Below are 144,179 nucleotides of genomic sequence, written 5' to 3' on the forward strand. Positions count from 1 at the left end.
AGGAAATGGCAACCCACTTCAGTATTCTTGCCTGGAAACTTCCATGGACAGAGGAGCCTGGCGGGCTACAGTCCATGGGCTCACAAAGATTGAGACACGACTGAATGACTTAGTACTCACACATTGACTCTAGCACTCCAGAAATCCAACTCTTCTTGGGTTGGCTTATGAGATCTTCCTGATATGATCCTTGCCAGTCTGCCTTGGAAATACAGAAACAATAAGACAAGGCTGCCCGACCCATGCCCTCAGTTGCCAGTTTGCAGGACACAGAGATGGATCCTTTCCCCAGGTGTGAGCTTGTTTGAATTATATCCATTAGCTCAGTAACATCTCACTGGCTGAAAATGAAATTGAGCAGAACCTCGCAGGGTCTTCTCAGGGACAAACATTCCCACACCCCAACCTTGTTTCTAAAAGAGTTTTAGTCCCCTAGACCTCTGTCAGGTTCCAAAGAGAAAATTTAATCAGAGAAATGAGAAAAAAACCCAAATTTTTAAATATAAGTACATTACTCTTTCTTATTGTAAATTATTTGCAGTAGTTTACACTGACTGAACAATTAAAAAGAAGGAAAGTGTTTTGTACTATGCTATGAAAGTCAGCCAGCAGGTATTTTCTGTTAGGTGACTGGGTTACAATAATCATCCTCAAATGGTTCAGATATTATGCTGCAGTGTAGGTCAGGAAGAAGCTCTGAACAGAGCAATATTTTCTCACCATCTCAAAAAAATCTTTTGGTCCACTAAAAAAAAAGAGTGAAAGCAGTGAAATAGATTGGGTCACAACTGTTAAACATGTGTTAATCCCTTGACCATTTTGACATTCTATCAGATTCTGTGAAACAAGTTCAAAACACACTTCTGGGAAGGAGGAACATAATACCATCCAGATTTCCAAACCTGTGATGTGTTACTGGGGAGAGAAATCATTGAATGCTCTGAAAAATGTGTTTCTGATACTTAGTTTTGCATTCACACTGGAAATAGCAAATGTGATATAACTCAATGTACAGAATTTGATGCTGTTTAAGTTATAATTACCATCAATAATCCAATTAATGTTGCAAACTAGAAAAATTACTAATGATTAAAATTCGTGTAGTACAATATTCTTTAACTGAAAATTATAGCTCTTGGGAGGATGCTTTTATATTTATTATCAAATTTTAGTGAAGTAAAATTGGTAGATAGAGGTTGCCATACCTCTAAGAGTCTGTTGTGGAAAAGTTCCATTCCATTAATTTCATCACTTATTGTATGAATTTCATCATTTATTGTCTTTTGTATGCAAGATGTAAAGTCAGAATTTTTGTGGAGGGATACATATTGCTTATGAGGAATCTATTAACTATCAGTGCATGTGTGCTAAGTTGCTTCAGTCATTTCCGACACTTTGCAACCCCATGGAGCCTGCCAGGCTCCTCTGTCCATGGGATTCTCCAGGCAAGAGCACTGGAGAGGGTTGCCATGCCCTCCTCCAGGGGATCTTCTGGACCCAGGGATCAAACCAGGTCTCTTAACATCTCCTGCATTGGCAGGTGGGCACTTTACCACCGGCGCCACCTGAGCTAGTTCTTTAATTTTACCACTAGCACCATTAAGTATCAGAGAGATATGCAAACTTATAAATAGCCATGGTGGAGTCAACAGCAGGACACAGGAGGCACACAGCTGATGCTGTGGAGCTTCAGAAGCTGTAGATTCCGTTCCTTGGGCATCAGAGATCAGGGGAGGCTGTGCACAGGCAGGGCCACTGAGCTGAGACCGGAAAGGCAGAGACTAGGAGGTAGCGTATGTGAGAGCAAGGGGAGGGCGTGGGCAAAACCAGCACTGTGGAATCATCCCCAGGCATCTCTCGATGTCATGACTCTGCCCATCTTGACTGCTTGCAGGGAATCACTCTGACCTTTTAAAACTGAACTTCTTGGAACAAAGCTCACAAATTAAGACAAAACTAACCCCACCCAATTCACAGCATGGCTGGCAAGTCAAATGTTTAGATACAATGGCGTTGTAGAAGGATTGTAAAATATGGAGTAGTATGAGTTGTGAATGGCTGTTTGGAGATAAAAGATGCCAGATTCTTCCAAGATAATTCTAAGGACATGAGTAATACTACGTCACACATACAGCAAGTGTGAGTGAGTGCCTACCGTGGCAATTCTAAAAGCCTGGGAAATGAAAATGATGAGATATAGTCTTTATTATTAAAAAGCCTCTTGATGAAAGTGAAAGAGGAGAGTGGAAAAGTTGGCTTAAAGCTTAAAATTCAGAAAACTAAGATCATGGTATCTGGTCCCATCACCTCATGGGAAATAGATGGGGATACAATGGAAACAGTGTCAGACTTTATTTTTGGGGGCTCAAAAATCACTGCAGATGGTGACTGCAGCCATGAAATTAAAAGACGCTTACTCCTTGGAAGGAAAGTTATGGCCAACCTAGATAGCATATTAAAAAGCAGAGACATTACTTTGCAACAAAGGTCCGTCTGGTCAAGGCTATGGTTTTTCCAGTGGTCATGTATGGATGTGAGAGTTGGACTGTGAAGAAAGCTGAGTGCCGAAAAATTGATGCTTTTGAACTGCGGCTTTTGAACCGTGATGTTGGAGAAGACTCTTGAGAGTCCCTTGGGCTGCAAGGAGATCCAACCAGTCCATCCTAAAGGAGATCAGTCCTGGGTGTTCACTGGAAGGACTGATGCTGAAGCTGAAACTCCAGTACTTTGGCCACCTCATGCAAAGAGTTGACTCATTGGAAAAGACCCTGATGCTGGGAGGGGTTGGGGGCAGGAAGAGAAGGGGGCGACAGAGGATGAGATGGCTGGATGGCATCACTGACTCGATGGACTTGGGTTTGAGTAAACTCTGGGAGTTGGTGGTGGACAGGGAGACCTGGTGTGCTGCGATTCATGGGGTCACAAAGAGTCAGACATGACTGAGCAACTGAACTGATTGAGAAGGAAAGAGCCTTTGCCTTTCCTGAGCTTCACTTGTCTGTTTGCATACTAGATATTTCCTATGAGTGGGTTGCCAATTCCACCCCCAGGGGATCTTCCTGACCCAGGGATCGAACTCACATCTCCTGCATCGCTGGCAGATTCTTTAATGCTAGAGCCACCTTTGATCTGTATCTCAGCTTAAGTGGTGATTCTCTCAAGTCACCAGGAGTGGAGGCAGCATTCTGATTAGAGGGTCACCGCTAAGGTGATATGATTCTGAAGCCAGCTGCAGGCCCAGAGGTTTTCAATTTCTCTTGCTTCCTGGAATGGCTAAGGCAGCAGCTGCTTTTGAGGGTCAGTTCTGCATAATTACTCTTAGAGGATCAGGCAGACCAACTCGGACCTGGTCTCCTGGTTTTGAATATTTTTGCTTAAAATCATGACATTGGTTTCCATTATCTACAATTGTACTCTGGTGAAGACAGTAATAAATATAATCCACCTTATGAATGTGTCATAAAAGAATAGATCATAGTATTGCCTACATAAATGCTAAAAAAGCATTTTTTTTCAGACAGTGTCTGTGTGAGCAATAATCAAGTAAAATCAAGCAAAGATAAAATAAATACAAATTATGCACTTAGCAGTCATGTATATAAACAACAGGATTTCCCAGATGGCACAGTGGTAAAGAATCTGCCTGCCAATGCAGGAAAGATGCAGGTTCAATCCCTGGTCCAGGAAGATCCCCTGCAGGAAGAAATGACAACCCACTCCAGTATTCTTGCCTGGAAAATTCCATGGACAGCGGTGCCTGTCAGGCTGCAGTCCATGGGGTCGCAAAGAGTCAGACGAGCTACTGAGCACTCATGCACACATATAAACAATGCTTTTTTATATACTTAACAAAAATAATTTATATGAAGAAAAAATTTTTATTCTGCTAAACTCACACTTAATAAATAAATAGAAAAACAGTGTACTTGTTGAAGGCTTGTCATTATTCATAAATTTTATTACTTAAAAGTGCTCCTGAGTTTTCTAATTGTTTGTGGTAGTATATTTTCAAGTTGAATTTCTAACTTTCTACCAAAATTATTTTCAGTTTGACACATTTTAGCCGAAAGAATAGACCACAAAAATGCTAAAATTAAGGATGACTGAACTGATATATTACCTTGAAGCAGACAAAGTATTCTATGTAAGACCCAGAATTCACAGGTTTAAATTAAAATAATAACAAAAGTAACCACATAAAATCTTTGAACTCTGCATGTTAAGAGCATCACAAAATCAAAATATAAATGAGAAGCTAGAGAATAAATTTTGCAACATTTATTTTACTAAGACTCTATAAAAGTACTATATAAATCTAGTATAACTAATAAATGGGAAAGTGTCTTAAATGCTTTTCAACTAAATAAATTTTAAAAAATTAAAATATGCTAAAAATACTCCTAATTAAAGACATGGATACAAAAGTAAATATGAGATAAACTCTTTCATTTATTCAACTGGAAAAACGTTTTTATTTTATAATATTGATACAGAAAAGATGAAGAATTATTTCTCTTCAGAGACAGTTAAAAAGCTTAGTGCTTAGATTCAACAGTTCAAGTCTCTTTATTTGTTCCTGGAAGAGTTGGCCAAGTTACTGGAACTAGAGTGTTCACCACAGCTTTGTTTATGATATAACAAATAACAGAAAAGAAGAAATGGTCAAATAACATGTATTTTAAAATCTAAATAAATGTTATAATAAATTGTTTTATAGCCCTGAAAATATAGGAAGAGTGTACATGTGTGTATATATATATATATATATATATATATATATATATATGTACGTGTGTATATATATATATGGAAGCTAAGTTGCTTCAGTTGTGTGCAGCTCTGCGTAACCCCATGGACTGTATCCCACCAGGCTCCTCTGTCCATGAGATTCTCTAGGCGAGAATACTGGAGTGGGTTGCTGTGTCCTCCTTCAGGGTACCTTCCTGACCCAGAGATCGAACCCATGCCTCTTATTTCTCCTGCATTGGCAGGCAGGTTCTTTACTGCCAGCACCACCCGGGAAGTATATATGTATATATGCTTTATGGAAAAAATCTTGAACATGTATTGTTAAGTACAATAAACAAGATGTACACTATTATCTGTTGCATAAATATGAACAATTATCTGTATATTCATAAACAAGTGTACATTGGTGCATGCACAAAAAATTGTCTTGGAAGAACCACATGAGCCTGTTATCATGGTGACTTTAAACACTGGGATGTGGAATGTGGAGAAGGACACATTGTTTTACTAATTGCATTTTTCTACATTATTTGAATTTTCCAAACTTGAACATGACATGTTTTAATTAGAAAATATATCTACATGGATTACATAAATTGTGTGATCACAGGCATTTTAACCTTTTCTGTTTTATACATAGTTTAAAGAGTCTAGTTAGTGGGTATAGTAGATCAGTTTATCCCCCCTTTCTTGAAAATCTACTAGGTGACTATGAAAGAGCTTTTCATGAATTTTCTCCTTAATCTGTTCCACAGTGATGTGAATCACAGGAGACTGATGCTGCTTCTCCTTATGTGACGCTTCAGAGACTCAGAAACATCACCAGGACTTGGCTAATGCCACCCAAAGGTAGGAAATGGGGAATGGATTTCAACACATATGTTCTCTCCTCATGCTGTGCGCCTTCCACATAGATTTCACTTCCTGTTGACCATGACGAAGATATATTTCCTTCACACAATACATTTCTTACGTTAAAAAGTATTTTAATTTCAAGTATAAATGCATGTTTAACTTTTGCCCTTGAATAAAACTGGAAGATAACATGCTGAGGTGACACTGCGTCAGTGAAAAATGATAATCTATTATTATGGTATGAGTAGGTGTGATATCTGCTCGCTAATGACTTGCTATGCATAAGCACCAGGAGATGAACTTGACATTTGATACTGATACAGCCGCGAAGGGAAGACCTTGGATTGTTCTTAAGGAACACTTTTATACCTTTCTTAAAGTTTGAAGAGCTTTATTTTCCTAAAATGGAAGTATAGAATCGGTCCTTGTCAGAAGGGAGCAACACAGGGCCCTAGTGATTCACACCTCCTGTATGTGCAATTAAAGTGATGCTTTAATTTGAACCTATATCTGAATTTTGTCCTAGGAGTCACTGGTATTTTAAAACATTCTTTTATCTCCCACTAAAGAACTTTGGGGAAAAGGGTGACAGATTCTTGCTTGGATCTGGAACCATGGCATTTGAGTGGGCTGAGGGCTGGAGACCCCAGAGGCTGCTTTGGTCTCATAAGCAGTTATTTCCATTTTATTGTGTTTATAGCTACAACTTGGATGTTGAGGATTAACGCGGGCTTGACTGAAAGTTTACTGAAGAGAATGCAGGCTAGGTATTTCTTGCCTTACTTGTTTCTGTTCTCCTTGATCTCAGGTTTACCCTCTCTGCTCACCACAGTATCAGATCAAATGTCACCTCATCCAAGAAAGAGGTCTTTTCCTCACCTGGCAGAAATAGGCAGAGGAATCAGAAACTGGCCTCTATAAATGTGATTCAGGGGCCTTCCCAACACAGGCTTTTCCTATTCTCTGCTGACCAGAAGCCCCCAGTACCTCCTGCAGCACCTCCTATATCTGGGCCTGAATCCTCAGCCTGGCAGGTCAGACTCTGTCCATGGAGGCCTGCCTTATTCTTTATATGCCCTGTTCCTCTGATACCTACTCCCATCCTTGGCCTTCAAACACCGCGCTAGATCCCCTCAAACCTAAGTGCATGGAAAAGCCTCCTTCACTCCTGTAACTCACATATCCCTCAGGGCACCTTCCTTTTTCATTCCTTAAATTAATTACATTAAAATGATTTTTATAGGTTTATATTATGCATCATCAGTCACCACTTAACAGTAACATATAATCTCTCCCCTTGGGAAGTGCTAGTCCAATTTCTCTGTGGCGGTTCACAACACATTTATCACTAGACCATGTCCTATGGTTACCTGCATCAGTATCACTTCTGTCATTTACTACACATTCCTTTTATGTTTGAATCTTCCCCCCCGCCGCCGAGAACTTCAGTTCAGTCACTCAGTCATGTCCGACTCTTTGCAACCCCATGAACCGCAGCTTGCCAGGCCTCCCTGTCCATCACCAATTCCCGGACTCTACTCAAACTCATGTCCATCGAGTCAGTGATGCCATCCAGCCATCTCATCCTCTGTCGTCCCCTTCTCCTCCTGCCCCCAATCCCTCCCAGCATCAGGGTCTTTTCCAATGAGTCAACTCTTTGCATGAGGTGGCCAAAGTACTGGAGTTTCAGCTTCAGCATCAGTCCTCCGAACACCCAGGACTAATTTCCTTTAGGATGGACTGGTTGGATCTCCTTGCAGTCCAAGGGACTCTCAAGAGTCTTTTCCAACACCACAGTTCAAAAGCATCAATATTTCGGTGCTCAGCTTTCTTCACAGTCCAACTCTCACATCTATACATGACTACTGGAAAAACCATAGTCTTGACTAGACAGACCTTTGTTGACAAAGTAATGTCTCTGCTTTTTAATATGCTATCTAGATTGGTCATAACTTTCCTTCAAAGAGTAAGCGTCTTTTAATTTCATGGCTGCAATCACCATCTGCAGTGGTTTTGGAACCCCAAAAAATAAAGTCTGTCACTGTTTCCACTGTTTCCCCATCTATTTCCCATGAAGTGATGGGACCAGATGCCATGATCTTAGTTTTCTGAATGTTGAGCTTTGAGCCAACATTTTCACTCTCCTCTTTCACTTTCATCAAGAGGCTTTTTAGCTCCTCTTCACTTTCTGCCATAAGGGTGGTGTCATCTGCATATCTGAGGCTATTGATATTTCTCCCGTCAATCTTGATTGCAGCTTGTGCTTCTTCCAGCCCAGCGTTTCTCATGATGTACTCTGCATGTGAGTTAAATAAGCAGGATAACAATATACAGCCTTGATGTACTCCTTTTCCTATTTGGAACCAGTCTGTTGTTCCATGTCCAGTTCTAACTGTTGCTTCCTGACCTGCATATAGGTTTCTCAAGAGGCAGGTCAGGTGGTCTTGTATTCCCATCTCTTTCAGAATTTTCCACAGTTTATTGTGATCCACACAGTCAAAGGCTTTGGCATAGTCAATAAAGCAGAAATAGATGTTTTTCTGGAACCCTCTTGCTTTTTTGATGATCCAGCAAATGTTGGCAATTTGGTCTCTGGTTCCTCTGTCTTTTCTAAAACCAACTTGAACATCTGGAAGTTCACAGTTCACATATTGCTGAAGCCTGGCTTGGAGAATTTTGAGCATTACTTTACTAGTGTGTGAGATGAGTGCAGTTGTGTGGTAGTTTGAGCATTCTTTGGGATTGGAATGAAAACTGAGAACTTACACATGGCTAAAAAAAAAAAAAGAAACCTTCACTCATTGGAAGTGACTGATAGGAAACTTAGGAGCTCTTTGTGTTTGTTGAGGATTTCTGCATACAGAAGGCACTCATATATGGCCCAGGTTTTCTGAGATTTTTTTTCTCAATTTAAAAAATTATGTCTCATTGCCACATCATGTCTTGACTTCAAGATGCAAACTAGAGTGACATGAGTGTATTACATTTGTCTTCATGTAAAACATACTGTTCAGCATGGAAGTATTTCTGCTCTGAACTCATAACAACTGTTGATTTAGTTTTTTCCTAAATTGTTTTTGATTTGTAGTTGCTCCAGCCCACATGCAGGTAAACACACAAATATACAATTTGGATGTCAGTGCTGTAACATCTGTGAAAAATGCCAAAAGAAGTCCAACTTTTCTTTGTGACTATCTCAAAGGTCTTTGCTGCCATCCCTTCTTATCTGCAGATATGTAGCTCTTTCTGTGATGCATGCCTCATGTACCTGGGAACACATCTTTCCAATGCTGGCACACAGTTCTCAGAACCAGGAAGAGAAAAAAAGGCCTAGATGACTAGAATTAAAATAACAGCTTCATTTGAAGCTTTTCTAAAGTCAAACATCTGAGCATCCTCCAGAACCCAAGAAGTGATGGAGATCAATCTCTTGTCCCATTCTGAGGGTTGTCTTTTCATTTTGTTTTTGCTTTCCTTTGCTGTGTAAAAGCTTTTAAGTTTAATTAGGTCCCATTTATTTTTGTTTTTCTTTTCACTACTCTAGGAGGGGGAGGTAAAAAAAGGTCTTGCTGCAATTTATGTCAAAAAGTGTTCTGCCTGTTTTCCTCTAAAAGATTTATAGAATCTGGCCTTACATGTAGGTCTTTAATCTATTTTGAGCTTATTTTTGTGTATGATGTTAGGAGTGTTCTAATTTCATTTTTCACTTGTAGCTATCCAGTTTTCCCAGAAGCACTTATTGAGGAGACTGTCTTTTCTTCATTGTATATTCCTGACTCCTTTGTCATGGATTAGGTGAACACAGTACTTGGTTTTATCTCTGGGCTCCCTATCCTGCTCTGCTGATGTATGTTTCTGTCTTTTGGGCTCGTATCATGCTGCCTTGTTTACTGTAGCTTTGCAGTCTAGTCGGAAGTCCTAGCAACACTATGTACTGCAATAGCCAAGGATGGAAGCAACCTAAATGCCCATCAGCAGAAGAATGGATGAAGAAGATGTGTCATATATATACAATGGAACATTACTCAGCCACAGAAAGGAACAAAATAGTCCCATTTGCAGAGATGTGGATGGACCTAGACATTGTCATACAGAGTGAAGTAAGTCAGAAAGAGAAACACAAATATCATATAATATTGCTTCCATGTGGAATCCAGAATAATGGTACAGATGAACTTTTTCAAAGCAGAAATAGAGACATAGATGTAGACAACAAACATGGTTACCTGGGCAATAGGGGCGGGGCAGATGAATTGGAAGATTGGAATTGACATATATACACTATTGATACTACATAAAGTAGGTAAATAAAAAAATAACAATAAAATAGATAACCAGTGAGAACCTACTTTATAGCACAGGGAACTCTGCTGAATGCTCTGTGGTGACTTAAATGGGTGGGAAATCTAAAAAAGAGGGACTATATGTATGTGTATAACTGATTTACTTCACTGTACAGCAGAAGCTAGCACAACATTGTAAAGCACCTGGACTCTAATAATATTTTTAAAAAACCATTATGCCATGAGGCAAAAAAAATGTGATAGAATTATTTTTCTCCTAAATCTCAGAATTATGAACTTGGTAAGGTTGAACACTTCCCACAAATTAGTGTCTCAAAACAAAACATCTTCTGCTAAATGTGGAAGTGGGTACATTTCAATATTCTTTTTTCCCTCTCCCAAGGTCTTTCCCTTGGTGCTTCCTGTCGCCGCTGTTCCTCCAGTCCCCCACTGCAAGCTCTCTCTGTACAACCCTGCAGCACTGAAGCGGCGCAATTCTAAAGTAGAATTTGGGACCTGACACAGGGGAAGGGATCTGGCTAACTCTGCGAAGAGAATCTAATTAGGGAGACGGGATTTGAAGAGCTGGAGTTTTTCTAGGACACCTGGCTCACCCTTCTGTGTAATGGAAGTTGTCACTGGCCCTTTGCTGGCAGCTGAGGCATCAGGATGTGGGTGTCACTTCTCATCTGAATTAAATGCTGCCTCCAGCATGACATTTCAGGCAAACAGGAACTGCTGGGTGCTGAGGCACTGGAATCTTTACCTGAAGTCCCTTTCAACTTGCAGACACTGTAATTTTGCAGAGGGAGAGAGCTGTCAGCGCAGGGTAAGGGAGAACTTTCTAAAACTCAGAACTAGCGGTCACCAGACAGACTGTTCAGTTCCACTACTGGCCAGTTTCAGCAGAGATGTGATTTGCTGATCAGATGAATGGAGGGTCCACCTCAGAGCCACAGGACTTACTAAGTTAAAGCTTTCAGCCTCAGTCTCACACCCGTAAAATGGTGGATATTATATTGATTCATTTACATATTCATTCATTGTTACTTTATTGGGAATCCATTGTGTGCCAGGCATCCTTCTAGGGATGGAGATACAATAATTAACAAAAGAGGTGAAGTTCTTGTCCTTATGGAGCATGTATTTTAATGAGGAAAGGAAGAAAACAAGTCAATTAAGGACTGGCTATCATGTGATACTACTGTTATAAAGGGATGCAGAATGATGCTGGAAATGTTGTCAAACCTGTGGAATCAAATAAAATTGAATGATTTAAAAAAAAAATTATCTTGAATTGAACCATAGTTGATTTACAATGTTGTATTAGTTTCAGGTGTATAGCAGAGTGATTCAGTTATACATATACAGGTATTTATTCTTTTTCAAATTATTTTCCCATTTGGGTTATTATATAAGTTCATTCTCTAAGTCTGTGAGTCTATTTCTGTCTTGTAAATAAGTTCATTTTTATCGTTTCTTTCTAGATTCCATATATAAGTGATATCATACAATATTTCTTTTTCTCTGACTTACTTTACTCAGTCTGACAATCTGTGGGTCCATACATGTTTTTGAAAATGGCATTATTTCATTCTTTTTAATGGCTGAGTACTATTCCATTGTATATATGTACCACTTCTTCTTCACCATTTAGGTTATTATAGAATATTGAGCATCATTCTCTATGATATACAGTAGGTCCTTGTTGATTGATAATTGAATGATATTAGTGAAAAGTAAAAGAGATAATAAGGACTGCTATTTACTAAGTGTTTTCTGGGTTCCTGGCACTAGGCAAAGCACCATGCCTTAAATAAACTACCTCTCAATAAGGACCAGTAGTCCCATTTTATAGGCACTGTGGCTGAGACTTGGAGGAGCTGTGTAACTTGAGTAACATGCCAGGTAAACCTAGCTATTTGGAGGTGAAGCTGGCGATGGAATTCAGTTATGAGCATTGGGCTCACAAGAGGTTCCTAATTAAGTATATTGCTGTTGATGAAATTCGTTAATATTAATATGCTGTTGAGCTATTATGAAGGTTATGTGAAGTTAAAGTTTTATGTGTTTAACAAATATTGCCTATGGTGTAAAGCTAGAGGCTATGATGCTTGCGAGGAAATGGGATACTGCCTTTGCCTTGCTCGAGTTTTCTGTCTAGTTTGGGGAGTTCTGCCTCAGGAAACAATAACTTAACACAGAACACGACTCCAGTATGTAACTGTTCTCGACAGCAGAAGTCACCACTATTACTGGCAGTAAGGGGTAAAAGGAGGAAGGTAGCCATGGGGTTTCTTTTGGTCAGGAAAGATGTCCGGGTTTGGGTGAGGTCTTGAGAATCATAGATATGCAAGAGGCTGGAGGAAAGGAAAGAATAAAACAGATGGGATGGCTTGTTTGCAAAAATTAATGAAGCTTTAAAAGAAAAAAGGCAAAACTGGAAACAACCCAAGTGTCCATCAGCAGGACAATGGCTAAACAAATGATAGTATATTTGCCCAGTGGGATATTATTCAGTGATTTATAAAAAGCAAAACATATAAGCTACTGACACAAGCAACAACATTGATGAATCTTGAATACATTTTGATGAGTAAAAGAAGCTATCCACAAAGGGTATGAACTGTATGATTCCATCTGCATGAAATTCAGAATGAGGTAAACTAATCTATGGGGACAAAAGTTAGCAAAGTGATTCACTCTTGGGTTGTGGAGGGGATTAATTGGAAGTGGGAATTAAAGAACATACTGGGATAATGGAAATGCTCTACATCTTGAACTGGGTGAGAGCTACATAGGTGTATGCACGTGTAAAATGTCTTTGAGTTTCACATCTCAGATGGTACATTTTACTGTACATAAATTAAACCTTAATAAATCAAACACAATAGGGGGAAAAAAGATGAGAGTGGGGATACTCCAGAGAACAGAGATTGCTCATTTAACTAAGAAATTGACAAAAAAGCATTTTGGAAGAAAAAGAGTTTGGAGTTAGTTTCCAGGTGGCTATGAGTAAAAAAAAAATACAGCAATTATGATCTGTTCTATGAAAAATATTAATAAATTAGCCTCTGGAGGTTTTGAGTAAAAAACTAATAAATGATGTGTGTTAAAACATAAATTTCTAGGTCCCACCGCAAAGGTCTTGGTTAGGGCCTGGCAGTTTTCATCTCTTACCAGTTCCTAGGTTGATGCCTATACTCCTTGTCTCGAAACCACATTGTAAGGACTCTAGTCTGCTTCTCAGGCACCTCAGGGGTGGAGGTTGAAAGAAAGACAAAGTGATGGGGTTAGAGGCTTCAGAGACAATGAGCTTGGAGCCAACTTGTGTTTTGAAGGAAGCCATATGGAAGCTACATGAGAGGAGGGCTGGGCTAGAGGGAAGCCATCCAAGGAGGGGGCTTTTGTTGTAAGTTAGGAGAGATGCACAAAGTCTAAACCAGAGTGGTATTCAGGGAGGAGGAGATGAAGGGATTAATTCAGAGTGATTCAGGAGTTAAAATTTGATAATTTGGGACTGCATGTTGGGAATAAAGGTAAGAGAGGAGTCTTAAATGTCTCAGAATTTGTAGTTTGGTAGTAAGGTGAATGATAGTAATATTTGTATCATGGAACAGGGTAGGAGAATGATAAGAAGGTTGGTCAGGATGTGTATGAGCACTGCAAAGGGGCTGTGTCATGGTCAGCCCCAAGTTCCTGCACACAGACCAGAGATCCACCAGGGCTGAGAGGACTGATACCTGCAAGATTCACGTGGGCTCAATGGAGAGTGATTTCTGCCAGAACTGAGATCAAATAGGAAGGTCAGGGTGGAGTGTTCTTAAAGTGGGATTGATTTTATTTTCAGAGTGTGTAGTCTTCTGTAAGGAGTTTTAGGAAGATTTTTGAACTTAAGTAAATAAATAATAGCAAGGTTTGGGGCAGCTATAAAAGGGTGATAGGCAGCTATATCAGCAGCAGCTGAAAATTCACGAGGATAAAATAGCAAAGTCATGAATAAGTCAGAAGCACACACATGTACATAGAAGACAGAAATGGAGACAAAAGAAAGACGGTTCTTTAAATAGTCTTAAGTTATATCTCAGAGAAATAGTAGCAGTTTAAAATGTAAATATATATCCACATATATGGATATATATATATTTTATATAGATAGATAGATACAGAAAGGCTGAAAAGAAATATGTTACTAATACATAAACAGTGAATCCATGAGTTAGGTTTATCGGCTATATTTATTTTCTTATGTAAACCTTGATTTTCTCAATTTTCTACAATCAACATGTTATACTTTAAAGTCATGAAAACAATTATTTAATTGCTGTTTGAAAATTTGTTTCTGCCTGAATAATGGAAGAGGAAAAGCATGATAGGATTCTCTAGAGAAAGGATTAGAGTTTGGCTTCCTGGTTGTCTTCTCTTTGCATCCCAAGACAGATCTTGGCAGTCCCACAAAGAAACGTCCAGATCTCTCAGTGCTCAGTGATTGGCAGGCAGCTGCCCCCTGAGTGCTGCAGCCTCACAGGCGATTTGATCCATTCTCATTGAGCAGCCTGGGGCGAGGAGGCGATATTTAGAAAAGCATAACGTTGAAACCAATTCGAAATACGAAGAAAAACGGTTAGTGATGCATAACAGCCTCAGCCACTGCTCACCCCACCTACAGCTGCTGGGGAACCAAGATGCTCTGGCAGATTCCCTTGGGAGCTATGGGCCTGCTTCACCCCGCCCAGGTTTCTGAGGATCCAGCAAAAAACGGCCCAGGGCAACAGTCATGGAAGCCAATAATAAGCAGAAAATTTAAACAAGAAGCAAGACATGTACCATGGCTTCTTTCTAAGATGTAAAAGAGGTCTGAATTTAAGATCCATTCTTTGTATGAGCCAGAGCTTTCATGGGAAAAGGAAAGCAAATGCAGATTTTGCTCCCATGTCCCACCAATCCGTGTGTTTTTCTTTTCATCATTCCCTTTGCTGGTCCATTAGTTCTGATTCTATGACTCTGAGAAAAGCAAACATTGGAGCTCAAAGTTATAGGCAAGGCTTCACTTAATGATCCATATTCTCTGCCTCCCTGCTCTTTGGAAAGACTCAAGTCCTGACCCTGTCTCTTGGGAACCACTGTTCAATTGCTACCTACAAATATGCACATTCTAATCTTCTCTTTTCCTCTCTATCTTCCACTATCTCCCAAAAAATGACCCCACAGACTTTCTAAGCCTTTATTCATCTGCATTGGATGATTCTCAGTTAAGTCAACACAGAAATCACCTTCAGCCTCTGTTTAAACTCTTGTTTCTTTATATTGTACATTCTATAGAAAATATGCAGTGGCCCACTTGTGTCTCTCCTTCAACACCATCATCATACCTGTGAACACACAACAATGGGGAACTGATGTGGGAAGTTTCTATCTGTTGCTCCAAGAATGTAACATCTTTCTAAATTCCTGTGGGGCTCAAGATCAGCTTTTTTATTCTAACAGGTTCTGTGTCATTGGGTAGGCTTGAAGGGGAGGTGTTGTTATTGAAAAAAAAAGAGAGCTGTATCTACAGCCTCTGATGGGAGGAACCCTGCTAATATCAATTCACAGAGCAGCAGGAAGGGAGCCATGGGAATAAACATTACTTCATCTCTTCTTCATCCTCTGGCTGAAGTCTAACTGGTCCTGCCCCCTGGCCTAAACCAGGACCTGCAGGAATTGCACTGCGTATTTGTACTCACACACACAAAAGTGTGTGTGTAAATCTATATAATTTTATTCTATGTGTATATGCTGATTATTGGGCCTCCATTATTATTGGGTGGCTCAGACAGTAGAGCGCCTGTCTGCAATGTGGGAGATCCAAGTTCAATCCCTGAGTTGGGAAGATCCCCTGGGGAAGGAAATGCTAGCCCACCCCAGTATTCTTGCCTGGAAAATCCCATGGATGGAGGAGCTTGGTAGGCTACAGTCTATGGGGTCGCAAAGAGTCGGAGTGACTTCACTTTCACTTTCTTTCATGATCATTATATTTTTTTTTCAACTTGCTTTCTCCTCTTAATATTGTATAAGCCAAATCTCCATGATCTCCACTGAAATGAAAAGGGGCCAGAGCAGTCAGTACTGATAATCAGTCTGTGAGCAAAGGTTTATTCCTATAATATAAGAGTTAACCATCAGGGCAAAGATAGATCATTCCCTTTGTTATGTCTGTTTTTGTCTGATGTTATCAAATCAGGTAAATAAAAGGAGGTTTTAAAGTATCTTAAATCATAAGCATGTTGCAAAATATTAAAGTTATTCTGCAACAGACACCATTTTCCCAGGTGAAATAAGGAAAGGAGACCTTTCCTGGCTAAAAAGGTCATTAGTTAGTCTCATATAAGCACTTTACTGAAAACAAGGAAAAATAAGTATTTCTGAGCTGAATTACATGGCTCCATCATTACTGAAGAGATTGCTGGAGGAGCTCACAGATGGGACAAGACCACTGGTTGAACCGAGAGGGGACTTGTGTCATCAGAGGGTCCTCACCCCACCCTCCATCCTTGGAATGTGCGTTCTGCCCACCCAGGTTCTCGCGGTTTATCCAGGATGAGCCTTGAGAGTCATTTGTTGTGGAGATCCTTTGGACTGAATAGCGACTGAACCCCATTCTCCTTTTGCTGCCTCGCAAGCCCAACCTCCTAAGTAAGTGCCTCTGCTTGTTAAGAACACCAGCTACTCACATGGAATGGCCTCTTCCTTAAATCTCTCCCTGCCCTCCCAGTACGGGACCTGCAGGCTTCAGCTTCCACCCTGGGAGTTCCTGAGTTTGAGTACCAGTAAGGTGGCGCTCGTGGTCAAGAACCTGCTTGCCAGTGCAGGAGATGTGAGAGATATGGGCTCGATCCCTGGGTTGGGAAGATCCCCTGGAGGAGGGCATGGCAACCCACTCCACTATTCTTGCCCAGAGAATCCCTTGGACAGAGGAGACTGGTGGGCTACAGTCCATGGGGTCACAAAGAGTTGGACAGGACTAAAGGGACTTAGCACGAGTGCACAAGGCTACTTAAGGTGGGAAAAGAAGTTACCTTTATTTACCCAAGAGTAATTTGAAAATGGGTCAGGATTTTAAATGTTTTTGGGGGGAGAGTGAGGAATCACATTCTAAATACCTCTTATCATATGTTCCACCTCAATGGCATATCACAGTATTTTAAATGACTGGATATTATTCCATATAAGCTCTGCACCAAAAATTGATTCACCACTAATATATTGAAGGGAATTTACATTTGTTCCAATTCCTTTTTTTTTAATTGGAGTGTAGTTGATTTACAATGGTGTGTTAGTTTCTGAAAAGTGAATCAGTTTTACATATACATACGCACGCTAAGTCGCTTCAGTCATGTCCAACTCTTTGCGACACTATGGACTGTAGCCCGCCAGACTCCTTTTGTGCATGGGATTTCCCAGGCAAGAATGCTGGAGTGGATTGCCATGCCCTTCTCCAGGGGATCTTCCTGGCCCAAGGATCAAACCCATGTTTCTTAAGTCTCCTGCATTGGCAGGCAGTTTCTTTATCACTAGCACCACCTGGGAAGCCCCTATATATATATATATATATATATATATATATACACACACACTCTCTCTCTCTTTTTTAGATTCTTTTCCCATGTAGTCTTTTACAAAACATTGAGTAGAGTTCCCTGTTCTATATAGTAGGTCATTATCAAATTACTTGTTTTATATATAGTCAATCCCAATCTCCCAATTTATCCCTTCCCCATTGCCCCACTGTAACCATAAGTTTGTTTTCTACGTCTGTAACTCAGTTTCTTAAGCTGTGCCAAATATCATTTTAAAAGTTGCATTTTTCTCTGTATAGAAATGTACAGAGGGAAATGCATAAAATATATATGGAGTTCATCCATGGCTGATTCATGTCAATGTATGACAAAACCCACTGAAATGTTGTGAAGTAATTTAGCCTCCAACTAATAAAAAAATAAATGATTGAATTTAATGAAATAAAGGCAGGGGGATGTAGCTTAGTGGTGAGAGCGTGAGAAGAATTGATGTTTTTGAGCTGTGGTGCTGGAGAAGATTCTTGAGAGTCTCTTGGACTGCAAGGAGATCAAACCAGTCCATCCTAAAGGAAATCAACTGTGAATAGACATTGGAAGGGCTGATGGCTGAAGCTCTAATACTTTACCCACCTGATGGGAAAAACTGACTGATTGGAAAAGACCCTGATGCTGGGAAAGATTGAAGGCAAAAGAAGGGGGCAGCAGAGGATGAGATGGTTGGATGGCATCACTGACTGAATGGACATGAATTTGTGCAAATGCTGGGAGATTGTGAAGAACAGGGGAGCCTGGTGTGCTGCAGTCCATGGGGTCACAGAGTCAAATACGACTTAGTGACTGAACAACAATGAAATAAAAAAAAAAAATTTTCAAATAATACTGATAACTTGTGTACAATTGTGAACTTTTAGAAGGAAAGAAAACTGTCTTGCTTTTCAGTTTATCTCCTCTATCTGGTGCACACTATGCAGTACATATGGAATTTTGTCACCAAATAGACAATAAACATGAAAATATTCATCTTTCAAAAAAAAAATATATATGGAGTTCAGTATACTGGGCTTCCCTGGTAACTCAGCTGGTAAAGAATCTGCCTGCAATGCGAGAGACCCTGGTTTAATTCCTGGGTTGGGAAGATCCCCTGGAGAAGGGGTAGGATACCCACTCTAGTATTCGTGGGCTTCCCTGGTGGCTCAGATGGTGAAGAATCTGCCTGCAATATGGAAGACCTGCATTTGATCCAGTCTAAGGAATAGATTACGGAGACTTGAAAGCTTTCTCACATTCCCTCCCAAACATTCATCTCTCTCTTCTCCAGAGTTTTTAAGTACCATGGTTTCTAACACTGTATATTAGTTTTTCTGTTTTTAAATTCACATAAGTGGCGGGATCTTGTAAGTAATCTCTTAAATTTGTGTTATGTGGCCCATAATGTTGGATATATTTATCTTTTCACATGTACTTGTGATTTTAACATTTTTATTGCTGTGTACTGTTCCATTGCTTTATCATTTGGAATGAGTGGGTATTTGTGTGGTTACTGGTTTGTGGCTATTATAATCAATAATGCCATAGGTATTCTTATTCACATATATTCTTATATGTACTACAGTATTTCTACTAAACATTGCCAGTTTATATGTCATGTTCAAATTTAGTTGGTAATGACATTATATTCTCTAAAAATGTTTGAAGCAAATTCTCAGTATTGAAAAGGATGCCATTGGTCTACATTCTCATCAAACTTAAATTATCAAAATTTTTACTTTTAGGTATTTTGGTGAAGGTGAAGTGGTATCTCTTTATTATTTTATTTTTAAATTTACTGATACTAATATAGTTTTATATAATTACTGCCCATTTGGTGAAGTACCTTTCTAAATTCCTTATAATTTTTTGTTAGATTGTATCACTGATTTGTAATTGATCTTAAGTTAAATTTTTTAATTGATTTAGAAGTATTCCTTATATATCTTGATAGGAACACTTTTTGTGTATGTATATTAAAATGTATTTTTCCACTTTGTGATTTACTTTTGAATTGCTTTACTGGAATATCATGATGAACAAAACTTGACAGTAAATAAAGGTAGTCCAGTTTTTCCCTGTGGTTGGGATTTTTTTAGGTTCCTTTAAAACTCTGTTCACATACAAGGTTGTGATTATATTGTTTTGTATTATACTCCCCCAGATTTACTTTTTACATCTGTATCTAAAATCCACTGGAAATATATTATTTGTGAGTTATAAAATAGGGAGCAAGACTCTCTCTAGCCACATGGATCATCAGTTTTCCAAGAACCATTGTTGAAAACTGTCCTTTCCTCTGTTGTTCTTGAATGCTGCCTAAATCAGTCAAATCCAGGGGTCACATGTAAGTCTGTTTGGGTATTGTCCTTCTATTCACAGCATCTGTTTTCCTACCTGCTGCTAATAACATGTCTTCATTACTGTAACTGTATAATACATCTTGGATATTACTTTCACCTTCTGTTTTTGTCCACTTCTTCTTCAAGAATATCTTGATTATTTTTGGTCCAATAGAATGTTGAATAAAAGTGGTGTTGGTAGGGACTTCCATGGTGATCCAGTAGTTGGGGCACCGTGCTTCCACTGCAAGAGGGCAGGGTTAGATTCCTGATCCAGTTAACTATGACCAAGCTGGGAGGCATGGCAAAAAAAAAAAAAAAAAAAAGAATGAATGGTGAGGATGAGTAGGCATAAAAGACTTCTTTTTCTGTTATATTAAAAGAAATGTTTTAGACAATGCCCATTATATCTGAAGTTTCTTTTCACAGTTATCATTTTATAAATATGCTTTATCAGTTCTCTTCTATTTCTAAGTTGCTAAGAGCTCTCTATGATGAATGGATGTTGACTTTTGTAACACCTTTTCTGCATCTCTTGAGCAGTTCTGTAATATTTTTCATCTATTCTGTTAACATGGAAAATTAAACCAACGTATTTTTGGGTGTTAAACCAAACTTTCACTCCTGAAATAGTTTAAAATTGGTCATGATGTACCCCTAGATATAGATATGAATAAAGATAAGGACGCTTTCCAGGTGGCACGGTGGTAGAGAACCCACCTGCCAATGCAGGAGAGACAGGAGATGTGGGTTTGATCCCTGGGTCGGGAAGATCTCCTAGAGAAGAAAATGGCAACCCACTCCAGTATTCTTTTTTTTTTTTTTTTTTTTTACCATCTGATTATACCTATATTTGAAATTTAAAAAACAAAACAAATTAACAAATATAACAAAAAAGAAACAGTCACAGAGAACATAGATACAGAGTCACAGATACAGAAAACAAATAGGTGGATGCCAGAGGAGAGGGAATAGGGAAATGCCACTCCAGTATTCTTGCCTGGAGAATCCCATGGACAGAGGAGCCTGGTGGGCTACAGTCTAGGGGTTCACAAGGAGTCAGACATGACTGAGTTACACACACAGGCACACACACATGAATAAGGATATAGATGTAGGTTGATATACACTCTTGGCCATCATTACCTGATGTTTTTAATATTCTTTGCATTTTTGTTTATAAAGGAAAATTTTTCTTTGGTAAATGCCTTTGAGAACTTTGATATCAAGTTCAAGCAGGCCTCATACAACTGTCTGGAAAGTATTCCTTCTTTGTCTCTCTACTGGAAGAGTATGTATTAGACTGATTTTGGTTTCTCCCATATATATTTAGTAAAATTTACTAGTGAAATCACCAGTACCAGAAATATTTTATGAGAAACTTTTTTTTAAAAAGCACAGATTAATTTTCTTCAGTAGTCAGAAGATTATTGCATTTTTCATCAGTCTGTTCATTTTAATAAATTGAACATTTCTATGAATTAGTTCATCTAATCTTTTCTCATTATTTTATGCTTTTCTTATCTTCTTGAACATATCATGATGATTTGTAATATTTGTTTTATTACTACTTTTATTCCACTTCTATAATCTCAGAGACCTTTCTATTTGTACTGACTGTTTTTTTCCTACTGTAGGTATGGGGCTATATTGCTGCTTTTTTGTGCCCAGTAATTTGTTACTGAGTTCTGGACATTCTAGATTTTATATTTGGGGAGTGCTGGAATTTGTTATGTTCCTTTAAATACTTTCAAACTTTGTTCTGGGACAGTATATTCATTTCTAGACTTGCTTTCAAGCTTTGTTATGTGGTATCCAGCCTTTATCCTGGGGCTAATTTAAGCCCACTATTAAGTGATTGTCTTCTGAAGACACTACTCAATGTTATGTATTATGGTATTTTTTTCCCCTCAGTGTATTTATCACAACTAGGGAATCAAAGTTGGTATATTACTATTGAGTAAATGCAACACTTCCTTTGAATTTCACAAGTTTTCCACTCAGTGTCCATCCAGGAGACCACATTGTACTTAGTCGTTGTGTTCCCTTGGGCTCCTCTAGACTAGTGACAGTTTTTGCTCATTATGCCACTTTTGAAGAGTGTTACCTAGGTGTTTTAGAATAGTCCTTAGTTGGGGTTTCTCTGTCGGTTTTCCCGAGTGGAACATGGGTTCTGGGTTTGGGGGAGGGGAATTGGGCTTCCCAGGTGGCTCAGTAGTGAAGAATCCAGCTGCAAGGCAGGAGATGCAGAAGGTGCAGGTTCAGTCCCTGGGGTGGGAGCATCCCCGGAGGAGGAAATGGCAGCCCACTCCAGTATTCTTGCCTGGGAAATCCCGTGGACAGAGGAGCCTAGTGGGCTGCAGCCCATGGGGTCACAAACGACTGAGCACACACACACACACATAACAGATAGAGAGCCATTCTCATCATGTCACGTCAAGGGTGCACCCTATTGATGTGACTTATCAGTGACGATGTTAACTTTGATCAGATGACTCTAGGGGATTCTTGCCATGTTTCTCCACTGTAAAGTCATGTTTCCACTCCTTTTCACCCTATGGTTTTTTGAAGCAAATCATTAAGCCCAGCCTACATTTAAGGACAGAAGGAGTGCATTATGAGGGAGAGGTAGTACATACATAAATTATTTGGAAGTTTGATTTTAGGATTGTTTCTCTTCCATTCACCATATATAGTGATTTTAAAAAAAAATTATTGGAATACAGTTGATTTATAATGTTGTGTTAACTTTTGCTATACAGTAAAGTAATTCAGTTATATATACACCTACATTCATTTGCATATTCTTTTCCATTATGGTTTGTTGCAAGATACTGGATATAGTTCCCTGTGCTATAAAGTAGGGCCTTATTGTTCATGCATCCTATGTATACTAGTTTGCATCTGCTAATCCCAAACTCACAATCTATCCCTCCCCTCCCCCTGGCCCCCCATGGCAACCACAAGTCTGTTCTCTATGTCTGTGAGTCTCTTTGTTTTATAGATATGTCCATTTGTGTCGTAGTTTAGATTCCACATATAAATGATATCATGCGGTATTTGTCTTTGTCTGACTTACTTCACTTACAATATTCTCTAGGTCCATCCATGTTGTTGCAAATGTCATTATTTCATTCGTTTTTATGGCTGAGCAGTATTTCATTGTGTATACATGTATATAGTGATTTTAAACATGCACCTGGATATTTGTCATACAAATTTTCTTGAGTTTTATCATGGCTTATTTGCTTTGCTCATGATGTTTTGCTTCTCTCTGTGTTCTGTAATTTTGTATTGCAAATGCATTGTCAAAGGGATCTCATCTGTGGTGATCATGCATATGTTAATAAGATGCTACTTACACCTCGCTTCAGAGCCTCTCGGCCTAAGCCGCCTCTGACTCCCACTGTCACTGTGGTCTCTGCCTCTCCCTGGACTTAGACAGTCACGGCACTTAGCTTCATGCTCACACCACTTGCCTTTTGTGTCAGCGTTTGGAACCTCAAAGACCAGGCTCAGCAATCATTGGGACATTGGGATTGTTAACATGGAGTACTTGTTTGACAACTGAAATATGAAAGCCAAGAAATAGAGCTGTCCTGGCTTCTTCTGGGAAGACTGGTGAGATGTAGTTGTGTGGTTACTCAAGGAACAGTCCCTGAAGCACCAAGAAAGCAGCTGCACTTCTCAGGGCATACCTCACGGCACGTCCTCCGGTTGGCGGCTCTGCTTTCTTCCCAGATTCACTCCCTGTTTCTCACTGACCCTAAAAAAATAGTAGCCTGAAAAGTCCTTTGCCACAGGCTCTGCTTTCTAAGGAATCCAGGCTGAGATTAAAAAAAAAGAAATGCCTTTGTCTGACCCTCCTGAGGTATTGCCAGCTAGGCCCACCTTTTGTCTGAATGTATTTTTTTCTTGGGGTTTCTTGCACTATGCAGACATATGCAAGTTTCAAACTTACACCCTTATGAACAGAGAATTATATTTATAGATTCTTAGAGGACATTTTTTTTCTTTTCCCTTATTCAGAATTCATAGCAAAGTAGATTCCGCCCCCCTCCTTTATGTCTGAGGTGCCTGCCATTAAAAAAATCCTAGTCTGTCTTATCCCAGGAAGATGAAGCATTTTAAGCATCCCAGGCTTCTATGGGAATATTAGTATTTGCCCATCCTTTTCTCCTAACCATATGTGGGTGTTAAAACCCTAATTCTCAGTTATTGGAATTTCAGTTACCTCCAAAGTAGCTGAAATGTCAGTGTCTACTCATGTCTGATTTTAAATTCTCCTTCACTTTTGGTCCTTCGGTATTTCTCTTATATTCTTTAGAGACCTGTTATGCATTAAAAACTTGCTTATTATTTTTATCAAATTTTTTTCTAGGTGTTGTTATTGGTAGGACTTATATGATATATTGTCTTCCCAATTCCCAGGAACAGAAATCCTGAATATTTGCAATCCTGCCAAGCTTGGCGATCTATTTTATACATGCTTATCAACTTGGAAGCAGAAATGCAATAAGAGAGTTTTCTGTGAGCAAACACATGTCTGAGACATAACATAGAAATAGAGAAGACCGGAGACATAGATGCGGACAAAAATAGGACACATCACAGCCCGACAGCAGTTTGTTGCTGTTGATCAGTCACTAAGTTGTGTCCAATTCTTTGTGACCCCTTAGACATGTAGCCCACCAGGTTCCTCTGTCTATGGGATTTGCCAGACAAGAATACTGGTGTGGGTTTCCTTTCCTTCTTCAGGGGATCTTCCTGACCCAGCAAATGAGCCTATGTCTTCTATATTGGCAAGCATATTCTTTACCACTGAGCCAGCAGGGAAGCCCCACAGCAGTTAGTGCCGGACAATCATCTCTACATATTTCAGTAAGCCTGAGGGTCATCTAGGTCCCACAGCTAAACTGTAGCTTGTGCTAATGATGTTGACATCAAGGAAATTAGACATATACTTTTTTTTTTCACTGAAAAAAAAAATCTGTTACAATAGTAACATATGTAAAGTATTTTTAAAACCATTTTTTAATTTTTCAATATTATGTTACTTAAAAGGGTAGATCATAATAAGATAAAAGTGAACATCATTTCCAATTATTGAGCTTCTACTAGGTGTCTGGTACTGGGCTCTTTTTTTTAACCTAATTTTTAACACATTATTTTAATTCCCACAATAAACCTGCAAGATAGCTATTATAAAGCCTTGCTTTGTAATAAGTGCGTTAAAGTTACACAGTAAGTGGCCAAGACAGAACTACAGTTCCTCTGCTCTTTCTGTTTTCTATTCCTAGTCTTTCTTATCCAGGAAAACCTCTTACCCTATAGACACATTCTAAGAATGTCCCAGATGGCCGAGACATTATCTGTCACGCTTCCTTGCCCCGAGGATCCCCTGACATTTCAGGAAGAGGAAACCTGTACTCAGTGCATCCCTGACCTGTGTTTATGCCTGCTCTCTAGCAGGTCCCCCGGATGATCAGAGCCTCTACCAGGGAGCCTTTGATGGAAGTATTTTGCACACATGCCAAATGTGTGGCATTGAAACCAGTGGGGAGGTGAAGAAGGGGACCTGAGTCGTGAGTCAAAACTGACAAAGCCAACAACAAACAGGAGGGACAAGTTTTCCAAGATGATAATTGTGTCTGGACAGTTGACAGAGAACAAATGCTCCCTTGCTCCCGGTGGGAATGATCATTTGAAAAAGAAGGCTGGGGAACATTAGATAATTATTTAGTCCTTTTACATATTTATGAGTTCCAGTGTGCTACATACATTTTAAAAGACAGTTGACAACTGCAGCATATATCATCTTGTTCCCTCTGCAAGCTAAAAATAGTTTGCTTTTTTCATGTGAAAACAATACTTTCAGTTTTCGGGTTCATGAAATAAGAGACTATAAAAATGCTAGTTTACAGGCATGACGGCAAAGAATGTTTGAAGAAATTCTGCTTGTAAAGTTTCAGATGAGTTACCTGGTATGTCCGTTCTGCCTGGAAGAGAGACTGCCGAGGGCACCTATGAATAGTAGACAGGACAGGGGATTAAGTTCCGAGGGCCTGAGGTTGAGGCTGCCATTCTCTATCCATGGGGCCCTGGAAGTTTAAGGAACCAGCCTGGCCATGCCCTGGAGGAGTAAACTTAGATGCTCTTCAGAAATGAGAACCAGGCTTGGGATCAAAAAGGCACAGTATTGGCAAGAACAGGAGAAAATGAACAGACAGAACACAGAGGCCAAGAAGCACCATTTTGACCATTGTTTCCAGTCAGGCTCATGTTTTCAATGCAGGTGTGTAGGAGAGCCTGGCTGCTTTAATGGGACAGTTGGGCACCTCCAACTATTCTCTGTGTCTTCCTGGGGTAGAAGGCTTTCATGGAAGCCATCAGAGCCCCATGCAGATCTGCTTCGCCAGCAGCTACCTCCATGCCATAATTACTGAGAGCACCGGCTGTTAGAATCCCGTAGCCACTCCTTTCTCTAAAGAATTACCTTTGCTCTAAGAGGAGCTACCTTATTTTATGGGACACTTCCTCCTTGAGTCAGAACTTGATCAACGATTGATCAACTGACATAGGGTGCAAACTGCCAGCCCCTTTGCTTCCACGGGAGAACTGACTGCAATGCAGGTCATGCTCCAGAGGTCGCCACGGGCTCAGGCTGAAGTGCCTCTTCTGTGAAGACTGCATTCTTCCCCTGCTGCCTTTCCTTCCTCACATATTTCACCTAAGTCCACCCCCTCCATAAATTTTTTGATGAGATTCTTTGAGTCAGGCCCTTCTAGGGAAACCCCCTAAGCCAGAAAGATAAGGGGAGCTAGTTGTTCTGTTAGTCAAATGGGGAAACTGAATCTCTAACACAGAAGTGGCACCTCGCACACCATGCTGTACAAAGTGCAATCAATTCCTTTGATTTTTTTTTTGTACAGGAATGCTTGGGTGACCCAGAATACAGCAGGAGCTTAGTAAACTGAGCCGCTCTCCATGTGTAAAATGCCCTTCTCCTCCTGAACACTCTCCTCAAACTTCAGGATTCAGTTCTCGTGTCACTCTCTTGGCAGATGCTTCCTGCTGGTCCTGACTCCCTCCTGAGCTGGCACGGACCCTGATTCTTCTTGACTTAGGCTTCCATGGTGACTCGTGTTGCTCTCTGTTATTGACATACCACATGTGCCATGAGTTGAGCTCTAACATTTGTTGAGTGCCCCTTAAATGCCCTAACTTGCTTCAGTCAGCGGCAGTGTTCTATTCCTGAGGTCCTGCTTCTGAGGGTGGTCATTATTTGCACTTCCTCCCCACTGGTGAGGGAACCAAACTCCCTATCCATTCCTATTTCACAGTCTCAGGCTAACAGGAAGGTGGCGTCTCCAAAGGTCTGACTCACGGGCGGGGCTGGAGACAGAAGGACCCTGGCATCATCCTGGGAGCCAGTGTCTCCTCTATCTAGACAGAACAGGAAGGTGGCCTATCTTCATGAACATTAGGTGTCTTTGCTGAGTACTATACTGAGTCACACCAGCAAGCCATACGTACAAGCAAGGATGTTATCCCATCATGGAGCTGACTATAAAAGTGCCAGGGTGCCAGGTTGTCTTGGTAACACATCATGGAGAAGCTTCCAAGCCCGAAAAGGCCTGAGCTGGGGGGATGTATGCTGCAGCTGGGCTAGATGAGTGGACTACTGAAAGAAAGCCAGCTCCTGTAGATTCCAGGGCAGGGAGCTCTGGAACCAAATGTACAATACCTGGCACCTTTGTGCCCAGAGAGAGTCTACACAGATTGAAAGACACTTGCTTGAAAAACATGTGCAGGGATGTGTACACATGCAAGAGTGGGGAACCATGCCTACAAGTCCAAGCTAAGACCTTGGGGCTATTCAGTACAGCCCCTAGGAGAGGGGGCACTATGAAGCTGGCTTGAGGGAGCTTCCTTGGCCCACAGTCTGGAGGCCCTGACCCTGTAGCTGCTCCTTCTTCTTACACCTAGACCTGGACTCTCAAGCTAGGCAGCCCTCATCCCAAGGTAGCTCAAGAGTTTTAGGTGCACACGTGGTATTCTTGCCTAGAGAATCCCATGGACAAAGGAGCCTGGCAGGCCACAGTCCATTGGGTCACAGAAAGTCAGACATGACTAAGCAACTAATACTTTTTCACCAGAGTCTAGTGGATGGACCAAAAGTGATGGAGAGGCCCAAGGTCACCCCAGGAACACCTCCTCAGACTAAGTATAAGGCTTGTTAGTGGAAAAGTGCAAACAAACCTGTGAGAAGCCCAGACACACACAGAGAGGTCAACCCAAGAGTGAGGAAATGGTCATACTCAGCCTCAGTCAGCTGGCGGTGGTCACAGTCCTCCTGCAACTGGCCAAAAACTCAGGGACACTTAGGAGAAGAGCTTGATGAGTGTATGAAAAGGGTTGCAGAGAAAATATCCCTCCTGTGTTCAGGAAACAGTCTGTCCTGGTCAACATGGTATGTATGAGTACTGAGGTCTTCTGTCGTCATTCAGGCTGGAAATGGAGATTGCATTGTGAGCCTAGAGTGGTCTCTTTCAGACCCACTTGGTGCTTGGTCTGAGCCCCAGGCACATCAGTTCTGCCAGCAGACTAGCAACAAAGGGATTAAAACTCTCAGCCTCCTACTAATAAGACCATTTATTGGTTGTCAGATTTTTAAGAAAGTAACATTAACCTCTTTCCTCATCTGCAGAAAGGGTACAGCGATACCCCTGTCACAGGGTTATGGCGAACACTAAATGAGCTCACTTCTGAAAAGTCACTGAGCATTCTGCCGACTACACAGTTAAAACATTGTAACTGTCTAATAAGCATCTATTATCTGTTAAATTCTTCATTAAACTAAATAGTGGTGATACAGAGATGAATAAGACAAAACCTCTTCCTTCCAGTGGCCACACCACAGCTGCAGGTGACCAGATCACAGGCAGATTAGGATGTGTTACGTGATATTTAAGCCCCTGCATGAGAAATCTCAAATATGCCTGGAGCACCAAGGCCCGACTCTTTCTCAGCTTTATAAAGTTGGAATTAAACTCAGTCCAAAGCTAGCCCTCCCCTCCTGCAGAGACATGTGGTTTCTTTAGAGCTAAAGCTGGAACGGAATTCAGACTTTCTGACTCCCAGCACAGAGGTATTTTCACTACATCACACTTTTAAAAATTTTTCCATCAACACTAAAGGCAGTAATTTTGGTTTCAGAGTCTAAATGAAAGCACTGGCGTTGACCTTTTGGGAAGCTACTGTAGACCAAATACTTTTTTCCCAAAGCATCATTTTTTACAACCCTAATTAGAGCTATTTTATAGCAGCCTAATGCCAAAGCACAGATTCCTAATACATTTTTTCCTTTATGATCTAGTAATAAAGTCATCTGATGCTTAGTTAGGTTGACAATCTAGTTGCTTTTCTCAAGAGAGAAAACAATGACATTGCATCTGAAAAGCTGGCTGTCTGGTTTGAGAAAAGTTGATTTTTCATATCAGGCTGTTGAAAAGCTGAATAGCGAAATAAATATCACAGTTCCTTTTTCTGTTTTCTTTTTTTTGGGAGCTTGGGGGCTGCCCAGTGGAACTGTGCCATGGTATTATCGTGCACCACAAATCACTCTTGGAGACAGAAAGGTTATAGACGCAAAGCAAACCATAATTGTGGTTGATTCCACTTGGAAAGTTGCCCAGGTCACTGTTGTTTACCCAAAACAGGAAATCATCTGCTGTATCCTTGATGCCCCCACCTATCCCTAAGAGAGAGAGAGAGTGAGAGCTCAGGACTAGGAAAGGGGTGGCATTATTATTAAAGCAAGAATAGGGATAATATTTTAAACTGATAAGAACAATTCGGCCGAATGGAAGTTGCCTAACACTTTGACACTCAGGATCATTATTCAAAGGTTACCTGTTACTTATGTTAATTAAGAAAAATAAACACTGCTCCACATTGCCCTATAACGTCAAAACAAATACACAGTAGGAAGCATAATCCATTTACCTCCCTGCGTGTTCTCACTGCTGAACCAAGCCATTCCGAGAAATTGTTTAGCTCAGCTCAGGGCAACTTTATCAATTGCTGATTCTAACCCTTGTGCCAACATTTATTAAGCTTCTATGCTGGGCCAAGAACTGTGAATGTGAGCAAAGAGATAGCTTTTCGCTTCTCAGCGTTTTGCATCGTAACTAGAAATTTTTACGATAATTTATATTTATAGAGAGTATTTTTATGTTTATCCATCCATTCAACAAATATTTATTAGGCACCCGAGTTCTAAAAGCTGAAGGATCAATACTGAACCTAAAAGAGACAGTTACTGCTCAATTCCTTTAAAAAAAAAAAACAACAAAAAAAAACTATGTATTTGTATTTATTTACTTGACTGAGCGAGGTCTTAGTTGTGGCATGCAGGATCTTGAGTTGTGGTATGTGAACTGTCAGTTGTGGCATATGGGTTCTAGTTCCCTGACCAGGGGTTGAACCCAGGCCCCTTGCTTTGGAAGCATGGAGTCTTTGCCACTGGACCGCTAGGGAAGTCCCATGGCTCAATTTCTAATGCAGGAAGTCTGATGAACAAAAAAAGTTAAATATGTGGTGTGATAGAAGCCAATCAGTGATCTGAAGAAGAATAAAGTAATTAAAAAAGGATCCAGAGTACTGAGGATGGGGTTGGGAGCATTATTCTGTATGGAGTAATCTTAGGAAGACCTCTTTGTTAAAAGACATCTGAGAAATAGGAAGAAAAAGAGAAAGTCATATGACTATGAGGGAAAAGGTATTGCAGGCAGAGAAAACAAGTGAATAGGAAATGAGCAGGGAGTATGCTTGACCCGGAGCCTTGGACCAACAAGGAAGTGGGTGCGACTGGAGGAGGGTGCTAGGAGAAAGGCTGGCTGAGGGGGGAGGGTGCAGGGGGGAGAGTTGACAAGCAGCCACATCAACCTGGGCCTTGCAGAATCATTAAAATCTTAGCCTTTACTCTGAAAACAATGGCGTTCTTGTCTTCAATGAAGGAGCGGTTCAGCAGAAGCATGACATGAAGCTAAACTTGAGAAGGAATGTTCTGGGTCCTTTTAAAGAATAAATGGTACAGTAGCAGATAAGCAGAGAGACCAGATTAAAAACAGACAAAACGGCAGTGATCCAGGCAAGAGATGCTGGTGGCTAGGGTAAGAAAAGAGGCTAGATTTTGGATGTATTTTAAAGATGCAGACAAGAGGATTTGTTGATGGATTTTCCATTTGGTTTTGCTTCTGGGTATGGGTATAGGTATCATAGCTCCCTCACCTCTTGGCCATAAAAACTAGACAACTTTCCAATGTGATTAAGTTTCCCTTGCTCACTGATCTTCCCTGGTAGCTCAGCTGGTTTAAGAATCCCCCTGCAATGTGGGAGACCTGGGTTTGATCCCTGAGTTGGGAAGATCTCCTGGAGAAAGGAACAGCAACCCACTCCAGTATTCTTGCCTGGAGAATCTCCCTGGACAGAGGAGCCTGGCGGGCTGCAGACCATGGGGTCGAAAAGAGTCGGACACAACTAAGTGACTAAGCGTAGTACAGCTCACTGTAGTTTCGGTTTTAATAATGCACCCGTTATGGGTTTCCTTTCCCTTCACTTCCCCTTCTCCCAACCAGTGTTACCTTCACATCCTAAGTACATTTTTGTACAAAAGTGGTCTCAGTAATTGTTTCTGGAGGAATCTAAAGCTAAGACAGCAGATACAATTTAAATGGAGATCAGACCATCTCTGTTGCCCTTTTATATTAATAAAAGTTATTTTTTTTTTTTTGCTGATGATTACAGTGTTGACCTGTTTGCTGGTGGAGAATGAGCGGCTCTAATTTTTAATTTGCTTTTCCTGTCACCCAGGAGATGAATGCGGGTCTTGCCTTTCCTGCACACCTTCAGGAAAAGTCACCGATTCATTGTCCCTTTGTCATCTCGTGTCAGCAGCAAGGGCTCAGGTCACTGGGCCTGATGGGGGCACAGGGATTGCTAGCAAGGGGCAGTTATACAATTCCACTTTCCTCTTCATGCAGTGGGGAGCACAGTGGAATAAGCAAGACAACTCTTTCCAGTTTTAATTTGAATTGAAGAGCATTTATGTTTCTGGGCAAGCTCTTGCAGCCATTCTCTGTGAGTCAATAATAGTGTGCTGGACAAGAGGGGCCCTGATTTTCTGTGGTCCCCTCTTCTCTGTTCAAGGACCCTCTGTGGTCAGTACTGATAATCTGATTTCTCATAGACTGATCCAATATCCATATGAAACACCGCTGTATGAGAAACACCCTCATTTAGAAAATGCAGTGAGCAGGTCTCCAAGACATTAATTACTGAAAGAGGTTTTAAGTAGTTCCATCTCTGATGGTTAGAGTTAATCAGGCACATGCCTGGGAAATAAATTTCTGAGGGAGGGAATTCATGTTTCTAAAACACCAACCCTAAATCATGTGAAGCTTCAGGTTCTTTCATATCTATTACATTACTGAAACCAAGTTGCTTCAGTAGTGTCCGACCCTTTGCGACACTGTGGACTGTAGCCTGCCAGGCTCCTCTGTCTATGGGATTCTGCAGGCAAGAATACTGGAGTGGATTGACATTTCCTCCTCCAGGGGTTCTTCCCAACGAAGGGATCAAACCCGAGTCTCCCGCATTGTAAGCAGATTCTTTACTATCTGAGCCACCAGGGAAACTCTGTTATTTTACACAATTGCCCTTAAATTTTACAGATGAACAAAGTGGATCTAAAAGGGGTTAAGTGGCTTGCCCAAAACACTATGTTATTTCGTGGTGGGGCCAGTATCTGAATAGGACCTGCTCTGATTTCAAAGCCTTGATTTTATAACAAGATCATCATCCTCAAAAGTGGAGGGTGAAGAGGAGCAATGTCTCAACATTTTTTTTTTCTACTTTCCCTAAAGTGAAGAGATACTGAGACAAGGTAACAGGGGATGTTGAGCCAGATGAAAAGGGATGGAGGGTTTTTGTGTTTCTCAGACTCAGAATGCATTCAGGGAAAGGAATGAGCATCCCAAACTTAACTCCAGTTTAAGGAGACACCAGAGATTGTCCCTCTGGCAAGAAGCTAAGAGTGACACAGGTTGGAAGACATGTGTGACCTGCAACCAAGGAGCATGATCCTGTCAGACCTGGTATCTCTAGATAGCAAGAGGCTTCACAGATTTCTGGACACAGAAGCCATTCCCTGTAGTCTTGGGCATTCAGCCCAGAGGGAGGCTGGGTGGTAAAGACTGTGGCAAACCGGGGAATGTGTTGCTTAGGCTCTATATTGGCCTATATTATGTTGCATAAGAAACTATTGCAAAATATTGGAGTTTAAAACAAGCAGCATTTATTTAGCTCATAATTCTTTGGGTCAGTTGAGTGGCGTTCCAGGGCTAGGTTGGTTTGACTGATCTTCCCTGGGATCCCTCAAGCATTTGTCATCACCTGGCAGGTGAGCTAGTATAATGATGGATAGCTGTGCTCCCATGTCTGGCAGATGGCCAGCTGTTGTCCAGGTTGACAGAGGTGACTATACCTTATGTCATTCTTTATGCAGCAGGTTAGTCCAGGCTAACCAGGTTTCTCCTGATGAATGAGCTAGGGTACTAGGAGCAGCAATAAAGTACATGTTTCAATGCACAAGTTTCCCCCCAAAGACACCATCTCACAAAACTAGAGTACAATATCACAACCAGGACATCAATCAAGACAGGACTTTTCATCAACACGACGGTGACTTACTGCTCTTTTCATAGCCATGCCTCCTGCTGTCCGGCACCTGATTCTTCCTTAACTCTTCACAGTTATTGGTCTGTTTTCCGTTTTGATCATCTTGTCATTTCAAGAATGTTATATAAATAAAATCACAGAGTTTATAAGCTTTGCTTGAGATTCATCCAGGTTGTTGCATGTAGCAATAGATATTTCCTTTTATTGCTGAGTAGGATTTGTGATGCTGCTTCCCTGGTGGCTTAGTGATTAAGAATCTGTCTGCAATGCAGGAGATGTGGGTTCGATCCCTGGGTCGGGAAGATCCTCTGGAGGAGGAAATGGCTACCCACTCCAGTTTTCTTGCCTGGGAAATCCCATGGATAGAGGATCCTGGCCTGCTACAGTCCATGGGGTCTCAAAAGAGTCTGACACAACTTAGCAACTGAGCATGGACACAAGCACACACGCAGGATTTATGATACTGCAGTTTAAATCTTTACCTATTGAAAGACCTCTAGGTTGATTCCAGATTTGCGATACTCTGAATAAGGCTGCCGTAAACTTTTGTGCATGGGTTTTCATTTCTCTGGATTATATGCTAAAGAGTGTAATTGTCGAATCATATGATATTTTCATGTTTTGTTTTTAAAGAATATTTCAAAATGTTTTCCAGACTGGATGTACCATTTTACATTCCACCATCAGTGCATAAGTAATCCCATTTCCCCACATCCTCATCAGCATTTCATGTTGTCTGAGAGGTCAGTAGTGATGTGTTATTTTGGTATTAATTTGCATTTTTCTAATAGTCAACAATATTGAATATCTTTTCATGTGCTTATTTTCCATTTGCATGTTGTCTTGGATGAAATGTCTCTTCATGTCTTTTGTCAATATTCTAATTGGATTTTTTAAAACCTGCTGAATTTTGAGAGTTCTTTAGATAGTCTATGTACTAGGCATTGTCTGTTACATGCTTCGCAAATGTATTCTCCTAGTCTGAAGCTTGTTTTTTCACCTTCTTCCCAAGATCTTGTATAGAGGAAATGTTTTTAACTTTGATGATGTCAAGTTTATCAATTTTAAAAAGTATCGGTCTTTTGGTATCATGCATAAGAACTCTTTACCAAGTGCTAGGTTCTGAAAATTCTTTTCTATGTTTCTTTCTAGATTGTTTCCTACTAAAAGTGTGGCTTTATATTTATATATATGATCCATTTTGAGTTAATTTTTGTATCAGTTGGGGGTTTGGGTCAGGTTTTATTTTTGGTCTATGGATATCCAATTGCATCATTTGTTGAAGAGATTATTCTCCCTCAATTAAATTAATTTTGCACCTCTTTACTTTTTTTTTTTTAGAAAAGCTGTTGGCTGTACTTGTGTTGCGCTATTTCTGAGTTTTCTTATTTTATTGCAATGACATATTTATGTCTATCTCTCTGCCAATACCACATTCTTTATTACTGTAGCTATATAATATAATAGGTCTAGAAGTCAGTTAGATTTCTTCCTCTATTTTTATTATCCTTTTCAGAATTATTTTAATTATTCCTATCTTTTTTGCCTTTCTACATACATTTAAAAATATTTATTATTCTATTAAAACTCTTGCTTGGATTTTTATTATAATTTTTAAGACTATAATAATTTGGGGGAAATTAACATCTTTATTTTGTTGAATCTGTCAATCTATACACACTGTGTGATTCTTCTGTTTAAAACTTCTTTGATCAACATTTTGTAGTGTTCAGTATACATGTTTTGTTAGATTTACACTGAAGAAATTCATTTTATGAGAAATTATAAATTGCATTGTGTTTTTAATTTCAGTGTCCAAATGTTCATTGCTAGTATATGAAAGTATAACTTATTTCTGATTATTTATCTTCTGCCCTGTGATTTTGCTGAACTCAACTCACTTATTAGTTCTAGAAGATATTTTTGTGGGGCGATTTTTGGGGGTTTTCTATGTAGATAAGCATGTCATATGCAAATAAGGACAGTTGTATCCCTTTTTTGCACATTTGTCTTTCATTTCCTTTTCTTATGTTATTACACTGGCTAAAATGTTTAAAACTAGGTTGAATAAATTCCCTTCTTCATTTTCTGAGAGTTTTTATTATGAATCAGTGTTAATCTTTCATCAGATAGGTGCTTTTTCTTTCCCAATTTACAGGGCCATGTGATTTTTCTTCTTTAGTCTGTTAGTGTGATGATTACAGTGAGTGCTTTTTAATTTTTCAGACAGATTTTTATTTATTTTTGGCTGTGCTGGGTCTTTGTTGTTGCAAGGGCCTTTCCCCAGTTGCAGCAAGCAGGGGTGCTCTCGTGGTCTTGGGCTTCTCACTCCAGTGGCCTCCCTGGTTGCAGAGCACGGGCTCTACCTGGTTTGAGCAGTTATGGTGCCTGGGCTGAGTAGCTGTGGAGCCTGGGCTGAGTAGTTGTGGTGCACACACTTAGTTGCTCATGGCATGTGGGATCTTCCCAGACCAGCCATCAAGCCCATGTCTCCTGCATGGGCAGGTTGATTTTCCACCACTGAGCCACCAGGGAAGCCTTGATTTTTAAATTTTGAAACAGTTTATCACCAAAATTCACCTCACATAGTAATAATGTGCAATCCTTTTAATATATTTCTGAATTCGGCTTGTAAATATTTGGTTAAAGATTTCTGTCTATATTTATCAGGGGAGTTGGTCTATAGATTCTATCTTATAAACTTTTGTTTGACTTTGGTAACAAAGTAATACTGATTTTCCTGTAAATAATAGTCCCACGAGTACTTTTTTTTTTTTTAAGTTTAAAGAACAGTTATTTATTTATTTATTAGGCTGTGTTAGGTCTTAGTTACAGCATGCTGGATCTTTAACTGTGGCTTTCAAACTCTTAGTTGTAGCATAAGCAATGTAGTTCCCTGACCAGGGATAGAAACCAGGGCCCCTGCACTGGGAGCATGGAGTCTTAGCCACTGGACCACCAGGGAAGGCCCCCACAAGACTTGTAAGATCTCTGTTTATGTCACTTTTCTACTGTCTCAGGGGTCACAGTTAGTCACAGGACCAATCCAAATGGTAGAGAAATTAACTCTACCATGTGATGGCATAAATATGTAGGAGCAAGAAGGGACAGGAGTCGGCTGTCACTTCTATAACTTATGCAGACCTCTCTGAGAGATACGAGATGACGAGATGAGGAGAGAGTTGTGGAGCGGAAGAGAAGGCAGTGAGAGAAGAGGGGGAGAGAGGAAGGAGGTACCAACACACTTGTTAGGACGGACAGAGGAGGAGCCATCACTGGTAACACAACTGTCAAGAAGAAGTGTTCCCATCAGTTAAAGCTGCATGTTGCACAAGTGAGTTATAAGAAAGCAGGTTCAGTTGAGTTCAGTTCAGTCGCTCAGTCGTGTCCGACTCTCTGCGACTCCATGAATCGCAGCACGCCAGGCCTCCCTGTCCATCACAAACTCCTGGAGTTTACTCAAACTCATGTCCATCAAGTCAGTGATGCCATCCGACCATCTCATCCTCTGTCATCCCCTTCCCCTCCTGCCCCCAATCCCTCCCAGCATCAGGGTCTTTTCCAATGAGTCAACTCTTTGCAGGAGGTGGCCAAAGTATTGGAGTTTCAGCTTCAGCATCAGTCCTTCCAGTGAACACCCAGGACTGATCTCCTTTAGGATGGACTGGTTGGATCTCCTTGCAGTTCAAGAGACTCTCAAGAGTCTTCTCCAACACCACAGTTCAAAATCATCAATTCTTCGGTGCTCAGCTTTCTTCACACTCCAACTCTCACATCCATATATGACTACTGGAAAAATAGCCTTGACTAGGTGGGCCTTTGTTGGCAAAGTAATGTCTCTGCTTTTTAATATGCTATCTAGGTTGGTTATGACTTTCCTTCCAAGGAGGAAGTGTCTTTTAATTTCATGGCTGCAGTCACCATCTGCAGTGATTTTGGAGCTCAAAAAAATAAAGTCTGACACTGTTTCCACTGTTTCCCCATCTATGTCCCATGAAGTGATGGGACCAGATGCCATCATGATCTTAGTTTTCTGAATGTTGAGCTTTAAGTCAACTTTTTCTCTCTCCTCTTTCACTTTCATCAAGAGGCTCTTTAGTTCCTCTTCACTTTCTGCCATAAGGGTGGTGTCATCTCCATATCTGAGGTTATTGATATTTCTCCCAGCAATCTTGATTCCAACTGGTGCTTCTTCCGGCCCAGCGTTTCTCATGATGTACTCTGCATGTAAGTTAAATAAGCAGGGTGACAAAATACAGCCTTGATGTACTCCTTTTCCTATTTGGAACCAGTCTGTTATTCCATGTCCAGTTCTAACTGTTGCTTCCTGACCTGTATACAGGTTTCTCAAGAGGCAGGTCAGGTGGTTTGGTATTCCCATCTCTTTCAGAATTTTCCACAATTTATTGTGATCCACACAGTCAAAGGCTTTGTCATAGTCAATAAAGCAGAAATAAATCGAAGAAAGTAGGGAAAACCACTAGATCATTCAGGTATGACCTAAATCAAATCCCTTATGACTATACAGTGGAAGTGAGAAATAGATTTAAGGGACTAGATCTGATAGACAGAGAGCCTGATGAACTATGGGCGGAGGTTCGTGACATTGTACAGGAGACAGGGATCAAGACCATCCCCATGGAAAAGAGTACCAAGCCATTAAATATGTGAAGTAAAGAATTTCATGTGAGGGATAAGAAGAACCTGGGCATAGAGATATGGTATGGCCAAATTACCCCTTATGGTCTTTCCCAGTTTCTTATCCTCTGGCATGATCAAAATGTTTCACTGCTTCTAGTGTTGCAGAATGAATGGAACAGTAGCTAATTTCATGTACTTTTAGAATAGATTATGTTGTTTTTTTAAGTTTCTGAGATCTTAAGTTTTTTCACTTACAGAACGTCCAAGTTCTCCCACATTATGTCTGTCAGTGACTGGGAGTAATTAGAGATGAAGTTTGAGATTCCTTGTAACTTTCCTCCTAAAAGCAAACCTCAAACTGTTCTGTTTCCTGTTGACTCATCTATTTTCCAAAACATTGTGTTCTTGGTTCAGTGGACAGTACAAACGTTTCCATAGAAGCTGGGGAGGTTTCCTTCAAGTGAGAATTGACCAACCTCACCACCATGATTGTAGCCCTGACTATCATGTCCAGGGGCATCTTTTTTTTTTTTCTAATTGCCTTCATGCACATTTTTAATTCAGTTTTTGCAACACCCCAGGAAGTGAGTCAGTGACAATCTTAACAGGACATATTCAAAGACATTCAGAAGCCAGGAGTAGAAGTGAGCTGGAATGCTCCTTACGTTGGTGACCCCAGTTCCGACACTAACCTCTGTTGGACACACAACCTCCGTTACAGTCCCCTCCAGCAAATGATTGTAAAGTGCTGAGTCCCCTTCATTCTGCTTCTGGGTTTCAAAATACCATGTGTTAAGTGCTGTCTTTGTGTTAAATACTATGCCATGTGCTCTAGATAAAAGCACTTTGCCTACTTTGATGTAAGTATTATAATCATCTCACAGAGAAGGAAACAGATTTAAAGGAGCTAATTGGCTATCCAAAGTGACATAATTAGGAATAAACCTCAGTTCTCTCTGGTTCAAAGATCAAGCCTTTCAGCAATATGACTTAAGCACAATGTCACATTGTCTCCTGCCATGAATCTCAACTGGTGACAGCAGAAAGGCCAGGACCCAGGGCTGAGGAACTTGAGTCCACAGTTTTGAGAACTTTAAACATTAAAGTAAAATTTGCGATAGTAAAATTGAACATGAAAAATATGAAGAGGTTGGGAATTCCCTGGTGGTCCAGTGGTCAGGACTCCATGCTTCCAGGTTCAGGGAGCCTAGGTTCAATCCCTGATTGGGGAACTAAGATCCCAAGAAAAAGTGAAAGTGAAAGTTGCTCAGTTGTGTTCAACTCTTTGTGACCTCAGCACAGCCAAAAAACAAACAGAAAACAAAATATGAAGAGATTAGAAAGGTTGCATACTTCCAAGGATGCTCAAACAGCATTTTAATGATAGAAGTTTGAGAGGGAAGCTTTATCAGAGTTTTCTGAAGATAGTCTTAGATACCTATAAGTGCTGCAATAATTCTTATCCTGAGCTTGAATTAATAAATGCTGACATACTTCTCTGAGATATAAGAATCAAAGTAAACTTACAAATAAAAATCCTTCATCTTATTCCTCTTGACCACTTACTTGCCATGTTCAGGCCAGTATTAGAGCAAATACATCTTTTTCTAGCATCCCAAGTAATGGCAAATCTTTCATCCAACCAATAAATACTAACATGTTTGATATTAATAACTATAGAATGTATGAAGCTTAGTCCTCTCTTTCTGAAGATAGATATTATTTACAACTCTTACAATTCTCCTACAGTTATGGGGATATCAAAATTGTGAGAAAGACAATCATTAAATTCACAAATCATAAATTTGCGCAGACTGATTGCTGTCATCTGGAATCATCTGTATGTGTGTGGGATGTGAGAACTGCCTCTTCTTTCAAAGACCCATTGGCAGTGGAATCCTATAACAGAGGTGCCTTAGAAAGACACAGAAAAGAAAATGAACTCTCAGGACTGGGAGATGAAAAGGGCCCTAGAGATTATGTTTATTCATTGATTGTTTTATGTATTGGCATGCTCAGTCATAGTCGGCATCACGGCACAGTGGACAGAATGGATGTTGGATTCATGTAGACAATTTTCACATCTGACTCTTTGACTTCTTGTTTATATTGCTTATCCTCTCTGAACCTGGGTTTCCTCATAGGTAAAATGGATTTTCTTAAAGAAGGAGTCTCTCATCATTATGAAATTACCTTCTTTTCCCTGGTTGTATTCTTTGTCTTGAATTCTACTTTGATATCAATATAGCCACATCTGCTTCCTTTTAGGCTTCAAGTTTGCATATCTATCTATTTCCATCATTCTATTCTCAATCTATCTATGCCTTAGTTGAAGTGTGTCTTCTAAATAGCATATAGTTGAGTCTTGCTTTTTATTCATTTCGAAAAATTATGCATTGAATTGAGCATTCAGACTGTTTATGTTTAATGTAACTACTGTATGGTTGAAATTAAATCTACCATCACCTACCATCATCTAGATAATCTACCATCATCTATTATTTTTTGCATTCTCTTAGCCACTCTTTTTTCCCCCTTTTATACTTCTTTGTTATACTTTTCTGTCTTTGATTGGGTTAACTATTTATTTATTTAGAATTTATTCTATCACCTTTACATTTTTAAAGACTGAATAGGGTTTTGGGGTTTGTTTTTTGTTTTTTTCTTTTTTGAGTTGCTTACCCCAGTGGTTAGGATGTAACTTATGATATTAATAGCTATTTCTTAATCATAAACATTTCACACAACATTATGAATAATCTATTGCTGACATCATTTATTACTGATGAATGGAATATTGATTTTTGATTCATTGTTGAAAATGAATGGAACACTATTTTTGCACTAAAAGGGACTAATAATTTAATGGGGAAGCATAATATATAGACTACCTACAATGACATGTGTCAAAATGGAAGTATCTACAAGTATATTCAAGAAAGCATTGAAACATAGGGTAGGTAGGATTTGGAGAGGAAAGATGAGACAGAAATTTTTCCAGGTGACATATTGGGAAGAAGGATGGCTTATTTGCAAGTGTTCATGTCCAGAAATGAAAAGGTCATGTTAGCAAACTCTGATTACTGTAACTGGACTTAAATATGACATATATGTGCATGTGTGGAGAAGATAGGGCATAAAAATGGCAGATTACAGATCACAGAGTGTTCTAAGGTCAGTCTAAGGAATCTGAACATCATTTTAGTGGTGATGAAGAGTTACTGGAGAATTTTAAATCAGGGTGCTATGACCTGATGAACATTTACAAAAGTTACCCTGGGTTGGGAAGATCCCCTGGAGGAGGACTTGGCAATCCACTCCAGTATTCTTGCCTGGAGAATCCCCATGGGCAGAGGCGTCTGGCAGGCTACAGTCCATGAGGTCGCAGAGAGTCAGATAGGACTGGGTGATTAAGCACAGCACCCACACAGCATACTGGTGGTTGTTTAATGGATGTTGACTGGAAGGAAAGAAGCATGGAGGCAGAAAAGCCACACTCTATTTTGCACGTAAAGAAAATGAGACTCAGAACTGATGTAATTTACTCAAGTCCCACATTATTAAAAGGTGAGCATGACATAGATAATCCTGCCTCAATACATTTTTTACACAGTTACCTGGTAATTTTACAAATTACATATTACATGCTCACATAATAAATGCTTTTGATAATGTTAAAGGTAATAATATAAGATGGTTACTTCACAATACAGTGCATTGATATTTGCAGTCAAAACTACACTGACCTGAGAGGGAGAACTGTCTTATATATGTATTTATTAATGCATAAGTCCTAAAGGGAAAAAAGAAAAATGATGGAGTCATTGAAGTTATCCAGTGGCTGGTTTAAGAGGACAAACTTTCTGTCCCAAACTTAACTGAGTGTAACAAATACATTTTTAACCTGTTCCCCAAATAGATCTCACACACATTGTGCCAACCAAGTCATCTTAACAGCTTTTTGCCCCTCTTCCATCTTAAGCTAGATATATGACTGACTGGAGACATTTGATTGACAGATATAAGAGTTTAAATATAAACACTTATTAAACCTGCGAGAGTATCTTAGGAAAGGAACATGATGGAGATAGACATACAATGTAGATGACTGATTTCTAAGCCCATAGCCTTGTAGCTCAACGTGGCAGAAGCAATGAATCGATTGGAAGGCTGTGAAAATGGTTCCAAAGATATCTTCTCCACACTCTAAATCGGCAGTTCCCTGTAAGTAAGCAGTGCTAAAGGATTATGCAAAGGCTTAATGCTTTCTTGCCCCTTATAGTACTTTAACTTAGATTCCAAATTCTCTTGTGTTTTTGTTTTTGTTTTTTTTTTAAACAGACCTTTGATGGCTCAAGAAAGCTGCGGTACTCTGTCCTATGACTCTGGCTGCACCTTGACCTTGTAGGATGACTCAAAAACCTGAGTCGTTAATATCTAGATGAGTCAATGGGCAAACAACAAGCAGTTCTGGCAGTGAGGCCAGATGTCCCTGGTGTCAGCGGAGATCATGCGTGAGACAGGAGCTCTCACACCAGCCCAGGACCACATTAGAGATTTTTCTGATACTGGGAGGGCTCCTCCTGGTCTCTTGCCCTGCTGCTCACTGGCTGACACATCACCAACGAATCCATACATCTCCTCCCAGTTTAGCACAAATTTTAGCACAAATTCCACTGTTTAAAAAACAAACAAAAACATTTTTAGGCTTGACCTTTCAAATGAAGTCAATATTTTTGGGCCGGGCGGTGGGGGGTCAGATTAAGAACTCTGGTCTATGGCCTGCTTCTTCCCTCAGGAAATTTCTCTGACCCAGAGCTCACAGGCTAGCAGTGGGTAAAATGAAATATTGTTCTCTAGGTAACAATCCTGCTTTAGGAGCTGAGACTCCATGGATGGGTGGTCTGCAGTCTGGGTCTCCTCAGCTTTCCTATTTTGGGGTGGCACCACCAGCCCAGGAGATGGAGAAAGGGCCTTTGGGTATTCTCAGCGATGCCAGACCCAGGGAGCCCTGTCTTATGAGGGAGGTTTGGGCAGATGAAGGGAGCCCCCACCTCTGGGCTGCACTCACCAGGACCTTAATCTCAGCAACAGATATCTGGGGCAGGCTGAGAACTGCTGACATTCTGCCCTTCCCAAGGAGGTGGCCTTCTGACTGGTAGCTGGAGGAAGGGCTCCCCCGACTTTTGGCTGTACCAATCTGGTTGTACCAGCCAACCTGCAATGGCTGTTTTGTCTTGCTGTCTATCGCTTGTTGGACCAGCCCCTAGTAACCTGACTGGTCTTCCCTTTTAGTCTTAAAGCCTACTTAGTAAATGAGTAAATGCCTAGGTTCTTGCCCCTGGCCCCAGCTAGTGATTGTTCTAATATTAAAACCAGCGCTATCTCCACTATGGTAGTTTATCAAAGGGACAGTGAGGGACATGCTCCTCTGCTTGGTTTCCATGGCAATGGATGAGCCAACTTGATGTCAGTTTCCCTTATAACTGGTAATCGCCCTCTTTCCCTGGGAGTCAAGACTGTTACCATGTCCTACCCACAGTCTGCTCTAGGACCTTGCTTCAGATATATTTAAGATCCCCCCTATCCATTAAACAATTGATGTCTCTGTTGCTCACTCCTGGCTCGCTCTTTAGTCTTGAGGCTGGGTGAGTACAGGATTTGCAGTCCAGTAAGGCTGTTTTGCTGAAAATTTACTTTTGTTTTAGATTTGAAGGATTCATTAACAAAAGAAACTGCTTGTCACACACAGAATAAACAGTTTCGATATTTAATAGATGATTATTTAACTTAGTTTCAACATGTAATCATTGAAAGGAAGGAGAAACAGAAGCAATAAAAAGAGTAATAGCACACACATCACCAAACTGGCTGACCAACATCCAGATTAACCAGCGCTAAGTCGCTTGTTAACCAGCAGTCTGGTGCCCCAGTTGGGAAAAGATCCTGGGCAGTGCTTCCACTCCATGGATGAGACTTCAAATTGCAGTTTCGTGGGTCCCCACTTATAATCCCAAGCTGCAAACTGATATCGTCATCAGTTTGTGTGCAGAATCCAACTCTGGTTTCACTTTAACCTTTTTACAATGCTGTCTGTTTATCTTGTGAGTCATAGCATTTTGTTAAACCCAAGCAGTTGGCCAGAATACGGGAGTGGATTGCCATGCCCTCCTCCAGGGAATCCTCCCAACCCAGAGATCGAACCCGCATCTCTTCTCTCTCCTGCATTGGCAGGCGGGTTCTTTACCACTAGCACTACCTGGTATAAAATATTATCAACTGAAATAAAAATGCACAATCTAAAAGTTGAGAATTGTGTTTTATTTGGCAGACAAAGCTGAGGACATGAGCCCAGAAGGCAGCCTCTCAGATACTCTGAGGGACTGCTCCAAAGAGACAAGGGAGGAGCCGGGATATATAGGGGCATTTGCAACAAAAACCAGGTAGTTGGAACATCAAAAGATTATAATAATTAAAGAAAATCAGACATCTCAAGTTAATGAATTTAGCGCTTTTCTGTGTATGGGAAGATGTAAGAGTCTGGGCTCTTTGAAATCCTTTGATATGCACCTTAGCTATCTGGGGCTTGTATCTCTTTTTCCCTGCCTAAGTCCCCTAAGGGTGCACTACTGGGGCAGTGGTGCTAATGGCTTGATGGCCACAGCTATCCTTCGTTTGCAGACATGGAAGACAGCACTTTTTCATCTACACTATATAAACATCTATGAAGCAATATAGCTGAACTGGCAGCTCTGAGGTGCTCCTTTCCCTTTGAGGAAACAAATGTATGGCATTATTCAATACCTCACATTTTGTTTTTTCACTCACTTGTTTTAACAAAGAGCTAATGAGGCAACCCACTCCAGTATTCTTGCCTGGAGAATCCCCATGGACAGAGGAGCCTGGCCGGCTGCAGTCCATAGAGTCACAAAGAGCTGGACCTGCCAGAAGTGACCTAGCACACATGTACTCAATGAGCACTTTGCTAAGCAGATGAGCCAAGCTCTGAGCTTAAGGCAGTAATTGCAGTCGGCTTCCCCAGGCTCAGCAGTAAAGAATGCACCTGCAGTGCAGGAGACATGGGTTCAATTCCTTGGCTGGGACGATCTCCTGGATGAGGGCATGGCAACCCACTCCAGTATTATTGCCTGGGAAGTCCCAAGGACAGAGGAGCCAGACGGGCTACAGTCCATGACCCAAAGCTACTAAGCTCACAGTGGGAACCCTGAGGAAGGATCAGTGAATGCAGAAAGGTGTGGGAAGTGCAATGATGAAGGTCAATCTCAAGAAGGCTAGATGGCTCAGGGGAGGGAGCTGTTGCTTCCTGGCGGAGAACTTGCCCAAATCCTTTGATTTCTAATTCAGTGCTCTTTTACTAAGCTACAGACAGAAACACTGGAGGGGAGAGGGTTCTTGAGGAATTCCCCAGAGTTTACATTGAATCATAATCTTGTTAAACACATCAGACATCACATTATGCACTGCTACAGTAAACTCACTATTAAAATTTACCGTGGTTATAAATAAAAAATGGTGTTGTTTTTGCTTCTATAAATTTAGCTCTGCCTTCTGAAAGAAATATAATTACATTTATTGGCACACTTAGAATGGGTAACCTTGTGAAAATTATTCCTAAGTGTTAAGAGAGACAGCAGGGGAAAGAAGCTGAGGGGAAGAGCACACAGGATATTATCATAACAATTGGAAAATGATTTTTATATTTACTAGTGAAGCAGTATGAAAGCATATTCTAAAAATCTTTCTTCATAGCATTTTGATCATTACCTATGTAGCTGAACCCCTCCTAAGTCCTATCAATTTAAATCAGGGAAATATTATAAAATGAAAACACATTCAGTACAAAACAAGGACAATCTTTATGCTATTTTATAAGTTTTTTTTCTATTTTATAAAATTTTGGTCTATAAGTTGTTTTATTTCTACTGTATATCCATTAATCTTACTTGACCTTTTTCTTTTGAAATTATGTATATATGTATGCATATATATATGTATATATATATGTATGTATATTAGTTCTGTGACATTTGAATTCATGCTTAGAGTCATTTTAATTTTACTGTAAATTAGGAGGAAAAATATGTCCTTGATGATTACTCTTTTGAAGAAGACAAGAGTGTATCTTTTGTCACATTTTTTTTCTTTACAAGAAATTGTCTTTGGAGAAAAAAGTATGAGTATTTTGACTTTCAACTGTATCTAAGGATAAGTTCTAAAATCTATTGAAATAGAACTGTAGTTTATATTCTTGCTCACTGGTATAAGTAGACTGAATGTGGGCATTTTCTAGGGCTGCCATTAAAAAGTATCGCAAACTATGTGCTTTGAAACAACAGAAGTGGATTGTCTCAAAGGTCTGGAAGCTAGATATAAAAAACTCAAAGGGTCAGTAGAGTTGCTTTTTTTCTGAGGGATTTCAGAAAGATTCTGCTCCGTGCCTGCCTCCTATCATCTGACAGTGTCTCCTAGTCCTTGGCGTTCCTTGATTGATACATGCATTTCTGCCTGCTTCATGTGGCGTTCAGAAAACAAGATTTCTGCTTTCAGGATAGAATGGTGGGCATGCATAGGATAGATAATCCCATTCTAAAAGGGAGAAATTCTAATGAAAAAGGCACCCCAGGTCTAAAGCAAGCTTGCAGTTCATCAGGGCAAGATTCCGTTAGATTCTAAGACCCAAGAATAATTCTGTGTGACTTGATGCTCTGTCCTCTGACTTGGCTGGAGTGGCCCCACTGCCACTGGCTCTGGGTTGCCCTGTCCTCTAGAGACTAGGAGTTCCCCTTGGGCCAGATCTCTGCATCAGTGCCTCTGTCCCAGGAGTCACTCCTTCTTCATTTCATCTCATCTTCTTTCTTCTCGGTCTAGACATGCAGTATTTCTGCTGGTAGAAAATTCTCAAAACCTTCTTGGTCTTCTTTGTATATTGAGGGAATCACAACATAAAATAAGTGGTCCCTACAGAGCCTTCTCAAAGAACCATACCTTTATTCCTAGTTACTGCTGAGATGGCTGACTGGAGGTTGACTGGATCAATGAGTCATATACCTAATCTCTCTAGTAAATGGTTGTCCAGCTGCAACCTTGACCCTCTCTCCAGAGTATGTATCTGGGTATTCCAAATCATTAAGCACCGGTTCCTTTCTACTTAGCAATTCTCCTTTGATTTATCTCCTTTCTTTCACATATTATTATCATCATCAAGGATAAACCAGCCCATTTCTTCCACTCTTTGCTTGGAAATTGATAGGGCCCAGATGGGGTCTCATTGATAAGATGGCTTGTTATGTTGACCTCGCAAATGAAGAATAAAATCACAGTGATCTGTGAGACTGACCAAATTGCCCAAATGGCATCCTGTCATCTCACAGCACTTATCTTCTCAAAGCTGCGAGACCACCAGATTCCAGACCTCCAGCTACATGACCATCCTTTCAGAGAATTTTTCATTGGTGGAGTATAAGAAGGACTCCATCAGAAAGGGAGAACACTGGTTCTCCTTAAGAGCCAGTCACCCTCTCTTTTCCCTCTAATAAATTTCCTTTTTCTTGCCTGACTACCCAGCTCAATTTCTTTTTCTCTCCACTCGCCTTACAGAAATATCTTCAGCTACATTTATAAGTTCATCACTTGCAAATTTTATTTTTCAAAAAACAGAAGAGCAAAACTCATTCATGTTCTCTGTCACCAGAAAGACAAGAAGGATTCTGTCTCCCCCAGGATCCAATAGCATGTTCCTCATTTCGATCTCAGATCTCACCAGGGCCATCTTTATGTCCATATTTCTATCAGCAATCTTTTCAAGCAATGTAGGCTTTTTGTATCAAGCCCCTCAAAATTCCTCCAGCCTCTAACTATTACTGTATTTCAAAGCTACTTCCACATCTTCAGGTATTTGTTATAATACCACCCTACTTCTTGACACCAAAATCTGTAAATTCAGTTCAGTTCAGTCTGAATTGAATTCAGTTCAGTCTCAGTTCAATCACTTAGTCATGTCCAACTCTCTGTGACCCCATGGACTGTAGCATGCCAGGCTTCCCTGTCCATCACCAACTCCCGGAACTTACTTTAAGTCATGTCCGTAGAGTCGGTGATACTATCCAACCATCTCATCCTCTGTCGTCCCCTTCTCCTCCTGCCTTCGATCTTTCCCAGTATCAGGGTCTTTTCCAATGAGTTGGTTCTTTCCATCAGGTGGCCAAAGTATTGGAGTTTCAGCTTCAGCATCAGTCCTTCCAATGCATATTCAGGACTGATTTCCTTCAGGATGGACTGCTTGGATCTCCTTGCAGTCCAAGGGACTCTCAAGAGTCTCCTCCAACACCACAGTTCAAAAGCATTGATTCTTCAGCACTCAGCTTTCTTTTTGGTCCAACTCTCACATCGATACATGACTACTGGAAAAACGATAGCTTTGACTAGGTAATCCTTTGTTGGCAAAGTAATGTCTCTGCTTTTTAAGGAGCAAGCATCTTTTAATTTCATGGCTGCAGTTACCATCTGTGGTGATTTTGGAGCCCAAAAAAATAAAAGTCTCTCACTGTTTCCATTGTTTCCCCATCTATTTGCCATGAAGTGATGGGACCAGATGCCATGATCTTAATTTTCTGAATGTTCAGTTTTAAGCCAACCTTTTCACTCTCCTCTTTCACTTTCATCATGAGGGTCTTTAGTTCCTCTTTGCTTTCTGCCATAAGGGTGGTGTCATCTGCATATCTGAGGTTATTGATATTTCTCCTAGCCATCTTGATTCCAGCTTGTATTTCATCCAGCCCGACATTTCGCATGATGTACTCTACATATAAGCTAAATAAGCAGAGTGACAATATACAGCCTTAAAGTACTCCTTTCCCAATTGGAACCAGTCTGTTGTTCCATGTCCAGTTCTAACTGTTGCTTCTTGACCTGCATACAGATTTCTCAGAAGGCAGGTCAGGTCAGCTGGTATTCCCATCTCTTTCAGAATTTTCCACAGTTTGTTGTGATCTGCACAATCAAAGGCTTTAGTATAGTCAATAAAGCAGCAGCAGATGTTTTCTGGAACTCTCTTGCTTTTTCAATGATCCAATGGATGTTGGCAATTTGATCTCTGGCTCCTCTGCCTTTTCTAAAACCAGCTTGAACATCTGGAAGTTCTTGGTTCACGTACTGTTGAGAATTTTGAGAATTCTGTCTTGGAGAATTTTGAGCATTAGTTTGCTAGTGTGTGAGATGAGTGCAATTGTGTGGTAGTATGAACATTCTTTGGCATTGCCTTTCTTTGAGATTGGAATGAAAACTGACCTTTTCCCAACATCTGCAAATTGGGTGTATTAAAATAACAGAAATGTATCATCTCACAGTTTTAGATGCTAGAAATCTGAGATTAAGGTGTCAGTGAAGGTTGGTTCCTTTGGAGGACTCTGAGGGGAAATTGATGACTCTCTCCCAACTTCTAATGATGCTTGGCAGTCCTTGGTACCCTTGGCTTATAGCTAGACCATTCCAGTTTATAACTGCATCTTCACAGCATTCTTCTGTATCTCTGTCTTCACATGGCCATCTTCTTAGAAGGTCAGTCCTATTAGATTAGGGACCTACCTTATTGCCACACAACTATTCATCTAGTTACATATGCAACAACCCTATTTCCAAATAACATCACGTCCTGAATTAGTAGGGATTAGGACTTCAACATACAATTGTTTGTGTTTTTTAGACACTGATATATTTATTTGGGTGTGTCAGGTCTTAGCTGCTGCATGCAGGCTTCTCTCTAGTTGTGGCTCATGGATTTCTCTCTCTAGTTGTGATGCACAGGCTTAGTTGCCCTGTGGCATGTGGGATCTTAGCTTCCGACCAGGGATCAAACCCATGTTCCCTACATTCGAAAGTGGATTCTTAACCACTGGACCACCGGGAAGTCCCCAATAGCGTACATTTTGGGGTACAAAATCAACAGTTTTGGATAAGAACATATATTTTTTATCACCATCTTTTCTTTTTTCACTAATAAAAAGTGTCCATGGAGAAAGAGTTTCAGGCTAAGTGACCTTGTACTATTTCAAGAATGTATTGTAAAATCTGTTAACAAAACAGAACAAAACAACAACTGCAATTCTTTCCTTGCTAAATGATAAAAGTGGATTCAAATGGGCATTTATTTCAATACCTTTCTGAAATCATACAGAAATGAATAGGAAAGGGATAAAATAAAATACAAATAATGTATGATAAAGAAATAGGGGAGGAAACAAGAGCCATAAAATTCAGAAGCCTGGAGAGGAGACAGAGGAGCAATTATGGACTTAACAGACCTAGGAAAGCCGAATCCTAACTTTACAGTGTAGAAGTCCAGAGGCGAGTCTGTTCATAGTTCAAAGCCTGCCCTACTGCATATACACACAGACCCTACTTATTGGAGGTTTCAAGAAGGCCTAAGAGTCCAGGAGCAGGTAGACTGACAACAAGAGGACTGACTGAAAATCTATATAAAAACAGGCACCCAGGTCCCTTCCCTGATCATCCTTACCTGGGCACCCAAATGCCCTATCTCAGCAGAGGGCTGGGGGCTTATTGTCTGGAAAGCTGAAAGAAGAGGGACTATGGTCTTGGGGAATGCAACATGTACTTGAGTGTCAAGGGATAGAATAAAATCATGGGGTTGTATTCATAGTCAGAAAAAAATACTGGAAAGCCAACTTATATCCCTTACCAAGAGAGAATTTCCCCCTGGAAAAACTAAAAAGTCCAAGAAAAGAGTTTTTTTTGGAAAGAGTTGTGGAGTCCTCCCAAAACGGAGGAGGCAAACTACCATCCAGTGAAGCTACCCATGACAAGTCATATCCTCATACACAAGTGGCCAAGAGAGTTCATAGGTTGTTAAGTACTAAATCAAGGACCACCACACAGTTGAGGAAGGCCCAGCATCTCAGTCAGAGACCAAAATAAACAATGAAAATAAGAAAGAGGAACTGGAGATAACGCAGAAGGAAACTTTAAAAATACTTTTGTGCTCTGTTGGTAGGAATGTAAATTGGTGTAGTCATTATTCAAAACAGCACGAAGGATTCTCAAAAAATTAAAAGAGGAACTACTATATGATCCAGCAATTCCATTTCTGGTCATATGTCTAAAAGGAAATGAAAACACTAACTCACTAAGATATCTGCACTCCCCCCATGTTCATGATTTATGATAGCCAAGACATGGAAACAACCTATATGTTCACTGGTGGATAAGAAGTTGTACATATATATGTACAATAGTGGAATATTATTTAGCTGTGAAAAGTGAGACTATCATGATATTTGAGACAACCCTGATAGAACTTTGGGGCTTCCCTGGTGGATCAGACATTAAAGAATCTGCCTTCAATGTGGGAAACCCGGGTTCAGTTCCTGGCCTGGGAAGATCCCCTGGAGAAGGGAATGGCAACCCACTCCAGTATTCTTGCCTGGAGAATTTCATGGACAGAGGAGCCTGGTGGTCTACAGTTCATAGGGACACAAAGAGTCAGATACAGCTGGTGGAACTTTAAGGCATTCAGTTCAGTCCAGTCTCTCAGTCATGTCTTTGCGACCCCATAGACTGCAGCATGCCAGGCTTCCCTGTCCATCACCAATTCCCAGAGCTTACTCTAACTCATGCCATCAAGTCGGTGATGCCATCCAACCATCTCACCCTCTGTCCCCTTCTCCTGCCTTCAGTCTTTCCCAGCATCATGTTTTTTTCCAACGAGTCAGTTCTTCACATCAGGTGGCCAAAGTTTTGGAGCTTCAGCTTCAGTTATCAGTCCTTCCAATGAATATTCAGGGTTTATTTCCTTTAGGATTGACTGGTTTGATCTCCCTGGAGTCCGAGGGACTCTCCAACACCATAGTACAAAAGCATCAGTACTTCAGCACTCATTCTAATTGAAATAAGCTAGACACAGAAAAACAAATATTGAATGATCTCATATGTGAAACTTTAAAAAAAGCAAACTCACTGAAAAAGAAATCAAACTTTTGGTTACCAGAGGTGGAGGGTAGGGGGATGAAGAATTGGAGGAAGGTGGTGAAAAGATGCGATCTTCCAGGTATAAGATAAATAGTACTAGAAATGCAGACACACATTGGAGATATTGTGTGTTCAGTTCTAGAGTACCACAATATAGCAAATATCTCAATAAATCAGATCACACAAATTTTTTTTTATTTCCCAGTGCATATAAAAATTATACTATGCTGTAGTCTGTCAATATACAGTAGCATTATGTCTTTAAAAAAAGCAATGAGCATACTTTAATCAAAAACACTTTATTGCTAAAAAATGCTAACCGTCATCTGAGACTTCAATACATCACAGTAGTAAAATAAAAGTCACTAATCTCAGATCACCATAACAAATATGCAATAATAATAAATGAAAAAATTGAAATATTGTAAGAATTACCAGAATGTGCCACAAAGACAGGAAGTGAGCAAATACTGTTGGAAAAATAGCATTGATAGACTTGCTCAATGCAGGGTTGCCTTAATCATACAGTTTGTAAAAAACACAAAACATGTGAAGTACAATAAAGGAAAGCACAACAAACTAAGTATGTCTGTTACGTAGATGATGGCTATAGTTAATGGCTATATTGATTGCTATAGTTAATGGCTATATTGATGGCTATATTGACGTATGATGTTTAGGAAAGTTAAATATATGTTAGGAAAATTGAGAGTAAATCCTAAGAGTTCTCATCACAAGGAGAACATTTTTTTTAAATTTTATTTTTGTTGTATCTATATGAGATTATGGATACTAACCAAACTTATTTTGGAAGTATTTTCACAATATTTGTAAATCAAAGCCTTGGGCTATATACCTTAAACTTATACAGGGATACATGTCGATTATCAATAAAACTAGAAAAAATTCTTAAGTATTTTGTGAAATATAGAGGTCACTATATCCTAAAGTAAAAACCAGAGAAAAAGAAACATTTAAAGAACAAAAAAACTTCCTAACAAATGGAAGTCACTCATTTTAAGTAACATCATCCCAATATATATTTGTTCTCCAGAACACCAGAAACAATACAAGATTTCAAAATCCCACAGAGAGAATGAAATAGTAATGCACATAGAAGTGGGACTCTAATTCCCTGAAACTTCTCAGCAATAGCACTGGAAACTGTGGCCTCTGACTTTAGAGTGATAAATAAAATATCCACCAGACTTCTATAACCATCCAAACTATGAATGGAAATGTTAGTCACTCAGTCGTGTCTGGCTTTTTGTGATCCCATGGACTGTAGCCCTCCCAGCTCCTCTGTCCATGGAATTCTTCAGGCAGGAATACTGGAGTGGGTTGCCATTTCCTACCCCAGGGGATCTCCCCACCCAGGGACTGAACCCAGGTCTCCTACATTGCAAGCAGATTCTTAACCGTCTTGAGTCACAGCACTTAGAAAATAGTGGATAGTTTCACACAAGCAAGTTCTCAAAATATGTATCACCATGTCATTTTCCAGAAGCTACTGGACTTTGTGGTCCATCAAGGGAATAAGTTAAGTTAGAGGAAGATATGGGGTCTGAGAAAAAGGGCCATAACATAGGACAAAAGTGAAAGATATTGTTGGGATAATGGAAAAGGGAGGTCCAAGGTCAATAGCTATGGAGGAGGTTGAGAGAGATCAAAAAATGTGAAGTTTCAGAGCATTCTCTTTTTTAATTTTTAAAAAAATTTATAAAGTTTTTCTTTGGATGTGGACCATTTTTAAATTATTTACTGAATTTGTTACAGCATTGCTTCTGTTGTTTATGTTCTGATTTCTTTGGCTGTGAGGCATGTGGGATCTTAGCTACCTGACCAGGGATTGCACTTGCAACCCCTGCTTTGGAAGGTGAAGTCTTAACCGCTGGACCACTAGGGAAGTCCCTAAGGATTCATGCTCTGCTGAAGGGAGTGGGGCTGTTGAGTGGTCCTTCTGGGGAATAACTTACCTGTACTGACCAATTTTCATGGAAGTGTGGAAGTACCACCTGACCCAGCTCTTTTTGCTTCTATAAAAGTGGATGTAGGTGTCCGTTTCTGTGATATTGGCTAAAGAAAATGGCAGAAATCCACAAGAGTTAGCAGTAACTAACTAGTTTGATTTTAAAAAAGGATGCTGAGAGGACGAAAGAATATGGGAAATATTTAGAAGCCACGCCACTGGTTGAACTGAGAAGATACACACATCAGAGGATACATGTTGAACCCATTAGAACACCCCACGGAGGAGTGGAGGAAAGAACTGTGGCCCTAAAGGGAATATAAAAATGAACAAAGCCAGAGAAGGGCCTTCCCTCGATTAATGCCCCTGATCTAACTGCACTTCCCTGAACTCCAGGTAACTCTGCAGCACTTGCCTACTGTCTGTGGTTGAACTCCCTCCTGGATCTTCCACCATCACTGAGACGGGAAGAAAGCACAGATGGCTTCCTCCCGCTCTCTGGACTCTCCACAACACTACTTCACAGGTAACTAGTGGAATTTCAATGAACTTCATCACTGGCAGAATTGAGAGTGTCCAGTTTTCATCTTGGCAATACAATTACATAATCTGAGAGCTTAAAAAATGTAAATGGAAAAATGACACCTCTGGGCACATATGTAAGAACTTTTGTTTCCTAACGTAAGAAAGGACAATCATAGTTTCTGCTTTTAGGGTTATTTGAAATTCAAATGAGATTATATATGTACCTGGCGCAGGGTAAAGCAGTGAATATGTAGTAGCTACATTAAGAATAATTGTTTTGAAGATGGTTAGTTGGAATTCTAAACATATCTTTGCCTAAGAAACAATATTAAAAGTGGAAATAGCTATAAATCCAGGGTAGATCCAAAAAATTAAGAATCTTAAATAATTTGAAACATTACAGTGCTAACCAAACCACTGCTAATTGACTAACATTTTTTGTGAGTCTGCAGTGTGCTATAGTAGGTGACTAGTCTCCAATATGAGACAAAGTGTTTGGAGCTGCAGAGTAACTGTCGCTGACTAGCCCCTGTGTAAGTTACTCTCAAAGTGTGGTATGAATACAGCGGTCTCTGCTGTCCATTTGTTGTTAGTGATCTGTGATTAGAAAGGAATAGTCATTGAGAATAGACATTCAGAAAATTCTACAGAAATTTGATGAAGTGATTTTATATGTATTGAATCTAATAATTTCAAAAATTGGGCTTAATTTTTGGTAAATTATTTGTATTGTATTTTACAAAAGTTTTGGCCCATAATGGATTAGGTGGTGCGTGTAAGAATAATACGTCCTCAACATAGACAGTTTGAGAAGCATGAGTGCAAATTATGTACCTACTTGGGTCACTTGACCAGATCACCTTCCTTTATTCTCTTTGTAGAGGTTACCAGTATCTGAAATTGACATGTTTGTTGAATTTTTATCTTGTCTCCCTCCTTCTACTAGAGGGTGATTTGGGGAAGGGGAGGTCATCTCTTTCTTAGTTCTAACAATCAAAACGTTGTCCAATGTATGCTAGACACTAAACAAAGTTTTGTTGACTGAGCAAGTGGATTCAATTGTAAATTTCCATTAATACAATAGCAATTGTTGTCATTCAAGAAGCAGAGAGCCTCAAAGCCCTATCCAGGTATGAATTCCAGCTGTCCCTAGGTGGTGAGAGAGGCCAGTGGTTCCCTTCTCCAAACCACAGGATTCAAATCTGTGACTCCAGAAAATCTCCAGAATTTTATGAATAATTAACTCCTTTGAACAATAAGGTGCTGCTTTCTGATCAATTAGCATGCTAATTATCAACCTTTTTTTTTTTTTAAAACTAAAGATTTTGATTAGACTCTATATGGTTAATGTACTTGAGGTAAACACTCCATGTGCTTTTGGTAATGAGCTCCATTTTTTCAAAGTATTTCCACTTATTTTCAGACCATTTTCTCATCCAGACTGACCTCCTTTGCCCTATTAGTGTGAATTACAGATTATTCACTGTCATGGTTAAAAGAGAGTAAGTTAATTTAGATCCCTGGATGACTAAAGCTGGGAGGATATTTTTAGTGATTCTAATGACTGAATCCTGTGGTTTGCTGCAACGACAGTGTCGGAAGCTTATATTGAAGTTAGAAAGGGGTGATGAAAAGGTGTGTGTCCCAGGGGTTTAGGGGGCTAGGGGGAGAGATGGGAAATAGGGAGGGAGAAAACCTGTTTCCCAATGACATAACAGCAAATGCCGTGGCTGTCCTTATAGAAGGTCAGAAACACAGCGACTGAAGCTGTCACGTAACAGACAATTTGATGATAGTAACTAACAAAGCCCAAAAGGCAGCTAATCTCCCCCCTACTGATAAAGCCGGCTGAGGTAGATCAATTTAGTCATGGTTGTTATGAGGAAATTGCACTTGTTTGATGTTTCACAAGCCGATCATGTAGTTTCCTAGGAAACATCCTTTTTCACTTAAATCTAATTCTCCCACGTCCTGGGATCTGATGAGTCACTCTGCCTGGCTTTCCTCTCACTTCCCTCTCACCATTAAAGGGGACTGACCAGCTGAAAATCTACTATTAGCTCTTTGCACCTTGTTCTTCACTTAATTCTTGGGCTTCTTTCTCATAAATCTACCTGTTTCCCTGGTGTGAAGGGCCAGGGGTAATGAAGAAGTGAGTGGGCACATGATAATGCGAGCCAGTGCTGGACAGCGACTTCCATCAATTTCTTGCTTATTAAACTGTATCTCAGCATCTACCTTTAAATGGAAAGCATTACATGCATAGAGACGTTTTTGACTTGTAACCTGTGGTGGAATTTGATGTCAGTTTAATTTTAAATTCCCAGTTACACTTTGCTGTATGATTATGAGAGAGACAGAAAGAAAGGAAGGCACATGCAACTAAGAGAACTTATGCAGATGTTTTTATTCTTATTCGAACCAATTAATAGATGCATTGTCACAAAAAATCTAGAACTTCAGGGTGATCAGAATACAATTTTAATTTGTGAAGTGCAGATATATGATATATAATATTATTTAATATGGGCTTCCATGGTGTCTTAGTAGTAAAGAATCCTCCTGCCAACACAGGAGACATGGGTTTGATCTGTGGGTTGGGAAGATCCCCTGGAGAAGGGAATGGTTACCCACTCCAGTATTCTTGCCTAGGGAATCCCATGGATATAGGAGCCTGATGGGCTACAGTGTATAGGGTCACAAAGAGTCAGATGTGACTTAGCAATTAAACCACCACTGTCATCATTATTTAATATAATATAATTTGATATGCATGCGTTCATGCTGAGTTGCTTCAGTCATGTCCAACTCTTTGTGACTCCATGGACTGCAGCCCACCAGGCTCCTTTGTTCATGGGATTCTCCAGGCAAGAATACTGGAGTGGGTTGCCATGCCCTCCTCCAAGGGGCTCATTTAATATAGATTAAATAAAAGTATGTAATAGATAAACATATATTTAATATATAAGTACATATAATACATAAATAAATGTATAGTTATATATAATATATTTAATTTACATATTTATATGTAAATTAAAGTAGCATGCTCACCCCTCTGAAATACACAGTTAATGTGGCTCACATATTATTTTTTTAATCACTCCCTATTTGATTTTCTTTTTCTGGCTACATCACATGGTATGAGGGAATCTTAGTTCCCCCAATCAGGGATCAAATCTTTGCCTCTGCAGTGGAAGCATGGAATCTTAACCACAGGACCACCAGGGAAGTCCTGGGATCACATATTGTAAGCAGAGTTGTTTCTTTGGTAATCGAGGGGGTGGCACAGACATGAGTGACAGAGAGGAGGTCTGTGGAGATTCAGCATGAATAAAGAATTCTCAGAGCAAAATCTCACCGTTTGACCCATTGGCAGCTCATGGAAGAGGCTAGGCTCTGGATTCTGAGTTTGCCCTCACTTGCCCACATTGAGTTAGCCTTATTGTCTTTTTCCCTTTTTGCTACACTCACTGAGCCTTTATTCTGTGCCAGGAACCATGTTCATTACTTCCCTTATTTTATCTCATGTGAGAGGAAGTATGGTATTTTTATATCCATTTTACAGACGAGGATAATCAAGGTCTAGAACTGGTAAATGCTTTGCCCAAAGCCTCACAGGTTGGGACAGTTTTAGGGTTCATTTTCAGCTCTGATGTCCATGCTCTTTATCATATTTCTACATTCTTTCTCTCATGGACACATATCTTTGGTTTAAAATGAGAGATTGTAGAGGCTCTGAAAATGCCTGTATCTGAGCCATCAAGCTACTAAATTCACAAAAGCAATTATAATTATATCCCAAGCATAGTTGGGTCTCATCAATGTGGCTCAAAAAAAGCAGAATCAATATGATTGGAAATTGAATTTTTGCAGTAAAGTCACGTAGGACAGAATGTCTATCAGAGATTTATTATCATAGCATCTGATAGTCGTGAGGATGAACCTTTCACTCCTAGGATGTGAGCAAAAAGTGATACATTCTCAACCACCTCCTGAGCTGATGGTTCCTCAAGCCATTCTTTGTATCCACATGGATAGAAAGAGCTAGGTTAGAACACATTTCATGGGTGGCTAGGAATAAAGCTACCTTTGGTTGAAACCATAATAATCTGCTTACTTATATCTGCTTCCCAATTCAGGCTTCTTAGTAAACACTGATCTGATGAATGGGCTTCATTGGTAAACTCTTGAAAACCAGTAGTTTAACTCCAAAACAATGCATTCATTAGCTCTTCATCCATTATGAACGGCTATGAATTTCGATGACATGCAATAATACATTTAAATGTAAGAGTAAACACTGTTCTAGTCTGGAATGACCATGGATAGACTCACATGTCTGCAGCTGTCTTGACATCTAGGCTGGACTTGGTTAGGGAGCCTCTGTCTGTTCACCTGTCTCCCACCCTTCTCCTTGTTACTGTGGGCAGCCCAGGCATGTTCTTTTCTTCATGGTGATAGAGACTCTGGAGCACAAGTGTAAAGACATAAAGTCTGGCTGAGGTCAGAGTCCAAACTCACAGACCATCACTTTCAGAGTCCTCTTTCTAGCCCACATGAGGCTAGATGGTAGAACCCAGAAGAGGAGTGCCCTGCTCTCCATGGAGCTCTGCAGTGCTCAATGGCAAAAGATGTGGGTACAGAGAGAATGCAGAATTTAGGTTGATCATGAAATCTACCAGAGACAATGGACCACATTTTAAATTCTACATCTGACACCAATGGTGTGAAATTGGGCAATTTACTTATAATCTGAGTCTTAATTTCTTTCTTTATTTTCATTCTTGTTCAACTACATTATTCCCAGTACATGGAGTCCTTGTGAGAACTGAATGATGAAAAGTACGTGTAATTCCCCACCATGACCTAGGACTCACCAAAGCTCCATCCTGCTTTCTACTCTGACCAATGCACTCACTCACTCACTCATTTTCTTTCAATGTTCAAATTTCAGGAATGTTCCCTTATGATGTTCAAGGAGACCTCCTCCTGAAGTCAGGAGACTGAATTCTAAGATTCTATATTCTTTGTTTCATCTCTAGGCCATTATATGCTGCCATATGACAACTAAGACTATACAAGCAATTATTTTCCAGAAGGCACAGATGTTGTTTGTTTCATCTGAGAACCCAAGTCCTTATTGGTCCCACTTTCAAGGTCCATTTCCTGGGAAACATTTCATCCATAGAACAATAAAGAGCAGCAAATGACATTATTAATATCTAAGGACTCATCAAATTCTACTCTGTATTAAAATGTCCCAAACTCTCAAGAGAGTTCTGAATATAAATGTTCCTTTAACCTTCCTTTAAACTGCAGTATTAGAATCAGAGAAGGGATCAGATTTTGGTCAGCAAATGTTACATAACAGCTGCTTTCAGAGGATTCTTGTGTGTTCCATTTCTCTTGGATGTTTGCATTTGTAACTGTAAGAAGTCGTTTCTAGGGTATAAATCTGCCTTTAGCTTCAGACTCAAAACAGCTTCCCTCACGGCTTTTTGGGGACAGTCATTGGAGAGACCTCCGTGTCTTAAATTCCAGTAAAAATATCACAAACCCTTCTGGAATCCATCAATGACAGCTTCTGTCCTGGAAGAGGTAAAGAAGATTAAATTGGGAAGAATAAGAAGCTTCGTGCATCTTTTGGGAGACCAGCAAGACATGTTGTGACCTGGTTGAATCTGGAGGAGTTGCTTTTCTAAACTTGCAGTGTGTGAGTAAGTGGTGTTGTTGTTGTTCAATCACCAAGTCCCGTCTGACTCTTTGCGACCCCATGGACTGCCACACATCAGGCTTCCCTGTTCCTTCCCTGTGTGAGTAGGTGCAAATGTGTTCATACTTGGCAGCGTGAGGTGACTCAGGATGCAATGGAAGAAGGCCAGTAGTGGACAGCTAGGCAACCAACTGGGACCCAAGAGAAGTGGTGATAGGAGGTACCCTTGGCTTCAGTTTTTGAGTGGCTTGAGGGTTGTAATGGGAAATACAAGCAGGGTATCTGCGGGTTCACAGAGATTTGCAGAGAAAGGATTAGGCTTATACTATGGAGCAACATTGGGACCTGGTTAAAAATCATGTCAAAAAAATTTACTAGACCTGGATACAAGGTTAAAACTAGATTCACCAGGTCATCACACTGATGCTTCTGTTTTGATGCTGAATTGAACTGCTCTCACCCCCAGCCCTGTGACGCTCATTGGATAAAAATAGCTCTGCATACAGGGAACTTTGCTTCCATCCATTTCTGCCTCTGGTAGAGACTGTTTGGCACCATTTAAACCTAGCAATGAGAAGAAACAGAAGTGGATGTGGACCTGTTTCTAAGCTGAGCACTTCAAAGATCCCACAGGGCCTCAGAATACAACAGAAAGTTGGAATTTCAAAGAGAACATAATTGACTATAGAGATGAAGTTGGATTGTACAAGTGACGCTGAATCTCCCAAGGATTAATGAAAGTGGAAAACTGCTTACCATTCAGAGGCCTGAAGGGACAAGGTGAGGAAAGGAAGTCTGGTGAGAGCTGATGCTGAGAACTTGAGACAGTGTGACTTAGGTCCTCCTAGAGGTGCAGGGTTCCTATGACAACTGAGACACTGGGAGGGGAGACAGCTAGGGGATCATGCCATGATCTCACTCTGTCCCAGACTCTCGCTGGGATGGCCTGCTAGAAAATCCAATCAGAACCCAGAGGGGAAGGGGTCAGACGCTGGGGACCAGAGCCTGGCAGAGAAGGTAGGATTTGGATATGATGAAGGACTAGTGGAAAATTATATAAAAGTCTATAACATGGCTATTGTTTCTGTTGTTTAGTCCCTAAGCCGCATTGACTCTATTTTGACCCCATGAACTGTAGCCTACCAGGCTCCTCTGTCTGTGGGATTTCCCAGGCAAGGATGCTGGAATGGGTTGTCATTTCCTTCTTCAGGAGATCTTCCTGATCTAGGGATTGAACCCACATCTCCCACGATGGCAGGTGGGGTCTTTACCGTTGAGCCACCAGGGAAGCCCATAGCATGGTAAAAGCCATTGAAAATCATTTAGTCTAGAAATCTGACTTTCTTCTTCAAATAAATTACCCTCATTGCCTTTAACAATCTTATGCTTATCAAAGGCAAGGCCTTCAAGATGATATATTTCATAAATACATTCATATTATTTTAATAATTTCTGAGTGTAGAACTGCAGAGATTTGTATGCATTGCTAAAGAAAGAAAATGCAAAAACCAAAAAACATATCTGTTACCTTTCTGTATGTGCTGACATGTAATATGATCTCCATTTCACTGAAAAGGAAGCTCAGAGACCCTGCAGGAGCTGAGGTGGATCCATATCCCTAGAATGACATCACATGAGATCTGATGCTAAGGTTACAGAACTCCCCAATTGCCAACACATCTCTGTGCTGCCATGAAACTCTGTGAATGCCTTGAGACCAATGCAGTAGGACCAATTCCATTCTGTGTTTACTGACCACCTAATATGTCCCAGGCACTGTGTTAGGTGCATAGAATGACAGAATGGCAGTAAGACAGGGAATCAGAAACTTGAATCCTTTTAGAGACCTCACTTAAGAGTGCCCGCCATCTGCATACTGCTGGTGTGCTAGTGATGTTTTTCCTATTTTTATAGTAGTGGGAGGGCTTCCCACATGGCTCAGTGGTAAAGAACCACCTGCCAAGCAGGAGATATGGGTTTGATCCCTGGGTTGGGAAGATCCCCTGGAGAAGGAAATGACAACTCTCCCCAGTATGGCAACTGGAAATGACAACTTCTCTCTCTTGCCTGGGAAATCCCATGGACAGAGGAGCCTGGTGGCCTACAGTCTATGGGGCCACAAAACAGACATAATTTAGTGACTGAACAACAACAGCATGATAGTGGGAAAGATAATGTTTACTCATTTGCTTCAATAATCTTCTCCCTTCACTATTTTAGATCCTTCCATGATATCATTTTAAGTCCTTCTCTTTCTCCATCTCTTCCATCCTACCCACACCCCCTCACCCCCATTTCCAGTCCCCACAGGACTGGGAGCCAGTAGTTGCAGGGAAACACTGTGCCAGGATGAGGCTGCCTCTTGACACAAGGGATCTGAGATATCCTTGTTGCTCTGAGCACACTGGTCCTCTGGGTATAACACTATGGAGCTAATTAGCAAGCATCTCCAGGTACTTGGCTCAGAAACAGGCAAATTACACACATAATCTCCTTTAATTTGTTCCTATGCATGGAATTTATTTACACACATCAGTTCTCTGCTTTCAGTGCTGCCGCCACCAGAATGACTAGTGTCGTGAAACTAACGAAAAGCAAATCATTTCTGATTTCTGACTTTGCTGGCACCAAGTCTCAGTCTCCTTGGGTTATGCGGTTCTCATTTGTTTTAAGGCACACAAGTTTGAATACAAAATAAAGTAAAAATGGCTAAGTGAAGGGAGAACTTTGAAAAGGAAAAATGAGACGTCCCATGGCATGTGCTAGACTAACCGTGAACAAGTTTCATGAGCACACATAACAGTGATGGAAAGGCAGCTTATAAACTGAGCCTGAACACTTGGTGAGTGCCCCCACTTCCTTATCTGAAGGAGATCTCTGATAAGTTTACATTTCTTTCCTTCTATCTTGAGCCCTCTTTCCCTGAAAACCCCTCTTGTTTTTTCTGCCACTTTTTAGAAAACCTTGGCTTTGTGGGAGGGGTTCTTCAGCAACTTTGGGAAAAACGGCATTCAGTGACAAAACTGTTTAAGTTTAGAGTCAGGAGGCAGTTTGGAAATCATCTGATTCATCTTCCTCATCTCACCTACTAAGAACCCACTGTCTAGCAATGCAGAAATAGACATTTCCACGAGAATGGAAATTTTCCAGATACGCACTCTCTGATATGGTAGCCACACGTAGCTGTTGTACACCTGAAATATGGGGGTCGTTTTCATTCAGTCACTAAGTCATGTCCAGCTCTTTGCGACCCCCTACAGCACGCCAGGCTTCCCTGTCCTTCTCTATCTCCTGGAGTTTGCTCAAGTTTATGTCCACTGAAATATGGTTAGTGTGACTGAGTTCTAAATATTATTTGCCTTTACTTTAAATTTAAATTCAGATAGTCACATAGGGATAGAGGCTTCCGAATGGAAGTGGAGGTCTGGAAAGTTCTTGAATTGTACCCAGTGTCCCACAGCTTCAAAGTGGAAGAACTCACCTGATTGTACCAGCAGCCAGTGACTCAGTTCAGGGATCTTTAATAGTTTTCAAATACTCGAGTGAATCAACCTACTAAGCCCAGAATGTACAATTAAGGTGCAGGTGTGACGTGTCAGCTGCCTTGGCAATGACAAAACATAATGGGAGCTGTCAGTATCTGGCAGGGCAAGAGGAAGAGGGTCCCCCAATAGCATCATCTTATAATGTGATTACACCAGATATGATGTTCACACTGATGAAAAGAAAGAGAAGTTTGGATGTATTTTAAAATTTTTATAAAGACAGATGAGATGGAAGCTAAAATATTTATAGAACCATAAAAATTAGGAGGTGGGAGAACAAGAAAGACAAGATTGAATGGGTATAAGAATGTGAAATTGATTATTGAGCAGGAAGTTAATAGACAGTGTCCTAAAATGGACAAATTAAAGAATAAATAAACATGGACAGTTACAACATATTTGAGCAGAATAGGTGAAAGCTCTCTCTGAGGAGTGGGGCAATGAAGAGGAAGAAATGGATAGACACACAGGGTGTTAACACTTTACAGCATTTTGTTATTTGGGGCTATGCTTGTGTTTTGTTTTGTTTTTGTTTTTCTATTTTTAAAATATGAGCTTCATAGGTTTAAAATTAGGGCAGGAAATAAATTTATCAGAATTTTTGTTTAATGAAGGGATGCTCAGAAACAACACTGAAGGCGCAATTAAATAGATCACTACTTGTCCTCATATATTTAGCCAGATATACAAAAATATTTACCCACAGAATCACTTGTATTTATCTAACATATAAAACCATTGATTTTCCTCTGGCAGTCCCAGACTCTGGCTTCCGTTAAGTTAGATCTTCTAAACAATTTTTCAGTGAAGTCAAAATAAGATAAATCAGGTTGAATATTACACACATTCAAACAGCTCTAAATAGACTCCAGTGAAAGATAGGAAATACAAGAGCAGACGTGATCTTGCCTGTTGGAACATCCCAGCAAAGAGTGTTCCCGGTACGTGGTCCAGCCTGCCTGTTTGACACACATGCTGACCTTGAATGGGGGTAGAGCGAAGAAGGTCCTCACTTAGGAGAATTACGGGAAGCGAGACAGAGCTGCCCAGGTTGTAGCAATTAAAGTCCTTTTTTGGAGGGGAGGGGCAATCAGACAGCAGGTTTTATTGGCAAGAACTCAGTGCAGGAGCTGGGTCCTCCTCCCTTGTTTCTCCTCCTTGAAATGCTTGCAGTGCTGCTTTTTCCAGTCCTGCAGGCTCCTCGGGTCCACATGGGACTCCGGGCGCTCCTGGCTTCGGCCTGCAGCGGGCCGCGCACTCCTCTTCCCTTGGCTCCTCTCCGCTCCTGCCGCCGCCACCAGCTCTCACTCCTCTGGAGCATCCTGGCCCTGGGCTCTTTCACGAGCTGCTCCCCGGCTGACGCTTCTGCTCCGCTGCTACCAGCTGCACTCACAGCGGCTCCCACGTGGCCTCCAGGGTCGCGTAACACTCGCGCTCCTCAGCCTTGGGCTCCTGAAGCTGTTCTCACCATGGCCACAGGGAAGCCACCCCAGAGACGCGCAGCATGGCCCCAGCTGCCCGCGAGAGGTCAGGGGGTCATCTGGATTGGCACCAGAGTCCTGGAGCCCGCTTCCAGAGCGGTCACCAGCCAGAGCAGGCTGCGGCCCTGCGTGGCCACCACCATCTTGCCTCTTAAAGTCCACTTTTGAGCGTTGTGTTGAGAATTGCAGAGACCTGGTTGCAGATAAGAACTAAAGATGAGCAATTGACCTTCTCCAGAGCTGTTGTACAGAGACTGAAGGGCCAGCCTCTTGGTGTGGAGAGTAAGGGATCCCAACAAGGCATGGACATCTGTGCAAATAACAGGGTCCATAGGCTGGGGAGCAGACTGGTAAGATGAACTTGAAGACGGGACCCAAAGCAGCTAGTGGTCATAGAGAAAGACCTTGCCCAGCACCGTCAGATTGGTCCGGCCATCCCTCCACTGCAGGAGCTCACTCTTCAGGTTGACACCTGAGTAGAGGTAAGTGGAGGTACAAACAGGTTGCACCATAGTGGAACCTCCTGGCCAATGAGTACCTGACCTTCTGCCCATGGTCTGATAAGACTCTAGGAGGTGTGATGAGTCTGTTCTTTAGACAGATAAGCAAACACTTTATTCAGCACTTTATTCTTATATGATCCTTGTACTTAAGTTTCACATCTCTGTCTTCAAGTCTCCTTTCCTAAAATTTCATTTTGAGTTATTTCACATTCTTGAATATGATCCATACAGTAAACCTCCTAAAAAGTCTGTCTACCTCTGCAGTCTAAAATGCTGCAGGATGCTCTCCATCTAGGCCCTCCTAGGGCAAAGGAAACAAAATAAACATTTTATTTGCTTTCATTCCCTACAATCAATGAATTCTGGAGATGGTCTAGTTCATGGTTTTTCTATGCCTGACAGACATAGAAACATTCATCTCGAGAATTGCATCCTCCTACCTAAGTTGACTGCAGACTGCCAGTCTCACTAACCCAGTGGGCACTGACCCAGTGGACACTTTTCTGAGTCTCCAACACCAGATTCTTGCCAGAAATTCCCAAGGAATCTGTAAGCTAGCCCTGCGTAGGATCCAGACTTCTTTGCTCTCCTTTAGTTTCTGTAGATCCTTTCTATAAAGTGTGGATCTTTCTTCAGAAACCCACTTGCTTCAGTCTTAGGCTCACTGCTCTTGCAGGATGCCAAGAATTACTGTGGTTGTCCTACGTATTTCAAAATTGATTTCAAAAAAAGTCATCTCTCCTGCCAAAGAAGTGATGCTCTTGAACTGTGGTGTTGGAGAAGACTCTTGAGAGTCCCTTGGACTGCATGGAGATCAAACCAATCAATCCTAAAGGTAACCAACCCTGAATATTCAAGGACTATTCAATATTCACTATACAGAAGGACTGATGCTGAAGCTGAAGCTCCAATACTTTGGCCACCTGATGTGAAGAGTCGACTCATTGGAAAAGACCCTGATGCTGGGAAAGATTGAAGGCAAAAGGAGAAGAGGATGAGATGGTTGGAGAGCATCGCCAACACAATGAACATGAGTTTGAGCAAGCTCCAGGAGATAGTAAAGGACAGGGAAACCTGGGGTGCTGCAGTCCATGTGTTCGCAAAGAGTTGGACATGATTTAGTGACTGAACATGTCTACTGTCTTGGTCTTCTCGGGCTATCATGACAAAATACCGTAGACTAGGCACCTAAACAACACATTTTAGTTCTTTTACATTTCTGGAGGCTAGGAAGTCCGAGGTCAACGTGTCAACAGACTGATTTTTTGTTTAGCTTTCTTCCTGGCTTGTATATGGTTGCCTTCTCACTATGTCTTCACATGGTCTTTCCTCTGTAGGCACCTGAAGGGAGAGAGAAATAGCTCTCTCTATTCCTCTTCTTATAAGGCCTCTAATGACATCATGAGGGCCCCACCCTCATGACTAGTCAAAACCTAATTTCCACCCAAAGGCCCTACATTCAAATATCATCACAGTGGGAGTTAGGCTTAAATATATGAATCTGTGGTAGAAAACAAATATTCAGTCCAGAACCTTCCACCCCTGGCCCCCTTCCCCAAATTCATGTCTTTCTCTCATGCAAAATACCTTCATTCCATGCCAACAGTCCCCAAAGTTTTCACTTTCCAGCATGAATTCTAAAGTCTGAGGTCCAAAATCTAATCTAAATATATCTCTATTAGACATACATGAGACTGTAGGTATATTCACCCTGAGGCAAAATTCTGCTCCAGCTGTGAATCTGTCAAACAAGACAAGTGATGTGCTTCCGAAATACAGTAATGGTACAGGCATAGTCTAGACATTCCCATCCCACTGGGAGAAATAGGAAGGAAAGGGTGACAGGTCCCAGGAAAGTCCAAATCCTATCGAGGCAAATTCCACCTCATCTTAAGCCTCAGAAATAATTCTCACTTATTTCAATGCTCTGACCTCCAGACCCACTGGGTTGGCGGTTCCATCTTCTAGACTCATGGGAGCTGTGGTTCCATCTTCAGACCCCCTGACTGGTGGCCCATCCCTCAAAGCTCTGCCAGGTGGCAGTAAGCCCCCAAGGATGGAGCAGCCCTGTCCCCAGGCTCTGGACAGCAGCCAGTACAGTGGAGACAGTCCTGGGAATCTCTGAATCACCTTCAGGATTATTCTTTTCTTTTCTCAAAGCATAGCCCACATTTGAGCTGCCCAGGGGGCACTAGTGGTAAAGAACTTGTCTGCCAGTGCAGGAGATATGAGAGATGCAGGTTCGATCCCTGGGTCAGGAAGATCCCCTGGAGGAGGGCATGACAACCCACTCCTGTGTTCTTGCCTGGAGAATCCCCACGGACAGAGAAGCCTGGCAGGCTATAGTCCATAACGTCAGAAAGAGTCGGACATGATTGAAGTGACTTAGCTCATGTGCACTCAACACACTTTCACAGCTGAAGAGCTGTATGGTTCAGTCCTATAGAACCAAAGAATTTTGAAATTTGTTTTTTCTGTCCACTTGATTACCAGATGGTAGTGTTTCACTTGTATAATCCCGTCTCTATTCCTGGCTTCTGCTGAGATGGCGGCTTAAGTTTGCAAATGGTACCCATGATCTCTTTTGCAAATGGTTGTTCAGTCATCCCCTTACTCTTCTCTTCAGAACAAGCTTTCTTTACTTTTTTTTTTTTTGTGTGTGTGGTATGGATAAGCTAATAATTTTGCAATATCTGCAAGTTCTGATTCATTTTTGCTAAACTATACTATCTGCATTCCTCTTCTTTTGCATTTTACTATAAGCAGGAAGGACAAGTCAGGCTACCCCTTTAATACTTTGCTTAGAAAGTTCCTCTGCTAAATATCTGATTTCATGACTCACAAATTCTCTCTTTTACAAAACACCAGAACATATTTTAGCCATGTGCTTTACTACAAGGATCTCCTTTCTTCCAGTTTCCGATCTGAGAACTGACCAGAATTGCCTTTAGCTTTCGTATTTCAAGACCAGGTCTCAAAACATGATCTTTCTCTACCCAGTACCCGTTCGTAAGTCACTTTCACAATTTCGGATATTTGTTACAGCAGTGTCTTCTTCTTGGTATTAAGCTCTGTATTAGTTTTCTCAGGCTGCCAGAGCAAGATATCACATACAGGGTGGCTGACACAATGCAGATTTATTTTCTTATGGTTCTGGAGGCTTGGAGGTCCCAGGTCAAGGTGCTAGATGACTCTGTTTCTGGTAAGGGCTCTCTTCCTGGCTAGCGGGTGGCTGCCTCCTTCTTACATCCTCCAATCCAGTTACCGCCCCAAGGTTCTATCTCCAAATAACCTCACATTGGGGTTTAGAGCCTCAGTATATGAAGTCTAGGGGGACACAAACATTCAGTCCAAACAACTACTTATCATCAATGTATGTTCATTGCTCACAAACCTGGTGGATAGGGATCATATTGCCTTGCTTTCTGATCCAGCCCTCTGATTTGGCCAGTTTATCCCTCTTGATGTGGTTTCTTCCAGCCCATCCTAGTGTTTGAATTTGATCACACAATCCACAGGAGATGTGTGCATGCATTTTAGCCCACATAATATAATTTATGAATTTCTATAATCGCTCTTGTCCCTTCTCCAGAGTATCTCCTACCTCAAAACCCAGCACTTATATTTTTCCTCCACTTCCACTACATCTTCTGGCCAGGATCGAGGTTTCCTTGTTTCACTAAGAAATAGTGTGTGCATGCTAAGTTGCTTTAGTCATGTTCGACTCTTTCCGACCCTATGGACTTGTAGCTCGCCAGGCTCCTCTGTCCATGAGATTCTCCAGGCAAGAATATTGGAGTGAGTTGCCATTTCCTTCTCTAGGGGATCTTTCCATCCCAAGGATCAAACCTGCATCGCATATGTCTCCTGCATTGGTAGGCAGGTTCTTTACTGCTTGCGCCACCGGGGAAGCCCTGAGGAATAGTACAAGACCAGAACTCAAACATATTTGATAGGCATGTGGTGCGGCTGAGAATTACCCTGATGACAGAGTGATGTGAGGACAGCCAGCCACAAACTTCACATTAACTCTCAGTCTCCGGCTTTGTAAGAGCTCTCGATCTGTTTATTACAGTTTCCAGCACTCTGTGTTATTGGCTTCTGGCATTCTGTGTTCAGTGATTTGACCATTTGGAGGTCAACTTGACCCAGGGACACCGCAATCTGATAGTCTAATATCTTTCATGCCACCTGAGGTGTCCTCTGAGTTGCTGCTGGGGGAAATTTCATGCTGAACTATTTCTGTAGTTGTGGATGTGTTGAAAGCTTGAGGTGTCCATCTTCAAAATCAGGTGAGAGAGGTTTCCAGCTGCTAGGACTTCAACACAGTAATTCAAAACTTAAGCTGTGGACCCATGACAAATAGATCCTATAGCTCTCTTCTGGAGAAAGGGAACTATCAGAAAGATCTTATTAAAATTTTAGGTAGGAAGGATAAAGATCAAAGAGGGAAGGAGGAAGAGATGGGAAAAGAAAGAAAAGAATGGCAAATGGTTTTTACACATGAACATTTTCTCATCTTATTATGAGATATGGAGAGTTTTTTCCTTTTACTATTGAATCTGCTTCTGATGTTAATCATAATTTGAAATAAGCTATTGGCTACTGAGTATGGGTATTTCATTTTTGTCTTTAGCATCAGTGAAGTTGTAATAAGGTGTCCATGGACTTGAAAGAACACAGGTAGTTCAGAAGCTTCATAGGAAGGTTTTCGTGTGTGGGACAACTTGCAGCTGAGAAATCTTCATTTAATTCTAAACTCTTCAATTAATGATGATTTATGAATTATTTAAGTTCCTGGGACCTTCATATCCACATTTGCCAGCTGAGAGAGTTGATGAAATGACACTGAAGACTTTCAGAAGTTCTATTAGAAGTATTCTACGTTATGCTGTGCTATTTTGTTCCATTCTTCAGTGTTCTTGAAATCATTCATAGAAGAGAAAATCATGTAATTTATCATCCAAATCAGGACAGTTTTGATATCCTTCAAAGTCAAAGTGAAATATTGCTTTGTAAAAGACATTTTAAAAAGTTTGAAAGATCACAGAAGGGGGTGGGAGGTAATTTAGTTGAATTTTCTTGTGGATTTTGGAAATGAAAATCCCATTGCTGGTAGAGAACCCTTCACTTGCATGTGTGTCAGTGCTTCTGCACCCCCAGCCCTAATGGTGTTGGAAGCCTTGCCTGGAATTTCTTTTCAGAGGGTTCTTTTGCTAAGAGGAGTGCACTCCTCTCTCCTACGCACCCATGAGTCAGGAGCCCCTCCTTGGGTCTCCCACAGCGTCCATGCAAACCCGTAGCTCAGCAGCCACTGCACTGCTCTATTTATTCTTGTTGATTTCCTTGCCTCCCTCCTCCAGAAGATGGAGGGCAGAATCTGGGTCTTTCGTCTCTGTTGCCCCAGGATGTGGGCATCAGGGCTGAAACCAAAGGGAGATAAGCCGTTCCCTCCTGGGATGGTGCTGTGTCCTGTGGGGCCAGCGTTGGAGTGGACCTGAGTGTGATGCTTCCTGATGTTGGGCCCCCTGGGTATTTTGCATGCTTCCCTCTAGTCCAGACCCCAGTGGGTCGAGTGCTGAGCAAATAACAATCCTGTAGCAAAGCCAGTGATATGATCGAATGCTGAACTTTGAATTTGGGGTTTGTGGGTTTTTTAATTTGTTTATTTGGCTGCATTGGGTCTTAGTTGCGGAATGCAGGATCTTTGTTATATCATTTGGGATCGTCCGATGCAGCGCAGGGGCTCTCTAGTTATGGCACAAAGGCCGCAGAGCACGGGCTCAGTGGTTGTGGCTCATGCGCTTAGTTGCTCTGTGGCATGTGGGAGCTTAGTTCCCAGAACAGGGAGCGAACCATGTTCCTGGCATTGCCAGGTAGATTCTTAACCACTGAACCACCAGAGAAGTCCCTGGGCCTCATTTTTAAATGTAGGTTTTATTTTTATTTCAGTATTGTGAGGCTAGCAGGTCAGAAGATGATTGCCATTGAAATGATGATTTGTTACTCAGAGTTCCCAAAAGGAGGGGGCATGCCACACTATCCAGGGGTCACGTGGGGAAGCAGTCCTTTAACGGCTGTACTAATTGGCTGGTCCCAAGGAGGCAGTCCCTCCAGGTCAGCGAGGCTGCCAGTTTTCAAAACATCAGAATGAAAAGATGTGGAATTCAGGTTTGCCAGAGTTTGAACACATACTGCTGTGTTTAAGCCCCATGTCCTAAAGCATACCAACCTGTCTCAGAAAACAGGAGTGTTAATAATACAGCAAGCTTACTGTGTTGTCATGTGGATTAGAGCAAAGAGCCTGGCACACAGTAGGTGTTCAAGATATAGCAAACATTAGTCAGTATGCACGGTAGGCTATAGCATGGCATATGCATTTGTACATATATAACACAATTTGTGGGGAGAGAGGGCTCTGCTGTTGTTTTGAAAATGACCTCCACTTTTGGCCACTTCTTCAAATAATACTCTGAAAAATTTTGCCAGACTAAGCTGCTCCTGGAAACTTGAGTCTCTCTCCAGGGTCCTGAAACTTTTTGCTTTGAATGAAGCTAAAAATAACCCCAAGTACCTTCCTTCCCTGGGGGATGATGGTGCTACAGACTTCACAGAGGAAGTCAGGAGATATGGGGAACTGTGTATGTGTATTCTAAAGAAAATGTCTGGAACTTTCCAAAGCTTTAAAAAGAAGTTCGTTTTGAATGCCTTGCACATTTCAGAAGAAGCTGTCCCTACGCTGGTACAGGTCCTTCTGACATCAAGCAGGAATTTTTATTAGCACGAGAGCGTGTTAAAGAGAGGCCCAGACCATGGCACATGGAAGCAGCAGGGGACAGAGCATAGGCTTTGTCACCAAGCATTAGCTTTCACTTGACAGCGTTTAGGGGCTGGAGGTGATAGAGAGCCATTAACTTCAGACTCTGCCTCCCAAGCCAGCGTTAACATCAGTGGGTTGGAGGAGAAGAGAAATCACAACTGATGTGTTGCGTGAGCTGCAGAGAAGACGTACTGTGTTTGTGGCAGAGACACACACAGCGCCGTTCTCTGGGGACCCGTGCTATTCTCATACTGTCATTCACTGTGAAATAGGACCCTGATCAGGACTCCTGTCACAGGGAGATGCCTTCCCCTGGGCCTCCTCCAGGGGTTCGAGTGGCTCCTTGCCAGGCAGCATTAGGAGGCTGACACTGCTTAAACTGAGCCTAAATATATAGAAAGAAGAGAGTGTGGGCAGCATAAACATGCTCGTCACTTCTCTCGTTATAACAGTCTAAAACATTTCTCTGGAATCTTCCCTTTCATTCCTTCCTGCACCAAGAAGCACCCATGTACTTTGGAACAAGGACAACGAACCCATATTCTATCGTGGTCTCGAAAATACTCAAAAACAACATTATTAAATGTTAAGTGGTCTCTTTACTCTTTTTAGTCATTTTTGTGTATTTCTTTTCAGAAATAGCTGCTGTAGCACCTAATATAACTTCTGCATTGTGGAATTTGTTGACAGAATATATATTACAGCACTGACCTTTGTAAAATTACTTTCCTTATGAGATAATTTATAACCTGTAGAAGATATTTGATGTCTTAATGTTTTCTTTTGGTCTCTTACTCTGTCACTGTTTCTTTTTATTGCATTAAGTAGACCCAGTACACAGCAAAGCTTTCAGGGTGAAAATAGCTATCTATTTTACAAATAGCTTCTGAGGGGTAGACTGAGAGGGTTCAGGGCTACGTACCCATGAGCCTGATTAAGCTTGTGTTGTTCAATGAAGGCTCTTCATTCAGGTAAAATAAAAAAGGAGGAGGAGGAAGGGAAGATGAAATGATGTTAAGTTTTTTAAGGTTTGTTTGCCTGAACGTTCACAGAATGCCAGGTCTCTTGCTATACTTTTTGCATGTTTTCATGGACAGCCTCAGTCACAACTCCCTGATGCAGGGGTTATTGTCCTTGATGTGGGGGTTATTTCATAGATAAGGGCATTGAACTATAGTGAAGTTAATTGTCCAACATCCCAATTACTGAGTCAGTCACAAATTGAACCTGATTCTAATGAAACATTTCAATTATTTTTCTTTATCAAATTATACATGTAATTTTTAATATTAATTAAAATCAAATGGCACCAAAAGGCTTAATGTGAAAAATCTTTCCCTATTTTTCAATCCTGCTCCACAGAGGATTGCACTGTTAGCGCTTCTTGATTTCTTTCCTGATTTGTATCTCCATATTTCTAAAAACTGTGACTGTGTTGGACTTTTAAAAAATATTTTATTGTTAGTTATTTATTTGGCTGTGCCAGTTGCAGCATTCAGGATCTTTTAGTGGGGATCTAGTTGGGATCTAGTTCCCTGACCAGGTTGAAGCCAGGCTTCCTGAATGGGGAGCATAGAGTCTTAGCCACTGGACCGTCAGGGCAGTCCCTGTATTGGGCTTTTCTATTTATCAAGTTCATCACCTTCCTGTGATGGCTCTTATGAATTTACTTTGCCTACATGTGCTCCCACTCTACTTTCTCCCCTCTCATTCTCCCAAACACAGTGTTTTATTATTTCTACATAAATGATGTCTTTTGCCAATTGAGTGATTCTTTTTTATTCTTTTTATAGTTTACAATTTTTAGAATTAACATTTATCTAATTTACTTCTTTCTCTGATTTAAGTACAATCTCTTAGAAACTGCTTCTCTTATAAATTGTTCAGTAGATCTGTCAAACCCTGACTCTCGGGATGAGCTCTGAGTCTTATGAGAGAGCATCCTCTTCCTCTCCCTTCAGGAGATACTGACCTCCTTTCACCACAGTCTTGGTGGATACCCTGCACCTATGTCTGTCTAAGGTGGCACACTCATTTCTCGTAGTCCCTAGCCTCCAGTAATTTCTTTTAGAGGGGGCTGTTGTTTGTTTGAGTTTCCTTTCCTTACTTGTTGAGCAGTTTGGCTGAATATGAATTCTAAGTTGAAAATCAGAATTCCGAAAATGATGCTTCATTCTTTCTTAGTTTGCTGTGTGGCTGTTGAAAAACCCTGTGCCGTTTTAGATCCTGCTATATTACATGCAACCTAACTTTTCAGCTTTAAAGCTTTTAAGAGCTTCTTTTCAGGCTTACTGCTCTGCAGAGTCATTGTGGTATGCAGCAGTGTGTGTGTGTGTGTGTGTGTGTGTGTGTGTGTGTGTGTGTGTTGTTGTTGTTGTCTTGGAATCTCAATTCTTTCTATTTCTTTCCTGGTGACTCCTATCCTTCAATACTGGAAATTTTTATTGTATTATTTCTTCAATAATGTAATAATGATTCTTTTATAATTTTATTCTAATTATTCTGTTTCTATTCTCTTTATCCTTTCATTTTCTTATCATATCTTTTCTTCTCAGTCTCTCTCCTTTTTTAAATTTTGTTATTTGGAAATGCCCTTGCACTTTTGAGATTTAAAGCATTGTAGGTTTAAAAAAGGCTCCTTGTTTAAGGTTTTCAACATCTGTGAGTTTTTTTTTATTTTTAAAATTACTTTAGAGCATTCTGCTCTCATGATAGCTTCTTTTATCTTTCATGGGCTATAATAGTCTTTCTTTTAAATTTGTTTTACTTATGTAATTCTCGCTTTCTACGTTTCCCTGTCTTTCAGGTTTCTATTTTTATATTTGGTTTGGTTTCTGTTCTTTTTTTTAATGTTGAACATTGTATTCAATTGTTGGTGCTCTTTGGCTCCCCATTTTATTTTTAAGAAGAAGGCACAAAAATGCTCACTCAGAACTCTGTTTCCAGGCACATGACATAAACTTTGTGGTTTCAATTTAAGGTGATCTGCAGCAGAGAAAAGGAGAAGGACATGGCCACCTACTCCAGTATTCTTGCCTGGAGACTCCCCTGGACAGAGGAGCCTGGTGGGCTGCTGTCCATGGGGTCGCACAGAGTCGGACACAACTGAAGCGACTTAGCATACATGCAATGCATGCTTTCGAGAAGGACGTATCTGGAGAAGGAAGTATCTGGAGAAGATACTTCTCCAGAAGTATCCTGTCTGGAGAATCCCAGGGACAGAGGAGCCTGGTGGGGTGCCGTCTGTGGGGTCGCATAGAGTCAGACACAACTGAAGCGACTTAGCAGCAGCAGCAGAGAAAGCTTTTCACTGGAGAATTATCAGTCAACGTCATTGTCTGGAGATGTTTTCTATGGAGCTATTTTATCCTTGTAGTGAGGAAGCTTCTTGTCAAAGTGATGGGGTGGATGGAAACCTCAGTATTTACTTGACCGATTTCAGCTGTGTTCAGGTGCATGTCTCATTCGACCTTCCCTGTGACCTGGATCCCCCACGCTCTACGCCTGTCTCAGAACTAAAGCTTTTTGCTATTTCCTTTCTGTAGGCACTTCACACACACCTTCCTTTATTCTGTTCATCGAGTACCAGTCGTCCATTGCCTTTCCAGCTTCCTCAAAGTTTGGCAAATTTCTTCTTTACTTTTACCATTTATCCTTTTCCTTTTTGGCTTTGTTGGCATGTCCTGTTAAATTTCCCTGCTATTATTTCTTTAAATATTATTGGAAAAAAAAATACATGTAGCTCATCTACTGTGTTTAATAGCAATCCTTATTGTTCCTCACTGTGTTTTGATATATGCTCTGTGTTTGCAGCATACTATCTGCATATAATTTGTGTGCTTTCCTCCTATGCACCATGTTTTACATCCCTTTGATTCTTTAAGTTTAGGAGTTTAAGGAGTGCATGTTTAGAAGCACATTCTTATTTTATTCCTCAAAAAATCCTTGGTGTAAGGCACAGGTATATTATTCTGTTTTTCACACTTGACATATGGAGGGACTTCCACCCAGGGAGTTTAATTAACATGCTCAAGATTACTCAGTCAAGTTTTTTCAAGCTTCCCCAATTACAGATTTTTGCCTCTCCTCCCCTCTACCGCTCAGGCCTAATTTGTGGCAAGTTTATAAAATATATAAATAAAGAGAAGAAGAAAGGGAAGAAGGGAATGAACTTTGAACACTAAGTTTGAAAACTTTTATTTCTAAACTGTGACTTTTCAAAATCAGGTTGGGAGTAATTTGAGAGTTTTGGTGCATTTTGTGACACACAGTCATTACTGCAGTGATCAATTGAGATTTGGCTGAAATAACAGAATGATCTCTAGTGTTCTGATGTCTGTAGAAACATTTAGAGAAGTAAACAACATGTTGGGCTGGGGGAAAGTTAAAAATGAGGGGCACAGTTCACCCGTTAGAGTCCATTCGGTATCAACATTAGGTAGGTTAATTGTGTAGCATGAACAGAATCAACAGCCACATCTATAGGGCTTTTTCCACCTCCGGACATCATTTAATGGAACTAATGCATATTTATCATAGCATGGTTCTCTTTAAACAACAGCCTGGCCATTAGACATAAATTTCCCATAAGCATCATGATTTACTTTCTGCAAAGGACCTTCTCATCCGACCGCAGAGACTCTGATGTGATTATGCCATGTTCTAGGGGCTGGAGGGATGCGAGGCAGGCTTTCGTAGCCTAGTTTGCCTGGGAGCCCTCTGATGGAATTGAGGCAGGTCTGTGCCGCATCCCTGGAGGCAGGGACTGTGGGTAGGCCAGGCTGATACCTCCTCCCACGCTCTCCGTTGTCAGATGCCCAGGTTCTGTGGGCTGAATCTTGTTGAGGATGCCAGCATCCTCTTTTAATGTGGGGCAGAGCTTGCTGGGCTGGAGCATTGTCTGTGGAAGGGGAGCCCTACAGCATGCCCTTTATGAACAATCCCTGCACAAGATCTCCCGTCTCCCTGGCTCTGAGACAAGTGGATAATTCCTCAAGCCCTGACTCAAAGAGCAGTCCTCGTGTTGTTCAGTCTAGCTGCCTTCTTGCAGGCCCTGCTTGAATACCATCATGTCTATAAAAACTTCTCCAAGTCAGAAAAGACTGAATCTCTCCAATTCTTACTCTCTGTGCGCTCTTTACTCTGTCTGGTACTTACTGCACTGTGCTCTGCATGCTGAGGGGCTTCCCTGGCGGCTCCGTCAGGAAAGAATCCACCTGCAATGCTGGAGATCTGGGTTCAATCCCTGGGTCTGGAAGATCTCCTGGAGAAGGAAATGGCAACCCACTCCAGTATGCTTTCCTGGGAAATCCCTGGCTGGCTATATTCCATGAGGTCACAGGAGTCGGACACGACTTAGTGACTAAACCACCACTGCATGCTGAGGATGACAAAGGGTTGATGCCAGTGATGTGGTATGAGGACAACATATGCACCAGAGGCAGTCTTCCCTTCGAATCCTCTTTCTGCTTCCCATGTGGTCCAATCTCCATGTGCCACAGTGCCCTCATCTTGGAGACAATGACAGTCTCCTTGCCAAGTTGTAATAAAGATTTAGGATAAAAATGTGCATACGTTGTCCAACACTAAAGTCTTCTTCCTTTCTTTTTGCTTTTGTGTTATTTACAAGTTATTTATTAATTTGATTACACTTTTTTCATTAAACGTGTCGAACTGGAGCAACTTAGCAGCAGCGGCAACATTATATTTTTCAATGGAGAATCTGCCTTTTGAAAAACTTGTCTCCTGCCTATGGATTTTACCTAAGTCTACATGTGTCCCTCTACATGAATTTACCCTTCAGTAAGAAAATACTACTATTTTACCATCAGATTGCTTGCTTTCTGTCACAGGCCTAGGTTTAGATTGACTCCTCTCCATTTCCCTCTGATCTTCTTTATTTTTTAACTTGTGCACATCGGTGTGATGACCTGTTTGGGCTCTTGGATGTTCTGAATGGTGATAACAGAATCAAGACTGACTCCCTGCATTCATGATCTACATCCTCAAAAGGCAGCAGAAGCTCAAGAATCAGAGCTTCATCCCCTGATGGCTGGGTCTCAGGGCTTTGCTCTGGGAGAAGAGGACTAGATTGCCTTAATGACCACTAATAGCAAAGAATGGTTTCTTTGTATATAGCCGTCACAAGTCCTTCTGTTCTGCTCTACAGCTACAATTGGGCTTCCTCAATGACTCAGTGGTAAAGAATCCACCTCCCACTGCAGGAGTCACAAGAGATGCAGGTACGATCCCTGGGTCAGGAATATCCCCTGGAGTAAGAAATGGAAACCAGTTCCAGTGTTCTTGCCTGGAAAATTCCATGGACCAAGGAGCCTGGCAGGCTCTAGTCCGTGGGGTCACAAAGAGTCAGACATGACTAAGCACGCGTGCACGCATGCACAGCTGTTACAGTGTCTCGATGGACGCTCTCTACTGCAGTCCATGCTATTGGCTTGGAGGTGGGTCACACACCTCCTCTACAGGTGGGGAAATCGAGGCTCAGAGGTGTATGAGATGACCCTCAGGTCAGCCAGCAGATGCAGGCATGCATCTCACATCTTATGGTTCCAAACTGGTGCCTGTTTTCTGTTCCCTCCATAGAGAGAGAGAGACTATATGGGCATCTCCTCTATAGACATTTATGCTACTGGTACCTACTCTTATCTTCTCATACTGATCCCACAAAGTCAGACCGCCAGAAATGCGCAACACACTTGCAGGCTGTGACTCATTCTGCCAAGAACAGGGAGACCAGAAAGATGTCTTGTTTCAGCCCATCTTCTTGGAAGAACTCTTGTGGGACCTCACCCCAGGGGCCTGTTGTAGAACTGTGAAGGAGGATTCCAGCGTGAAACAGCATCCTCTGTGATTGTGACATGTCACTCTAGGGGGAGATCTCTCTCCACTCGATGCTGTTGGCCTTTTAGGAGGATGTTTCCCCATTTACTGAAGGCCAGGTCCTCTGAGAAAAGTGTACTGCTGTGCATACTGATTTATATTGATCCTTCCAACAAGTTGTGTAGCAGATTCATTTATCTGTTGGATGGTTGGCAGTTTATGGGGATTCTTACATCAGATCCAACTGTGCCTTTTAACTATTGAGTTCTATTATTCTGTCATTTTTACTTCATCTCTTTAAGAAGGGAATTTCTTGTCAACTTGGATGATATGCTGCTTTTTACAATGTAAGTAGTCTCTTAATGACAAAAGGAAGTGCGGGGTCTAGAAAGTAGAGCTCAGTCTGATATCAGGCAGATGAAAATCTCAAGTATCCCTGGGAATGGGGAATTAAAAAGAATGACAAACTCAGACTCGCGACAGAGGCAAATCTTGGAGTCTCTCCAGTTGCCAGGACCCATGTGAATTGCTATGCGTCTGTGTGTGGTGGTGTCTGGAGGGGACATTCTGAGTGAGGGTCTAAAGTGACAGGTGGTGTTTGAAACCTGCATCCATAGACACAGCAAGGGTGTGAAGCATGGGTGAGTTGGCCAGGAATGTCCTACAACCTGGACCAGAGTCCCAGTTAAGTCTGCCTTATGAAGAAAGACTTTGGGGTGCTTATTCCAGCCGGTGATCTGGATTCTCCCAGGGCTAAATACAGTCTAAATTAACCCCAGCCTCCAAACCCCACAGACATTTGGCCAGTAGATCTTTCAGAGAGGCTTTTATTGACCTCGCTCACAGAAACCCTTGGTGAGATTATTTTGTGTGTGAGGAATCACAGAGCTACATTCTAAACATGGTGACTTCTACATGACCGATAAATATGCCTGCCTGTCTGAGGCTAAAATTGGTCTCAGTGGGTATAATTGAAATTGTGTTTTTGATTTCTCATCACTTTGTTTGTTTGTTTTTTCCAGCGTGACCAGCATGTATAGGGGTTGTTGTTCTGTACAGTTAGTTGTATAGAAATTTGGATCCTTTAAGGGAGAAAAAGTGAGAAATAATTCAGTTTGACTTCTGCCGCATAAAGAGAGCTGGAGCTTTGGGAATGTGAGGCAGTAATAGCAAGAATCGCTTGCTTCCTAAAAAGGCATTGCCTAGAACAACAGCAAAACTTTTTTAATATATGCCTGGGGCAACTTTAAAACCACGCTCCAGGGGTTTTAAAAAGGGTTTTGCTACCTGTAGTTTGAACACACAGTAAAAAGCAAAACCTTGTGCTTACTAATTCCCTAAAATGTGTCTGTTCTGAACTAGGGTGTTCACAGAGACACAGCTGAAGCTGAACTCATGTCTGTATGCTCAGCCCTGAGGTGCTAGGTTTATGTTCATCCAGATTCCGAGAAGCACGATTCCCAAACATTCTGCTAGCATTTCCCGGGGAACATTGTTTGGGCATAAAAAGAAGAGCTGAGATGTGCTTTTATGAATAAATCCTAAAACACCTTGTTTTTGTACCCCATCCCTCAAGAATAACCCCTTCTGCCTTCACTGCCTCATTCACTACCAATAACAGGTCCATTCTGAGATGCTAACTCATGTTAGAATTATACTCCAGACATTGAAACTTTGAGTCTTTTAGCAAAGGCTTCCTAAATACAGAGAGCAGTGCTGTATCCCACAAGTTTGGGTCAGGATAAAGAAGAAAGTTGGAGAAGGGACTGGCAACCCACTCCAGTATTCTTGCCTGGAGAATTCCATGGACAGAGGAGTCTGGTGGGCTACAGTCCATGGGTGCAAAGAGTTGGACATGACTGAGCGACTAACACTTATTACACTAAAGGAGAAAATTGCCTGCAGATTCTCATTGTCCCTTTTAGGTCATCACTTCTTAGTCAGCACGCTCTGGGGTCTGGCAGTACCACTTTCTTTTTTCCTTCCTCCAAAAATGCAGAGACTGAGATAGCTTCTTTCACTTACTTTGATTAATAAATTCATGTTCATCATGAGACTTGTCTTTCCTGTAGGCAGCTGCATAACTGATTTCTTTTTTTATTGAGCTTTCCAAAACCCAGACTTATTCTTTCCTCTCCAAGACCAACCATATTATCTCATCCCATGAACTGCTATGCGATGAGTTTTTCTGTTCAAAAACAGTTTGTACTCAATACAGTGGTTCCATTTGCCTGTAATCTAGAGCAAATGGTGAGAAGCAGCTGAGGCAGGTTGCAGAGTTTTGCATGTGTGAATTCGGGAGTTCAGGGATTTCTAGGAATTCCTCAGGCTGTCTGTGATTGTACAATACCAGCTGGAATGCAGCCTTTCCCTCTTCAATATCACCACCTCCTCAATGTCAGCATAGTCCCAGAGCTTAGACTAGAAGGATTCAGCAGAAGGTTTGCCATGCAGGAAGATGAGTGATGCTTTCCTAACAAGGACTTCAGCACTTTCAAAGACAGTATTTATGAAGTTGCACAGTACATACAGATCACCTGGAGATTTTGTTAAGATGCAGATTCTGATTCAATTGCTAGGTGATTCCAATGCTACTGGTCCAAGGACTACACTGGAAGTCAGTGCAGTTCAGTTCAGTTTAGTTGCTCAGTCATGTCTGAATCTCTGCGACCCCATGGACTACAGTACACCAGGCTTCCCTGTCCATCACCAAATCCCGGAGCTTACTCAAACTCATATCCATCAAGTTGGTGATGCCATCCAATCATGTCATCCTCTGTCGTCCGCTTCTCCTCCTGCCTTCAATCTTTCCCAGCATCAGGATCTTTTCCAGTGAGTCAGTTCTTCACATCAAGTGGCCAAAGTATTGGAGTTTCAGCTTCAGCATCAGTCCTTCCAATGAATATTCAGGACTGATTTCCTTTAGGATGGACTCCTTGCAGTCCAAGGGACTCTCAAGAGTCTTCTCCAACACCACAGTTCAAAAGCATCGATTCTTCAGCACTCAGCTTTCTTTATGGTCCAACTCTCACATCCATACATGGCTACTGGAAAAACCACAGCTTTGACTAGGACCTTTGTTGGCAAAGTAATGTCTCTGTTTTTTAATATGCTGTCTAAATTGGTCATAACTTTTCTTCCAAGGAGCAAGCATCTTTTAATTTCATGGCTACAGTCACCATGTGCAGTGATTTTGGAACCCCACCAAAAAAACTCTCTCACTGTTTCCATTGTTTCCCCATCTATTTGCCATGAAGTGATGGTACTGGATGCCATGATCTTAGTTTTTGGAATGTTGAGTTTTAACTCAACTTTTTCACTCTTCTCTTTCACTTTCATCAAGAGGCTCTTTAGTTCTTCTTCACTTTCTGCCATAAGGTTGGTGTCATCTGTGTATCTGAAGTTATTGATATTTCTCCTGGCAATCTTGATTCCAGCTGTCCTTCATCCAGCTCAGCATTTTGCATGAATGTACTTTGCATATAAATTAAATAAGCAGGATGACAATATACAATTAAATAAGCAGGATGAGAAAATACCATACACAATATACAATTGTTATTGTAATCATACATAGTAGCCTGCCTCAGTGGACCCTGCCCCTCTGCCTAACTGTAAACTAAAGAGCCTTTGTTCAGCTCATAGAGAGATAATCTGACCCTGCTCACCTGTGAGTAGTTACAACAAAAAGAAGACATTAACACACCCCTTCCAAAGGTTGACCCTTCTGGAGGAGATGTTTTGCAAGATTCAAGACCCTTTTTACTTTACTTTCTCATTCCCTCTTCCTCTCCATTCTGCCTTTTGACTTTAGTTCTTCACTGTTTCTCTCTCTGACTCTATAAAAGAACCTGGCATCCAGACCCAGACAAGATGGTTACTTTGAGACATTAGTCTTCCTTCTTCTCTGTCGGCTGGCTTTCCAAATAAAGTCATATTCCTGGCCTCAACACTTCATCTCTCAGTTTCACTGGCCTCTCAGTGCAGTAAGCAGAGGGAGCTTGGACTCAGTAACAGGAGGAGGGATAAATTAGGACTTTGACATTAACAGATATCTACTGGTATACATAAAATAGATAAAAAAATAAGGACCTACTATATAGCACAGGGAGCTGTATTCAATATCTTGTAATAACCTATAAGGGAAATGAATCTGAAAAAGAGTATATACATATATATGTAATATATATACACATGTTTATGTGTATATATATATATGTACATTACATATTATATTATGTGTGTATATATGAAATTGAATCACAGTGCTAAACATCTAAAAATAAGGCAACATTGTAAATCAACTGTAATTCAATTAAAAAAATAAATAATAAATGAGCTGAGGCAGAAGCTCCAATCCTTTGGCCACCTGATGTGAAGCGCTGACTCATTAGAAAAGACCCTGATGCTGTGAAAGATTGAAGGCTGGAGGAGAAGTGGATGACAGAGCACAAGATGGTTGGAAGGCATCACTGAGTCCATGGACGTGAGTTTGAGGAAGCTCTGGGAGATGGTGAAGGACAAGGAAACCTGGCATGCTGCAGTCCATTGGGGTCACAAAGGGTCAGACACGGCTGAGCAACTGAACAACAACAACACGTTACAAAAAATGAACTTCTGTGTATGATTCGTGTTTGTGTCCGTTAGCATTACTCTAAAACTCTGTGACTTACATTTCCTTGGTTATAAATAGTATTGGCATAGTTTATCCCAGTGCGCCTCAAACTTTACTGTACATCACAGTTACCTAGATGACTTGTTAAAACAGATTCCTGGCCTAACGTCAGACTGTGATTGGGGTCCAGAGTGGGATGGGGTCCAAGAATTGCTATTTCTTACCAGTTCCCCAGTGATATTGATACTGCTGGTGCAGGGACTACGTTTGGAGTAGAAAGAGCCTGAAGTTCTTTCTCATAGTGCCTATAGCACTTAGCATACTGTACTGTTCACCTAGTGATGTTGTAAAGCTCTTGAAATAGGTTGTGCCTGTTTTTCTTGGTATTGCCAGTGCTCCTAGTTAAATAATTGGTTTTTAAGTTGAAATGAATTGAGTGTAATGGAGTTAATTCTCTCTCTTTCACTTAATTCCCTTGCTGGAAGCTCTGATAAACACAAAATACTATGTCAGCAATAAAATAAAACAGAGATAAGGGTTGATCTGTTAGCCAATCTTTTTTTTTTTTTAAATCAATGTATGGTTTCTTTGTAATGTTGTGTCAATTTTTTTCTGTGCAGCAAAGTGATTCAGTTATACATATGAATTCTTTTTAAATACTCTTCTCCATTATGGGTTTATTGTGGGATACTGAATATTGTTCTCTATACTCTACAGTAAGACCTTGTTTATCCATTATGTATATAATAGTTTGCATCTACTAACTCCAACCTCCCATTCCATCTCTCCCTCAACCCTCTCCCCCTTGGCAACCACCAGTCTCTTATGTGTGTGATTCTGTTTCTGTTTCACAGATAAGTTCATTTGTGTCGTATATTAGATTCCACATAGAGTGACATCATATGGTATTAATATTTGTCTTTATCTTTCTGAATTACTTCACTTACTATGATCACCTCTGTTGTATCCATGTTGCTGCAAATGGCATCATTTCATTGTTTTTTAATGACTGAGTAGTCGGAGAAGGCAATGGCAACCCGCTCCAGTACTCTTGCTTGGGAAGTCTCATGGACGGCGGAGCCTGGTCAGCTACAGTCCATGGGGTCGCGAAGAGTCAGACACGACTGAGTGACTTCACTTTCACTTTTCACTTTCATGCACTGGAGAAGGAAATGGCAGCCCACTCCAGTGTTCTTGCCTGGAGAATCCCAGGGACGGGGGAGCCTGGTGGGCTGCCGTCTGTGGGGCCGCACAGAGTCGGACACGACTGACGTGACTTAGCAGCAGTAGTATTCCATGTCTTGGCTATTGTGAATAGTGCTGCTATGAACATAAGGGTGCATGTATCTTTTTGAATTAGAGTTTTGTCTGGATATATGCCCAAAAGTGGGATTGCTGGCTTATAATAGTAACTGTATTTTTAATTTTCTGAAGAACCTTCATACCATTTTCCATAATGGCTGCACCAACTTCTATTCCCACCAATAGGGTAGGAAGGGTTCTCTTTTCTCTACATCTTTTCCAGCCCTTGTAATTTGTAGAATTTTTAATGATAGTCGTTTTGTGTTGATCAGTCTATTTGCTAGTTTTTAAGTACACTGTGTTGCATTTTATTTCTGTTCCTCTCCATCAGTTTAGCCTAGTTCATATTTTTTTAGTACTTGAGGTCCTGATGCTTAGGGCAATGAGTTAGCCCAGTTTCAAGTGATAGGTGTATAGCTAGTTGGAATTCCAGGAAAACACTACCAATTTCTCTGATGAAATTTCAGTTCAGGTGTCATGGGAGCCCAGAGATAGGAGACAAACTAGCCTAATGTGCTGATTAAAGCCTTGCCTCTCAAAAGGACGCTTATCCTTAGAGCCGCAGCAGCAGCATCACCCAGAAGCTTATTTCAAATGAAGGATCTCAGGCCAACCTCTGAATTTATGGATTAGAATCTGCATTTTAACAAGAATCCCAGATTATCTGTAGACACACTGAAGTTTCAGAAGCACTAAATTGAAAGACAAATGTAGACTCAGGTGCCATTGAAGACCGAGGTGAGCTGTGGGCTTCTTTCCTGCTTTCCCTAAGGGAAGTCTGGGCATTTGGTCTAAGGCAAGTCAGATGGCAGAATGCGGGCAGATGCCCTACACAGATGGAGCCCCATTTCCCTGGGATGAGCAGACCCACTGCAACAGCCTCACTCACAACAGGAGCAAATCCCTGAAAGATCTGTGGCTAGGGGAATTAAAAGAAGGAGGGACTCTCAATCTGATGGGGAGGCTGTGGCTGTCAACCAGCAGGAGGCCGCTGCTCCTTGACAGCGTGAAAGGAAGCCCAGCTCCACCAGCCTACCTGTTTGGGAGCCACCTGTCACATAGGAGTGGGAAGTGAATTTACTGCCAGGTAGTAGGCAAGATGGCATCACTTCTCTCTCCAATTGTGGGCATGAGATCCATGAAATGTGGGACTGAGGTTGCAGGGATTCTGTCACCATGGGAAGATCTCCCCCAGCTCACCTTCTTTATAGGAAGAAAGGGGTGTGTAAGGCCACCAAGAAGGTCAGGGCCAATTACAGACCAACTCTAGCAACTTATAATGCTCAGAGGCCATGTCAGATATTGGTGTTGAATGTATTTTCTCTAATTGAGAATAGTTAGTTGAGATTTTGATTTTTATTCATGTCTTAATACCATCTTATGATTACAGTAAGTCCCCTACTTATGAATGTGTTCCATTCTAAGAGCACACTCCTAAGTCCAACTTATTCATAAGTCCAACAAAGTGAGCCTAGGTACCTAACTAACATAACAAACTATACTGTATAGTACTGTATTATAATAGGTTTGTAGTAACTTTCACAGAAATGATACCTAAAAAAAAAAAAATAAAAAATAAAACATGTTAAATGTTATAGTACAGTACATTACCTCGAAAAGTAGAGTACAACAGCTAGTATACAGGGGTTGGCATAAAGTGAACAGGCAAGAAGACTTACTGGTTGGAGGAAGGAGAGGAGGTGGGAGATGGTAGCCGAAGAATCATCAGCAATAGGAGATGGAGGGCAAGCTGCAATTTCATTCATGTCTGACATTAATGGAACACATATCCACACCTTTGAAAATTCGAAACTTGAAGGTTCATATGTAGGGGACTTACTATATTGTATTTTTCATGGAATAAAGCAATTAAAAGAAACATTTAAAAGTGGATGCAAAAAAAAAAGTGGATGCATCATTGTGACTGAATTTCTTTTAAGTGAAGAAGATTTTATAAAAGATTTTTAAATATGATAAATATCTATCATTTAAGAATGTTAGCAATGTGGAAAAATAGGTAAAGTTAAGTAGCAATGGAGAAATGGAAAATAATTGAAAAGATGGAAAAATAATTGAAAGCAAAAATAGGAAATATACTTTAACAATATGCGTAAAAGTTACTGAGGAATTCCAGAGACCTTAAAAGTTATCCCTACTGTAACTGGTAGAAATATTCACTTTTAACTAGGTGCTTTTGGAACATCTATTTATTAACATTTACTCATCCAGTCTTGTGTTCATTTATTCAACAGCCATTCACTGAGCCCCATTGCATGTGCCAGTTCAGTCAGTAAGTGTTTCAGATGCATCAGAAAACAAGGCAAATCAAGTAACCATCCTACATTTGCAGGGAAACAACCAAATCATAAGTAAACCACAAACAAACAAAAAATAATAGCAGCCTGTGACAGATGATGCGTGTATACTCAGTTTCCCAGTCATGTCAGACTCTCTGCAACCTCATGGACCTGCCAGGCACCTCTGTCCGTGGGATTCTCTGGGCAAGAATACTGGCGTGGGTTGCCATGACCTCCTCCAGGGGGTCTTCCAAACCAGGGAGCAAATGCACAACTCTTGTGTCTACTGCATTGCAGGTGAATTCTTCACCCAGTGAGCCACCAGGGAAGCCCAATGTGACAGGTGATAGTAGAGGGAAATAAATCTATATGTGTTAGCTCTTGCTGTTTACTGAGTCACCCCAAGTCAGCTAAAACAGCTAGCAGTTATTGAACTCACAATTCAGGAGCTAGTGGTTTTTGCTAGGATCAGCTAGGCTGTTCTTACCTGAGTCAGGCTCATCTGATCTCAGCTGGGTGTCACCCAGGCTTCCACAGACAGCTGCTAGATCAGTTCAGGACTGGTGGCTCATCTCTGCTCATCCTTCTCACCCTCCAGGCCACCCCAGGCTTGCTCATTTGGCGATGGTGCGGGGATCTCAAATAAGAGATTTGAAATACACAATGCCTCTTGAGGCCTGGCCTTGAAACCCAATATATTCCAGCTCTTGATGGTAGGATCTACTGAGAATCGATGCCGCTTTTGCAGTCTAACACAGCAGAGCAGAACACACAGGACCCATTGCCAAAGCATCACAGTTTTGGAACCCTGTTAAGCAAGGAGCCAGCAAGGAAACCAATAGAGTGTGATGCTCTGGGAGTCACCAGAGGACAGCAGGAGACAAAAGACTCAAAACTACTGAGACACATAGAGGGAGCACAGATAAGGAGCCCCAAATAAATGATAATCTTGAAGGGATATAAAGCATAAAGTTACATACATTAAAAAATGACGGGAAACTATCCTAGAGTGTGCTGAAATAACAAAAAGTAAAAACTCATTGGTCCTCCTGGTCTTTTCATTTTTCACCCAGTCATCTGTATGTAATCTGTGATGTAGATATGTTCTTGTATTTTGTGCTACTTATTGAAAAGGAATTCCTATAGGGAAGCAAGGAATGGAAGAGTATTCAAGAGAGGAGATGTGGTCGCATCCTCATAGACAGTAAAGGCAGCAGCGAGCTACAGTCAGTGTTGCAGCTCATGACCATAGAGGGGCCGGGTGAGCCTGAGCACGGGGACCCGGCCCAGGCTCAGCAGATACCTCTGTGCATGGCTGGGTCATGATATACTGAAAAGGCACTCAATCAAGAGAAATCTTGGGGGAGCTGGAAACCATCAAGTTATTGAGGCCACACAGAGGGTAGAAAAGATAGAGAAAGAAAGCCCTGAGCCTTTGGAGTGGGAGCACTGACTCCAAGACCCTAGACTACCAGAGAACTAACCCTGCTGCTGCTGCTGCTAAGTCGCTTCAGTCGTGTCCGACTCTGTGTGACCCCATAGACGGCAGCCCACCAGGCTCCCCCATCCCTGGGATTCTCCAGGCAAGAACACTGGAGTGGGTTGCCATTTTCTTCTCCAATGTGTGAAAGTGAAAAGTGAAAGTGAAGTCACTCAGTCGTGTCCGACTCATAGCGACCCTGTGGACTGCAGCCCACGAGGCTCCTCCATCCATGGGATTTTCCAGGCAAGAGTACTGGAGTGGGGTGCCATTGCCTTGGAGTATCAAATAGTGAGAACTCACACAAAGGGAACCACTTGAATACAAGACCCAGCATCACCCAACCACCAGTAGCACCCTGTGCAAGATGCCTCATCTAAACAACAACAAAACAAAAATACAAACCATCAGCAATCGGGATCATCAGGAGACAGGATTACCACCCCACTCAGCCTTGCCCACCAGAGGGAAAACAAACAAACAAACAAAAAATTCAGTACGAATCTCACCCTATATGAAGCTTGCACAAACCACTGGACCAATCTTAGGAGGGCAGAAACCAAAAGGAAGAAAGAATTCAACCTTAAAGCCTCAGGAAAGGAGACCTCAAACAAAATAAGTAAAAAAAAAAAAAAAAAATATATATATATATATATATATATGTATGTATGTATACATATGTATGTATACATGTGTGTGTGTATATATATACATATATATATATATAATGAAAAGGCAGAGAAATACTACCCAAATGAAGGAACAAATTAGAAACACAGAAGTCCAAATAAATGAAGAGGAAATAGGCAAACTACCTGAAAAGGAATTCAGAATAATGATAGTAAAGATGATCAAAAACCTTGAAAACAAAATGGAGAAAATGCAAGAATCAGTTAACAAAGACCTAGAAGAATCAAAGAATAAACATACAGAGACAAAAACCACAATTACTGAAGGACACTACATAATGATCAAGGGATCAATCCAAGAGGAAGACCTAGCAATTCTAAATATCTATGCACCCAACATAGGAGCAGCTCAGTACATAAGACAAACACTAACAGACATAAAAGGAGAAATTGATAGTAACACAATAATAGTAGGAGACTTTAACACCCCACTCACGCCAATGGACAGATCACGAAAACAGAAAATGAATAAGGAAATACAAGTCTTAAATGATATATTAAATGAGATGGGTCTCATTGATATCTTCAGGACATTCCATCCAAATGCAGAAGAATACACTTTCTTCTCAAGTGCACATGGAACGTTCGCCAGGATAGACACATCTTGGGTCACAAATCAAGCTTCAAATTTAAGAAAGTTGAAATTGTATCAAGCATCTTTTCTGACCACAATGCTATGAGACTAGGTATTAATTACAAGAAAAAAAACTGTAAGAAACACAAACACATGGAGATTAAACAATACGTTTCTAAATAACCAACAGGTTACACAGGAAATCAAAAGGGAAATAAAAAAAAAATTTTAGAAACAAATTGCAATGAAAACAGGACAACTCAAAAAAAAAATGTGATTCTGCAAAAGCAGTTCTCAGAGGGAAGTTTATAGCAATATGATCCTAACTCAAGAAACAAGACAAACATCGAATAGACAACCTAACTTTACACCTAAGACAACTGGGAAAAAAAGAACAAAAAAACCCCAAAATTAGAAAGAAATCATAAAGATTTGAGCAGAAATAAAAAGAAAAAGAAATGAAAGAAACAATAGTAAAGATTAATAAAACTAAAAGCTGGTTCTTTGAGGAGATAAGCAAAATTTACAAACCTTTGGCCAGACTCATCAAGAAAAAGAATCAAATCAACAAAATTAGAAATGAAAAAGGAGAGGTTACAACAAACAATGCAGAAATACAAAGGATTATAAGGGCCTATTATGAACAATTATATGGCAATAAAATGGATAACCTGGAAGAAATGGACAGATGCTTAGAAAAGTTCAATCTTCCAAGACTGAACCAGGAAGAAATAGAAATTATGAACAACCCAATTACAAGCACTGAAATTGATGTTGTGATAAAAAAATCTCCCCTAAAACAAAAGGCCAGGACCAGATGACTTCACCGGAGAATTCTATCAAACATTTAGAGAAGAGCTAATGCCTATCCTTCTAAAACTCTTTCAAAAAGTTGCAGAGGAAGAAACACTTCCAAACTCATTCTATGAGGCCACCATCACCTTGATACCAAAACCAACGACAACACACAAAAAGAAAACTACAGGCCAATATCACAGTTGAACGTAGATGCAAAAATCCTCAGCAAAATTTTAGCAAACAGAATTCAGCAACACAAGTTGGGTTTATTTCAGGGATGCAAGGATTTTTCAATGTATGCAAATCAATCAATGTGATACATCATATTAAAAGGTTGAAAGATAAAAACCATGTGATAATCTCAATAGATGCAGAAAAAGCCTTTGACAAAATTCAGCACCCATTTATGGTTAAAACTCTTCAAAAAATGGGCACAGAAGGAACCTACTTCAACACAGTAAAGGCCGTATATGATAAGCCTACAGCAAACAAGCAAACATTATTCTCAATGGTGAAAAACTGAAAGCATTCCCCCTAACATCAGGAAGAAGGCAAGGATGCCCACCTTCCCCACTGTTATTCAGCATAGTTCTGGAAGTCCTAGCTACAGCAATCAGAGAAGGAAAAGAAATAAAAGAAATCCAGATCAGAAAAGAAGTAGTAAAGCTCTCACTGTTTGCATATAACATACTGTACATAGAAAACCCTAAAGATAGTATCGGAAAATTACTAGAGCTAATCAGTGAATTTAGCAAAGTTGCAGGATACAAAATCAAGACAGAGAAATCACTTGCATTTCTATATACTAATGATGAAAAATCAGAAAGATTTAAGGAATCAATCCCATTCACATTGCAACAAAAAGAATTAAATATCTAGGAATAAACTTACCTAAGGAGAAAAAGAACTGTACACAGAAAATTATAAGACACTAATGAAAGAAATTTCAAACTGACAAATTTCAAATAGCAAATACTTGTTAAAAGCTCACTTTTGTAGTGACTAAGATTTTCATGAAAAGCCAAAGTTTTAGAAAAAATTTTAGACAATCAGGCTCTCTAATCTCACAAAAATAATAGCAACAGTCAGTTTTGCGTACTTGAAATAACAAAGGTTTGGAGTCAGTTCTGCAGTTTCCCCAGCAGGAAAAACGGGGAGCCTGATGGAGAGGACCTCCAAGGATGCCTTCCAGCTTTACCAACAGCCAACGTGGGTGGAGCATGCTGGAAGCAGCGGTTGTATGGCACTGGAGGGACTGTGAGAAGATACCCCACGTCCAAGGGAACAGACGCCCCAGCAAGACGGTAGGAGGGGGGGAAATAACGTTAAGAATCAAACCCCATACCCGCCAGAGACACTCAGGGTGTTCAAACATACCTTGTGCGCACCAGAATCCAGAGACCCCACAGAGACTGGGACAGAACTATGTTTGATGTCTCCTGCAGAGGTACCGGTCAGCAGTGGACTGCTGCAGGGGCAGGGGCCCTGGGTACAGTAGAACTGGGCATAGCATAAGCCATCTTGAAGGAGGTCACCATTAACCCCACTATAGAGCCGCCAGAACTTTCACAGGACTGGGAAACAGACTCTTGGAGGACACAAACAGAACCTTGTGCACACCAGGACCCAGGACAAAGGAGCAGTGACCCCACAAGAGACTGACCCAGACTTGTCGGTGAGTGTCCAGGAGTCTCCGGTGGAGGTCTGGGTCAGCGGTGACCTGCTTTAGGGTTGGGGGCACCGAGTATAGCTGTGTGTGCATGGGACCTTTTGAAGGAGGTCACTATTATCTTCATTACCTCCACCATAGTTTGGCCTCAGGTCAAATAACAGGGAGAGAACACAGCTGTGCCCATCGACAGAAAATTGGATTAAAGATTTACTGAGCATGGCCCTTAGAAGAAATGGGGTAGCCATCATGGTCAACAAAAGAGTCTGAAATGTAGTACTTGGATGCAATCTCAAAAATGACAGAATGATCTCTGTTCGTTTCCAAGGCAAACCATTCAATATCACGGTAATCCAAGCCTATGCTTGGACCAGTAACACTGAAGAAGCTGAAGTTGAACAGTTCAATGAAGACCTACAAGACCTTCTAGAACTAACACCCCAAAAAGATGTCCTTTTCATTATACAGGACTGGAATGCAAAAGTAGGAAGTCAAGAAACACCTGGAGTAACAGGCAAATTTGGCCTTGGAGTACAGGACGAAGCAGGGCAAAGGCTAATAGAGTTCTGTCAAGAGAATGCACTGGTCGCAGCAAACACCCTCTTCCAACAACACAAGAGAAGACTCTACACATGGACATCACCAGATGGTTGACACCAAAATCAGATTGATTATAATCTTTGCAGCCAAAGATGGAGAAGCACTATACAGTCAGCAAAAATGAGACTGGGAGCTGACTGTGGCTCAGATCACAAACTCCTTATTGCCAAATTCACACTGGAATTAAAGAAAGGGAAGAAAACCACTAGACAATTTAGGTATGACCTAACTAAAATTCCTTATGATTATACAGTGGAAATGAGAAATAGATTTAAGGGACTCGATCTGATAGACAGAGTGCCTGATGAACTATGGATGGAGGTTCATGACATTGTACAGGAGGCAGGGATCAAGACCATCCCCAAGAAAAAGAGATGCAAAAAAGCAAAATGGCTGTCTGAGGAGGCCTTACAAATATCTGTGAAAAGAAGGGAAGAGAAAAGCAAAGGAGAAAAGGAAAGATGCACCCATTTGAATGCAGAGTTCCAAAGAATAGCAAGGAGAGATAAGAAAGCCTTCCTCAGCCATCAATGCAAAGAAATAGAGGAAAGCAATAGAGTGGGAAAGACTAGAGATCTCTTCAAGAAATTTAGAGCTATCAAGGGAACATTTCATGCAAAGATGGGCTCAATAAAGGACAGAAATGGTATGCACCTAACAGAAGCAGAAGATATTAAGAAGAGGTGGCAAGAATATACAGAAGAACTTTACAAAAAAGATCTTCACGACCCAGATAATCATGATGGTGTGATCACTCACCTAGAGCCAGACATCTTGGAATGCCAAGTCAAGTGGACCCAAACAGGATAAACCCAAGGCGAAACACCCCAAGACACATATTAATCAAATTAACAAAGATCAAACACAAAGAACAAATATTAAAAGCAGCAAGGGAGAAAAAACAAATAACACACAAAGGGAGTCCCATAAGGATAACAGCTGATCTATCAATAGAAACCCTCCAGGCCAGAAGGGAATGGCAGGACATACTGAAAGTAATGAAAGAGAATAACCTACAACCTAGATTACTGTACCCAGCAAGGATCTCATTCAGATATGAAGGAGAGTTCAAAAGCTTTACAGACAAGCAAAAGCTGAGAGAATTCAGCACCACCAAACCAGCTCTTCAACAAATGCTAAAGGATCTTCTCTAGACAGGAAATGCAAAAAGGTTGTATAAACGTGAACCCAAAACAACAAAGTAAATGGCAACGGGACCACACCTATCAATAGTTACCTTAAATGTAAATGGGTTGAATGCCCCAACCAAAAGACAAAGATTGGCTGAATGGATACAAAAACAAGACCCCTATATATGCTGTCTACAAGAGACCCACCTCAAAACAAGAGACACATACAGACTAAAAGTGAAGGGCTGGAAAAAAATATTTCACGCAAACGGAGACCAAAAGAAAGCGGGAGTCGCAATATTAATATCAGATAAAATAGACTTTCAAATAAAGGATGTGAAAAGAGACAAAGAAGGACACTACATAATGATCAAAGGATCAATCCAAGAAGAAGATATAACAATTATAAATATATATGCACCCAACATAGGAGCACCGCAATATGTACAGCAAACGCTAACGAGTATGAAAGAGGAAATTAATAGTAACACAATAATAGTGGGAGACTTTAATACCCCACTCACAACTATGGATAGATCAACTAAACAGAAAATTTACAAGGAAACACAAACCTTAAATGACACAATGGACCAGCTAGACCTAATTGATACCTATAGGACATTTCACCCCAAAACAATCAACTTCACCTTTTTCTCAAGTGCACACGGAACCTTCTCCAGAATAGATCACATCCTGGGCCATAAATCTGGTCTTGGAAAATTCAAAAAAATTGAAATCATTCCAGTCATCTTTTCTGACCACAGTGCAGTAAGATTAGATCTCAATTACAGGAAAAAAAATTGTTAAAACTTCAAACATATGGAGGCTAAATAACACGCTTCTGAATAACCAACAAATCATAGAAGAAATCAAAATATGTATAGAAATGAATGAAAATGAAAACACAACAACCCAAAACCTATGGGACACTGTAAAAGCAGTGCTAAGGGGAAGGTTCATAGCATTACAGGCTTACCTCAAGAAAAAAGTCAAATAAATAACCTAACTCTACACCTAATGCAATTAGAGAAGGAAGAAATGAAGAACCCCAGGATTAGCAGAAGGAAAGAAATCTTAAAAATTAGGGCAGAAATAAATGCAAAAGAAACTAAAGAGACCATAGCAAAAATCAACAAAGCTAAAAGCTGGTTTTTTGAAAAAATAGACACAATTGACAAACCATTAGCAAGACTCATTAAGAAACAAAGAGAGAACAACCAAATTAACAAAATTAGAAATGAAAATGGAGAGATCACAACAGACAACACTGAAATACAAAGGATCATAAGAGACTACTACCAGCAGCTCTATGCCAATAAAATGGACAACTTGGAAGAAATGGACAAATTCTTGGAAAAGTATAACTTTCCAAAACTGAACCAGGAAGAAATAGAAGATCTTAACAGAGCCATCACAAGCAAGGAAATCGAAACTGTCATCAAAAATCTTCCAGCAAACAAAAGCCCAGGACCAGATGGCTTCACAGCTGAATTCTACCAAAAATTTAGAGAAGAGCTAACACCTATCTCACTCAAACTCTTCCAGAAAATTGCAGAAGAAGGTAAACTTCCAAACTCATTCTATGAGGCCACCATCACCCTAATTCCAAAACCAGACAAAGATGCCACAAAAAAAAGAAAACTACAGGCCAATATCACTGATGAACATAGATGCAAAAATCCTTAACAAAATTCTAGCAAACAGAATCCAACAACATATTAAAAAAAATCATACACCATGACCAAGTGGACTTTATCCCAGGAATGCAAGGATTCTTTAATATCCACAAATGAATCAATGTAATACACCACATTAACAAATTGAAAGATAAAAACCATATGATTATCACAATAAATACAGAGAAAGCCTTTGACAAAATTCAACACCCATTTATGATTAAAGCTCTCCAGAAAGCAGTAATAGAAGGAACATACCTCAACATAATAAAAGCTATATATGACAAACCCACAGGAAGCATCACCCTCAATGGTGAAAAATTGAAAGCATTTCCCCTGAAATCAGGAACAAGACAAGGGTGCCCACTCTCACCACATAGTTTTGGAAGTTTTGGCCACAGCAATCAGAGCAGAACAAGAAGTAAAAGGAATCCAGATAGGAAAAGAAGACGTGAAACTCTCGTTGCTGTTTGCAGATGACATGATCCTCTACATAGAAAACCCTAAAGACTCTACCAGAAAATTACTAGAGCTAATCAACAAATATAGTAAAGTTGCAGGATATAAAATTAACATACAGAAATCCCTTGCATTCCTATACACTAACAATGAGAAAACAGAAAGAGAAACTAAGGAAACAATACCATTCACTATTGCAGCAAAAAGAATAAAATACTTAGGAGTATATCTACCTAAAGAAACAAAAGACCTACACATAGAAACTATAAAACACTGATGAAAGAAATCAAAGAGGACACAAACAGATGGAGAAACATACCGTGCTCATGGATTTGAAGAAGCAATATTGTCAAAATGGCTATTCTACCCAAAGCAATCTATAGATTCAATGCAATCCCTATCAAGCTACCAACGGTATTTTTCACAGAACTAGACCAAAGAATTTCACAATTTGTATGGAAATACAAAAAACCTCGAATAGCCAAAGTAATCTTGAGAAAGAAGAATGGAACTGGAGGAATCAACCTGCCTGACTTCAGGCTCTACTACAAAGCCACAGTCATCAAGACAGTGTGGTACTGGCACAAAGACGGAAATATAGATCAATGGAACAGAATAGAAATCCCAGAGATAAATCCACGAACCTATGGACACCTTATCTTCGACAAAGGAAGCAAGGATATACAATGGAAAAAAGACAACCTCTTTAACAAGTGGTGCTGGGAAAACTGGTCAACCACTTGTAAAAGAATGAAACTAGAACACTTTCTAACACCATACACAAAAATAAACTCAAAATGGATTAAAGATCTAAATGTAAGACCAGAAACTATAAAATTCCTAGAGGAGAACATAGGCAAAACACTCTCCAACATGAATCATAGCAGGATCCTCTATGACCCACCTCCCAGAATATTGGAAATAAAAGCAAAACTAAACAAATGGGACCTAATGAAACTTAAAAGCTTTTGCACTACAAAGGAAACTATAAGTAAGGTGAAAAGGCAGCCCTCAGATTGGGAGAAAATAATAGCAAACGAAGCAACAGACAAAGGATTAATCTCAAAAATATACAAGCAACTCCTGCAGCTCAATTCCAGAAAAATAAATGACCCAATCAAAAAATGGGCCAAAGAACTAAACAGACATTTCCCCAAAGAAGACATACAGATCGCTAACAAACACATGAAAAGATGCTGAACATCACTCATTATTAGAGAAATGCAAATCAAAACCACAATGAGGTACCATTACACGCCTGTCAGGATGGCTGCTATCCAAAAGTCTACAAGCAATAAATGCTGGAGAGGGTGTGGAGAAGAGGGAACCCTCTTACACTGTTGATGGGAATGCAAACTAGTACAGCCACTATGTAGAACAGTGTAGAAATTTCTTAAAAAACTGGAAATAGAACTGCCATATGACCCAGCAATACCACTCCTGGGCATATACACGGAGGAAACCAGATCTGAAAGAGAAACATGCACCCCAATGTTCATCGCAGCACTGTTTATAATAGCCAGGACATGAAAGCAACCTAGATGCCCATCAGAAGACGAATGGATGAGGAAGCTGTGGTACATATACACCATGGAATATTACTCAGCCATTAAAAAGAATTCATTTGAATCAGTTCTAATGAGATGGATGAAACTGGAGCCCCTTATACAGAGTGAAGTAAGCCAGAAAGATAAAGAACATTACAGCATACTAACTCATATATATGGGATTTAGAAAGGTGGTAACGATAACCCTATATGCAAAACAGAAAAAGAGACACAGAAGTACAGAACAGACTTTTGGACTCTGTGGGAGAAGGTGAGGGTGGGATATTTCGAGAGAACAGGATGTATATTATCTAGCGTGAAACAGATCACCAGCCCAGGTGGGATGCATGAGACAAGTGCTCAGGCCTGGTGCACTGGGAAGACCCAGAGGAATCGGGTGGAGAGGGAGGTGGGAGGGGGATCGGGATGGGGAATACATGTAACTCCATGGCTGATTCATATCAATGTATGACAAAACCCACTGCAATGTTGTGAAGTTATTAGCCTCCAACTAATAAAAATAAATGAAAAAAAGTATATATAAACAAAGAAAGCATCACTACGAACAAAACTAGTGTAGCTGATAGAATTCAAGTTGAGATATTTCAAATCCTAAAAGATGATGCTGTGAAAGTGCTGCACTCAATATGCCAGCAATTTTGGAAAACTCAGCAGTGGCCACAGGGCTGGAAAAGTCAGTTTTCGTTCCAATCCCAAAGGCAGGCAATGCCAAAGAATGCTCATACTACCACACAATTACACTCATCTGACATGCTAGTAGAGTAATGCTCAAAATTCTCCAAGTCAGGCTTCAGCAATACGTGACCTGTGAACTTCCAGATGTTCAAGCTGGTTTTAGAAAGGCAGAGGAACCAGAGTTCAAATGGTCAACATCTGTTGGATTGTTGAAAAAACAAGAGATTTCCAGAAAAACATCTATTTCTGCTTTATTGCCTATGCCAAAGCCTTTGACTCTGTGGATCACAATAAACTGTGGAAAATTCTGAAAGAGATGGGAATGTCAGACCACCTGACCTGCCTCCTGAGACATCTGTATGCAGGTCAAGAAGCAACAGTTAGAACTGGACATGAAACCACAGACTGGTTCCAAATAGGAAAATGACTATGCCAAAGCTGTCTATTGTCATCCTGCTTATTTAACTTACATGCAAAGTACATCATGGAAACGCTGGGCTGGAAGAAGCACAAGCTGGAATCAAGATTGCTGGGAGAAATATCAATAACCTCAGATATGCAGATAACACCACACTTATGGCAGAAAGTGAAGAAGAACTAAAGAGCCTCTTGATGAAAGTGAAAGAGGAGAGTGGAAAAGTTGGCTTAAAGCTCAACATTCAGAAAACTAAGATCATGGCATCCAGTCCCATCACTTCATGGCAAATAGATGGGGTAACAGTGAAAACAGTATCAGACTTTATTTTGGGGGGCTCCAAAATCACTGTAGATGGTGACTGTATTCATGAAATTTACAGACGCTTGCTCCTTGGAAGGAAAGTTATGACCAACCTAGACAGCATATTTAAAAGCAGAGACATTACTTTGCCAGCAAAGATCCTTCTAGTCAAAGCTACGGTTTTTTCCAGTAGTCCTGTATAGATGTGAGAGTTGAACTATAAAGAAAGCTGAGCACTGAAGCATTGATGCTTTTGAACTGTGGTGTTGAAGACGCCTCTTGAGAGTCCCTTGAACAGTAAGGAGATTCAACCAGTCCATTCTAAAGGAAATCAGTCCTGAATATTCATTGGAAGGACTGATGCTGAAGCTGGAACTCCAGTACTTTGGCCACCTGATGTGAAGAACTGACTCATTTGAAAAGACCCTGATTCTGGGAAAGATTGAAGGCGGGAGGAGAAGGGGATGACAGAAGATGAGATGGTTGGATGGCATCAGCATCTCAATGGACATGAGTTTGAGTAAATCTGGGAGTTGGTGATGGACAGGAAAGCCTGGCATGCTGCAGTCCATTGGGTCACAAAGAGTTAGACATGACTGAGTGAATAAACTGAACTGAATGATATAATTCAAAGCCGACATAAACAGATGGAGGGATATTCTATGTTCCAGGTAGGAAGAATCAATATTGTGAAAATGACTATACTACCAAATGCAATCTACAGATTCATTGCCATCCCTATTAAATTACTAATGACATTTTTTCATAAAACTAGATCAAAAACTTGCACAATTCATATGGAAACACAAAAGACCCCGAATAACCAAAGCAGTCTTGAGAAAGAGAATGGAGCTGGGGGAATCAACCTTCCTGATTTCAGAGTATACTACCAAGCTACAGTCATCAAGACAGGTATGGTACTGACACAAAAACAGAAACATAGACCAATGGAACAAGATAGAAAGCCCAGAAATAAACCCATGCACCTATGGGTACCTTATATTTGACAAAGGAGGCAAGAATATACAATGGGGCACAGACAGCCCCTTCCATAAACAGTGCTGAGAAAACTGGACAGCTACTTGTAAAAGAATGATATTAGAATGCTTCCTAACACCATACACAAAGATAAACTCAAAATGGATCAAAGACCTAAATGTAAGACCAAAAACTATCAACCCTTAGAGGAAAACATAGGCAGAACACTCGATGACATAAATCAAAGCAAGATAGTCTATGACCACCTCCTAGAGTAATGGAAATAAGAACAAAAGTAAACAAGTGGGACCTGATTAAACTTAAATGCTTTTGCATAGCAAAGCACCCATAAGCAAGGTGAAACGACAACCCTCAGAATGGGAGAAAATAATAGCAAATGAAACAACTGACAAAGGATTAATTTCCAAAATATACAAGCAACTCATGCAGCTGAATACCAGAAAAAGAAAAAACCCAATCAAAAATTGGGAAAAAGACCCAAACAGACATTTCTCCAAAGAAGACATACAGATGGCTAACAAGCACATGAAAAGATGCTCACCATCACTCATTATTAGAGAAATGCAAATCAAATCACAATGAGATGTCATCTCACACTGGTCAGAATGACCATTATCAAAAAGCATACAAACAATAAATGCTGGAGAGGGTGTAGAGAAAAGGGAATGCTCTTGCACTATTGGTGGGAATGTAAATGGATACAGCCGCTATGGAAGATGGTATGGAGATGCCTTTAAAAACTGGAATAAAACCACCATATGACCCAGCAATCCCACTCTTAGGCATATATACCCTGAAGAAATCAAAATTGAAAAAGACAGATGTATCCCATTGTTCATTGCAGCACTATTTACAATAGCTAGAACATGGAAGCAACCTAGGTGTCCATCAACAGACATCTGTTGGATAAAGAAATTGTGGTACATATACACAATGGAATATTGAGCTCAGTTCAGTTCAGTTGCTCAGTCGTGTCCAACTCTTTGCTAGCCCATGCAGCATGCCAGGGTTCCCTGTCCATCACCAACTCCCAGAGTTTATTCAAACTCATGTCCATTGTGTTGGTGATGCCATCCAACCATCTCACCCCTCTGTTGTCCTCTTCTCCTCCTGCCTTCAATCTTTCCCAACATCAGGGTCTTTTCAAATGAGTCAGCTCTTCACATCAGGTGGCCAAAATATTGGAGTTTTAGCTTCAATAACAGTCCTTTCAATGGAATATTACTCAGCCACAAAAAGGAACACTGTTGAGTCCATTCTAATGAGTTGGATGAACCTAGAACCTATTATACAGAGTGAAGTAAGTCAGAAAGAGAAAGATAAATATCATATTGTAATGCATATATATGGAATCTAGAAAAATGGTACTGAAGAATTTACTTAAAGGGCAGCAGTGTAGAAACAGACATAGAGAATAGACTTGTGGACATGGGGAGAGGGGAGGAGAGGGTGAGATGTATCGAAAGAGTAACATGGAAATTTAAATTACCATCTGTAAAATAGATAGCCAACAGGAATTTGTTGTCTGGCTCAGGAAACTCAAACAGGGGCTCTGTATCAACCTAGACGGGTGGGGTGGGGCAGGAGATGGGAGGGAGGTTCAAAAGGGAGGGGATGTATGTATACCTATGGCTGATTGATGTTGAGGTTTGATAGAAAACAGCAAAATTCTGTAAAACAATCATCCTTCAACAAAAAATAAAATTAAAAAAAAAAGATTGTCCAAGAGAGGAAAGGGGGCAGAAAGGAAAAAAAAAAAAAACTAATTTAGTTTAATTATCTATGGCTCTAACTCTAGAAGTTAAAAGTGAAATATTTTAGACTGCATCCAAAAGTTTCAATCTGTTTCCTTTTATATATATATATATACATATATATGTTTATATATGTATGTTGTTGTTGATCATTTGCTCAGTCATGTCCAACTGTTTGCGACCCCATGGACTGCAGCGCAACAGGCTTTCCTGTCCTTCACTCTCTCCCTGAATTTGCTCAAACTCAACTCCATTGATTGATGATGCCATCCACCCATCTGATCCTCTTTTGTCCTCTTCTCCTCCTGCCCTCAATCTTTCCCAGCATCAGCGTCTACATATATAATATATTTTGCTCAGTTGCTCAGTTGTGTCTGACTGTGTGACCCCATGGACTGTAGCCCACCAGGCTCCTCTGTCTATGGAATTTTCCAGGCACGAATACTGGAGCAGGTTGCTATTTTCTACTCCAGGGGATCTTTCTGACCCAGGAATCGAACCTGTGTCTCTTGCACCTCCCCTCATTGGCAGGCAGATTCTTTACTACTGCATCACCTGGGAAACTCATATATATGTGTACCCAGGAATCAAACCCGGGTCTCCTGCATTGCAGGCAGATTCTTTACCAACTGAGCTATGAGGGAAACCCATACATATATATATATGTGTGTGTGTGTGTATATATATATATATATATATATATTTATGTATGTATAATATATGTATACACACATGTGTATACACACACACATGTATTTTTTTTATTGTTTGTAATCCCTTTTGGGAAAGTACACAGTTACTTAAAGTCTTTCCTGGTTCCTTGTTTTTCCACTTTACATTGTGATCTGTCAGTGATGATGTGACCTATTGCAGACTGCTCTCAGAAGTTTGATCATCAGGATTAGTCAAGCATTGCTAATGAACCAAGAATGATGTGTCCTGTGGTATTGGACATCAGCTGTGATGAGAAATAGCTCTACACTCAGAAGAAGGAAGAAACACTTAATTCAGCGTAAATGGAAGAACCCTAACCTTGCCTGATTCCACATAAGCAGAGACTGCTTTCTCACTCTGACGAGGAGGCACATTTTGAAATGGAATTAAGAAGTGGACTCGCACACCTGAGTCAGGCTCCCCTAATGCCTCAGGGATTTAACCATGATGGAGCTTATACTGCATGCAAGCTGGAGTTCATTTGTTACAAACAGTTTATGTCAGAAAGGATGAAACACATAGTTAGAACTGGACTCAGTGGCGCTAAACAACTTCTCCTTGCTTCTAAAAAATAAAGATGGAGATTAGCTGTTTATATACGACACAACTGAATCAGAAGAAGTATTTCATATTTCTAACAATCTATTTCTGTAATATTATGCCCAGAGTCCAAGCTTCCCATTTAAGCATAATATTATCCATGATCATGAAGATTCTGATGACATGATTATTTAAATAAACAAATAATTGGATAACGTAGAACTTCCCAAAAATTCCCTGAGTAAAATAAAGTTTATTTATTTTGTTTATAAAATAAAATAAAGTTTATTTTACTTTAATAAGTAAAATAAAGTTTATATTGCATAAAGCACCTAAGAAATTCAGTGTGGTATCCATTAGCATGGGTTTCCAGGTGGCACTATTTGTAAAGAACACACCTGCCAATATAGGAGACTTTAGAGATATGGGTTCAATCCCTGAGTCAGGAAGATACCCTGAAAGAGGGCACAGCAACCCACTCCAGTATTCTTGCCTGGAGAATCCCCATGGACAGAGGAGCCTGGTGGGCTGCAGTCCATGGGGTCACAAAGTGTCAGGCACGACTGAAGCGTCTTAGCATGCATGCATACATACATGAGCATGGTAAACGGTTTGAAAAATGTCTTATTAAAAAAATTGGTTAGAGACTTCCCTGGTGGTCCAATTGTTAAGAATCTGCCTTGCAGTGCAGGGGACATGGGTTCACTCCCTGGTCAGGGGACTAACATCCCACATGCCACAGAGCAACTAAGCCTGTGTGCTGCAACTACTGAGCCCTTGCACTGCAACTAGAGAATCCTTGCACCTCAACAAGAGATCCCACATGCCACAACTAAGACTCAGCCAAATAATTTAATAAATATTAAAAAATAAAGTAAATTGGTTAAATTTACATAATCCATATTTTTACCTATATTTTATTGAACATGGAGCTCTGTTATTTCCATAAAATGTCAATTTAAAGTTCATATTACTTGTGTTTCACAGAATACAATTTTGGAAATGCTGAGTTCTTCTTTTTTTTTTTTTTTTCATTTCCTGAGAAAAACCCCAGCCCCTCTGAGAGACAGCCAAGTTGTAAAACAATAACTGAGAATGGGTACATGTGTCTAGCCCGTTTACTCAAGCAGGTGTAGCTCTGAGATCCACAATCTTAAGTCCTTCTAGAAGAAAATGCCAGAAAACCAGGATGACAGGGACACAGGGTTTCATGCAAAAAGAGCTAGTAGGGAGCATGGTGACATCGAGAGGCAAAATCATCCTAAGAGACACCACCAGAGGCAGCCGTGTGGTCCAGTGGCTCAGGGCAGTTAGAGGGACATCTCCGACACCTTCTGGCTGGGTGACCTCTGCCAATTAACTCCTTGAGCCTCATTTTCCTTATCTAAAAAAAAAAATGAGATATCCCTAATACTCAATTCAAAGTATTGTTGTGAGAATTAAATGATGAGAATGATGTCTGACACATAATAAACTTTCAGTAAACATGATTATCAGAGTAAAACAGGAAATGGCGTGGTCACAGTCAGTGTTCCACCTCAGGAAGATATGGACGTCTATAGCAACTGTCTCAGGCTTACTGACAGTGACAGCTAGAAAGGAATTTAAGCTCATCGAGCTCATCCCTGTGATCTTACCTCTACACAAACTGGAGCCTGGCTGTGACTGAGCTAGAGACAATTTGGTCTCATGTGTTCAGTCTCTAGCTCATGAATCTGTAGGAATTGAGAGACATAAAAAAATTGTGCATAAAATTAGCATGATATTTTTAAACATATATTGACTTTCTCCTTAATTCTCCAAACATCTTGAATATTCCTAAATATACCTTTGAAGTCAAACATTTCAGTATTATTCCTGTGTTGCTGTTTGCAACCCCATGGACCGCAGCCCTCCAGGCTCCTCTGTCTGTGGAATCCTCCAGGGGATCTTCCCGACCCAGGGATCGAATCTGGGTTCTCTGCTTTGCAGGCAGATTCTTTACTGTCCAAGCCACCGGAGAAGCCCAATGCTTTTAGCATGCTGCCTTGTAACTTGAACTGGTGTCAATTTCAGTAAACTGTTCTTCATTTTTGTAAGGAGGACCCTGCTCTCTTTACCAAAGAGTTTTGATTAGCAATGGATGCTAAGGAATTTGACCTACTGGATGGGATCATTTGGATGTGTCATCTGTCCTCCATAACTCTTATCTCTTCTCTAATTTTTATTCTTTAGCTTTCTCCATCAAATTCTAGGATTCTCTCCTGTTTGTCTTTTGTCCCAGTGATGCAGTTTTCTGCAGTATCAAGTCTATAGCCTCACTTTAAAGTCAGCTCTCAAAATTTTTCTCTTTCTTGTGTACATTTCTGACAACAGCTTATTTTCGACTATCTGTCTTGGCTTTGTAAATACATGAATCCTTTTAACTCACATTCTGAGAATAAAATTAAAAGTCTTCAAAGTGTCTCCCTTTTTTCCCTGTAACTTGTTGGTCAAATTCTTGCTAGTCATTCCTAATCTTATTCCTTTGTTACAGAGAACATGACTTTCACATTTCTAGTTCTTGGAATATACTGAGATGTTCCAGTGGTCTCTTATACAATAGGTTTATGTCCATGTTCTAGGAAAATTACAAAATAATTTTTTTAACTCTGCATGTAAAAAGTCTGTTTAACCGTTGAATGGTTACTCTTGCTCACCTTAATTTTAAAAACTCTATATTTACTTCATTGTTAAATTTTTGAAAGATAGAGATTTATGTTAAAAATATAATAATTATTATGATTTGTCCATTTCTCACATTTTTCATTTTTTTCTTATAAATTGTTTTCAAGCTGCTGAATAATCACCATGTCTTTGATCTTTTTAACTACTCTTGTTTCACATAATACATTTATTCAGCATTTACTCCATCCAATACTAATATTGAAACTACTTTCTCATCTTCACATTTTCTCATTCTTTCAATTCAAACTTTGAGTGTCAGATGTGTCCTTTTTAAGCAATTATAGTGGAACTTTCTGATGAAGTGAGGTCGTGTAGAACTGAGAACATTCTTGTTACAAACACTGGATCACTTTTGCCTTTAATCTCACAAGCCCTCATAGACACCCACTCATCACTTTATCTGATTTTCTTTTGCAGACTAGACCTGCTGTGTATCATTTCTTAGTAAGTTACACAGTAGCATAATTAATTAGTGAGGAAGTTTTTCCTTTCTATTAAGTCTTGAGGTAATAGACTTCTAAGGTTGGTCTATATAAAAGTAGCTTGTAAGATTTTATTATGAATATAATTAATTAATATGTCATATTTCTTATTAAATGTGCCAGAGACTGTTGGATACACAGGGAAAAGTACAAAGCACCTCTTTGAAAATTTCTCCCATGTGACCTTGGGCAGGTCCTGTGAACCATCTGAGACTCTGTTACCTCATCTAGAAAATGAAGCCATTGGTCTACCTTGACTGTAAAGTGTTCCTTTCCACTTGGAGGTTTTATGACTCTGCAGTGCTAAAAATAAGACAGATCCAAGTACTCAACTAGGACACAAGTATTTAGGAGCAGATGCACAAACTCTCGGAAACATAGTTTAGACTTTAGTGTGGCTTATGAACAAAGGAGATGGTAGATGATTTGAATGATGGCGTGTTCTATGGCACGATGGCATGCTATAGAACTGTTTTTTCCTCTGTGCTTTTTTTAAAAATACATACAGAAGTCCAGTTTGATGAGTTTAGTAACTAAACGCATTTCTCTCACATAAAATGTGTATTTCTAAGCTCCAGTCAGTGTCGAATGCGTTTATCCATGTAATCATTAAATATTAAGTAATCACTGACTCTTAAGTAAAACTGTGTGCTGAGCACTGTGTGGTGATACAAAAAAGAATGAGCCGTAAACCCCTGGAGATCCCTGCTTGATGTTTGTCACTGTGGTTTGGTGACTCTGAGAACAAAGAAAAGGACTTTGATTTTGACCCTTAAATAATATATGGTGATAAGAAATAGGGGCTTCATTAAATAGTAGTTCTATGGGGTATATTGGAGAAGGAAATGGCAACTCACTCCAGTATTCTTGCCTGGAGAATCCCGTGGACAGAGGAGCCTGGTAGGCTGCTGTCCATGGGGTCGCACAGAGTAGAACACGGCTGAAGCGACTTAGCATGCATGCATTTATTGGAGAAGGAAATGGCAACCCACTCCAGTGTTCTTGCCTGGAGAATCCCAGGCACGGCAGAGCCTGGTGGGCTGCCGTCTATGGGGTTGCACAGAGTCGGACACGACTGAAGCGACTTAGCAGCAGCAGCAGCAGCAGCATCTATGGGGCATTATAGATGTTATATAAAAACTGAGTATGTATATCTGCATGTATGCACACATTTTAAATATGATAATATTCCTATTAATCTCCAAGAGAAAGATATATAGCATTCAGCATATCTGCCAAATATACCATGTTTGTGTTTGTTCCTTTGGCAGAATGTCTTCTTGGACACATTAGAGGGGAAAATCTTTGGGATGTGTTTAGTTGGAGCACAACTATAAATGGAGATGGACTGAGCACCCTGCATGCCATTCAGGTCAAGTGGTGAAGAGCCTTATTTAAACAGACAAACAAACAAGATCTAGAAACAACCGTTTAAGGTAGGTAGAAATGACTTTTGAGTGATTTATTCTCTCAGTGGTACTGTAGCTCCCCAAGGCTCTGAACTAAGTGTTTAAAAAGAACATCGAACCAGACTTATAGGACCCCTACACATAGTTTATCTACACATATAGAGTGTGTCATTAATAATTTTGTGGGAAAGCAAGTTCAGATCACATTATCTTGCTCTGTGTGCAAAGCAGTCTAGAAATAATCTCAGAAAATATTGACTGTATCTCATTTCACATCAGTCTTGAAAATGCTCTCAATAAAGTCATGGAAAGAACCTGAATTTAGAACACAGAAGCTATTTGAAAAGCCTTTAGATTCTGAGGTAAAGCTCTCCTGGCTTTGGCTTTTTCATGTTCCCACCCATGATGTCAATTCCTGGAGGTGCTTTTGGCCCTCATAATGCATACAGCCCAACATTAGAGCTGCAAAGAAATTGAGGGGCCAAGAAGGGAAGCAGACATTAATATTTTGCAACCAGAACCACCCCAAAATCAATAGTAAACTGATTCATGCTGATGACATATGGAGAAGTCAACAAGGTTAGACAGAGAGCTTTGCCAATGGGCGCGCAAGGATGAAGAGTGATGACCTCCAGAGTGAAGTATAGAACAATAAGGGAGAACAAGTCACATGTGCAGTTTATTTAAATGGGGAAACTGTAGTGAGAGATAAATAATTTCTCAAATATAAATGGCAGTGGTGGGTACATAGGTTCTAGCCAGACAGTGATGCTTCAGCAGGTCACTATTATGAGAGAAGAATGAGGCGAGACAAGTTTGTATGTCAGTTATCCATGGGAGTCACAAAAATAGGCTATAGTTTTCAATTAAATAGCTATCCTATGGTAAAATACTCGCTGATGCTTTTGTTCCTGTGCTTTTTTCCCCCTTTTTACCTCCCTAGGGAAGCACAGGTTAGATTTAGGTAGCATCTCTGTTGAATGTCAGCTATTTTAAGCTTTCTCCATATTTTTTTAGTCCTACAAAGCGTACAGTATGAAAGATAGACACAGGATGGTGCCTGCTTCATTTTGCACAAAGCCTTTTAAATTCTCCAAATCCTGGTCTCTAAATACTCTGCTGTGGAAAATACCAGGAGAAAAAAAAAAAAATAAAAAGCACAGGGACAAATAAAGGATAAGATGAATGATGACAATTTTTTAATTTTGGTGTTTTTCCCCCTTTAGAGGTTACATACGCTATGGTCACTGTCCATTACAAATACATTTTGGCCTTTAAATAAGTGAGTCAGAACGCCATCTGGGTATGCCCCTTCCTCACAATTAAGCTGTAAATATGTTGATTTATGAATAAAGTTACACATTTTGTATTGCATTATATAAATGTGGTTATAGTCATAGTATTATGCAGGCCTTTCTTTGAAAAGGACTTTAAAAAACTCCTCTTCAAAAGTTATCAAATGATTATCAAACTGTTTTGTCACTCCACAAACCTATTAAATACTGAAACTCTTAACCTTCCTGGTACACACACGCACACAGAGCTCAATCCATTGAGTTTGTTTACTGTTCTCCCTCTTTCCGTCTCAGGAAACAGAAGGGAAAAACATACAAAAAGATTCCACTGAGACAAGAGCTACATCCTTTCTATAATGTCAAATTTTGCATGATCTTTTAAAATTGTGCTTTGTTACCAACTTCAAGTTTGTACTGCTCCTCAGCATGACAAGACAGTAAATCAAGAAAGGAGGTGTTGGGGCAAAGAATTGCAGCCTTGTTCAGAAAGCTCCAAGACCCAGATGATGGACTTGTGTTCCAAAGAACCATCTTACCTCTGTTAGAATTCAGGTTTCTTTCATCCTAAAAGGGGAGGGAGTTGCTGGTTGTTGCAAACTTCTGGGTGCTGGAATTCTTTGTTCTTGCAGTTGTCCATGTAGGTGTGGTCACCATGTTCCTATTGATAAGACAATTGTCATTTTCTAGTCTGCGGCCTTTTATCTCTCTGTGAATGGAAGTGTTTTACCTCTAAAGGTCAAGCCCTTAGGGAAGAGCCTTGAAAGTGCGCTATCACGCATATTTCAGGCTGCAGGCAAGGTTCTTCTGCAGAGGCGCACAGCCAGCATGGCAATAAAGCACAAGCAATAGGACACAAGGGTTAGAGCTAGCAGACAAGGTCTGGTATGAAGTCAGATTTGTTCTTCTGTGTTCTGGTTTCACTATCAGGTGTTAATGTATCTTGAGTTAGTGAATGATATTCAGTTCAGTTCAGTCACTCAGTCGTGTCCAACTCTTTGTTACCCCATGGACTGCAGCACACCAGACCTCCCTGTCCATCACCAGCTCCCTGGAGCTTGCTCAAACTCATGTCCATCACGTCGGTGATGCCATCCGACCATCTCATCCTCTGTCATCCTTTTCTCCTCCTGTCTTCAATCTTTCCCAGCATCAGGATCTTTTCCAGTGAGTCACTTCTTCGCACCAGGTGATCAGAGTGTTGGAACTTCAGCTTCAGCATCAGTCCTTGCAATGAATACTCACGACTGATTTCCTTTAGGATTGACTGATTTGATCTCCTTGCAGTCCAAGGGACTGGTATTAGAGGAAATCTGACATTAGTGAATGATGTTAGAGGAAACAAATAAGGATAAGGTATTCAGTGTCCCCACCACTGCCCTCTACCACCCTCAACACTTTCCTCCAATGGCCACCATCAGTGTTGCTCCATAGGTAATAGAGTCACATTGAATAATTATTTATTTATTTGGCTGCACTAGGTCTTTATCACAGCATGTGAATGTTCTCTAGTTGTGGCAAGCAGGGGGCTACTCTCCAGTTGTGGTATGAGGACTTCTCATTTGCAGTGGTTTCTTTTGTTGCAGAGCGTGGACTCTAGGTTTCAGTAGTTGTGGTGTGAGGGCTTAGTTACTCTGCAGCATATGAAATCATCCCAGGGCAGGGATCAAACCCATGTCCCCTGCATTGGCAAGGTGGATTCCTAACTATTGGACCACAAGGAAAGTCCAACCCATTGGTCTTAACTGCAAAGTAATGTAGCACTAAGTTTCAAAAACTTGAACAATATGGTAGATTAAAAAGGAGCATGTATCTTTGCCAATTCTGTCTCTTACTGGGTTTGTGATTTACTCAGAGTCTAGGTTTCCTCATCTACAAATGAGAGATAACCTTTTCTTCTGCAAAGAGTTTTCTGAAAACGAAGGAATCAAGGGCTTACCCGATGGCTCAGTGGTACAGAATCCACCTGCACTGCAGGAGACACAGGAGATAGTGAGTTCAGTCCCTGGGTCAGGAAGATCCCTGGAGGAGGAAATAGCACCCCACCCCAATATTCTTGCCTGAAAAACCCCATAGACAGAGGGTCTGGGGTGGCAACAGTCCAAAGGGTCACAGACAGTCGGACACAGCTGAGTTACTGAGCACACACGAAAGACTCAAAGCTCTTAAATGTGCTTCTCTAGGATTTGGGACCAAGTAACTGGTTAGTAGCTGTCGTTTGACTTAATGACTAGATAAAAATTTAGTGTCCCTGCTCAACCTGATTAGTTTTAAGACATCTTTGTTTCATTTGATAAGAGGCAAAATCATGTCACAAGAAAATTGGTAGATAGGAAAGAATAGAAAAATAGTTCCCTGTTACGTATTCCATAACACATAAAAGTTTTTTCCAATCTTCCTTCATTATCACATGTCTCATTTTCTCGGTAATCATCCTGTACATACAACTGGCTCATTCCTTTTTCCTACTATTTTCCATATTGCTTCATAACCATGAAATTTAAATACCCTCAGAACACTTCATATCAGAAAAATTATATTTAATATTTAAAATTTATCTTGTTTTTGAAACTTCACAAATTTATTTCAGACAAATGTCCTGTCATGCTGCAGTCCGTGGGGTCCCAAAGACCAGGGCATGAATCAGCAACTGAACAGCAACAGCAACTTGTAGCCGTTACCTTCATGTATCTACTAAAATGAGTATATTGATTTATACTGTGCATGGATTGTTATATCACGTCCTTGCTACAGAACCTTTCTTCTTTTTTACTCTTTTCAGAGGAAGCAATCATTAAGTTACCTAGAGTCTATGTTTGAAATATCTCTCAGCTAAAATAAATGCAGCATACCAAGAAGACAGCACAAATCCTGGATACGCTAACCTATGCATTGTATGTGGAAATGATGGATTTTACTTGGGAGTAAATTACTTACCTTTATGGTTATCTGAAAACATTAACCAAGCAAAAATAGTTGCTAAGAATGCAGTACATTTTCCAGCAAATTTTTGTCCTTGATAAAAGATTTTGAGAAGTCTATGGATCAAAGAAAAATTTTATTCTCCTCCCATTTTGTCTCCTCCCATTCCTTCCTATCCATGGAAGAAATTCTTCCCTCTAAGATTCATGGGCCTTGCAGCAAGTTATGGATTAACATTGCCTAAAATTGTAGGCCAAATCTAGGACTTTTATACCCATGTGAACTGGCCTTGGGAGAGGGAATGGACTTGCTTCAGAGGATCTAGCACTGAATTTGAGGCTATTTCAGTTTCCTTCCTGCTGTAAAGGGATGTGGTCTCTGATGGTCTCCTGGTTTGGTCTTGTATGTGGAAAGGTGTGTGTACATGCTGAGACTAGTCCTACTTTTCCACTCTCCTCTAAATCCTGCCTGAGAAAAATTGACTGGGCTGTAGGAAGAGAATGTGAGTATGGAACTCTCCCTGGTATCATGGAGAAATGAACTAGAGAGGTTTGGAGTGGGCTGCTCAAAAACAAATCTCAAACCAGTTTCTCCCCCAATGGCAGACTATTCAGACCACGTGGTGGTGTTTAATTTCCTCTGCCACAGATTAAAAAAAAAAGAAATATATATGTATATATTTCTCTTTGGAGGGGCTCACAGCTCCTGAAAATTGAGGAAATGTGCTATTTACCTCAACATGGCATTCTCTTCTTTAAACTTGCCCAAAAAAAAGAACCTAATAAAACACTATGACTCAGAGAATTGAGCCCAAACCAGTACATTTTAAACATTCCACATTTCTTTTCTCCTTTTTAACATAATATCTGTGCATGTGCCTAAAAATAATATGAATTATTCCATGCTTTTTCTTTTCATTATGTTAAAAATGTTTAAATTGATGGGTACAGAAGGATCTTTTCTAAAAGTCATAGAGTTTGTGCTATATTTCTAGAATATACAGTCAGATCCAGGGGGCATCAATTTTTATTTTGATGCCTAGAGTTTCCAAAACAGTGTCAAAGAAAACTAACATGGGCATGCCAGTGGTGTGCATAGAACTGAGCTAAGAGAATTACTTACATTATTTCTTCAAATCCTTATAGCAAATTGAAGAGGCTATGATTTTCAACCTTATTTTATTTAGGAGAAAGTAGCCCCAGAGATATTAGGTAACTTGCCGGAAACCTCAAGGCTAGTAAATGGCCAAACAGGTTTACATGCAGGTTTTTCTAATTCTATTGCCCTTAGTCTTTCCAAACTTTACCTTTTCCTTAGAGAGACTAGTGATTCTTTTAAGATCACATGTCAGAAAACGCATATGCTGGTGTGCTCCGTGGAAATAAAACTGGCAAAGACTGAGGTGGTTAAGTTGGTAGCAATCAAGGCTGAGCAGAAGCCACCTTGATAGATCCCGTGTGGGAATGTGGAGAAAAGCAATTGCCTCAATTGTCAACACAGTAATGCTTTCACTACCTGATGGGGGACCTATGATTTACGCAAAGAATGCTCTAAGAGAACCACCTCATCGATGTGTCATGTTTATTCTCCTGGAAAAATGGATCTACTTAGATGCAAGGGTTGTCATTACTCCAAATTTGGACCTAGCTGTGCTTTCATTTCTCTAAAACATCTACAAAGTGAGAACTCATTCACTCTTAATGATTCTCCTATAAATTTGTTTATGGGTGATTTCAGCTGTGGAGTGTCAACTGGGACATGGAGATTTAATGAACATGGGTATGCCAAATCCTCCATTACAGCAGGCAAATGAGGCATTTTGTCCAAGACAGTTTACTAAGTGCGCTCTGGTATAATGAGATCTGCAGTGTAACAAAGTGAGCACGTGTCTCCCTTTTGATTTAGGAAAGAACTGTAGCAGAGTTGGTGGCTGACCAGAGCAGTCTGTACAGTGGTGCTGTTGGGGCTATAATATGACAAGCTTTCAGAACAGCCTGGCTCCAGACTTACGTTTGTCATTGCTAAATTAAGGGCTTTTGCCGTTATACTTGGTCTTCTCAGATGGTTCAGTGCCAATGCAGGAGGCACAGGAGACATGGGTTTAGTCCCTGGGTCAGGAAGATCCCCTGGAGAAGAAAATATCAACCCACTACAGTATTCTTGCCTGGGAAATCCCATGGACAGAGGAGCCTGGTGAGCTACAGTCCAGAGGGTTGCAAAAATAGGGTAGCAAAAAGTCAGACATGACTGAGCACACACCATGGGGTGCGGTCCTTATACTTACGGGGTGTTGGGGAAATTTAAAGAGATATGCATCTTTCAAAAAATTATAGAAGTATAATTGATTTACACTGTTGTGTTAGTTTTTGCTCTACAGCAAAGTGATTCAATTATGTATGTATTTTTTCATATTCTTTTCCGTTACGGTTTATTACAAGGTATTGAATATAGTGTCCTATGTTATACAGCAGGACCTTGTTGTTTCTCTTATATACAGTAATTTGTGTCTGCTAACCCCAAACTCTTAATTTATCCCTCCCCTACTCCCTTTCCTCTTTGGTGATGATAAGTTTGTTTTCTATGTCTGTGAGCATGCTTCTGTTTTGTAAATAAGTTCTTCCATCTCATTTTTTAGATTCCGCATATGAGTGAGATCAGTAGTAATTCTCTCTTTCTTTCTGATATGCTTCTCTTAGTATGATCATCTCAAGGTCCATCCATGTTGGCACAGATGGCATTGTTCCATTCTTTTACGTGACTGAGTAATATTCCATTGTATGCATATGTGTGTGTGTGTGTGTGTGTGTATCTATATATGCCATATTTTCTTATTCTCTTCTTCTTCTTCCTCCATTCCTTCATGCTCTGTCTCTCTCCCAGTATCATTCTCTCTCTCTTTTTAAAAATAAATACACATTTACGGTAGGCGTGGGTGCTGGAAGGAAGAGATCTAGTTCAGGTGATGATACTCTTTTTCTGTAAAAGGTCAGACAGCAGATATTTTAGGCATGTGGGCCATATGGTCTCTTTCGCAAGCATTCAACTCTGTTATAGCAGAAAAGCAGTCATAGACAATACTTGAATGAAAGAGCAGGACTATGTTCCAGTAAAACTTCATTTTTGGATTCAGAAATTTGAATTTCATGTAACTTTCACACATTCAAGAAATATTCTACTTTTTATTTTTTTAAACAACTTAAAAATATAAAGCTTTCTTAGCCCACAAGACTTACAAACACAGACATTAGGGTAAGTTTCTGTCAAAGGTCAATGCAGCTCTGGTGTCTGCCTGACTCCATATACTGATAAATCTGGTATACAAAGTTTCCATCAAAAACATTACCTCTGCCTCAAAGATCTCTTTCCCAATTCTATTCCATGCTTAAAATTCTCAGAATTATCTTTATCTGCTGACTAGCCAGACTCTTTCAATCCTTTAAGACTACTCAAATGACTTCATTCATGACATCTCTCCTTACCCACTGTCTTAGTGTGCTAGGGTTTTCATAATAAAATACCCACTGACTGAAAGGCTTGAAGAATAGAAACCTATTTGTCACAGTTCTGGAAGCTACATGTCCAAGATTAAGGTTTCAGATGAGTTGGTTTCTCCTGGGGCCAACCAACATGGTCCCTGCTTATAGCAATATTATATTTTCTTGGTGTCTCATCCTCTTCTTATAAGGACACTAATTCCGTTGCTTTAGACCTCCATCTTTTGACCTCATTTAACTTTAATTACCTCCTTAAAAGCCCTGTCTCCAAATACTGTCACATTGGGGGTTAAAACTTCAACAGGTAAGTTTTGAATGGACACAGTTCTGTCCATAACACTGTAGGTCAGATGTGTAAAACCTAAGGGGGAAAAAAACTCAATAATCAAGACAAATACCATTTTAATACAATATTTTAAAAAGTAAAATCAGTGCAAAAAGTCAGTGATTTTTTAAAAAATCGAGGCTTTAAATCAAACAGGTTCTGTGTTACTGATTCTTCGTTTTACCCGAGGCTTCAGTCTGGCTCAGCATGACTTATGGGGCTTTGCTCCTTTAGGCTGTCCTTCTTTTCGGTCCTTTCTTCATTTATAATATGTGGCTTCCTTTTCCTTTATTGATTGTGAATTTTTTAAAACAGATATTCTATTTCATGGCTGCATTCATCTCCCCAGTCTCTAGTGTACCACCTGACCCAGAGAAGATGCCCAGTAACTATCTGTTGACTCACATGCACCCACTACATTCTCTAATGAGGCACTGTGGCGTTCATGAGGCATTTCAGTTTTGGGAGCATTTTTTCTTTAATCAGAAATGTATAAACAAAGAGGCTACAATGACCTTTATTCTGGTCTTTATGATGAGGACAGTTTGAGACTTTTGAAGGAAATGGAAGATGGATGGGAGGAAGAGCTTTTATCTTTCTGTGCAGCAAGTGGGGCGTGGGGCTTATCATATGGGACACCTCCTTAAACCTCCCACCTTTGGTTTAAATTTATAGGTGAGAAAACAAATGAGCAGGGAAGTTAAGTACCTTATAGCCCAAAGCCAGTGAGTGAATTAAAGAGTATTTGAATTGCCCTGAATCCCATAAGAGCTACTTCCAGAAAATTATATTTAGGTATACATTAAGGAATAGACATTCTTCTTCTCTTAAGGGATTTACATTTACATAAAGGAACAGCGAAAAGCAGGGCAAATCATTAATGGCTCTGGGGTTCTGGAACAAAATGTTCTCTGAAATCAGCCATTCTGTTCTTTCAGATTTCTCCTATCAGATAATTAGCAGCTTGAGAATTAGTCGTGCTCTGTTGAACCGTGTATTTACCATGATGTCATGGGTTACCAATGAGTCCATTGCAGCCACACAGTGGGCTGGAAGAAGCAGGGGATCTGTTCATTTCCCAGATTAACCTAGTGTGTCCATCCTTTGGATGTACTCAGCCATAGAACCCCAGTAAGGATATCCCAACTGTACTTTTATAGTTCCTTAAGGAATGTATGACTTCTTCCAAAACAATGGCTGTGTTATTGTGATTCCCTCCTTGGCTTCCATTCATTAGAGATCTTGTTCTTGTTCCTTTGCAACCCTGAACTTACCTCTTGATAACATTCTCTTACCTCCAGCCTCCCCAGCATCTTATCACCACGGCTACTCAGGGATCTAAATTTCACTGATCCTTATTTCCTATCCTACAGCAGGCATCTTCCCTGTTTTGACAGAAAGTGTTAACATGTGTTAGTGTGTGTTAACATGCCCAACACATGCTTCTAAGACTGTATTCTTAGAACTCCTGGTTATTCTTTCCCACATGAGTGCGCTGATGAGACAGAGGGAGATCCAGGAGCTCGGGGAGCACCTCTTGTCATGACTTGTTTTTTCTTCTGGCTGCACTGGGTCTTTGATGCAGTGGACAGGACTCTCTATTTGTGGCAGATGGGCCTAGTTCCCCCATAGCATTTGGGATGGTAGTTCTCTGACCAGGGATTGAACCTATGTCCCTTACATTGCTAAGTGGGCTCTTAACCACTGGATCAGCAGGGAATTCCCTCCTGTTGTGACTTTAAGGATCATATGTTTGCTCAGCAATCATCAACCCTCGCTGGAGTTTATTTCAACACTCGACATGGTTCCCAGTAATTCAGAACCCAGTGAGAATGGCAGGCTGCCCTCCATGACCTCTCATAGCAGCGGCAAAACCTTAAAAACGGGGAAAACCCCTGATGTGTGTAGACATTGAGAAAGGGGCAACTGAATGAAGGAGTGTCCTCTTTGGGACCCCTGTTTCCTGTTGGCCTGTAAGAATAGAGGAAGCTAGAATGTGGAGGCAAAGAACACTCTCTCAGAGCCAGGACACTCATTGTTTATACAGCTCAACATTTAGCAAGTTACTCTGTGTTTCTTCATCAGCTTGTGGGCGATAATAATCCTCATTTTAGGATTGTGAAGGATATTAAAGGAGATGCTGATGAAGCTTAAGCTGCAGGGCCTCTCACTTGCATAGGGCTTGCAACTCATTTCATAGTTAAAATGTGTGTATGTGTTGAAATGTATAAATTTGAGGCCCAATAAAATCTAGATTCATGCTTAATATTTCTCATCATAGAACACATTTACTGTCAGATCGTAGGAGAATATAAGATCTTAGAAAGAAATAATGGCATACTTATTTTTTTAATAAACCCTAAAATTAAAAAAACACATGAGTATAAAGGAAGAAAGATATTTACTTAGAAATCTAGCATCATAACAGAAATTATATCTATTTATTCCAGTCCCTTCCCAATCTGTATGTGTGTATATATATGTATATGTATATAATATATATAGCATCTTGTATACAGTTGTTGACATATCCTGTTTACATTTCAACATTCCCTCCTGTGATCTTCCCTGGTGACATAGCTAAAGCCGATCTGAACACACAAGAGATTAGCTCTGTGTAAGAGGAGAAGCACTTTTTTTAAAAATGAATTAGTAATCCGTCTAACATTTACTAAGCACTTACTGTGTGGCAGGGGTTGCTCCAAGCACTTGAACAATGATAACTCAGTTAATCCTGTGAGGGACGTTGGGAGTCTATCACTGTCTTGATTATAATGAGGCCACAATAAAGATACAGAGCGGTTAAGCCAGTCCTCTCTTCCCACGCAGCTACTGAGGAGGGGAGTTGGGTCTTAAAGCCAACCTGTCCTACTGGAGAGGCTGAGTCCTCAACCCCCATGATGAAGAGGACTCAGGTTTGTGGGTGGGAAGCGGTAACTCTTCTATGTTATGAATTTTACTTATTAAAGAAATAACTTGGCCTTTAATTAAAAGAATGATGCCAAATCAATAATCCAGAGTACACTGGGGCAAGGAGAAGATATCAAGTAGTTACAATGGACAAGGGAAAGGTGAATTTACTAGAGACATATAAGTAGGACTTTAGGGGAGTCCTAGCTTAGTTCTTTTATTGTCGGCCTAGTCTCATAACAAGGGTTCTTACCCAACAGCATTGATTTCTCATCCTATTGTGTATATTATTGCTTTCTAAAAAAAATGGTTAGCCTATATTTGTTAGTTTTTTATATTTGCAATATATTTGAGGTTCCCAATATCTTTATCATTTTATTTCTCTATCTACCTACTTATTTCATTCAAAGTACATTTTGATTTTCCTTATAAAATTTATTCTCATACTACAGAAGATAATATTGAGACATTATTCTAGTATTCAGGACAGAATTCTCAATTCCATGTTCCAGTCTTTTCTCTGCATAACCCACATTGTACACACATATATCTTTTTTCTGTTTCAAATGACAGCGCATCTTTCCTACATGTTTTCCTACGTACAAATAGGTGTGCCAGCCATAGCTCATCTACTTTTGATGTGGATTCTGGCTAGTTATTCCTTCACCTGATCTGTAGCTTGGGAGTATCACTGTGTATCACTTCTAGTCCAATTAACAGTGTTTAGCAGAATTTTTCTGCTAAGGCCCTGGGCGCTTGAAGAATTGTTTCCTATCTTGATATTGACTAAACTCTAGACTATGGGGTGCATTTCTAAAGAAATGAGCAATCATTATGTGTTGTCTCTAGTGATCTTACAAATTCCACATGCTCATGAAATATTTTTTGTTTCTGGGAATTTCGCCTCCAAAGATTTACAACATTGCTCCCACTTCCCTGAAAGTCTCCTCTCACTGGTTATTTTGAAGAAGTTGTTGTCTCTGAACACATGTAGATAGAAGGGATAAAGGGGGATGAACATCTACTCAGCCTCAAAAATAATATCTATTATAATTAGTATATATTCATAATCTTTGGTACAGCCTGAGCCAGGGAGCATTACAGGACAAATGGGAAAAGAAAGTGATTTGTTACCAAGTGTTCTGGTGTGAATACCAGACACCCCTTCAGGACAGAAGCACATACTCTCCCAGCAGCTGGAGGCACCGACTGCTCAGTTATCCATCACTGGAGGGAGCTGGACCGTCAAAGCTTAAGTGTACTTCCAGGGACAACCACAGTACCGTGACGGATCAGGGTGGGCGTGCAGAGGCCCTGCTCCCAGTCGTGGGCAGCGTGCAGGGCCATCCAAGCTCGAGTTGGTAACTAAACTTTTCCCCGGTCTCAACCCATTTCCCTATTCCCTTGTAGGTGTTACTTATAAAAACCCTTTGGAATATTACTCAGCCATAAAAGGGGATGAATTTAAGTCAGTTCTAGTGAGGTGGGTGAACCTGGAGCATTTTATACAGAGTGAAGTAAGTCAGAAAAACTAATATCATATATATATGTATGTAAAATCTAGAAAATGGTACTGACAAACCTCTCTGCATATATAATGTAAAAAGTGATGCCAATAAACCTCTCTGCAGGGAAGGAATAGAGACACAGACATAGAGAAGAGACTTGTGAACGCAGCGGGGGAAGAAGAGAATGGGACAAACGGAGAGAGTAGCGTTGACATATATACACTACCATATGGGAAATAGAAAGCTAGTGGGAAGTTGTATTCTGCGGAGAGCTCAGCCTGGTGCTCTGTGATGACCGAGGGGGCGGGATGGGGTCGTGGGAAGGAGGCACACGCGGGAGGGGGTAGACACAGATACAGATATAGATAGTTATGACTGATTCACATTGTTTTATGGTGGAAACCAGCATGACCTTGTAAAGCGATTGTCCTCCGGTGGAAGCATCAAGGAAAAAACCCTTCCTAACAAAGCTACTGCCTGCACATTCCATTCAAGAAAGCTGGGTGTAGGAGTCTTCTCTCCTTATTTCAGCTGGTTAAGGTCATTTTATTTCTGGAGCCAAATGTTAGATTTCCATTTTTTCCTCTTCAATCCTTCTGAATTGTTAACATTAGGGAAACTACCTCCTAATATTTGGTGACAAGTTATCTTCTGATGACCTAGAGGGGTGGGATGGGGTGATGGGAAGGAGGCACACGCGGGAGGGGATGTGTGTGTGTGTGTGTGTGTGTGTGTGTGTGTGTGTATGCACACACTTATAGTTATGACTGATTCATCATGTTGTATGTGGAAACATGCAGTTTTACTCTTGTGAATTTTTCTCTCATTCTGTACCTTCATGATCTGTCAGCAGGGTGCTAGGTGAGCTGCTTCAGGCACTAGTAGCCTTTTGTCATTTTAAATGCAACTGTTTTCTCATTAATCTTCAAATGCTACAAACTATATGGAGATGCCTAGCAGTTAAACACAAATGGAAGTGTCAAAAAATCCTAGCCAGGTGATAATTTTAGTCATTATCCTCTACCCTCTTAAATGATCCATGGAATTTCAGGATGCATGCTTGAACCAAACTCCTTTTTGTTTATTTCCTGGAGTTTTTTTTTTTTTTAACTATATTTTAATGAGATCAAGAAGCTGACAAGCTCACACTTAAGACTTCAGTTTGAACATACTCTGTAAGTACCAAGCCCTAGGCCATCCTGAGGGGAGTTCAGGGCCCATGGGGTAGTCAAGAAGTACCTTTAAAACACTTTTATATGTGTGCCATAAAAGGAGAGATGAAGAAAGAAAGAATGCATGACAGGCAAGCTGGTGCCATGGAGCTTAAGGGGAAAGGCATAAATAAAATAGAGACCAGGACTCAATTACAACTTAATTTACTAGCTATATAGTTTGGGACAGTTTGCCTAAACTCTGTAATTCATTTCTTTAGCCACAATATGAGGATCATCATACTTATATTATTGGGTTATTATGAGGATTAAGTGATATAATGTAAGTAAAGCCCCCAGAACAGTAATGTGATCTTATTGGAAAGCTTGAGGTCAAAAGCTGTATGTTATAGACAAATCCTTTCTCTCTTCCTGGCCCCATTATCCTCATCTTTATATGGGGGGAGGGGGGATTGAAATTGAATTATTTTATGACCTCTTAAGAAGCACATTTTTAGTTAGAAATTTCTATAACTCTATAGCAATTTAAATATGATTATGCTCATTTTTTCAGAGGATACTGATAAAATTGAAAAGCCAGGTGGGTTTTCCCATAATTAGTCACACAAATAGAAAGTGGCCAAGCTAAAGTTGGAAATCAAATCTTTGGGCTTCAAGTTTCTTGTTCTCGATTATTTATTTATTTGAGTACACAGACTTGTAATCATCCATATTTGCCTGGAAGATTTAGACACAGTGGGTACAGAATGTATTCAAAATAGGGGACCCTTGTTTCTTCTTTGTCCAAAGGCAGACAACTAATAAATGCTTTTATTTATCTCCCAGTGTGTCAGTTACATGATTTTCTGGGTCAGACAGAACTTGTCTGATTATTTTTTTGTCCTGGGATAACAGCACATGTATCATGGGAACATGAAAAAATGAGGCAACATATATGGACTTTTTTTTCTTTTACCATTACCATCAGTCCTTCTGGTTCATTTCATAATTGTACTTTGCAGATATATGTGATTTGGGGGGAATGATATTAAACTGATCTAAATTTTGACTTCAAGCTCTGAAAACAGAGATATTAATTGACATCTAAGCAATTTACTTGACCCCATGAAACATCATAGTTCTGTTATTGAGGCAACAAGTAGAATTTTTACTTCATTCATTTCAATAATGTTCCATTTACCCCTCCCCCCCCACCCCCCCACAGACTAGATCAGAATCCTTGAAAGATGATGTTCAATCTGGTCCCTGCCAACTTCTGTAGGCTAGACATGGCCATCCCTCACCATCAATCACTGTGCGTTAGACACAGTGACCTTCTCTTTGGTCCTTAAACATCCTAGAATATCTGCATCATCTGGACCTCCTTTTATTCATTCATTTATTTATTTATTTTAAATGGAAGGATAATTGCTTTACAGTGGACTTCTTCGTGGATGTTTCATCTGCCTGGTCTTTCCTCATCTTCTTTCCTTGCCAAAGGCTATTTGTTCTTCTGGCCATCTTGCTATTTGTTTTTCTTGCCTAGAAGATATCTACCCAGATATCTTCTTTAAGCACTAAGACCAGGTTAGGTGCCCATTTATAACCTCCCAAATTATGCTGAAGCTCCTCTAATATTCATAGCAAGTTTATTATATTTTCTGTGGCCACTGTCTTAGCTAATTGCACACTACAAGATTGTAAATACTAAGGGTGGCTTGTTCATTATTGTTTTCTGGATGCCTTTCATGGTGCTTGATATATGTTAAAAATGTTTGATGAGTAAATGAGTAAATGAATTTTAAAAAAAGAAAGAACATTAGAGGGGGAAAAAAAAAAAACCCAAAATACTAAATGCCTTAACCACCAGCATAATCAAAGGCAAAGTTGATTCAACATTCATTGAATAACAACTCTATAGAGTAACACTTCATTCAGTTTATATAACAACCATGTGATACGGCATATCTAGGTGTATTTAGTAGGTAAAGAAAATAAAGTCCTCAAAGATTATGTAAACCACCCAGAGTCACACAAATTCCAAGTAGCAGAGATTGGTTTTTAGCACAGCTTGGCCAAGATCCATGTTTTCTGCACAGGTCAAATGGGTGAATTAAAGAGGATGTACTGTGACTCAACACCCCAGCATCTTCCAGTTCTTGAAGATGGTACTAACCCATACGGTCCCTCCAAGAAGTGGTACTGAGAGAGTTAATTCTTAGGTAGGTTGATAAGGAGTCTGGGGCCCTCAAGGAGGAGAAAGAGACAAACCTGTTTTGTTTTGTTTTGTTTTTTTGCTACATTGCTTTGTCTTAGTCACAGAAGACATTTTTTCTTAAACTCTGAGTTGTTATAACAATCCTTATGACTAACTTTCTTTAAGCCAAGAGCTAGTGATTGCACAACAAAACAAAACATCTTCTCAAGGATATGTTTTTCTTTAAGCTCTGTACTAATGATTATATGGCAACAATGTATCTTGTTGAAGGACATGTTTCTCCTCCTTAGCAGGAATGTTTTGACTAATCTTGTTATCTTAAGACATGTTGTGGGAGTGGGTCTGCTAAGGCTTTTCTATTGTTAGTAACCAGTTGAAAAAGTATACAAGGCCTCGATAAGACTAATGAGTGAGGCAATCTCTGCCTCCTTCAGAGGTCTATGTCAGAAGTTTTCTCCATCCCTTTTTCACTGTAATAAAATTTTTGCCACATGAAGCTCTGAGTGCCTGAAGCCTCATCTCTGGTCCTGAAGCTAAATTCTCTTCTTTGGGGATCACAAATCTGACACTGTTCACTGTAAGCTATCAGTACTTGCTTTTGTTTCACTATTTTGCAGGTAGAGACAGTTTTATTGGCTTCCACTTGGCCTCTCTCTGTCATAATAGCCTTCACGCCACAAGTCAGAGAACCAGTATAGGCATTCTGTCAGTTGCTGAGTGTGTCTGTTTCAACTATACGTTCTAGAAGTGGGAAAATTAACACAGGATGGATTTGGGAGACTGAAACTTCAATGATGACCTGACTTCAATATGTTCTTACTCTGACTGGTGAACGACAGTGATGCTTTGGGTCTCCTGGAAGTAGTGTTAGTTCAGAGACAGTGTTATGTAAATCACTAAAAGGTCTGATCAATTGCCTTTCTCCATGGCACAGTTGCCCTGGTAAATGGCCTTAGGTCCTTTTAGAGGAAATCTAAGAGAAAAGTTAATAGTGGAAATTTGGAATGTTGTTCCTCCCACAAGTGGATTTTTCTCCTCCTTAATTCAAGGGAATTTGGATCTGCAATCTGGCTCAAGTCAGGGAATTGACTGAGGGGCCGTGATTCTACTTTGGTTATTCAAGTTAGACTCCTGTTCATAGACCTCAGATTCTACTGCTTTTACAGATCAAGTGAGAATTAGTAGATTTTCCATCTACTAGTCAACTAGTCAGCTAACTTGTTCAACTAGTTAATGTCACAGGTCTCTGTCAGAATATTTTGATCACTTCTTTGGCTTTGGTTCATTTTTTTCAACTTTATGTGGAAAAAATATGAAAATATAAATAAATCAGTACCATAAAATGAAATATTATTTTTGTAGAGTAGATTGGGTTAGAGATCAAAATAAAATAGAATAAATGAAAACTCTTTCTGTATTTAAAATTATAGCTATATATTTCTAGATGATTTTTAAGTTGAAGACAAAATCATACTAAAATTATAAAAGTTTAGAGAAAAATCACAATGAGAAAAGATATGTCAAATATATAAACAGTTTTTTGGAAATTTGTAACCCTAAATGCACATACTAGGGAAAAAATTGAAAGTTAATAAATTAATGAGCCAAGTTACTAATCAACAAATTTGAAAGTGAATAATAGACTAAAGCCAGACAAAGTAGATGGAAAGATGATAAAGATAAAAGACACAAAATAATAAAATAGGAAACTGAAAAATTAAGAGGGTAAAGAAAATCAGAAACTGTGTTTGTCAGTTTTTCTTTTTAAATATTATTAATTTTCACTGAAGTATAGTTGATTTACAATGTTGTGTTTCTGGTATACAGCAAAGTGATTCAGATATATATATATACACATATATATATAATTTTCATATTCTCTTGCATTATGGTTTTATTACAGTATATTGAACATAGTTGTCCATGCCTAACAGTAGGACCTTGTTTTTTATCTGTTTTATATACAGTAGCTTGTATCTGGGCTTCCCTCATAGCTCAGTTGGTAAAGAATCTGCATCTACAACTATTTTCTTAAAAACATAAGAATGAAAAGGAAATCAAGTAAAATGTTACCCTATGTTGAATATGGGAGTGTCTGTGTAATTATTTTTTCATACTTTAATATTTGAAATGTTTCATGAAAATTTTTTAAATGCAGAAAGGGAAGCTAGCTTGAACACTTTTCCTTGTTCTTTTTTTTGTCATTTTTAACTTACTAAAGAACTAAGGGAAAAAATGGAAACATGAAATATACTATCCTCAATAAGCAGAATATTTCTGTATGAAGTTAGAAAGAGATAGGAAAGAGAAGATCTGACAGAATAGTATATATTTAAAGCAATTTTCTTTTTGTAATGGAGAAAAAGAAAAATCTTTTAATAACTTTGTCATTCTGTTTCTCTTTGTCTCTGTTGAGGAGGAAGAAAGATTTTTTTTGGCAGATTGTATTGTGTTTATCATGAACTACTTTTCTAACTGCTTAGATGGCTAATTGTCCATCCTATTCAGAGGTATCAGAACTTACAGTCAATTTATTTCCAGTCTTCTGGCCCCATCTGGAGCAGCTAAAATAAGGGAGTCCACTCAGCCATGGGCCCAGTTCACTTCTGTTGACTTCAGTCCTGAATTTTCTCTTATATAATTCAAGGAAGTTTGGGGAAATTCATGTCATGTACAAAGAGTTCTTGCTAGTCAAATTGTTATCATTTGAAGTTGATTGCACCTGTTTGAAAAAAAAAAATTATTGGATGTACATATTAGACACCATTAAATAATCTGCCAATGTTTCTTGTATTAATATTTGATAAAATGGGACTAAACTAGGCCAGTTTTTTTTTTTTTTTTTCCGCAAAACAAAAACAGCATTATCTTTGGAAAGAGTGTCAGTATGCCTACCTTCCCTCTTTTCCTCCCTCCCTCCTTCCTCTCACCCCTCCTTCCTTCCTTGGATTCTTTGTTTCTTCTCTGCAGTCTTTTCAAAAGATGACCTAAAACTGTCATCTATACAAGAGAAAATCTGAATATGAAGAAGGGCCGTCTTGAGTACTACCACAAAGATAAATAACGATTACTAAAGTATTGTAAGGTCCTTGTTCCAATGCAGTCTCACTCACTTTAAAGAATATTTATGGATTGTTTTATGGTTTGAAAAATGTTTTCACATATATTTCATCGTTTATATTCACAGAGCTTTGTGAGGCAGATATCATATCTCTTTTACAAATGAGAAAATTAATGTCCCGTGGTTTAAAATGTGTACGTTTATATTGTTGTAAGTGGTAGAAGCAGAACTCAAGCCCTGGGGTTCATTCTAGATCCTCTGTCACTGATGCTGTTTCACACAGGTGGTTTCATGGCATGGGGAATGTGGGTGGGGGACTGGGGACTTGTAGAGCGGACGGTCAGCATTTCTTAGAAGGTTCTGTCATGTCCTTGTGGATTTCCCCAAGTGAACCATCAATGTTACATACTATTTTTAAGGGCTTTAAAGTTCTTTCAGTTTTTGTTTTTGATACTACACTATTTTATTGTGGTGTAAAGTTTTAAAACTCTCTAAATCTATTACCAAGAGATTGCATACTTATTCAACATTAAAAATTCTTTTTAAGTACACATACATGCTAAGGTGGACTTCCTAGGTGGCTCAGTGGTAAATAATCCACCCTCAATGCAGGGGATGCAGGTTTGATCCTTGGGTTGGGAAGATCCTCTGGAGAAGGGAATGGCAACCCACTCCCTTGCCTGGAAAATCCCAAGAGCGGATTCTAGTGGGCTAGAGTCCATGGCGTCACAAAAGAGTCAGATATGATTTAGTAAGCAAACAACAGCATGCTAAGACCATTTAAACAGAACACAAGCATATGGAATAGAAGATAAGCACCTTGGTCTTTGTATCAATCGTTCTTTCACCCTAATTTAATCATGATCAACAGCTTCTGGTGTATCCTACTAGAAGTTTTGTCTACCTGTCTGTCTTATTTTTCTACCACACGTGAATATATATGTTAGGTTAGTGTGAGTATATTTATCACATGCTATTTACATAAGAGAGATCATATGCTACGTACTGTTTGTCACCTTATCTTTTCACTTAATGTGTGTATGCGTATTAGTCACTGTCATGTCTGACTCTTTGCAGCCCTATGGACTGTGGCCTAACAGGTTCCTCTGTCCATGGAATTCTCCAGGCAAGAATACCGAAGTGGGTAGCCATTCCCTTCTCCAGGGCATCTTCCCGACTCAGGGATCGAACCCCGTTCTCCTGCATTTCAGTTAGATTCTTTACCATCTGAGCCACCAGGGAAGCCCCTTTCACTTAATATATCTTGATAATCTTTCCATAGTGGGCAGTGGTTTGTGAGATCAGTATCCAATCACTGCTGTAGCCTGACTTGCTCTGGCCTTAGACCTCCTCATTCTTGTCCACAGCATCATTTGATGTTGTCATGTCTGAGCTCCTTCTAAGGTTCCTCACTCTGGGGAACACGAGTAAGGGTTCCCCACCATGGCCTCTGCTGTATCCTCATTTGTGGGGGGGGGGGGGGGGGTTGTGTCTTCCCTGTGTACTTTGTATCCAAGAGTACTGCCCAGCTCCCTGTTTTGAGTCCTAATGTTTCAATATGAGTAGGAGTCTTAGGTGCACTTTTCTGGATGTGCTGTGAACTGACCTGTGTCCCCATATAATTCATCTGTTGGAGCTCTAACCACCAGTGTGACTGCATTTGGAGGTTGGGTCTTTAGGAAGTATTTGAGGTTCAGTGAGGTCATAAGGCTGGAGCCCTAACCCTCTAGGATTGTGGCCTTGTGAAAAAAGAAAGAGCTCTCTCTCCCCTCTCTCTCTCCCCTACTTCTCTTTCCACCATGTGAGGACACAGCAAGATGGTGACCATCTGCAAGCCTTCTTGCAAGATGAGAACTTCCCCCAAGAGCTGTATCAGCCAGCCCCTTGATCTTGGACTTTCCAGCCTCCATAGTTGTGAAAAATACAGTTCTGTTGTTACCACCCAGCCTATGGTGTTTTGTTATAGCAACCCAAGTAGATTAAGGCACTGAGTATGAAAAAAAGCCTGGAGAAAAATCAGTAAGGCATGAAAGAGATGAACTAGAGAGATGAGGGCCAGGAACTTACTGGTACCAAGTACGATGGGATTGGAATCTTGGGACAGGAAGTCCAGGTATGCACGAAGTTCAAAATAAAACTGCTTCAGGAATTGAAGTTTACAAACCCTCATTTGCAGAGGATCATGCCTTTTATGTGTGTGAAAAGTCAAAGTGTTAGTTGGTCAGTCATGTCTGACTCTTTGCGACCCCATGGACTGTAGCCCACCAGGCTCCTCTGTCCGTGGAATTCTCCAGGCAAGAATACTGGAGTAGATAGCCATTCCCTTCTCCAGGTGATCTTCCTGATGCAGGGATCAAACACACGTCTCCTGCATTGTCAGGTAGATTCTGTACTGTCTGAGCCATAGCCACAGTCATCTGTCCAGGGCTGAAGTGAAACTTTCTGGAGCAGAAATGTTCAGATCTTTCAGCACATACCCCTGTCTGCAGAGCAAAAATGAAGGCACATCCTGAGGGTTCTAGGGGAAAAGTAGAAACATAAGTAGCTTATGGAAGAAGTTTGAAGTTTTAATCCTACTGTGTTTATCTTACGGTACGTGCAATTTGCATTCTACTTCTTAATATATCTGTATTTATTTTACCATGAAATAACATTTAGATTTCCTTACCCTGGTGCTCCAAAGAGATAGGACACTAAGCTATGTTTATACTGTATTTCTGGCCTCCGTTGCCCCTGCCCCACTTGCACACCACCTAGAGACATTCATCCTGGCCCAGGAAGCCCAGAGAGCAAGAGGAAGAACTTCTGTCTGCACGGAGGGGCATTTTGCTGCCATCTTACAAAACAAAAACAAAACAGATCACACGCCCTTTCTAGATTCTTGCCAGACACAATTCTTCACAGTTTTCCATTCTGACTTTCCTTTTAGCAGAGCAGCAATCACAAAGACAGAGCTCAAATCTAAACCACAGCCCCGTGAGACAAAACCCTGCTCAAGGAGGGGTGGAATGAAGAGAACTAAACACAGATGATCTGAAGCCCTGGAGCAGTTGCAACTCATCTCCATCAGTTTCCAAGCACTGATCTGGGCAGAGAGCTCTATACTGTCATTGGAACAAGAGCCAGAAAGTAAATCACCTTGCCCTGGAGTCAGGCCATTCCTCTGGTTTTGCATCTTCCACTTTACAGTGGCTTTTCAGGACTGCTGTGCTGGTGTGTGTGCACGGGATTTCACGCGACCAGAGGGACTCGAATGACTCACTCGGCGATGCGATCCGCACTGTCTGTCACTGCGTCACCTTCATGTGGTCTCTTTATCCTGGAAACGCGATGCTGCATCTCCTCCTTGTAGATAAACATTCACAGTAAATGGACCGCACATCCTCATCTATTCCAGTTCTAGCTAGCATATGGAAACTGTCCCTCGCACTTTGCAGAATTCAAAATAGTGAGGCTTTAGCACAGTACATTTTTTATTAGATATGTCAGAAAATAGGCACATTTCGGAGTGTCTGTGGGCAACGGGCATTGTACTGTTGTGATGGGTGTGGGTTGTGAAGATCCCTAACTCACTTCCCAAATTCAAGTATGAGTCAGGATTTGAGGTCAGAACTAGATTGTCTGTAGAGAATTCTCAGTCATGCTAAGGTCTAAATTTGAAGGAGCAGTTTCTGATTCACAGAGGAGTTGGAAGGTCTAGACACAGCATCCATCCATCCAGTCAGTCAGGCTTCTATTAACTTATTCTTTCATACTAGTTTATGAAGGTAAGATAAAATCACTCATTTTCTCTCACATAATCAAATGGTACTAGTGGTAAAGAATCTACCTGCCAATGCAGGAGATGCAGGGTATATGGGTTTGATCCCTGGGTCAATGATATTCAGCTGACTGGACTGAGGTCTTCTGTTCTTAAATCATAACCATCATATTTTTCCAATCGTGTGTATGATTTGTCACCAGTATACAAAGAGATAGATACAGAGATTGAGGGACAGCTGGAAATCTTGGTTGGCAAAATAATTTAATATCTGTTTAACCTAGTAATATAACTAAGTGGAGTTTGCATTTTTGAGCTTTGCTTTTTATTTTATTTTTTAAATAATTCATTTATATAACATTTTACTAAAATATCAGCCCATGGTGGAATGGGAATAAAACAAAACAACAGTAACATCAACAACAACAAATCCATCTCATTCGTTAGAGGAGCATTGTTCTGAAATTCTCTTGATTAATCTGGAGTTTTTCAAAAAAGTGAATTTTCCAAAGCTCCTTGTCTCCATGGTTCATTTGGCACATTAATTTATTTCAGTGCAAGGCTAAAGGTAAAAGTGCCTCCTCTATTATTGTCTTAGCCTTAATAACATTTCATGTTTTCACTTAACAAAGCCTATTTAATTTTCCTGGTTTTTAGAATGATTTTTAATGGAGAGAATACTTATTTAGAACACGCTTTCTTCTGACAAAGTATACCTGACCTTTCACTGGGCATTGTACAGTAGCCTGTGAGCCACAATGATGATAATAGGTTTTAATACAAACTGTCTTCTGCTTTTCCTGGTGGAGTACCAACATCTTTGCTGACACTCATGTCACACCGTCTTGGTGGTGATGCCAGGGAGGGGAAAGCCTGTTTGAAACTGCAGAAAATCTGCCTGCTTCTCTGATGGGCTATGCTTCCAGAGGCTGGCTTATCACCTGCAGAGAGAGTGTCTGAGGGCCTGTCAAAGCTTTCATCACCTTTGGGGTGCAAACAGCCTGAGTCCCCTGGGTATCTCTGGGATTTTGAACCAGAGTTTTCTACTGGCCCATTACAAGCAGCATCTCTTCAAGGTCCTTATTAAAATCTCACAGGAGTGCCTCACAAACAAAGCTCTCAAGCATGGCGGTGAATAATGACCCTACCTCATGCTGACTGGGGGTGTTTCAGCCAACAAAGTCAGGATTTTTCTAATAAGGGTTGTTGAGCAAATGGCTCAAAGGAAGTTCAACTATGGGGATGATGGAGCTCCTGTTGGAAGTCCTCCATAAATTCAGCCTGTCCCTGTCTTCCTCACTTTCTATAGAGGTCTTCTAAGGTGGAGACCCTATTGAAATTCATGGAGGTTCCTCTGTTTGATCAGCTTTCTGGGGCAGTGTAAAGACAGGATGCCAGCAAGTAAGGAATGGAAACAACACAGCACATACTCTTCTCCACACTTGGATGAGGAAGTTACTGCTTTCTCTACTTTTATTAATATGACCTGGGTGCCCCTCAAAAGTCACGTATTGAAGCCTCAACCCCCAGAACCTCAGAATGTGACTGAATTTGAAAACAGGCCCTTTAAAGAGGAAATTGTATTAAAATGAGATGATTACTGTGGGTCTTAATCCAAGTTCTTAATGTGATGATGTCCTTATAAGCAGAGGAAGACAATGCCAAGACATAGCAAGAAGGCAAGGGGAGAGACATCAGAAGAAACTAAACCTGATGCCTGGGTGACTTCGGGCAGCAGAATTGTGAGAAATAAATGTCTGTGGCTTAAGCCATCAGCCTGTGGCGTTTTGTTATGGCATCCCCTAGCAAAGGAATGTGCTTAATGGTGTGATCACAGGTGAAACCATGCTCCACTTTTGTGTCTCAAGTTGTTTGATCTCAGGATGGACAAAATGTAAAAGCACATGAGTAAGAATGTGCATATGTGGTCATATATGTGATGTGAACATTAATTACTATGACTGAGTCTGCAAGCCATGTAAGTTCATTTCTGCACAACTCTACTGTACAGCTAGAGAGAATAGTCCACTCTTATAGAATGACTTGACTTTCCTGATTTTCTTGGGCTCCAAAATCACTGTGGACAGTGACTGCAGCCATGATATTAAAAGAAACCTGCCCCTTAGAAGAAGAGCTTTGACCAGCCTAGACAGAGTATTAAAAAGCAGAGACATCACTTTGCTGACCAAAGTATGTGTAGTCAAAGCTATGGTTTTTCCAGTAGTCATGTATGGATGTGAGAGTTGGACCATAAAGAAGGCTGAGTGCTGAAGAATTGATGCTTTTGAACTGTGGAGCTGGAGAAGACTCTTGAGAGTCCCTTGGACCACCAGAAGATCAAGCCAGTCAATCCTAAAGGAAATCAACCCTGAATATTCATTCTCGAAGGACTGATGCTAAGGCTGGAGTACCAATACTTTGACTACCTAGTGCAAAGATCTGACTCATTAGAAAAGACCCTGATGCTGGGAAAGATTGAAGGTAGGAGGAGAAGTGGGCCACACAGGATGAGATGGTTGGATGGCATCAGTGGCTCAGTGGACATGAGTTTGAGCAAACTCCAGGAGACGGTGAAGGACTGGGAAGCCTGGTGTGCTGCAGCCCATGGGGTCACAAAGAGTTAGGCACAACTTAGCAACTGAACAACAAAAAGGGCTGCCCTTGGATCTCTCACCTGCCATAGTGTGTGAAGGGTCCCACACTAGTAAGAGAACTGATCTGCAGAAATTTTTCTTGGTGGTTATGTCTGAAGAGAGTAGTCTTTGAAGTTCTGGTCATGGAATACAGCTTATGTCAAAAGCTGTGACCTGAACAGAGATTAAAGGTGGTTCAATATCTCCTCAAAATAAAGAGTCTCCCTCTAGTTGGTGAAATCATCTTCCCAATTCCATATTTAAGTTGGTGGTTTTCTCCCTACTTTCAACATTTAAACAATCCAAAATGCGTCATTGTTATTATGATTGTAGTATAAAATGGAAATTTATATACATTTCAGAGGCCACTTATGTATTGGTGGTGGTGATTTGAGCTTCCATGGTGGCTCAGATGGTAAAGCGTCTGCTCGCAATGCGGTGGTGATTTAGTTGCTAAGTTGTATCCAACTCTTGCATCCCTGTGGTCTGTAGCCTGCCAGGCTTCTCTGTCCATGTGATTTCCCAGGCAGGAACACTGCAGTGGGTTGTTGTTTCCTTCTCCAAGGGATCTTCCTGGCCCAAGAATTGAATCCATATCTCCTGTGGCTCCTGCTGTGGCAGCAGATTCCTTACTGACTGAACCACCAGGATTCCACTTATATATTAATTTATTCATTCAACATATATGTATTTAGTACCTACTATGTGCTGAGCATTTTGGTAAATTCCTGGGGTTATTGTTCTTTATGAAGTGAAAATTCCAAAATGTCTAAGAGAAGTGTGAGAATTGCGGAATGGAAAACTGCAAGCGATCCCTCAAATAAATACAATTGTAATAGATTCTCTAAAAAGAGAATAGTGGAGAATGAGAGCTCTTTATATAAGGTCTAAATGGCGAGAATAAGAACTCTAGAGAAGGGACTTCCCTGGTGGCCCAGTGGCTAAGATTCTGCACTCCCAGTGCAGGGGGCCCTGGGTTCGGTCTCTGGGCAGGGAACTGGGTCCTTCGTGCTGCAGTGAAGATCCTGTGTGAAGCACCTAAGATGTGGTGCAGCCTAATAAATAAATAATTTTCTGGAAAGTCCAGTGAAGAAGAGCTAAGTGAAGACAGCTCCAGCAAGGGGAAAAAAAGGACCAAGACTCAGGTGCATGTGTTCAGGGCTCAGGAGGGAGAGTGTGTCTGAGAGAAAGGAGTTGGAGATGGTAGGAAGTGAAGTCAGCCACATCAGACCAAGCCACATAGTTCAGAGTTACCCTGAGTATGTGAAAGCCATTGGAGGGCTTTATGGAGATAGGTGAATATTTTTAAATAATTCTTTTATTTGTCGGATACTGATGACACATTATCTCCGTAGTGACACTGATGTAGGGCTGCCTGGTTTAAACTGTAGAGAAATAACTGCAGGAGATAACTGAGATGAATGTAATTTATATGATATTCTCACCTTCCCAAAATGGCTCTAAAGGAATGGCATGGCCCTGCTAAGGAATTTAAACTACTCAGTAGTAGTTTCAAGGGAGCCATTAAAAATTTCCATGGTCAGAACTGTTCCTTGGGAAATCAGATAGGAGGAGAATGTGGTGGATTAGAATGGACTATGCTGGATCTGGAGAGTCAAGTCAAGAGGTCCTTTCAGTAGCTCAAGAGAAGAGGTGATGTGGGTTTCTGCCAAAGCAGTGTCAGTGGGGAGTAGTGAACACTGGGGTAAGAGTAGTATTGAAACATACACATTACCACACGTAAGACAGGTAGCCAGTGGGCATTTGCTGTATGCCACAGGGCACCCAAAGCCAGTCCTCTTGTGACAAAATAGGGGGATGGGATGGGGAGGGAGGGAGGATGTATACCTATGGCTGATTCATGTTGATGTATGGCAGTAACCATCACAATATTGTAGAGCAGTTATCCCCCAATGAAAAATAAAATTAAATTTCAAAAATGGGGAGTAAAATGAGAGTGGATCATCAAAAAAGCAAGAGAGTTCCAGAAAAACATCTATTTCTGCTTTATTGACTATGCCACAGCCTTTGACTCTGTGGATCACAATAAACTATGGAAAATTCTGAAAAAGATGGGCATACCAGACCACCTGACCTGTCTCTTGAGAAACCTGTATACAGGTCAGGAAGCAACAGATAGAACTGGACATGGAACAACAGACTGGTTCCAAAGAGGAAAAGGACTACGTCAAGGCTGTCTATTGTCACCCTGCTTATTTAACTTATATGCAGAGTACATCATGAGAAATGCTGGGCTGGAGGAAACACAAGGTGGAATCAAGATTGCCAGGAGAAATATCTATAACCTCAGATATGCATATGACACCACCCTTATGGCAGAAAGTGAAGAGGAACTAAAAAGCCTCTTGATGAAAGTGAAAGAGGAGAGTGAAAAAGTTGGCTTAAAGCTCAACATTCAGAAAACTAAGATCATGGCATGCAGTCCCATCACTTCATGGCAGATAGGTGGGGAAACAGTGGAAACAGTGGCTGGCTTTAGTCCATCCTAAAGGAGATCAGTCCTGGGTGTTCATTGGAGGGACTGATGTTGAAGCTGAAACTCCAATACTTTGGCCACCTGATGTGAAGAGCTGACTCATTGGAAAAGACCCTGATGCTGGGAAAGATTGAGGGCAGGAGGAGAAGGGGGCGACAGAGGATGAGATGGTTGGATGGCATCACCGACTCAATGGACATGGGTTTGGGTGGACTCCGGGAGTTGGTGATGGACAGGGAGGCCTGGCATGCTGCGGTTCATGGGGTCGCAAAGAGTCGGACATGACTGAGCGACTGAACTGAACTGAAGTGATGAGAGTAGAGTTAATGCATTCATTGCAAAGGCAGCATCTGTGTGATTAGTAATGGAATGGTAGAGCAAAGGAGAGAATGAATGAGTCCAGGGTTGTGAACCTTTAGATATCTTACTGGTGATAATGATGGTAGTAGACAAGATGGGACAAAAATGGAAAAGTCGTTTGAGTTTAGAAAAATTAATATGGAGCCATTTCCACTTGCATGTGAAACACATAAATATTGCCCAAAATGTATAAATATTTGCTTTATATGACAGTAGAATGGACTTCCTGACAAAAGAAGCAGAGTATCAATGGTACCCACTCATCAACACATCATTAGTAAACAGTAGGTTGGTCAAAAAATTTGTTTGGGTTTTTCTGTAATAGAAACTCAAACTTTTTTTCCAACCCAATATTTTTGGGCCCCCAAAGTATTGCAATACTTACTACTTTTATAATTATCAGTTTGTATTATGTAGGAAATTGTTGCAGATTGTTTGCAAAAAAAGTGGCCACCATTATAGACTTCTGTGTATCCACGATCCTTTGAAATGTGCTGACTTCTCTCATAAAGAGGTGAAATCGATTTCTCTGCCTCTTAAATCCAGGCTAGTTGTGATTTGCTTTGACCAACAGAACAGGGAGCAGGGAAGGAGTAAGTTCGTACGTTTTTACACTAGGTCTCACTAGCTCTCAAAACTCTCCCCACTGCCATATTAACAAGCCTGAGCTAGCCTGTTGGATGATGAGAGGTATGTTTGACCAGATATATCTGGTACCCATTCCAACATCACACACACACACATATAAAGCTATCTGAGACCAGGCAACTATAAAAAGCCTGTCAGCTGACAGCAGAGAGCTGGATCCCAGTCAAGGTCAGTCCAATCCTGCCCAGATCCAGATCTGCCCAGGTGACCTGTGGATTTTTGAACATCAGTAATATATAATTATTATTTTAGGTCACTGAGTTTGGAGATGCTTGTTATACTAATATAGTGTTATACATGTAAACCCTGTAAATAATGTGAAATATAGATTAAAAGATAAAAAAAGATAATTAAAACCACTTCCACCCAGTTCAGATATCAGGTCTGTACTATGGTACAACTAAATCCTTTCACAATTAGGTACTCACGATGTGATACTGGGCTGAATGTTTGTGTCTCCAGGAATTCATATTTTAAAGCCTCACTCCCTAATGTGATGGCATTTGAAGGTTGGGATTTAGGTTTGGATGAGGTCATTGGGGTGGATTGGTGCCCCATGACTGGACTGGTGCCCTTAAAAGGGAATGAAAGGATTTGTGTTCACTCAGCCATGTGAGGGAACCAGGAAGAGAGTTCTCACCAGAACGTCACTCTGCTGGCACCCTGATCATGGATTTAGCAACTTCCAGAACTGTAGAAATAAATATTTGTTGTTTAAGCCACCCAGTCTATGAGATTCTTTTTCAAGTTATTTAATTAATTATTTTGTCTGCACTGGGTCTTTGTGTTGTGCACAAGATTTCTTTGGTTGTGGAGCTTGGTTTTATCGCAGTGGCATCTCTTGTTGCAGAACAGCATGGGCTCCAGGGCACGCGGGCACAGCATGGGGGATCTCCCAAGACCTGGGATCAAACCCATGTCCCCTATCTTGTTTATCAACCTGAGTTGACAAAGATACAAAATGAAAAATGGAATGACTCTCAATACTTTGATCGAAACCAACTATTTTCATTTAAAATGCAGTATGGTTCTCTCCACAAGAGTAAAACCACTTCTATATCAGTTTACCATTTGTACTTTATAAATGGACTATGCTATAAATGGACACCTGGAATGCTCTATTTGTCTTATTCTACCCTGAATGTCTTTATTCCATCAAATGTCTTCTTTGACTGAGGCAACTTATGTGAAATATCCAATATCTTAGCAGAAACTAGCACAGAGTTTTGTCTGGAGTGGCCCTGGAAATAGGAAAAAAATGCCTTTAATGTAAGAAAAACATGATATAACTTATATTAAAGACCCAGTTTGGTGAAGTGTGATCTAATGAAGTTCACAGCTCATAGCTAGACTGTCTGAAGAAATGCAAGAGCTGATTTGTCAATATTTTTCATTTGTCAGATTAAAGGAATAATGTTTTCTTGTTTAGTAAGAAAGGAATAGAGTGGGAATGTGAACCAAAAGACAGAGTTTCTTTATTTGGGTTGGTGGTGCAGGCAAAGAGATTAAAAATTGACGTATGATGGCAGGAAGATACTTGGTTTATTTGATCTTCTATAAAGGATAGACTTGACATAAACACTCAAGGGAAAACTGTCTTCAGTAAATGTTTATTAGACATCCTCTTGTTTCTGATGGCACATGCAATGCTGAGAGGGTTACAGATGCACGGATTGGCCAATGACTGCTTTGATCTCTTACTCTATGTGTGCATGCATTCTAAGTTATTTCTGTCATGTCTGACTCTTTGTGACCCTATGGACTGTAACCCACCAGGCTCCTCTCTCCATGGGATTCTCCAGGCAAAAATATCTGAGTAGGTTACCATACCATCCTCCCGGGGATCTTCCTGACCCAGGGATTGAACCCACGTCTCTTACATCTCCTGCATGGGTAGGCAGGTTCTTTACCACTGGCATCACTTGGGAAGCCCCTCTTACTGTATATCTGCAGTCATAACCATATGTTTTACCTGTTGTCTCACTGAATTCTTCCCAGACCCCTGTGCTCCTGGTATAATTTCCATGACTTTCATAGGAGACATAGATAATCTAGCTTTTTTTTTTTTTTTTACATTGTTTTGATAGAAATTTAGTGGATTATGACCAGTGAGAAAAGTCAGAGTCAGCCAATCAATATGACGTTTATAGAGCATAAATTTTTAGTGAAACATTTCATGAAGTACAAAGAACATATGGACCCCAAAAAGGTTTCCTCTTTTTGGAGGTTTACAAAGTATTTGTCGATGCCCTTGACTGAACTCAACATTTGATGTGCAATACCCACATGGAAATTATGAATAAACCCTGGGTCTCACTTTACTGGAGCAGCCGTGAAGAGATGCCCCACATCCAAGGTAAGAGAAACCAAAATAAGACGGTAGGCACTGAGAGAGAGCGTCAGAGGGCAGACAGAGCGAAACCACAATCACAGACAGCTAGCCAATCTGATCACACGGACCGCAGCCTTGCCTAAGTCAATGAAACTAAGCCATGCTGTGTGGGGCCACCCAAGACGGACAGGTCATGGTGGAGAGGTCTGACAGAATGTGGTCCACTGGAGAAGGGAATGGCAAACCACTTCAGTATTCTTGCCTTGAGAACCCCATGAACAGTATGAAAAGGCAAAAGGATAGGACACTGAAAGATGAACTCCCCAGGTCAGTAGGTGCCCAATATGCTACTGGAGATCAGTGGAGAAATAACTCCAGAAAGAATGAAGGGATGGAGCCAAAGCAAAAACAACACCCAGTTGTGGACGGGACTGGTGATAGAAGAAGGTTCAATGCTGTAAAGAGCAATATTGCACAGGAACCTGAAATGTTAGGAACTGTGGCATTGGAGAAGACTCTTGAGAGTCCCTTGGACTGCAAGGAGATCCAACCAGTCCATCCTAAAGGAGATCAGTCCTGGGTGTTCATTGGAAGGACTGATGTTGAAGCTGAAACTCCAGTAGTTTGGCCACCTGATGCGGAGAGCTGACTCATTTGAAAAGACCCTGATGCTGGGAAAGATTGAGGGCAGGAGGAGAAGGGGGCGACAGAGGATGGAATGGTTGGATGGCATCACCGACTCAATGGACGTGGGTTTGGGTGGGCTCCGGGAGATGGTGATGGACAGGGAGGCCTGGCGTGCTGCAGTTCATGGGGTCACAAAGAGTTGGACACGACTGAGTCATTGAACTGAAGTGGGCCAGCAGAAGGTTTGGAGTTCAAGTGTGTAGGAGATTGCTTCTCAGAAGGGGAAGGGCACCTCCATTGAGAATCAGGGTGGCAGAGGAGGAGGGTTTCTAATTTTAGGTGAGTGCTTCCCATAACCCTCCCCACCACATTTCCCTAGAGGAGTCATTGTTAACTCTCTCAGCACAAAGAGATGACAACCAGCACACCAGAACTAGTTAGCTGAGGCAATCAGAATTCCACATACCAGTATGGCCGAGAACTCCTCAACAAGGCATATGGCAATATGATACGTGATAAAGTTGGCGATACAGACAAGTAAACAAAGAATAAATAAGATATTTAAATGAATGGTAATGGGAAAATGGAGACATTAAGATTTTATTTTTTTGGGCTCCAGAATTACTGTGGACAGTGGACTGTAGCCATGATATTAAAAGACATTTGCTCCTTGGTAGAAAGCTATGACAAACCTAGATAGTGTATTAAAAAGCAGAGATATCACTTTGCCAACAAAGGCCTGTATAGTCAGAGCTGTGGTCTTTCCACTAGTCATGTATAAGACTGGAGTTGGACCATAAAGAAGGCTGGGCACCAAAGAATTGATGCTTTCAAACTGTGGTGCTGGAGAAGACTCTTGAGAGTCCCTTGGACAGCAAGAGATCAAATCAGTCAATCCTAATGGAAATCAACCCTGAATATTCATTGAAAGGACTGATGCTGAAGCTGAAGCTCCAACACTTTGGCCACCTGATGCAAAGAGCCAACTCATTGGAAAAGACCCACATGCTGGGAAAGATTGAAGGCAAAAGGAGATGGAGGTGACAGAGGATGAGATGGTTAGATAGTGTCACTGACTCAATGGACATGATTTTGAGCCAACTCCAGGAAATAGTGAAGGACAGGGCAATCTGGCATACTGCAGTCCATGGGGTCACAAAACTCAGACAGAACTTAGTGACTGAACAACAACATGTTAAGAAAAGTATAATTTCATTCCTACCTCACACAACATAAATAGGGAACTAAAATTACAAAGCTAATAGAATAAAAATGTTAATGAATATATTTAGGACCCTGGAGTGAAGCATGAGTTTTTAAATAAAACACAAAAATGTACAGAAACTATATAATTCAAAGAGATGTTGAAAATCATCATGAAAGCTGGAATGCACTCATGTTTATATCCTTACACACTCTCCCTGCAACCTCTCCTACATGCAAAATGCTTGATTCAAGACAGTTTAGAGGGGTGAAAATCTGAATGGCAGGAACACTTATAAAGACATAGTCTCTCACACTGTTAATCAGAAAAACAATAGCTAAACAATAAAAGATACATCAGATTGAAATGATGTGAAATGAAAGTCGCTCAGTCATGTCCAACTCTTTGCGAGCCCATGGATGATACAGCCCATGGAATTCTCCAGACCAGAATACTGAAGTGGGTAGCCTTTTCCTTTTCCAGGAGATCATCCCAACCCAGGGATCGAACCCAGGACTCCCTCATTACAGGCTGATTCTTTATCAGCTGAGCTGCAAGGGAAGTCCAAGAATACAGGAGTAGGTAGCCTACCCTTCTCCAGTGGATCTTCCCCACCCAGGAATCAAACTGGAGTCTCCTGCATTATAGGCGGATTACATCAGATTGACAAATAATTAAACATCAGTTAACACAAATATTGATAGTGTGGTAGGAAAGAGAAACTTTTAATAGACTTCTCATCATAGTCCCTTAGTGACACTGTGAGCACTTAGTAACTCAAAGTTCTCATATTTCCTAATATCTGAAATCCATGCCAAACAAGATCAAAGATGTGCCCTTTTGAGGACATGTTTAAGGGTTTTCTTCACTGCGTCATTTGTGATAGTGGGGGAGTTGAAGATTGCCTGTGTGTGTGTGTGTGTGTGTGTGTGTGTGTGTGTGAGTTGCTCAGTCATGTCTGACTCTTTGTGACCCATGGACTGTAACCCGCCAGGCTCCTCTGTCCGTGGGATTCTCCAGGCAAGAATACTGGAGTGGGTTGCCATTTCCTTCTCCAGGGGATCTTTTCTACCCAGGGATTGAACCTGGATCTCCTACACTGCATGCAGACTCTTTGCCATCTGAGCCACCTGGGAAGACCAAAGACTGCTGAGGGTAATGGAAATGCGAAATATGGTAGATGCCTTTTTTAAATACTCTGCAACCATTAAAAACAAGTTACAGGGACATGCCCTAGTAAGTGGAGAAGGACATGGCAACCCACTCCAGTATTCTTGCCTAGAGAATCCTGTGGACAGAGGAGCCTAGTGGGTTGCTGTCCATAGGGTCGCACAGAGTCAGACATGATGGAAGCAACTTAGCATGCATGCATGAATTGGAGAAGGAAATAGCAACCCACTCCAGTATTCTTGACTGGAGAATCCCAGGGATGGAGGAGCCTGGTGGGCTGCCGTGTGTGGGGTCACACAGGGTCGGACACGACTGAAGTGAATTAGCAGCAGCAGCAGCCATAGTAAGAATGGGGTTTTAAAAGCATAATTTTGAATTTTAAAAAGCTTATGAATAAAAACGATCTATAGTGCCATAACATATACATGAAATTAAAACACACACATATATGCAAAACAACCCTGTATATTTTTCAAAGACCATGCATAGCCAAGTGTTTGTAACAAACATCTATGCCATCGATGAAAAAGAATGAGAGGAGCCTCAGAATGAGGAGAAAAATACAATAAAAAAAATAAAGGAAGTGTGGCAAATACAAGGAAAATCTACCAAGGGGGAAAAGTGTCTGAGACATATTATGGGCAAGGTCACTGATATCATGTGTGCTTTGCTTCCGGTTCACCTCAGATCAGATTAAACCCAGCTTAGACCTTACCTGCTATAACTGGCAGGAAACCGAATTTCAGTTAGTTTTTTAAATACTTATTTATTTGGCTGTGCTGGGTCTTAGTTGCGTCACACAGAATCTTCAGTCTTGCAGCATATGAAATCTTTGGTTGCAACATGTGGGTTCTAGTTCCGTGACCGGGGATTGAACCCAGGAGTCTTAGCCATTAGACCATAGGAAAGTCCCCTAATTTCAGTTAGTTTTAAAGTGTCATCCCTGTTCTAGTTGATTTTACCAGAACCCCACACACTTTTGTGACCGAACAAAGTTTCTGGAGGTCTTGTGACTTTCGCTTGTCATGGTCCACTATGCTCTTTGGCTTACCACTGCTCTGTCTAGAGCTCGACTTTATTTTCCCTCAGTACTGTCACTCCTATGGGTAGGCTGCAACAATATCTGCTTTCTGTGTTCTGTCTTATTATTGTCAATGGCTCTTAATACAGCATTCGCCAGTGCCTCCCTCCCTGTGAGGTTAGGCTACTCCGTATTGTTAGGTACTTGTCCATCCTCTATCTTTCCAATGAAAGTGAAAAGTCAAAGTGTTAGTCACTCAGTCATATTTGACTCTTTGTGACCCCATGGACTGCAGCCCACCAGGCTCCTCTGTCTTCAGGATTTCCTTACTACTTATCTATTTTTAAACATTTATTTATTTATTTATTTTGGCTGTTCCCAGTCTTAGTTGCAGCATGTTAACTCTTAGTTGCAGCATGCAGGATGGAGTTCCCTGACCAGGGATCAAACCCAGGCCCCCTGCCTTGGGAGCATGGAGTCCTAGTCTCTGGACCACCAGAGACGTGCCCCCCCACCTCTGCCCCCAACCACCACCATACTATTTATTTTGCTAAAGAATTGCAAGGGGATCTGTGCAGACAATTTCACCAATT

The 144,179-nt window shown here is 40.6% G+C and overlaps 1 long non-coding RNA gene across 1 annotated transcript; it reads left to right on the forward strand.

The window, feature by feature from the left end:
- Positions 1 to 5,502: 5,502 nt before the first annotated feature.
- LOC133046154 (uncharacterized) lies at positions 5,503 to 59,865 on the forward strand. Its single transcript, XR_009690432.1, has 3 exons — positions 5,503 to 5,598; positions 54,569 to 54,698; positions 59,743 to 59,865. It is a non-coding gene; the product is annotated as an uncharacterized LOC133046154 (long non-coding RNA).
- Positions 59,866 to 144,179: the final 84,314 nt, after the last annotated feature.

The sequence above is a fragment of the Dama dama genome, chromosome 24 (assembly GCF_033118175.1).
Source record: "Dama dama isolate Ldn47 chromosome 24, ASM3311817v1, whole genome shotgun sequence".
NCBI classification, from domain to species: Eukaryota; Metazoa; Chordata; class Mammalia; order Artiodactyla; family Cervidae; genus Dama; species Dama dama.